A 114,006-nucleotide genomic window follows, 5' to 3' on the forward strand; every position below is an offset into this window, starting at 1 on the left:
AGACGGTGCAACCTAGTACTTGGAGCAGGAGTCTGGCCCAGCAGTCACAGCAGAGACAGAGGGCACAACCAGAGGTGTGGTCGGGAGGCCAGCCAGGGGTCAGAGCCAGGGGTTCAGAGGAGGGTTGGAGTGGAGCAGCCAAGGGGTGGAGCAGGGGCTGGACAGGAAGCAGGTCTGATACATGAAGTATTCGTAAAACAGTCCTGGCATCTTCCATGTGCTTCACAGGTGGACAATACACAGGGGATGGGCAGTAGCTCAGGCGCGGCAGGTGTACAGAGATGGAGACGCTGGATGGAAGAACCAGGGGAATGTGGAGGGCTCTGATGGACTTCCTCATCGGCTGAGTCAGCCCGTGGCCAAGGATGGAATGGGCCATGGAGACCCAGCTCCCATTTCCCCACTGGGGCAGGGGGACCTGGGTTGGGAGAGGGGCCGTGGGGATGTTCTCTGGATTCTGCCTGCATGAACTTTGTTGGGAGAGGTCTCTGGAGCCTCAGGTCCACTCCCCTCCACCAAGGAGGTGGCGCAATAGTCCATGGTGCAGCTGGCCCTGAGCTGTGACGCCATCCCAGGTGGTGACGCCTTCATTCATAGGCACTGACTTTTATTTTTCCTGGTGGGGGCCCCACCCCCCACTCCGCCCCAAGGCCCCGCCCCACTCCACCCCTCCCTCAAGGCCCTTCCCTCACTCTGCCTCTTCCTGCCCCTGCTCCACCCTCTCCCCCGAGGCCCCATGACAACTGCCGAACAGCTGATCGGCCGCCCAGCTGAACAGGTGTGGCTGGGTGTGATGACCACCCCCACTATATTTTTCCATGAGTGCTTGAGCCCTGGAGTACCCACAGAGTCGGTGCCTATGCCGGACTCCTCTCCTGACTTGTAGCCGTGAAAATCAGGAGCGACCCCAATGAAATCAGTGGAGTTACACTGGTATAAAATTAAGGAATCACAGGTGGTTCACCAACCTGGGAAGCAGTCTAATGAGAGACGCTGTGGTTCACCAGCAGATATAAACCCAATCTGACAAGCCAGAGAAGGCACATCAGATTGGCAGTGCCAGCCGGAATCTGAAACACACTTCTTGAGTTGAAGAGGGTACTAAGCAGGGGTGAGTCTAGCTGGCATAGCTATACTGGCAAAGGCACTGTAGTGTGAACAAGACCTGCATTAGCCATGGTTTGGGGCAGCTAAATTCCCTTGTTTCTTGAGGAAGAGGTGTTAGTGAGAGGGACGATTGGAGGGCATCTGTGGGAGGGGGATGATCTGCCACTTTAGCTACCAGCTCTGCCCTCCTCCTGGCCCCACCATGCCCCCGATAGGGCTGGAAGGGCCCTGGGAGGAAAGGAGGGTGGTAACTGATGGGCTGTGAGGAGCACATCCGCCACCTGGAGGCAGCAAGAGGAATAGCAGGGTGCCCCAGACTTTGTATCTACTTCAGGGAGCGAGTGCAAAGGAAGGTGCCTGTTGTCAGGAGTACTGCTGATGTGTGGAATGGCCCATTCACCTCAGTGGGGTGTGCTCTGATGAATTAGGATGCCCCAAAGAGATGACTAGTCTAACACAATAGCTCTGGGTGGTGTGAAATCAGCCATTTCTCTCAATGGGAGTTCCCCTCTATCTCAGTTTCAGTTGCCTGTCAGTTTTAGAGCAACTGAAATATTACAATTTTCTTATTGAGCAGGACAGTATCTGAGGAACGCCTGACCCAAATTATTCCAAACTGGCACCATTGCCCCTGTTGTGGCATCCCAATATCCGAGATAACCTCATCATGCGTGCGGATTTTAGAACTTTGAAAATGCTCATTATGCGGGGTGGGGGGGACACACACGTATATTGGGAACCCGTTGATCAAATGACCTAAATTTGCACCATAAATTCTACCCCAGTCCCTGAATAGCTTTTTAATTATTGCGTCCCCAAAAGGGAAGTGGGTGGAGGAAATTATCCATGACTGATCCCGAGAGAGTAATATCAGGATTGGAGCCATAGTTTGATCCCTGAGTATGTGTAAAAAAAGAGTTATAAGAAATGTAAAATTTGGATGTTACATGATTATTTTAGTGGGATTGTATCTCACTTAAACAGCCTCCAAAATCTTGATTACTAAACCTGTGGTTATTTTCAAGACAAGATTTTTTTGAGGCCTCTTTCCCCTAATCAGCATTCTCTTACCCGAACCGATTCTGTCGTGCTCCCAGCGCTCTGTTCTATATGTACTTGCAACAGTTGAAAAGGACAAATTTTAACACTCAAATCCAGACTTTCAGCACCACAGAGGGAATTAGGAATGTAAAGGATAATTTCATTTTTAAGTTTTAAAATCTGTAAAGGGGCAATAACGGAGACTGGGCCTTTGTTTGATTTTCTTCTGATGTGTAAAGAAGGCAGGAAGATTTGGGGGCTGAGGTGGGTTTTTTTGTTTGTTTGTTTTGGGGAGGGAAGATACACGTGTTACCTCTTTTCATATTAAAAATCCAGGTCCTGTCTAGCCCGGGGGACTCATCCTTTGTCTTTGTCTACACTAGAGTTGATGGTCCTGTTATAATTTGAGCTAACTGATTGTAAATGCTAATTGTATTGATAACTGAGGCTCTCCACAAATGTTTGTTCTGGGGCACAAAGTTTTGTGGTTTGCCAGAGGCTGAGCCCCCATGTCCTGATACTTTGCAAATGTTTGCGTCTAGATTAGCATTTACAGTCACTTAACAAGCACTTGGCAATCAATTACAACAGGAGGACAAATGCTAGTCCAGACAAAGCCGATGACAACAGGAGAACTAGTGAAATAACATCACAAGAGTATTGCCTGTGGGTGCTATGCACCCGCTAATTTTTTCCCCTGGGTGTTCCAGCCCTGAAGCACCCACGGAGATGGCGCCTGGGCCTTCCTGTCTATCTGCAGGGGGAAGAGAAGCCGTGAAAACCGTCCTGTCTAAGCTGAGGCTCAGGAAGGTAAGAAACAGGAAGCTCGGGCTGAGGGATCTCTTGGAAATCAGAGGACTGGACTTCCCACGCCTGGGGAGACTTGCCTAGGCTGCGGCACTTCCTGAGAAAGCTCATGTAAGAAACCCCCAAAAATAGGAAAATCTGCCCCACCCCCCCAGTTTCTGAAAATGAAAACCAATGAACTTTGTGACGGAGGGATGCAGGGGGCGGCTTGGAGCACAGGAGCCAGGGCAGAGCTGGATTCTGATCTCAGTGACTCTGCTGTAAATCAATCAATCTGTGTGTCCTTTCGAAATCTAGCTCCCTGTTGTGAGTTTTCTATCTATCCCCATCCACCCCCTCTATCTATCTATCTATCTATCTATCTATCTATCTATCTATCTATCTATCCCCATCCACCCCGTCTATCTATCTATCTATCTATCTATCTATCTATCCCCACACCCCCCCTCTATCTATCCCCACACACCTCATCATCTATCTATCTATCTATCTATCCCCACACCCCCCTCTATCTATCTATCCCCACACACCTCATCATCTATCTATCTATCTATCTATCTATCCCCATCCACCCCGTCTATCTATCTATCTATCTATCCCCACACACCCCCTCTATCTATCTATCCCCACACACCTCATCATCTATCTATCTCCATCCACCCCTCTATCTATCTATTCCCATCCACCCCCTCTATCTATCTATCTATCTATCCCCATCCACCCCCTCTATCTATCCATCCCAATACACCCCATCTATCTATCTATCTATCTGTAACCCTTCTGCCCATCTAAGTTGGCAGCAACAAGGGCCGGGTTCTGTATCTAAGGGTTCCGTTTCAATAACGCAATGCAAAACCGGCTTGAGCCCCCACCCAGTGACCTGGGACAATTACATACCACCCCCTGGGCGCCTCTAAGAGGCAATACTTCCCCTCTCGCAAGCACGGAGTCTGAGTGTAGCAGAAAATGTTTAATAACATGAGGTAAACGACATCAGCATTAAATTGGAAAAACACCACAAACAGGATTCCTGACACAAACCATGAGCAAAAGACCCACCCCAGCAAATTGGGCCGTGTCCTTTCCCTTTGGTTCTTGAATCCAGCAACCCAAAAATCACCCAGAGTCCCACACCCCCAAAGTCTCTTGGGTCCAGCAACTACCCAAAGTCCCAAAAGTCCAACAACCCCAAAAGTCTCTGTCCCTGGTCAGTGCAGCCCCAGAGTAAAAGGGGGGCACGCAGGGTGTTAAGGGGCACCTTACGTGATCCAAGGCTGACCGGCCGTCACTCCGTGGGGTTCCGCCGCCGCCTTCACCATGAGCCAGTCCACTTCCTGCCATCCCACAAACTGCTCTGCTCTATGAACTGCTCCACTCAGCGACCTGTGAGCCGCTCCAGCCATCCCCACAAACGGCTCCGCTCTCCATTCCTTGGGCCACTCGCTGCTCCGCCAGCCTCTTGGCAATATAGCTTCAGGCTCCCCCACTAGTTAACACAGCCTCAGTGATCTCAGCTCTTAGTAACTTTAGCTCTTTTGTGATTTCAGTTCATAGTAGGGGAGCCCCAGTGCTGATGCACCATTGGCCCAAAGTGAATTCAGCTCAGCAGCCTGTAACTAAACTCCTAAAGGAATCAAAGCTCTGATATTCAACAGTGGGGAGGGGGAAGAGAAGGTGGTACAATTGGTGTTTCAGGCCCTCAAAGGTGGGCCCATACTATCAGATACAAATACCTGTCCCCATTCTCTCTCAATTTGCTGGGCTGTGGAACCCATGTCCCTTGTCTAGCAAGTGTTACTTAGGTAATGGTGAGGCCCTCTGTCATAAAACAGTTTCATTGTCCTTGATTCACAGAATCAGGGTAACAACACTTTATTCTTCCTGCCCCAATAACAGAGAAACTGGGGATTCCACCCCATCCAAAGTAACCGCTATCAGTTGCTGTTGTTTCATGCCAGGCGGGTGGGTGTGCCTATGCAAAAAAGATCAGCCCCTGGAGTTCTTTTCCACACTTACCATAATTCACCACCAGATGTCAGGGTAGAGCTCATCCTGACTCTGCTTACATATCTATTTATCTATCTATCTATCTATCCCCATCCACCCCCTCTATCTATCTATCTATCTATCTATCTATCTATCTATCTATCTATCTATCTATCTATCTATCTATCTATCCCCATCCACCCCCTCTATCTATCTATCTATCTATCTATCTATCTATCTATCTATCTATCTATCTATCCCCATCCACCCCCTCTATCTATCTATCTATCTATCTATCTATCTATCTATCTATCTCCTTGCATACAGTTGTTCCCAGGGCTCATGGCTGGGGCAGACCCTTGCTCGGGGTGGGGGTAGGGGGTGATGGTTCTTTCTGTGACGTTCCCCTCTGGTGTTATCTGGACCGGTGATCTGCTAGGTCACTCCAATGCTTGACTCTGGGAGCCAGCCTGACCCTGCTCTGGTGTGAGACCCCCACTCCTGGGTTGTTCACACACAGCCTCTGGCATGTCAACTTCTCCCATCTACTTGCAACTGAATGACACTAGCCAATATCTCCGGTCCCAGACACAACCCTAGGAACCCCGTCATGCAGTGTCCAGTTATGCCCACTGGATGCTGCAAACTTATATGAGTTCATCAATTTAACAAAGAAATTGATATGCACCAGGCTTGTTCTCCCAAGGGGAGTCACTGACACGTTTCAAACCAAACACACTGCTTCAGGTAGAATAAACAAACAGATTTATTAGCTATAAAGGTAGATTTAAGTAATTATAAGTCAAAGCACAAGTCAGATTTGGTTAAATGAAATAAAAGCAAAACGCATTCTAAGCTGATCTTAGCACTTTCAGTGCCCTTAAAACTTAGATGCTTCTCACCACAGGCTGGCTCTTCAGCCAGGCTCTCCCCTTTAATCAGTGGTTCAGTCGCTCGGTGGTGGTGGTGTCTGTAGATGTAGGTGGAAGAGAGAGAACCTGGCAAAGTATCTCTCCCTTTTATCATGTCCTTTCTTTCCTCTTGGTTTTGCCCCCCCCCTTCAGAGTCAGGTGAGCATTACCTCATCGCAGGCCCAAACTGCCCAAAGAAAGGGGGGGTGACTCCCTCCAGGGACTAACAGATTCTTTTGTTGCTGCCTAAACCAGTGTCCTTTGTTCCTGTGAGGCTGGGCTGGGTTTGTCCCATACACGCCCTGATGAGGTGTGAACTGCCTCTCTGCTCTTGGGGAGTTTTTGCCTGGGCTTGCTTTAAGCCATGAGGATACATTTTCAGCCTAACTATATACATGAAATTACAGCCTATAACCTCACTACAACATCACTGTAACAATTACTGTAACATCACTATAACAACAATGCTCAGTGCATTATGAGCCTTCCGAAGACACCCAACATGACAAACTTTACATTGGATACCACACAGTCATTGTATAAAGATGAACATAGGAGTGTAGGGTGTTCCCCCAAGGTACAGAACGTCACACTTTCCCACTATGTGCCCCCTGCAGCAGGATCTCTTGATCCGAACACCCTGCCCTGCCCTCCCCCTTCCCCCCCTTTCCTCCCCCTCCTCCTCCTGCCCTGGGGCATTACACATTCCAGGCCGTCTTCCATCCAAACCGGGCCCCTATCTTCCTGCCCACATCTTCCTGAAATTTAAGACTCTAAGTCACTTGTATCTATGGTTACCTGCTTTAACTTTGTAGCTAACTCTCCTATTTAATACATCTGGAGACAGTTTATTACAGGATTGGCTACAAGCGTTGACTGTGGTGTGAGCTCCGAGGTGCAACTGACCTGAGGTCAGTGACTGATCTTCCAGGACTGGAGTTACCTGAATATTGCTGTGATCTCTGGTGTAAAGGACTGTCTATCACAAAGGCAGCCGCACCTGGGTGACCAGACAGATTTGGGTGCCTCAGGGGACTGTCTGGGACTCCATGTTAAGGCTGTTAAAGCACCCGAGGAGTTCACACTTGATACTGGGTTGGTGAAATCTAAGTGTGGGGCTCACAGCCAGTTTGGGGTTTGCGCCCTGTTTCTTACCCATCTTCCCTGAGGTTGGTGCCCACGCTCTTGAGCCACTGTAAGACAGGCTGACAGGGACATGGGGCCTTTCCCCTCTAGGGGGCGCTGGCTCCAATCCAGCCCCAGGCCAGGGGACTGGCTGGCTCATGGGGGGCGGGAATGGGACACACCATTGCTAGGAGATTCCTGTTTCTCTTCCTTTAACCCTCCGGCCTGATCTCTGCTCGGGGAAAAGGTGTGTGAGCGACCCGTTTGACAGGCAGTGTGCAGACAGAGCAGCCATCACACCCCAGCTACCATGAGTGAAAAGCACAATTGTCCTGTCCTCACTTGGATGGTAACATGGGTCTGTTCACATGAATTCAAACAGCCCCATTTTCCCCCTCATGAAGACACAGATGCTGCGATCCTCCCTCCTCCCAGCTGATGGAAATATTTCAGCTGAGATTTTTTTCTCTCCGAAAACTGAATTTTCTTCACATAACACATTTTTGGTGGGAAAACTGTCACTTTTGATGTGACTTTTTGGTGGGAAAATTTAGCTTTCATTGGGAGAATAAATTTTAAAATGTTGGATTGGGATTGTGAAGTTTTCTAACCTCCCTCATCCCATTGTATTGTTTTCAAATCAGTAGGGAAATGAGAGGGAAAGTATTTTTTCAAGTGGGGGAAAAAATGAAAAAAAAAAACCCCAAACAAACACAAAATATGAGACTATTTTTCTCACACTTGCTGAAAATGAAAACCAATAAAACTTGCAGTTGAGGGATGCAGGGGACGGCTCAGAGCACAGGAGCCGGGGCCGGGTTATTTATCGACTGACACAGATGGAGTCAGGGCTAGATTCTGATCTTGGTGACTGCGCTGTAAATGAATCAGTCTCTGTGTCCTTTTGAAATCTAGCTACCTGTTGTAAGTTGTTTATATCTATCTATCTATCTATCCCCATACACCCCTCTCATCTATCTCTCTCTCTATCTATCTATCGCTTTGCATACAGAGGTTCCCAGTGCTCAGGGCTGGGACAGAGTCTTGCCCGTGATGGGGGGTGATGGTTCCTCTCCACTATCTGTCCCCCCGCAGCAGAGGCTCCTGATCTGAAGACCCGTCCCCCCCCTCCCTCTCGTCCCCCTGCCCTGGGGTGTTGGTGCCTGTTGTATTCTGGGACGCCTCCCGTCCAAACCGGCGCCCAAACCAGCTCATCACACTCCCCCCGATCACACCAAATCCTCCCGCCCCAACCCCAATGGCCACTGCTCCCTCCACCGCCACCACAGCCGCGACACCCACCCCGATGCCCGCACTGACAGCCACACCGACCACTGCCAGGACGACCCCCCCAATGGACAGGCCCAACGACTTGGCCTTCATTTTACGGCGCTGCTCGTAGGCCGGCAGGAACTGGTTCATCTGCTTGTCCAGCTCCTGCTTCAGCTCCTCCAGGGCCGCCTGTTTCTGGGGGTCCTCGCCCCACAGCTCCCCCCGGCAGCGCTCCAGCAGCTTCTGGTGTTTCTCTTCCAGGCATTGCTTCATTTTCTTGGGCGTCACCTTCAGGCAGCTGCTCATGTTCTGATGTTCACGGTCCTGTCGGGAATGGGGAGGGATCGGCCATTATGGATGGGCATTAGCGTTACCCAGCAACAGGGGGCGCCGCTGCCTCACACACCCGCAGCCCCCTCAAACCTGACCCACAGCCCCCTGCTAGTCCAGCCCTGCTCCTCCCAGTTCTGCCAGTGCCCCTTATCCCCAACCCACAGCCCCTCTGTACTCACTTGCTTCTGCACATATTGTTCATATTCTCTCCTGGTGTCTTCTACTGCTCTCCTGTTTTCCTCCATCTTCTGTGGGGAAAGAGGGGACAGGGCGGGGGTTAGTACGGGACCATCGATGAACTGAGCGCCCCCTCCCCCACACTCACTACCTTCTCCCTATTCTTCCAGGACCGTGCTCGCTGCTGTCACCTCCCTACTGCCCCGCCGACCTCCCACATTCCCCCAGAGCCAGGGGACAGCCCCTCAACCCCATGGTCATGGCCACATTGCTGCTACCCCAGTGGATGGGATTGGTTCTCTGGCTGGGTCCCTGAAGGTCCACTTATCTCTTGAGGGCTGGGGGGTGGTGAGCCCTGATTAGGACATTTGGGGGAGCTGTTGTGGTGCCCCCTCCTGGCCTAGTGCAATTAGCCAATGGCGGGTGGACCTGGAGTGAGAATGAACTGAAAACTGTTGGACTGGGATTTGGGGGTTTCTAACCTCCCTAACCCCTTTGTATTGTTTTCAAATCAGTGGGGAAATGAGGGGAAAACACCCCAAAATTGTCCCCTCTACACACACACTGTATCAGGGGAGGAGAAAATATTTTAAAAAACCCACAAAATATGAGAATCAATTTTTCTCCCACATTTTGAGAATGAAAACCAATGAAACTTGTGACTGAGGGATGCAGGGGGCAGCTCGGAGCACAGGAGCCAGGGGAGGGTTATTTATCGACTGACGTCGATGGGGTCAGGGTTGGATTCTCATCTCAGTGACCCTGCTGTAAATCAATCAATCCGTGTGTCCTCTCGAAATCTAGCTGCCTGTTGTAAGTTGTTTTCATCTATCTATCCATCCCTTTACATACAGAGGTTCCCAATGCTGATGGGGTGTGATGATTCCTTCCCACTGTGTGTCCCCCAGCAGCAGGGGCTCCTGATTTGAACACCCTGCTGTGACAAAGTTCCTCTTCTATCTTGGTGGGTCCTGCGCTTATTGGCGGATTTTCTTGTCTCAGAGATTCACCATGTGGGTTGGGGAACAGCCCAGAGACCTTCCCCTCTGGGAGAACCCACAGTCCAGGTCAATTGGGTGGTTTTGGGGGAACCCGGGCCCACCCTCTACTCCGGGTTCCAGCCCAGGGCCCTGTGGACTGCAGCTGTCTATAGTGCCTCCTGTAACAGCTGCATGACAGCTACAACTCCCTGGGCTACTTCCCCATGGCCTCCTCCAAACACCTTCCTTATTCTCACCACAGGACCTTCCTCCTGATGTCTGATAACATTTGTGCTCCTCAGGCCTCCAGCAGCACACCCTCTCACTCTCAGCTCCTTGCACCTCTCTCTCTCAGCTCCTCACACTCTCACCACAAACTGAACTGAGCTCCTTTTTAAAACCCAGGTGCCCCGATTAGCCGGCCTTAATTGATTCTAGCAGCTTCTTCTTAATTGGCTCCAGGTGTCCTAATTAGCCTGCCTGCCTTACCTGGTTCTAGCAGGTTCCTGATTACTCTAGTGCAGCCCCTGCTCTGGTCACTCAGGGAACAGAAAACTACTCATCCAGTGACCAGTATATTTGCCCTCTACCAGACTCCTGTACCCCACTGGTCTGGGTCTGTCACACTGCCCTGCTCTCCCCCTCATCCCCTGCCCAGGGGCATTGGTGCCTGTCGTACTCCAGGCCACCTTCCGTCCACACCCGGCCCCACCCACCTGCCCACAGCCTCTCCCGCCGATCAGGCCAAAGCCCCCCGCCCCACCCCAATGGCCACTGCTCCCCCCACCGCCATCACAGCCACAGCTACACCACCGTCCTGATACCCCCGCTCCCCAGGACGTCCCCTCCCCCGCCACAGCCAGGCCCAACCCCACGGCCTTCTTCACATTAAAGCGCTGCTCGTAGTCCGACAGGAACTGGTCCATCTGCCTGTCCAGCTCCTGCTTCAGCTCCTCCAGGGCCGCCTGTTTCTGGGGGTCCTCGCCCAGCAGCTCCCCCCGGCAGAGCTCCAGCAGCTCCTGGTGTTTCCCCTCCAGGCATCGCTGCATCTCCGCAGGCTTCACCCTCAGGCAGCTGCTCATGCTCTGGTGGTCGCGGTCCTGTCGGGAGTGGGGAGAGATCAGCCATTAGGACGGGCAGTAGCGTTACCCAGCCACAGGGGGCGCCACCGCCTCACACACCTGCAGCCCCTTCAACCCTGAAGAGCAGCCCCCTGGTAGCCCAGCCCTGCTGCCTCCTAGTTCTGCCGGTGCCCCTCACTCCCGACTTGCAGCCCCCTGCTAGCCCAGTCCTGGGCTCCCCCTCTCCTCTGGCGGTGTCCCTTAACCCCGACCTTCAGCCCCCTGCTAGCCCAGCCCTGGTCCCCCTAGCTCTGGCGGTGTTCCTTAATCCCGAACTGCAGCCCCTGCTAACCCAGCCCTGGTCCCCCTAGCTCTGGCGGTGTCCCTTAACCACGACCTTCAGCCCCCTGCTAGCCCAGCCCTGGTCCCCCAGCTCTGGCGGTGTTCCTTAATCCCGAACTGCAGCCCCTCTGCGCTCACCTGCTCCTGCACAAATTGTTCATATTCCCTCCTGGAGGCTTCTATTGCTCTCCTGTTTAGCTCCTGTCTCATCTCTGCAAACGTCTCGGCCATCTGTGGGGGGAGAGGGGACAGGGCTGGGGTTGGGACGGGACCATCTCTGAACTGGGAGCCCCCCTTCCCCACACTCACCACCTCCTCCCCATTCCTCCTGGGCCCTGCTCACTGCTGTCACCTCCCCACTGGCCCTCCAACCCCCCACATTGCCCCTGAGCCACGGGGCAGCCCCCCCAGCGACCCCACAACCGTGGCCAGATTGTCGCTACCCTAGTGGAGGGGCTGGTTCTCCCGCCGTGCTCCCTGGGATCCCCTTATCTCTTGGGGGCTGAGGAGCCCCGATAAGGAGATTTGGGGGAGTTGTTGTGGTGCCCCCTCCTGGCCAGGGCCGGCTCCAGGCACCAGCATCTCAAGCATGTGCTTGGGGCGGCACTTCTCAAGGGGCGGCACTCCGGCCCTTTGCGGGCGGCACCTTCGGCAGCAGCACTCTGGCTTTTTTTGTTGGTTTTTTTTTTTGCTTGGGGCAGCAAAACCCCAAGAGCCGGCCTTGCTCCTCACCTAGTGCGATTGGCCAATGGCAGGAGGACCTGGGGTCGGGGTTAATAGAACCAGCTCCCACCCCCCATATCCAGGCTGGAAAGAGAGAGGCAGGGGGAGGGGTGACCTGGTACCTTCATGGGGGAGGAGAAGTCGTAGCGTTTGGTCTTCAAGTACTGGGAGACGTCCTGTGTGGAATAACGCCCGGGGGAGCTGGGATCAGGGACAGCTCAGCCCACTCCTTGGCGAGCCCCCCACCCCGCTCCCTCCAGCACAGCGCCCCCTACTGTGTCTCCCACCCCACTCCTCCAGCACAGCGCCCCCTACTGTGTCCCCCTCCCCACTCCCTGCAGCACAGTGCCCCCTACTGTGTCTCCCACCCCGCTCCTCCAGCACAGCGCCCCCTACTGTACCCCCCTCCCCACTCCCTGCAGCCCAGCGCCCCTTGCTGAGCCCCCCGCCCCACTCCCTGCAGCCCAGCGCCCCTTGCTGAGCCCCCCGCCCCACTCCCTGCAGCACAGCGCCCCCTGCTGAGCCCCCCGCCCCACTCCCTGCAGCACAGCGCCCCCTACTGTGTCCCCCTCCCCACTCCCTGCAGCACAGCGCCCCCTACTGTGTCCCCCTCCCCACTCCCTGCAGCCCAGCGCCCCCACTGGTCCACCTGACCACCCCGTCCTGCATGGCACCCCCTGCTGAGCCCACACCCTGCAGCATGGCACCCATTTCTGAGTCTCCGCTCACCTTGCGGCCCCTTTTGCTGTCTCCCATCCAGGGCCCCCCCTTTAGCAGCCCCCACTCTCCCACCTTGATCCTGGCAGCCAGCTGAGCCCCCGTCAGCACCTCCCCGGCTCGGTCCGTCCGGACGTGTGTCCCTGCTGAGCGCACCACGCTGGTGACATAGTCACACAGGCACTGCCGGAAATCCTCGTCCATGTCTGCGGGGGGAAAGGACCCAGGCATCCGGGAGGGACCCAGATGTCCGGGATAGGACACAAGTTAAATGGGGGATGTGGGAGCTCGTTTGTGAAACAGGAAATGTGATTCCATCTCTGGGCAACAGTTGCTTAGGACTCTTCCCCCATACTGCCTGGGGGAAAACGGGGGAGCAGTGGGGGGTGGGGGGGGCGCTAGAGAAGCTGCAGTGGGCGGGGGGGAGTCAGCAGTCTCCACTGGGTGATGCAGGGGGAGCCTTGAAGGCCTCAAAGGGGGGAACCAGCAGCTTCCCCCCAGGAGCCCAGGGCAAAGCAGTGTCCCCTCAGGTCCCCTCCCCTCCTGCACAGATGCTGTGACCCAGTGAGCACCTCTGTGCAGTGGGCAGCACAGTCAATGCTAAGGCAAGGGGGTGAGCCGGTCACTGGGATTTTGGGGTAGGGGCAGTGCAGGAGGGGGAGAAAGGGGCAGCAGAGGAGAGAGGGTGGGGATGGGGGCAGGGATGGGGTGGGGCAATGCAGGAGGAGGGGATTGGGGCAGGGATGGGGCCATGGAAGAGGAGTGGGAATGGGGGCAGGGATGGGAGTGGGGGCAGTGCAGGCGGGGGTGGGGCTGGAGGAGCAGTGCAGGGGGCAAGAGGGGAGAAGATGAGGGTCTCTTACCGCCTGGCATCCCTGAACTGCTCCTGGTGAACCGAGTGCCAGGGTGGGGCAGAAGGTAGCACTGGGTGCCGCTCGCCCTCAGGGCTCCCAACACCAGGGGCTGCTCAGCGGAGGCCTCCAGGTGCTGCGGGAGTCAAAGCGACATTTGCTGCCATTAGCGAGAAATCAGACCCACCATGGAAACGTTCAACTTTGCCCCAAAGCCGGAGTTTGCTGTTCCCATGAACACACGTGGCGCCCGGCTCTGCTCATTACCCGTGATTTTTCTCCGAGAAACTCCTGCCCCCCGTCTGCGCCATAGGATCCAGAGAGCTGCCAATCTCGCACCAACAGGTCCAGGCGCTGCAACAGAGAGCACAGGAGAAGGGTCACGCTGGGGTTGGGGGCACAGAGAGGAGACCAGAGCTGGAGGCTGCCGTCGAACCCAGCCACCGACACTGAGACCCAGGGCATGACATGGGCATGAAGGGAGAAAAATGGGGGCAGGGACTGGCTGTTTGCTCTGGGTTTGTCCAGCGCCTAGCACAACAGGGTCTGGGTCTAGGACGGGGCTTCTGAGGTGCTTTGGCAATAGAGGCAGTGACTGGTAAGAATAAGATTGGGTGATGGGAGGGGAACCAGCATTGTACCGCTACATCTCGGCAGGTGGGAAATGAGGACTCACCTGAATTGGGAGCAGATTGCAGGTCTCGCCAACCTCATTTGCAACATTAACAAAGATCTGAGGTGCAGAGAGAGAGAGACAAAGGAAATGTTTTCTGTTTTGAGCAAAACATCCCCCCAACAGGTGACTAAAGGTGACCAACCTAGATAGGTGGCTCAAAATAAACGAGTGAAAATAACGCCATTGAAACTAGCCAAAACCTGAACAACATTAAGTGAAAACTCATCACTGAAGAGAGAAAACAGATAAAATGAGGAGAGAAACATAGTTTCAAACACAATAACTCAACACCAGTAATCACAGATATAAAAGCAATAATTGAACTCAGAAAAACCAATAGGTGGTTCTAGAAAAGCAGCCATCGAAGACACAGAAAGCCAAAAATCAAAGTAAAAAAAAGAAATAATCAAAAGTAGAAAATTAATCATTGAAATTAGAAAACCAGTTACTGAAACCAGAAAAGCAGTGAAAGAAATCAATCACTTAGCAAAATTAGCAAACTAATAATTAATGTCAGAAAACCAGCAATTATAATAAGATCTGAAATCAACATCTAAAAACCATTAAAAAACAAGTATTTGGCGCCAAGATAACCAATCGTCAAAGAGTCAAAGCCAGGAATGGATGTCAGAAAACCAGATATCAAAGTCAAAAAAACAAAAGTCAAAGACAGAAAACCAGTAATCAGTATCAGAAAACCAACAACTGAATGCAGACGTCCAGTAATCAAAGCCAGTAAAGTAGTAAATGAAGTCAACAAATAGACAAAACAGAAAACCAGTATTTGAAGTATGAAAACCAGTCATCAAGGTCAAAGTTAGAAAATGATTAATCTAAGGCAGAAAACTAATAGTGAAAAGAAGCAATAAATTAATAGCAGAATTGAAAAAAATGTTTAAATACCCCAGTTTTTTGAAGAAGATTAAAAGCCAATAATCAGAACAGAGACACTAATAAGTGAAGCCCAGTAAACAAACCTTGAAATTTTGTGATGAATAAACAAAAGCAGAAAACTGATAAGGAACATCCCCAAACCGATGAGAAGATTAAAATTTGACAATCAAAGAACGAAACCCAATAAATGAAATATGTAATGCGATAACGAAAGTCACAAAACCGACAACCATGGACCAAAACACGATAAATAAGAACTGACAACTGAAGATTGAAAGTCGAAGACCGAAACCTGAGAAACGGGTAAAAACTAAAAACATGCAGAGAGAAACCCAAGAAATGCCAACATTTGGCTGTTCTTTAAAAGTGGAAATTTGCATGAAAACATTCTGATTTTCTCAGTTTTCCATTTGTCAACAAAACTTTTATTTTCCATTTTCCCCATTGTCACTATCAAATCAACTGACAGCTAATGGTCGGTACTAAATAATGAACAGCTGACAGCCAATAGTGACTATCAAATAACCAATAACTGGCAGCTATTAATGAATATATAATAACCAATTAGAGATGTTATAGATTGGCCAAGTGAAGTAAAAGGCCTAACACACAACTCAATGGCATTTCTCTTTGTCTGTCTGTATCATGATAACTTTTTGAGACCACCTCTGATCAATTCCCAAATTACAGGGGACGCGCTAGGCAGCTGTGGGAAGAACCCCAATGATTCAGAGGGAAATTGGAAAAACAGAAAACCCCAATTTCCATTTAGATCTGGTGACTAGCATCAGAAGCCAATGAGCCAACCACTCTGGGAAGGAGGGTAGCATGATCATCTGGGTGCTGAGCAGGGAGAATGGGGGGCACATAGAGCCCTAGCACATGGGAAGGGGGAATGGGGGCACACAGAGACCCTGATATGGAGGGAGGAGGAATGGGGCACACAGAGGTAGGGCTGGGGAAAGGGACATAGGTTTAGGGTTAGGGCTGGTTGGAAAGATTCCAATGGAACATTTTTCCCATCACAAACCCTTAACTAACGCAGAGCGATGTGGGTTGCCTAGGGCTGGCTCCTGCCCATCCAGGCTCAGTGTGTGGGCGCAGGGCAGGTGCAGGTGGCTCCTGGCCCATACAGGGCAAAGGCAGAGTGCTGGGCTGGGTGCCAAGGGCGTACTGGGCCATCGGTCCCAGAGGGCCGAGGTACGGTTGGGTGGGTGTTTCCCTTAACTCTGTTGGTCCTGTTTTGGCTGAATGCAACAGACTGGCTAGGCACGTGCTGCCGCCCATCAAAAAGCCCTGCTAGAATCGGTCAGTTGTGAGAAATGCTGATTTGGGGGGGGTTGGGGGGGCTCTATCTTGGTAACCCCTTGCTCCACCTGCCCCAGCTCTGGGTCACCAAACCAACCACGCGCTGCCATGAGGCTCCCTGTCCCTCCCGGCAATCTGAGTCCGCAGGCGCATTTCAGATCACTAGGAGAGTCGACCGGGACACAGAAATCTCTTCTTTACCGGACCCCCAGCAGAGCCGGCGCCCAGCTGTAATAACTAAGGCTTCGATTTAGTTATGGGTATTTTTAATAAACGTCACGGACAGGTCACGGGAAATAAACAAAAATTCCCAACCCGTGACCTCTCCATGACCTTTACTCTAAATACCCCTGACTAAATCTGAGCTGGGGGGGCCACCGGGGCACTACTGCTCTGCGGGGCCCTCGGGTCAGCCCCCATTGGCTGCTGCTCGGGCGGTCCCCAGGGCCTCTGGACCTTTCTAACTGCCAATAACAGCCCCAAAGCGCCTAGACTGCTCCCCTCCAATCCTCACACCACCAGGACTCCTGGGTCCTCCCCTGTGGGGACATGGTCAGGTCAGTATCACAAGAGCCGTGTGTATCCCCTGCCCCACCCACCTCCAAATAATCTGCCTCCGTCTGGGTAAACATGCTGGAAATGTTAAAAATCTAGAAACATAATCAGAAGAAAAGGTGAGCAGTACCCTGCCGAGCCCCCCACTACACGCAGAACGATGTGCCCTCCTGAGCCCCCGCCCACTCCCTGCTCCCCAAGAAGCCCTACTGAGCCCCCGCCCACTCCCTGCTCCCCCAGCACCCCCTACTGAGCCCCCCCACCCACTCCCTACTCCCCCGCACCCCCTACTGAGCCCCCGCCCACTCCCTGCTCCCCAGCGCCCCCTACTGAGCCCCCGCCCACTCCCTGCTCCCCCGCACCCCCTACTGAGCCCCCGCCCACTCCCTGCTCCCCCAGCACCCCCTACTGAGCCCCCCCCCCACTCCCTACTCCCCCGCACCCCCTACTGAGCCCCCGCCCACTCCCTGCTCCCCCAGCACCCCCTACTGAGCCCCCGCCCACTCCCTGCTCCCCATCACCCCCTACTGAGCCCCCCGCCCACTCCCTGCTCCCCATCACCCCCTACTGAGCCCCCGCCCACTCCCTGCTCCCCCAGCACCCCCTCCTGAGCCCCCCGCCCACTCCCTGCTCCACAGCACCCCCTGCTGAGCCCCCCGCCCACTCCCTGCTCCCCCAACATCCCCTACTGAGCCCCCGCCCGCTCCCTGCTCCCCAGCACCCCCTACTGAGCCCCCGCCTGCTCCCTGCTCCCCAGCACCCCCTGCTGAGCCCCCCGCCCACTCCCTGCTCCCCCAACATCCCCTACTGAGCCCCACCCACCCCCCTGCTCCCCCAGAAACCCCTACTGAGCCCCCGCCTGCTCCCTGCTCCCCAGCACCCCCTGCTGAGCCCCCCGCCCACTCCCTGCTCCCCCAACATCCCCTACTGAGCCCCACCCACCCCCTGCTCCCCCAGAAACCCCTACTGAGCCCCCCGCCCACTCCCTGCTCCCCCAGCACCCCCTACTGAGCCCCCGCCCACTCCCTGCTCCCCAGCGCCCCCTACTGAGCCCCCGCCCACTCCCTGCTCCCCCAGCACCCCCTACTGAGCCCCCCGCCCACTCCCTGCTCCCCAGCACCCCCTACTGAGCCCCCGCCCACTCCCTGCTCCCCCAGCACCCCCTCCTGAGCCCCCCGCCCACTCCCTGCTCCACAGCACCCCCTGCTGAGCCCCCCGCCCACTCCCTGCTCCCCCAACATCCCCTACTGAGCCCCCGCCCGCTCCCTGCTCCCCAGCACCCCCTACTGAGCCCCCGCCTGCTCCCTGCTCCCCAGCACCCCCTGCTGAGCCCCCCGCCCACTCCCTGCTCCCCCAACATCCCCTACTGAGCCCCACCCACCCCCCTGCTCCCCCAGAAACCCCTACTGAGCCCCCGCCTGCTCCCTGCTCCCCAGCACCCCCTGCTGAGCCCCCCGCCCACTCCCTGCTCCCCCAACATCCCCTACTGAGCCCCACCCACCCCCTGCTCCCCCAGAAACCCCTACTGAGCCCCCCGCCCACTCCCTGCTCCCCCAGCACCCCCTACTGAGCCCCCGCCCACTCCCTGCTCCCCAGCGCCCCCTACTGAGCCCCCGCCCACTCCCTGCTCCCACAGCACCTCCTACTGAGCCCCCCGCCCACTCCCTGCTCCCCAGCACCCCCTACTGAGCCCCCGCCCACTCCCTGCTCCCCCAGCACCCCCTACTGAGCCCCCCGCCCACTCCCTGCTCCCCAGCGCCCCCTACTGAGCTCCCGCCCACTCCCTGCTCCCCATCACCCCCTACTGAGCCCCCCGCCCACTCCCTGCTCCCCATCACCCCCTACTGAGCCCCCCGCCCACTCCCTGCTCCACAGCACCCCCTACTGAGCCCCCCGCCCACTCCCTGCTCCCCATCACCCCCTACTGAGCCCCCCGCCCACTCCCTGCTCCCCCAGCACCCCCTACTGAGCCCCCCGCCCACTCCCTGCTCCCCAGCGCCCCCTACTGAGCTCCCGCCCACTCCCTGCTCCCCATCACCCCCTACTGAGCCCCCCGCCCACTCCCTGCTCCCCATCACCCCCTACTGAGCCCCCCGCCCACTCCCTGCTCCACAGCACCCCCTACTGAGCCCCCCGCCCACTCCCTGCTCACCAGCACCCCCTACTGAGGCCCCGCCCACTCCCTGCTCCCCAGCACGCCCTACTGAGCCCCCCACCCACTCCCTGCTCTCCAGCGCCCCCTACTGAGCCCCCGCCCACTCCCTGCTCCCCAGCGCCCCCTGCTGAGCCCCCCACCCACTCCCTGCTCCCCAGCAACCCCTACTGAGCCCCCCACCCACTCCCTGCTCCCCAGCAACCCCAACTGAGCCCCCCGCCCACTCCCTGCTCCCCAGTGCCCCCTACTGAGCCCCTGCCCCCTCCCTGCTACCCCAGCATCCCCTACTCAGCCCCCCCTCTCCCGGCTACACGGCTCCCCCACCCAGTAGGAGCTGAGCAATATGCTGAACACGGAGAGCCTGATGCTGGTCTCCATGCGGCGCTGCAGGTCCAGGGAGCCCTCGGTGTCCACCAGGAACACGGCCACCTGCAGGGACAGACACACGGACAGATCCACCGGCCACAGCGACGAGTGCCCTGCACTGACGCCACCCTCCCCCTGCCCAGCCCTGGCACCTCCGCTGCCCGGCTCCCTGGGACCGGCCCTGGGCACGCTGGCTGGAGACGGGCCCTGGGGGAGGAGGTTCAAGCTGTGAACACCCCCCACCCCCAACTGCATCCCAGTGTGTCTGTAGGGAACTACAGGACTGGGACCTTATCCCCATCTGCCCATTTCTTTCCCCCCTCCTCCAGCCCCTCCCGTCCCCCTGCCCCTGCACAGGACTTTACCCCCAGACTCCCCCATTCACCTCCCCCTCCCCCACTACTCCAGCCCCCCTGCTCCCCTTAGAATCTTCCCCCCCACACCACCCTCATTCCCCTCCCCTACTGCCCCATCCCCCATTCCCCTGCCTGCCTCCCTGCCCCACTCACCCTCCTCCCCTGGGCCTGGACCCAGAGGGGCTGGTCCCACATCCACACCCCTCTTGTCACGGTCACCGTCCCATTGCAACACTCAAACCCCCCCAGGGCCTCGTCCTCTCGGCCCATCCATGATGCATCCACAGCCTCCTGTAGGGGGTGACCAGAGCAAGGTGAGAAGGGAACGGGGATTGGGTCTGGGGTTCTGAGGATGTGGGGGGTGGGACACTGGGAGAGAAAGTGGGCTCTTGTGGGTCATGGGGAGGGGCCATGGCTGAAGGGTGGGGCCTCTGGTGCAGGGGAAGGGGCCATGGCTGAAGGGTGGGGCCTGTGGTGCTTGGGGAGGGGCCATGGCTGAAGGGCGGGGCCTGTGGTGCTGAGGGAGGGGCCATGGCTGAAGGGTGGGGCCTGTGGTGCTGGGGGAGGGGCCATGTCTGAAGGGTGGGGCCTGTGGTGTGGGGGGCGGGCCTTGGCTGCACAGTGGGGCCTGTGGTGCTGGGGAAGGGGCTATGGATGGAGGGTGGGGCCTGTGGTGCACGGGGAGGGGCCATGGCTGAAGGGTGGGGCCTGTGGTGCAGGGGGAGGGGCCATGGCTGAAGGGTGGGGCCTGTGGTGCAGGGGGAGGTGCCATGGCTGTAGGGTGGGGCCTGTGGTGCATGGGGAGGGGCCATGGCTGCAGGGTGGGGCCTGTGGTGCACGGGGCGGGGCCATGGCTGCAGGGTGGGGCCTGTGGTGCACAGGGAGGGGCCATGGCTGCGGGGTGGGGGCCTCAGTTGCTCTGCCCTGGGCCTGGTACAGCGGGAGGGCCCTGGCTGGGGAGAGGGGACCTTTGCTGTAGGGGGTGTGCCTGTGGTGGAGCGGGAGGGGGCCCTTGCTGGGGAGGGTGGGGTTTGTGTTGCAAGGGGCAGGGCCCTGGCTGGGGTGGGCGGGGTCTCTGGCTCAGGGGGTGGGGCCATAGCTGGGACTCCCGTCCCCACTCACCGGGCTCCGGAGCCGGCGCAGCAGGCAGTTCATCAGGAAGGATTTGCCCCGGCGCTGCTGCCCGATGATGGACACCAGGCAGACGGGGGCGTCCCCCACCCCACCCTGCTCCAGGCAGCGGCTCAGGGCCTCCTCGTCCAGGGTCAGGCCCCCTTCCTCGTCTGGACGTACCAGCTGCACCGGGCGCGCCGGCTCTGGCTGAGCCTCCAGCCCCTGCTGCAGGGAGAGAGCAGGGTCAGAGCTCGGACCCCAACCCTGAGCCAGCCAGTCCCTGCTTCTGGATGAGAGCCCCATGCCCAATTTCGACCCCCTGAGCCAGCCAGTCCCCTGCCCTGGGCCAGTGGGAGTCTGGCATATTTCCCCTTATTCGGCCTGTCTGGTCTCACCGGCTCCATCTCTTCCCGCAGGGGCTCTGTGATTTTCTCCACCAGGGCTCTCAGCCGCGTGTCTGGGAGCCCGGCACTCGGGGCACTGGGACCCCCAGGCCGAGACCCAGTGCCAGTGAGCCACGAGGCAGCCCCGGCAGAAGTTGTGGCCGCACTCGATGGAGACGGGGTCCTCCAAGACATCCAGGCAGATGGAGCAGGTGACGTCCTCCCGGAGTCGCTCCATCCCTCTGGAGCTCATTGAGAGTGGGGACGCGGTGGGTGAGAAGTGGCACTCGGGAGCAGAAGGGCTCTGATAACGGCTGATCTCTAGCCCAGGTGCGCCCCTTCCTGACTGCAGGAGTCTGGAAGGGGGGGAGGAGAGAGAGAACATGGGAATATTTCTGTGAACAAGCGGAGTGACTCAGTTTACCTGCCCATTTTGTGTCCCTGTCCCCGGGGTGGCACCAGAGCGAGAAGACGGATTCCAAGAAGCCATGGTGGGGATTGGTAGATTCCCAGGCCAGGAGGGACCAAGGCTGAGCTCCTGGATAACAAAGGCCAGAGAATTGCCCCCAGTTAATTCCTGTTTGAACGAGAGCAGATCTCCTAGTAACACATCCCACCTCGACGGAGAGTCCACTGCACTGCTTGGTACATTGCTCCCATGGTCAATTCCCCTCCCTGGTAAACACGGACATCTTCTTACCAGGCTGAATTTGTCCAGCTTTGACTTCCAGCCAATGGATCATGTTACAGCTTTCTCTGCTATCCCGAAGAGCCCATTATTAAATATTGGATCCCCGTGTAGGTGCTTCAAGACTGGGATCAAGTCACCCCTGGAGTGTCTCTTTGTTAAGTTAAACAGCTTGAGCTCCTGGTGTCTCTCACTCCAGGCCATGTTTTCTGACCTTTTAATCATTTCTGTGGCTCTTCTCTGACCCCTCTCCAATATATTCACATCCTTCCTGAACTGCGGGCACCAGAACTGGACAGAGGACCCCAGCAGCGGGCGCACCAGGACCAAATCCAGAGGGGAAATCACCTCTCTGCTCCTGCTCGCAGTTCCCCTGTTTATGCATCCTTAGCTCCTTTGGCCACAGCACCATATGGGGGGCTGACATCCAGCTGGTTATCCCCCATGACCTCCTGCACTCTGTCTGTGTCCCCGGAGAGACCCCCCAGCCTGGGGGCATGGCCGACGCTCTTTGGCAATATCACAGCGCGTGTTGCTGGCTTGTGCCCAGCCTACCCTAGTGATGGGGCTGTTGGTGACACTGGGCTTTTCTCTGCAGCCGACAGCCTGGCAGACGCCATGAGCCAGGGGCTAATCACCGGCTGTGTCGCGCCCGGCAGGGGCACAAGCCTCTGAGAGGAGTTTGATATTGGTCCAACTTGCTGCCGAGGGCAGCTGGGGAGACACAAGGGCTGCTGGAGCCCGAGTAAAGGAGATACCGAGCTCGGCCTTAGGAAAGGCCACACTCAGGGCGTAGCAAGGAAATAGCTTCCTGTCTATCATGCAGTGAGCTGGGTGCTGATTGGCCGAGCTTTCTTCCCACTGGGGTGAGAGCAAATTCACCCTTTTGCCCCGGTGGAGCCCTGGAGGTTGGGTAGGGAAACTGAGGCACGGAAAGGGGACAAAACATGCCCTGTCCTAACTGCCCTCCCCCAGTGCCATGCTCTGGTCCTGGAGCACCAAAGTCTTCTCTTTTTTCTGCTGGAGACTCTCCCCAATTTCCCACCCTGCGATCCCTCCCAGCCATCAAGACACCCCGAAGGGGGCCTGCCTAACCCATCGAGCCAGCTGTGATGTCTCCTGATCGAGCACCAGGGCCAACCAATTTGTGTTTTCATCCTAAGTAGATATTTTTCCCCCAAAATAGCAAATAGGAATTTTGTTTCCCTCCATCTTTGGACAAAATCAATCAGGTTTTCATTACAGAGGAGTAGCCAGATTCACAGGACAGTTGGGGTTTTCCTGCAATCCCCAGCTGCCGGAGGCAGGGGATTGCTGCGCTGTGTTAAACCAAAGCAGTGCACACCCAGCCCTCGTGTTTCTGGCTCTTGAACCTGGAGTGGGGGAGGGGAAGTGGAAAAGGGGCTCCAAAGAATGGCAACAAATATATAGAACCCCTATTTTTTGGTGGGAGGGGAGGGATATCTGAGCCGCCGGCTCTCCTCCCTTGGGTTAGCTTGTGCCTGTAAATGTCCTGGTCACAGTGCCGGGGCTGTGAACTGCCGAGTCCAGAGGTGCCGGGGCTGTGAACAGCCGAGCCCAGCGGTGCCGGGGCTGTGAACTGCGGGGCCCGGAAGTGCCGGGGCTTTGAACTGCTAGGCCCGGAGGCGCTGAGCTCTGAATTGGCAGGCCCGGAGGTGCCGGGCTATGAACTGCCAAGCCCGGAGATTCTGGGGCTTATTCCTGGCACAAATCAAGCACTGGATGGGCTAGTTTGGGGCAAACACACACACACACACACACACACACACACACACACTCTCTCTCTCTCTCTCTCTCTCTCTCTCTCTCTCTCTTACCTGGCCAAATCTTTGCTTCTCTCCGTGAAGGCAAAATTTTGTCTGATACACAAAAGTGAAACTCCCCGTTTCTCTTATGTGCTTGTAGTCAGCAGTCCGGCTGGTGGGGGTGTGAACATGGGTGGGGCTGCCCTGCTGTTTGCAATTGTTTGTGTTATCTGCCTATGTTTTCATGTGTTCCAATGGGCTCTAAATCCAGAACAAAGTGAGGTGACTCTCTTGAACTTGAGACGGTGGCCAGCAGAGCTCAACCCGCAGAAATATGATTAACATTAAATAGAATAAAAGACGACATGGGTCACCCCTCCCCCCTGCCTCTCTCTTTCCAGGCCGGATGTTTTTGGGGTGTCTATTGACCCTGACCCCAGGTCCTCCCGCCATTGGCCAATCGCACTTGGCCAGGATGGAGCACCAAAATAGCCCCCAAATGTCCTGATCGGGGCTCCCTGCCTCCAGCCCCGAACAGATAAGGGGACCTGCCGGAGAACCAGCCCCCTCCACTAGGGTGGCAGCAATATGGCCATAGCTGTGGAGTCGAGGGGCCAGCCCCTGGCTCTGGGGGAATGTGGGGCAATCGGGGAGCAATGGGGAGGTGATAGCGGGGAGCAGGGTCCTGGAGGAATGGGAGGAAAAGGTGATGAGTTGGGAGGGGGGATCCCAGTTCAGAGATGTGCCGGTCCCACCCCCACCCCATCCCCTCTCCCCCCACAGTTGGCCGAGAGATTTGCAGCGATGAGACAGGAGGAAAACAGCAGAGCAGTAGAAGCCGCCAGGCAGGAATATGAACAATTTGGTGAGCACAGAGGGGCTGGAGGTCGGGATTCAGGACAGGGTGACCAGATGTCCCAATTTTATAGGGGCCGTGCGGATATTCGGGGCTTCGTGTAATAGAGCTGCCTAATACCCCCAACCCTCTCTCCCGATTTTTCACGCTGTCTGGTTACCCGCATTGAAGGCCACTGGTAGAGCAGTGGGGAGGAGCCCAGGGCTGTGATAACCAAGGTCTGTGGGTCAGGAGTGAGGGGCACCGGCAGAGGTGTGGGGAACAGGGCTGGGATAGCAGGGGCTGCGGGTCGGGAGTTGAGGAGGGCTGCGGGTGTGTGAGGCAGCAGCGCCCCCTGTGGCTGGGATACGCTAGTGCCCGTCCTTAACGGCCGATCTCTCCCCGTTCCCGACAGGACCGTGGCCACCAGAGCATGAGCAGCTGCCTGAGGGTGAAGCCCGCACAGATTCAGCGATGCCTGGAGGGGAAACGCCAGGAGCTGCTGGAGCGCTGCCGGGGGGAGCTGCTGGGCGAGGACCCCCAGAAACAGGCGGCCCTGGAGGCACTGGAGCAGGAGCTGGACAGGCAGTCTGGCCAGTTCCTGCTGGCTAGGGTGACCAGATCACAGGGATGAAATATCGGGAAGCGGGGGGGGGGGGGGAGGGGGGGGGAGAGCAAAAAAAAAATGGCGGCGGAGCAAAAAAAAAAGCAGTTTCGCAGGGGCGGGGGGCACGTGCTGCCCACCCCAGGGCAAAAGCTGGCCCCGATGCAGAGGGGGCTGGGGATAAAGAGGGCATGGCGGGGGACACCGATAAGAAGCGCTGTGAAGCAAAGTCCGGGGCTGGCCGCGGGGCAGCGGCAGTGCAGGGGGTCAGGGCTGGCACAGCCAAGCCACAGCAGCGGCCGGTCTCCTGGGGGGCTCCCCGGGGCTCCAGGCTGGGCAACGGGCAGGAGCCAGGGCTTTTCCCGCTCGGCTGCGCTCCAGCGGCTCCTTCCCGGCGGGGCGAGCCGCTGGAGCGCAGCCAAGCAAGAGAGGCGTGGGGCTCCCTGGCAGCGGCGGGGAAGTTTATGGGGACCCCGGCTGGCCCCTCGCCCCTGTCCGCCGGCCTCCCTGCCTGGGACAAGTCTCGGCCCCGCAGCCTCTCTTCGCCGCGTGTCTCTGGTGGCCCACGCTCCCACCCAGGCCAGAGCCAGCCCCGGCTGCTGCCTGCATGCAGCCCGGGCCATGCCCAGCTAGCCCCCGGCAGCCGCGGCAACTTTCCCTTCCCCTCCCACGCTCCTGCTAGTTGCCTGACCCTCCTCCCTCCTCCTAACCTCCTCCCTCCATGGAGGGATCCAATGGGGGAAGGAGGGGGCGGAGTCGGGGGGGGGGGGCTGAGCGCCGGAGCGGAGGGCAAAATTGCCTTTTTGTCCAGTGTCCCGACCGAACATCGGTCGGGACGCGGGACAAAGAAGGAAATATCGGGACAGTCCCGATAATATCGGGACGTCTGGTCACCCTACTGCTGGCCTACGGGCAGCACTTCAAGAAGAGTTTGCGCCTGGCTGCCGCTGTGGTTGCGGTGCAGGAAGCGGTGGCCATCGGAATCAGGGCAGGGATGTTATCCACACAAAATTCTCTGTCCCTCACATACTCTACAGGCACCCACCCTTACCCGGTCCGAGGGCCCGGCTTAGCCTTTACACTCCGCGGGTTTGCGGGGTCTTTTCCCAGGGAACAATCACCAAGAACAGACTGCACATTCTAAGCATACAAGTCTCACCACTCCCAGTAAGACAGATGAACTTTTCTTGAGGGCCACTCAGGATGAGGTCCATCTGGGGGGACTCCAGTTTCTGCACGGTGTCATTGGCGGAGGGTTGAGGTCTGGCCGCTCTGGTCTTGGGGCTGTGTCCTGGAGTTGGTTCCCAAAGAACTTCCCTTTGGCAGGGCCGGCTCCAGGCACCAGCGAAGGAAGCAGGTGCTTGGGGCGGCTAATAGAAAGGGGCGGCACTCCAGCCATTATTGGGGTGGCATGTCCGGGTCTTCTGCAGCAATTCGGTGGCGGGTCCTTCAATCCCTCTCTTCCTCGTTGGCGGCACTCCGGCGGCAGCTCAATCTCTCCGCTTCACTCTTCGGCGGCAGCTCAATCGGTTTTTTGGTTTGTTTTGGGGTTTTGTTTTTTCTTCGCCGCTTGGGGCGGCAAAAAAGCTGGAGCCGGCCCTGCCCTTTGGACCCCAGTTTATATAGTGAAACTTGAGTCCTGCTTAGCTATAATTTAACCAGTCATTATACTGAAATTTTACTAACCAATCCTAACATAGTGTAATGTAATTCTCTCACCAATTGCATCCCACCACCTTAATTGATTTACACCTAACAAAATTAATTATACAGCGGACAGAAATCATCAAAGAACCAGAGATCATGTAGACAAACAATAGGACAGAGGGGACCATAAAGACAAAACAATCAAGAAATGAGGATTTCACAAACCCCACTAGTGAGAAGTGATTTCTTGTCAGATTGGATTTCTCTCAAGCCAAGTTTTCTTTAACCATCTTGAGATCTGTTTCTTTATCTGGTGATAGTGGGGGCCATTAGGACAGCGTCTCCTTCTTAACAGCTTGAGCCATTTAGATAGAATATGAGGATGTGACTTCCTGATCCTAGCTAATGGCGGCCGCTCTTTCAATCCGGCTGCAGACTAAGGCCGTGGGCTTTTAGGCCTGACAATATGGCTACAGGAAAAGGGCCTGATCCCTACAGGGGGCCTTGGTCTGATTGGGGGGGCTGTGGGCAGGCAGGTGAGGGCCTGCTTAGCACAGAAGGTTGCTCGGAATGGGAAAGGCACCAACGCCCCAGGGCAGGGGGATGAACGGGAGGGCAGGGCAGGGTGTTCGGACCAGGAGCCCCTGCTGCAGGGGATGCGTAATGGGGAGGAAACATCATGTTGGATTAAAGGTAATAATGAATCCATTGACGCTTTGGGGGAAAGTATGGCCCAGGACAGACCCCAGAAAGACTTGTATTATTAGAAAGAAAAGAGGCCTCTCAGCCAGCCGGCCAAGGCAGTGCTGATTGCAATACGTTTGTTAAATTTACAAGGTGGATGCTAATTGTAGAAGCACGTCCCGACAAGGAGTCTGTTCGGAAAGTGATAAGATAGGGTTACCATATTTCAGCGAGCAAAAAAGAGGACGGGAGGAGCCCCGCCCTAGCCCCGCCCCTGCCCCTCCCACTTCCCGCCCCCCCTGACCTCCCAACCCTCCCCCCATTCCTTGTCCCCTGACTACCCCCTCCTGGGACCCCTGCCCCTAACTGCCCCCCAGGACTATCTAAGCCTCCCTGCCTCTTGTCCCCTGACTGCCCCAACCTTTATCCACACCCCCACCCCCAGACAGACCCCTGGGACTCCCACGCCCCATCCAACCACTCCCCACCCACTGACAGCCCCCCCCCAGAACTCCCAACCCATCTAAACCCCTCTGCTCCCTGTCCCCTGACTGCTCCGATCCCTCTCCCCACTCCTGCCCCCTGACAGCTCCCCCCCAGAACTCCCAACCCATCTAAACCCCTCTGCTCCCTGTCCCCTGACTGCTCCGATCCCTCTCCCCACTCCTGCCCCCTGACAGCTCCCCCCCAGAACTCCCAGCCCCCTACCCCCCCCCGCTCCTTGTCCCCTAACTGCCCCCTCCTAAGACCCCCCCCAACTGCCCCCCAGGACCCTACCCCCTACCTGTACCCTGACTGCCCAAAACTTTCTCCACTCCCCCCAAAAAGCCCCCCACCGTTTCTTGACCTCCACCTCCAGAACCTTCCTGCCCCTTCTCCTGCCCCCTGGCCCCCTTACCCTGCTGCTCAGAACAGGGTGTTGGGCTCTATGCAGCCGAGCCGGACACGTGGCTGAGCTCCCCAGCACAACAAAACCCGGTCTGGCCCTGCACAACAAAACCCGGTCTGGCCCTACACAGTGCTGCCGGACTGGGCTGCAAGGGAGCTGCTGGCTCAGAATGCAGGGCGGATCCGGCTCCTCTACAGCTGCTCCTGAGTCCAGCCCGGGACTTCCCTGCAGCCCTCCCAGCCACTCTCTGCTAATCCCGGACATTGTGAGTGCTTTACAAATTCCCCCCGGACGCTATTTTTAGCACACAAAAGGAGGACATGTCCGGGGAAATCCGGACGTATGGTAACCCTAGATAAGACAAACTGGTAAAAACAACTGCAGTCACAACTGTTTTCCGGAACACAGCAATAAGATTTGCTGACTCCTCCCCTTGGCATTTTTTATCTGACTTGTTTTCTTTTCCTGTGTAGCAAGTGGTCTGGACACATCTAATAAACACGGTGTATAACCTTATCCCCTTCAATAAGAGCCTGCTGTTTTTTATTTTCTTGGTATAACAACCACACCAATCCCCTGTCCCAGCCTTGAGCACCGGGAACCTGTGTATACAAGGGGATAGCTAGATAGAGGGGGTTATGGGATCAGATAGAAAGAACTTACAGCATATAGCTAGGTTTCAATATGACACAGAGACTGATTGATTCACAGCACGGTCATTGAGATCAGAATCCAGCCCTGACCCCATTGACCTCAGTCGATAAATAACCCAGCCCTGGAGCCTGTGCTCTGAGCCGCCCTCTCCATTCTCATTCCATGCAATAGATGGCAGTGCCCAGGTATGCACCCCCTACACCCATCCACATCGTGTCCTGAATGCCCTTCATGTCTTACAGCCCAGAGTTCTGTATGTGCCCAGCATTGAGATGCAGCTGCCTCTGGGGTGCAGCAGTTCAGTAACAGCCACACATAACACTGCATGGAGATGGCTCATCAGGGGTCATGTGTGGGTGTCACAGATCCATACGACCAGTGCTGGTTCACCAGCTTTGGAAGAATTCTTCCATCAACCTACCTCTGTCTACACTGGGAGTAAGATCAGCTTAACTACGTCACCCTGGGTTGTGGATTTTTCTCAGCTCTGAGTGCCATAGCTTAACTTTTGAGTGTAAACCCGGCCTCAGTCCTTTGTATGGTGACCAGACAGCAAATGTGAAAAATCGGGACGGGGGTGGGGGGTAATAGGAGCCTATATAAGAAAAAGACCCCAAAATCGGGACTGTCTCGATAAAATCAGGACATCTGGTCACCCTAGTCCTTTGTTCTCCAGGCAGGGCCGTGCTGGGTTCACCACCATCCCGGCCAGAATGTCCCACAGTTGAGCATTAGTCCACGAGTCCTTGGAGCTCGCATTGTCTCGCTGGAACTCTTTTTGATCTGGGTCAGTTTCAACCAGTTTCTTAATGATCCTATTCATTCCTCCCAGACAGCACAGCAACAAACCCACCCCTGTGTCTCTTGGTTTGCCCTGAGAGCAAACTGGAGCCTGTTTTCCCTACTTGGTAGCAATTCAAAAGCATACAGGGAAACTGAGGCACACACACGTTTCATAAAAAGTCCCCACTTTGTCACAGTGGACTCTGCCGGAAGCTAAGAAGGCTTATTGCAGGGGTTCTCAGACTTTTGTACTGGTGACCCCTTTCACACAGCAACCCTCTGAGTGCGACCCCACTTATACATTAAACACACTTTTTTATATATTTAACACCATTATAAATGCTGGAGGCAAAGTCGGGTTTGGGGTCCCGACCCCCAGTTTGAGAACCCCTGGGTTATGGTGAGGGGTTTATCACAAGAGGTAAGTAACATGCAGACTATTGGGTTCCCAAGCTGTCTGAGCCAGGTGATTGCCAAGACACCTGCCCCAAACTCTGACTGGCTCCCCAAATCCACGAAAAAACACACCCAATAAGCAGGTGTGGGGATCTGTGTCCAAACATCATAACTCTGGGCTGGGTTTGAGGCCAAAAATGCTGCAGGAAAGAAGAATATGGGGGGGGGGGGAAGCATTCCTCAGATGCAAACGGCCACCTTACGTCAGAGCATCCTAGCTCCTCATCTGGGGCAGGTTTCAGAGGTGACTCAGTCAAAAGTGAGAACAATCGACACCTTCCTGCCCGGCCCGGCCCCGTGTTTACAGGTTGGACCAGCCGCAGGCCTGCGCATGGACAAAAGCACCCACGGAAAGACTCTGAATGGGGCCCCTCGGAGCTGAGCTGAAAGGCCCTGATTGTGGAATGAGACAAAGCTGGGGGTTGTTTAAGAGAGGGAAAAGGGGCCCAAAACTGGATCCATCATGGAGGCAATGCCCTGTCTGTGGGAGAGTCTCATGAGAGGTGGGTACCAGCCTTCTGGACTGGCCAGGTGCTGCACGGACTGGCCACTGGGGGCGGGATCCCTTATTAGACAGGAAAAGAGCTGGGTAATAAGGGCAGGCTCAGGGTTGCAGTTTATGTTTGTCGGTAACCTGGTGTTCCCAACGCTTCTGCTGGCCCCTCTTTTGAATCTGTCTGCTGGTGAAATAAACCTCCCTTTGGTTTTACTGTAGCCACGTCTAAGTGCCGGGTGTGAGGGAGAGTGTGGAACTGAGGTGATGCCCATAAATTTGGGGGTGCTGCAGGAGGCAGCGGATCGGTGCACGTTGCAGCTATCTCGATAACGAGAGATGGGGCAGAGAGGGGGTGCAAACTGTTCACTGGCAGGGGAAAATGCAGAGCTTGGGGAGCCCAGAGCAGAGGGCCAATGCTGCCAGTATCCAGCAGTTAAGGGCAAATTTCCACCCACTGGTCACAGGCACGGCTCTCTCACACTGTGAGCAGGTGATAGTGGTTCACCCAGGACACCTTGGGTAAAGCCAAAGTGTTACAGGCCGATCACACCTCTCCGAGCGATGGGCTCAGGCTCTCTGCAGCTCAAGCAACGCTGCTGTGTCAATTACATTTGGTGCAGTTCACACCTCCCCAAGCTGCGGTTTCAGGCTCTCTGCAGATGCAGGCAGACATAGCTGATCTGATTACCCTAAAAGGAGAAGAAATAGGGGGAGGCCGGTTAAGCTACCGGTGAACTAGGGTGGAGGGTGTCGTGCCCAATGGCAGTAAAAGCCCAAAGAAACAGATGCTCAGGTGCCTTCTACAGAAGTCAGGTTCAGAACAAGCTCTGGTGAGAGCAATGTCCCCACTGAGAAAACTGCAGTGCGACGCTGCAGCTGTTACCTCTCTGCCCCACTGTGACACTCTGTGCCTCAAAGCAGCCCCCTGGAAGCCCTGTGTTCACCACTGTGATATGATGATGCTATGTTTTGTCTCAAGTGTGCCTTCTGAGGTATCATTTAAAAAGTCTTGATCTGTTGACTATTAACATCGTGCTGGATTGTATGTGCTCTCATAGTAGGGCAAGTTAAGAAGTTTTGCTACGTGTACGTTACTGAAATACATTGTGAGGTTGGGAGATGCCCACAACTGACCTTTCAGTAAGGACAAAGGAACAGCTCTCATGGGCCTGACAGATGTTAATGGCCCATCAAGAAGAATCCACTCTCCCAGAGGCCCTTGGGAGAGGGCACATATGCAATGGGAAGTAACGGACCAATGGGACTGCCTGACCCCCAGGTCACAGCAAGGATCTTTCTAGCAACTGGAAGAAAGTATAAAAAAGGGACAGTGACATCATCACTTGGCCTCTGCCCCTCCCCCCATCTCAACACCTGGAAGATGGGCTGGAAGACAAAGACTTGGAACTAGGGAGATTGGTCCCAGGCTGGGAAGGGAATCCAGCCTGGGTATTGAGGAAGTGTTAAGGTGCTTGTAACATCCAGTGGGATGAGAAACTGCTTGATTCAAATCTTGCTTAGTCTGTAGAATTTAGACCACGAATTTATTTCTGGTTCTTATGTAACCAACTTCAGTCACGATGCCTGGCACAGGGGCCAATGTTCTTTCCAGGCGGGTGCTCCGTCCCCGTTCCGCCTCCACTCCGCCCCTTCTCCCAAGGCCCCACCCTCATTCTGCTTCTTCTTACCCCTGCCCCTGCTCCATCCCCTCCCCTGAGCATGCCCCGCCCTTGCTCCGCCTCTTCCCACCCCTAATTTGCTGCCTCCCACCAGTGCCTCCTGCCCGCTGCCGAACAGCTGATCCTTTGCAATTTTTTCCCATGGGTTCTCCAGCAATGGAACCCTGGAGTCAGTGCTTATGTTGCCTGCTACTTATAATCACTTAAAATCTGTCTTTCTGTGGTTAATAAATCTCTTTTATATTGTCCCTAAAACAGGGTGTTTTGGGTTCAACTGCTTGGGGAATCTCAGCGCAGGTTAACAAGGGCTGTTGCACATCCCCTCTCCTTTGACAAAGAGACAAACTAATTAATGAGCTCGTCCTGTCCAAGGGAGTCTTGACCCATGTACGATGGTATATTTCTGGGGTGCAAGGCTGGGGGCTGGGGTGATGTGTTGGTGCCTCTCTCTGTGTGATTCGGGAGTGGCTCAGGGAGCGTTCACGCAATTTGGCTGGGGGTGAGTCTCCACACGCTGATGGCTGAGTGATTACAGCGCTTGGAGGGGCTGGCTGCCAGTCTCTGGGAAAGCTTTGTAAGACAGCCCAAGCTGGAGAGTTAAAGGGGCACAGAGGTGCTACAGTTCCAGATTGTACCCTGAGGATCCTGTCACAGCCGCCCTAGCATCGGCTGCAGCTCAGTGCCAGTTATACAGCCCCTCCGCAGCATTGCAATGGGCGTGTTGCTTTTTGAGGGCTTTGTTCGCTGTCTGGGCTTGTAGCCAGCAGCTTACTCTCTTCTTTCTTAGAAAGAGCAGCTCCCACATTGCTTTCGGTTTCCACCTCTGTCAGACAGGAAAGAAACTCAGTGCAGGGCAGAGGATGTCACAGCCCTGCTATTAATGCACGCTGGCCATTAGGGGGGGGGGCGGGGGGGATGGGACGGGACGCTAAGCGTGATTTGGAGCATATAGGCAGGAAGCTGGGGGCCTGTTTAGAATGGAGGGTGACCCAGAATACGACAGACACCAACCCCCCAGGGCAGGGGGAGGTGGGGGAGGGCAGAGCACTGCGTTTGGCTCAAGAGCACCTTCTATGGGGGACATGTAGTGGGGAGGAACCATCACCCCCCACCTCAGGCAAGGATCTGTCCCAACCCTGAGCACTGGGAACCTCTGTATGCAAGGGGGTAGATAGATAGATAGATAGATAGATAGATAGATAGATAGATAGATGAGAAGGGTGTGTGGGGATAGATAGATAGATAGATAGATAGATAGATAGATAGATAGATAGATAGATAGATAAGGGTGTATGGGGATAGATAGATAGATAGATAGATAGATAGATAGATAGATAGATAGATGAGAAGGGTGTGTGGGGATAGATAGATAGATAGATAGATAGATAGATAGATAGATAGATAAGGGTGTATGGGGATAGATAGATAGATAGATAGATAGATAGATAGATAGATAGATAGATAGATAGATAGATAGATAGATAGATGAGAAGGGTGTGTGGGGATAGATAGATAGATAGATAGATAGATAGATAGATAGATAGATAGATAAGGGTGTATGGGGATAGATAGATAGATAGATAGATAGATAGATAGATAGATAGATAGATAGATAGATAGATAGATAGATGAGAAGGGTGTGTGGGGATAGATAGATAGATAGATAGATAGATAGATAGATAGATAGATAGATGAGAAGGGTGTGTGGAGATAGATAGATAGATAGATAGATAGATAGATAGATAGATAGATAGATAGATGAGAAGGGTGTGTGGGGATAGATAGATAGATAGATAGATAGATAGATAGATAGATAGATAGATAGATAGATAGATGAGAAGGGTGTGTGGAGATAGATAGATAGATAGATAGATAGATAGATAGATAGATAGATAGATAGATAGATAGAGTGAATGGGTGAATGGGTGAATGGGTGAATGGGGATAGATAGATAAGATGCAAAGGCCGCTCATGACTCCAGTCAATCTCTGGGTTGTTATTCGTACACAAAGGAACTTCTTAACTGGATTCAATGTCAAATGTCACAGCGAGGAATGGGCCGGTCCTGATCTCTGCTTAGCCCAAAGGTGTGAACTGCAATTGGCAACAATTCATAAGCAGCTGACACACTGTTGGAGCTGTCACATCCTAGAGGGGAAATGCCCAATGTCCCATTCTCCACACCCCAGAGTCAGGCAGTGCCCTGCACTGGGGCCGGATTGGAGTCGGAGCCCCTGGGAGGAGAATCATAGATTCATAGAAGATCAGGGTTGGAAGGGACCTCAGGAGGTATCTATTCCAACCCCATGCTCAAAGCAGGACCAACACCAACTCAGTCATTCCAGCTATGGCTTTGTCAAGCCTGACCTTAAAAACCTCTAAGGAAGGAGATTCCACCACCTCCCTAGGGAACCCATTCCAGTGCTTCACCACCCTCCTAGTGAAAAAGTTTTTCCTAATATCCAACCTAAACCTCCCCCACTGCAACTTGAGACCATTGCTCCTTGTTCTGTCATCTGCCACCACTGAGAACAGTCTAGATCCATCCTCTTTGGAACCCCCCTTCAAGTAGTTGAAAGCAGCTATCAAATCCCCCTCATTCTTCTCTTCTGCAGACTAAAAGAGAGAGGGCCCTGTGTGACATTCTCCACCCTGCTGAGCAGCCAGATTGAGGTGTCAATCCCAAAGTCTCCCGAGTCAAGCACAGAACCCAGGAGTCCTGGCTCCCAGGCCCCACTGCGCCTCCGGGAATGATCCAGGGTACGTGTGGAATGTATAGTGTCCCGGGGATAGACAGTTTTCAAGGCTCCGGGCTAGGTTTGTAGGAATGATAGGAGAATGCTGGTGAAATGCAGGAAGAATTGAGCAGAGCTTGTCACCCAAGTGCAGGGCTGAGAGCCAGGACTCCTGGGTTCTATGCCTGGGTCTGCCATAGATGCTTCATGTGATTGGACAAGTCACTGCATGTCTCTGGGCCTCAGCTTCCCCATGTAAAAAATGGGGAAGATAAAACTTGTCTGTTTACACTGTGAGCTCTTTGGCACTGGGACTGTCGCTTGTCTGTGCAGCGCCTGGTACAATTGGGGCTCCCCAAACCCCTACCACTGAGCCACCCGCTCCCCCCCCCCCCCAGTCAATGGCCCGTAGGAAGAGTCCAGCCCAGTGTTGAAGACAGGAGGAATCAATGTAGTCATGCTAAGTGAGGGCCATTAAAAGTACTTCAGGATCTTGATGGCCCATTGTTTTCTTGCCAATGAACCGTAAAGGGACTTGTTTTTCCTGTAATCCCATGGGAAGGGGCTATCAGGGGTCTTGCAGAGACATGTGACCATGTCACCTGATACTGGAATCCATCTTAAACCAGGTACTTTTCCATGAGGAGCTGAGAGGGGGTCAAATTGAAACAGTGGATTCCCGCCTGATGCCAATCCTATTTAAGGGTGAGGAGTGAGAGATAACCCAGGTCATCAGTTCTCCCTGGGGACCCCATCCAAGATGACTGCTGGAAACATCTAAGGCTGAACAGGAGGAAGGGCTGGACCCAGGCTGGAAAGGCGTCCAGTCTGCGCAAAGATTATTAGAACCACATCTAGGGTGAGAACTTATTATCTGTAATCAGTTTTTAGTGAATCTAGTTTCGTTTGCATGTTCTGCTTATTTCTGCTTAGTAACCTGCTTTGTTCTGGCTCCTATCTCTTATGACCACTTAAATCCGACCTTTTATACTAAACAAAATCACTTTTGTTTGTTAATAAACCCAGTGTAGATAATTGTTACCTGGGGGGGGAGGGGCAAGCAGCTGTGCTCCGCTCTCTTTACTTTGAGAAAGAGGGCGAACAACATGAGCTTACCCTGTATAAAAGTTTATACCATCTGTAGTGAATGGAATGCAACCTGTTGTGTGTGTCCCGGGCTTCCATCACCCTGGTGTCTGGGCTGCAAACACAACTCCCATTCCATGGCTCTGCCTTGGTTCATGCTCCGTCTGTCAGTCCTGCACCCTCACCCCACCTAACGTGGGGCTGTGGGAGACAGGCACTGAGGACACAGGGGCACTGGGAAGGTCTAGGTCAGGGGTTCTCAAACTTCATTGCACTGTGACCCCCTTCTGACAACAAAAATTACTTCACGATCCCAGGTGCAGGGACCAAAGCCTGGGCCCTGCCACCTCGGTCAGGGTATGGGAGGGGGAAAAGCCGAAGCTCAAGGGCTTTAGCTCCAGGCAGGGGGACCGCTAATCTGAGCTCTGCCACGCAGGGCTAATACTGAAGACTGGGTCCCGCTCAGGGGTGAAAGTAACTTAAAGGACTTACCGGTACTCCGGAGTCCTGCGCAGGGGGCGTGGCCTCAACCAGAAGAGGCGGGGCCTTTAAATTCCCCAGGCCCTTTAAATCACCCCCTGAGCTCCCAGCTGCAGAGGCGGCTTGGAGCCCCAGGGCTCAGGGGTGATTTAAAGGGCGGGGGGCTCCCGCTGCTACCACAGTGGAGCTCCAGGCCCTTTAAATCACCATTGGAGCCCTGCCGCCGCTACCCCAGGGCTCTGGCAGCGGGGCTCAGGAGGCGATTTAAAGGGCCCGGGGCTCCGGCCACTGAGAGGAGCCCTGGGCCCTTTAAATCACCAGTCGGTCTGGTCCGGCACGGCGTACTGGCTCTTGCTGGTACACCGTACCGGGCCATAACGGGCCGTACCGGCTTACTTTCACCTCTGGTCCCGCTACCCAAGGAGGTGGGGCTGAGGCTTTGGCTTTGGGCCCTGGCCCCAGCAAGTCTAACACCAGCTCTGGTGACCCCATTAAAATGGGGTTGTGACCCACTTTGGGGTCCTGACCCACAGTTTGAGAACCGCTGATCGAAGGCATCTGAGCAGGTTTCTCTTCTGGATCCTTAGATGGGGCATCTCCAGACTCTGTCTCAACACTGGAGAGCAGAGCCGAGACACCAGGACCTGCCGCATCAGTGGAGGGAAGCGGACCTGAGGCTCCAGAGACCTCTCCCAACAAAGTTCCTGCAGATACAGTCCAGATACGGGAAACAGGAGCTGGGTCTCCATGGCCCATTCCATCCCTGACCATGGGCTGACTCAGCCGATGAGGAAGTCAGTCAGGGCCCTCCACATTCCCCTGGTTCTTCCATCCAGCGTCTCCATCTCCATACACCTGCTGCGCCCGAGCTCCTGCCCTTTCCCTGTGTATTGTCCACCTGTGAAGGATGTGGAAGATGCCAGGACTGTTTTACAAACACTTCATGTATTAGCTGTGCCAGACCTGCTTCCTGTCCAGCCCCGGCTCACCCCTTGGCTGCTCCACTCCAGCCCTATGCCCTGCCTGCCTTGAACCCCTGGCGCTTACCCTTGGTTGGCCTCCCGACCGCACCTCCGCTTCTGCCATCCAGCTCTGCTTTGACCACGAGGTTGCACCACCTACACCTCGGTGTGGGACATCGAGCCCCAGAAGTGGGGAATGGGGTCTGGGTAAGGGAAGCCTCCCTAAGTGTTAGCTGAGACAGAGGGGTGTGAACGGTTGGGTGGGTTAGATCCCTTTGCTTCCTAGGCTTTGGTCCCCTCCGTTGAGATGAACGGAGCTGGCGTTTGGAAAAGGCTGGTGTCTGTTCCTGTATTCACACACTGGCCTCAGCTCCCGGTGGTGAGCATGGCAGGGCCAGGCCCCGTCCCAGCCGCAGGAGGAATCACCGCTGGGACTACAGCTATTTCCCTGGTCTGTGACTGGGTGCATGGGGAGATTCTTCCTCAGGGGTGTGAAGGCTGGAGGCCTAAATCTTGGGAACAGAGACATAGAGGAGGCCAAGGTGCAGCTGGTGCTGAGCTGTGACGCCATCCTGGGTGGTGACACCTTCGTGTCCGTCTGCAGGGAGAAGAGCCGTGAAGACCGTCCTGTCCTAGCTGAGAATCATGAACTTCAGAAACATGAAGCTCAGGCTGAAGGATCTCCTGGAAATCAGTCCAGACAGCCTGAAGGACTCGACTCCTTACGCCTGGGGAGACTTGCCTTGGCACTTCCTGCGAAAGCTCATGTAAGAAACACCCAAAATAGGAAAATCTAGTTTTTTCCACCTGCTTTTGAAAAGGAAAACCAATGGAAATTGCAACTGAAGGCTGGAGGGGCCGGCTTGGAGCACAGGAACCAGAGCCGGGTTATTTATGGACTGATGTTGATGGGGTCAGGGTTGGATTCTGATCTCAGTGATCCCACTGTAAACCAATTTCTATGTCCTCCTGAAATCTAGCTACATGTTGTATGTTCTATCTATCTATTTCCTTGCATACAGAGCTTCCCAATGCTCTGGGCTGGAACGGACTCTTGCCCAGGATGGGGGGTGATGGCTCTTTCCCACTACATGCGCCCTGCAGCAGGGGCTCCGGATCTAAACGCCCTGCCCCACCCTCCCCCTCTTCCCCCTACCGTGGGGCGTTGTTTCCTGTCACATTCTGAGCCGCCTTCAGTCCAAACCAGGCCCCTTCCTTCCTGGCCACATCTTCCTGAAACTTAAGACTGTCACTCATTTGTATGTGTCTATATTTATCTGCTTTAACTGTGTAGCTAACTCTTATTTAATAAGAGATAAATAGATAATTTGAGATAGTTTATTACAGGATTGGTTTGAAATACAAACAGTACAGAGCCAACATTCATAACTTCAACTACAAAAATGATACACATACACAGATAGCATAATTATAACCAGCCAATCAGAACCTTCCCATAGAGACCTCACATGACAACCTTTGTACAATATTTGCTGCAAATATATAACAGTGGTTGCACCAGTGATCTGTATGGTTACAGATTCTGTCAATAACGTCCCAGTGACCAGCTAGATCGGAGTACCCGAGACTATCTGGGACTCCATGTTAAGGCTGTTACAGTGGCTGAGGAGCTTACACTTAGCACTTGATTGGTAAAATCTAAGCATAGGACTCACAGTCAAATGGATGACTAGTGAACCCCCCCACCCCTTTGGGGAGGCTAGCCTGCTTCCCCCCACTCCTTCTGCCTGAGGCCCCGCCCTCCACCCGCTGGAGCCCCAAGAATAAACTGAAAAATGTTGGAAGGGGGATTTTGGGGTTTTCTAACGTCCCTCCTCCGTTTGTATCATTTTTCAAATCAGTGGGAAATGGGGGGTGGGGGAACCAAAATTGTCCACTCCACACACTTGTTCAGGTGGGAAGAAAATGTGAAAAAACCCAATTGCAAAATATGAGAATCAATTCCCCCCCCCGCCCCGTTTTTGAAAATGAAAACCAAATGAAACTTGTGACTGAGGGATGCAGGGGCCAGCTCAGAGCACAGGAGCCAGGGCAGGGTTATTTATCAACTGACATCAATGGGGTCAGGGCTGGATTCTGATCTCGGTGACTCCACTGTAAATCAATCAATCTCCATGTCCTTTTGCAATCTACCTACCTGCTGTAAGTTCTTTCTATCTATTCCCATAAATCTAGCTATCTGTCCCCATCCACCCCATCTATCTATCTATCTACCTACCTATCAGCAGTCAGAATGAGCTCTACCCTGACATCTGGTGGTGAGCTGTGGAAAAGAACTTCAGGGGCTGATCTAGTTTGCATGGGCACACCCACCCTGCTTGCCCAAATGGTCACTTTGGCTGCTGTGGGACCCCCAGTCTCTTTGCTATTGGGGCAGAAGTACTAAAGTGTTGTTATCCTGGTTATGTGACTCAAGGACAGTAGAACTGTACTTGACATTTTATGACGGAGGAACTTGCCCTCAACCAAGTAGTACTCGCTAAGCAAGGGACATGGGTTCCAAAGCCCTGTGAATTGAGAGTCTGGGGATAGATGTGTATCTGTGGGTCTCTTCTAGGGCATGAAACAGAATTTTGATCTCTCTCTCTCTCTCTCTCTCTGGTATAATAGCAGAGTTAATTTTGATTCTGTTAGGAGTATTGTTATATACTGCAGAGCTGAGATTACTTATTCCTAGGTCTAAGGGTTGGTCCTACTTTGAGCTAGTGCTTCTGAGTGTGCCAGCACTGAGGCTCCCCTACTAACAGCTGAAATCACAGAGAGCTGTGTTAAGTGGAGGGGGAGTCTGAAGACATGTTGGCATGTGGCTGGTGGAGAGGAGCGGCTAGCAGGACAGCTGGTGGAGAGGAGTGGCTGGCGGTGAACACTGCAGCAGAACCTCATGGAGAGGCGTGGCAATCAGCCGTGGACCTGAGCAGTGGAGCATGTAACGTCCCCCCATACCTCCACCCCCTTCCACTCAGGCTGGGAGGTAAACACTGCAGATGAACTTCTGAACTCTGGAACTGCACTGACCAAGGACAGAAACTGCGGGAGGGGTGACTGTTGGGTTGCTGGACTTAAGACCCTGAGGGGAAAAGGACACTTCCAAACTTACTTGGGGGTAGGTCTTTTGCTCATGGTTTGTGTTATGAATCCTGTCTGTGGTGTTTCCCCACACAATGCCACATTATTTCCCTCCTTTATTAAAAGGCTTTTGCTACACTCAGACTCTGTGCTTGCGAGAGGGTTAGTATTGCCTCTTAGAGGCGCCCGGGGGGTGGTATGTAATTGTCCCAGGTCACTGGGTGGGGGCTCGAGCCGGTTTTGCATTGCGTTATTGAAACGGAACCCCTAGATACTAACCCGGCCCTTGTTCCTGCTAATGCTGAAGGGCAGAAGGGTTATCTATCTATCTATCTATCTATCTATCTATCTATCTATCTATCTATCTATCTATCTATCTATCTATCCCCATCCTTTGCATACAGAGGTTCCCAGTGCTGAGGGCTGGGACAGAGTCTTGCACGGGGTGGGGTGTGATGGTTCTTCCCCACTCTCTGTCACCCCGCAGCAGGGGCTCCTGATCTGAATACCCTGCCCCTCATCCCCCTGCCCTGGGGCGTTGGTGCCTGTTGTATTCTAAAACCAAATTAGCCCCACATCCATCTTCCCACCATCCTCCTGATCAGGACAAGCCCCCCCGCTCCGACCTTGACCACCAGACTTGGGCTGATGCCCGCCACAACACCCGCACCCACCACAGCCAGGACACTCCCTCCAATGTACAGGCCCAACCGCACAGCCTTCTCTTTAAAGCGCTGTCCGTAGGCCGTTAGGAACTTGGACGTCTTCCCGGCCAGCCCCTGCTCCAGCACCTTCAGGGCAGCCTGTTTCTGGGGGTCCTCGCCCCACAGCTGCGCCTGGCAATGCGTCAGCAGCTCCCTGCGTTTCCCCTCCAGCCGTCTCTTCATCTCCTCAGGCTTCACCCTCAGGCAGCAGTTTATACTCTGGTGGCCACGGTCCTGCCCGAAGCGGGGAGAGATGGGCCATTAGGGATGGGTATTAGTGTTACCCAGCCACAGGGGGTGCCGCTGACTCATACACCCGCAGCCCCACCAACCCACAGACCCCTGCTATCCCAGCTCTGCTCCCCCGAGCTCTGCCGGTGCCCCTCACTCCCGACTCCCAGCCCCTCTGCGCTCACCAGCTCCTGCACAAATTGTTCATATTCTCTCCTGGCGGCTTCTACTGCTTTGCTGTTTTTCTCCTTTCTCATCGCTGCAAATGCTTCAGCCATCTGTGGGGGGAGAGGGAACAGGGTGGGGGTTGGGATGGGACCATCTCTGAACTAGGATCCCCCCTCACCACCTTCTCCCCCCATTCTTCCAGGACCCTGCTCCCCGCTTTCACCTCCCCACTGGCCCCCGACCCCCCACATTCCCTCAGAGCCAGGAGGCAGCCCCCCAGTGACTCCACAGCTATGGCCACGTTGCTGCCACCCTAGTAGAGAGGGCCAGTTCTCTGGTGCAGCTCCCTGGGGGTCCCTTTACTTCTTGGGAGCTGGAGGTTCCCCATCAGGACAGTTGGGGCAGCTGTTGTGGTGCCCCCCCTCCTGGCCTAGTGCGATTGGCCAATGGGAGGAGGACCTGGGGTGAGGGGTCAATAGAACTAGTGCCCCCCTCCCCTGAAAATCAGAGGGGTTGAGGGAGGGGTGACCTGGTACCTTCACGGGGGAGGAGAAGTCGTAGCGTTGGGTCTTCAAGTATCGGGAGACGTCCTGTGGGGAATAACGCCCGGAGGAACTGGGATCAGGGACAGCTTAGCCCACTCCTTGGCGAGCCCTCCAGCACAGCGCCCCCACTGGTCCCCCTGACCACCCCGTCCTGCATGGCACCCCCTGCTGAGCCCACACCCTGCAGCACGGCACCCATTGCTGAGTCTCTGCTCACCTCCTTGCGGCCCCTTTTGCTGTCTTTCCTCCAGGCCCCCCTCCCCTTTAGCAGACCCCACTCTCCCACCTTGATCCTGGCAGCCAGCTGAGCCCCCGTCAGCACGTGCCCAGCTCGGTCCGTCCGGACGTGTGTCCCTGCTGAGCGCACCACGCTAGTGACATAGTCACACAGGTACTGCCGGAAATCCTCGTCCATGTCTGCAGGGGGGAAAGGACCCAGGCATCCGGGAGGCATCCAGGTGCCCAGGACAGGGCACAAGTTAAATGGGGGATGTAGGGGGCAGGTTTGTGCCACAGTAAATGAGATTCCATCTCTGGGCAACAGCTGCTTAGCTCCCTCCCACACCCCACTGCCAGGGGGAAAATGGGGGAGCAGTGGGGGTGGGGGTGAGTAACAGGGAGAGGCTGCAGTGTGTGGGGGGGTGACAGGGGACCTATTAAGAGGGGGGAACCAGCTGTGTCCCCCACAGGAGACCAGGACCCCAGCAGTGTCCCCTCATGTCCCCCTCCCTTCCCGCACAGATCCTGTGACCTAGTGAGAGCCCCTGGGCAGTGGGCAGGAGAGCCCATTCTAAACCAAGGAGAGTGAGCTGGGCACTGGGATTATGGGGTGGGGGCAGGGCAGGAGGGGAAGACGGGGGCAGGGATGTGGGTAGGGGCAGTGCAGAAGAGGGGAGAGGGAGGCTGGGGGTGTAACCCGGGGGGAAGAGGGGTCTCTTACCGCCTGGCGTCCCTGCCCTGCTCTTGGTGAACCCAGTGCCAGGGTGGGGCAGTAGGTAGCACCGGGTCCCTCTCGCCCTCAGGGCTCCCAACACCAGGGGCTGCTCAGCAGAGTCTGCCAGGTCCTGCGGGAGTTAAACCGACATTTGTGGCCGTCAGCGAGAAATCAGACCCACCATGGAAACGTTCAGCTCCGCCCCACAGCCGGAGTTTGCTGTTTCCATGAACACACCTGGTGCCCGGCTCTGGTCATTCATTACCTGTGTGATGTCTTTGAGATACTCCTGTCCCGCGTCTGCGCCGTAGGCTTCGGAGAGCTGCCAATCTCGCACCAACAGGTCCAGGCGCTGCAACAGAGAGCACAGGAGAAGGGTCACGCTGGGGTCGGGGGCACAGAGAGGAGACCAGAGCTGGAGGCTGCTGCCGAACCCAGCCACCGACACCGAGATCCTGGGCATGACGTGAGCGTGGAGGGAGAATAATGGGAGCAGGGACTGGCTGTTTGTTCGGGGTTTGACCAGCGCTTGGCACAATGGGGTTCTGGTCTAGGAAGGGGGGCTCTGAAGTGCTCTGGCAATAGAGACAATGAATAATAAGAATCAGGTGGGGGTGATGGGAGTGGGGGGTGGAACCAGCATTGGGTTGATGGGAAACGAGGACTCACCTGGATTGGGGGCAGACTGCAGGTCTCTCCGACCTCCTTCGCAACATGAACGAACATCTGCGATGCAGCGAGAGAGAGACAAGGAATTTTTTTTCCACCTTGAACAAAAGATCCCCCCACAGGTAACTCAAGGTGATCCATCAAGATAGATGGTGCAAAATAAACCCGTGACATAAAGGTCATTGAAACTAAATAAAACCCAAACAACGTTAAGTGAAAACTGATAATTGAAGAGAGAAAATTGATGAAATGAGAGAAAAACATAGTTTCAAATACTGATAACTCAACACTAGTAATCACAGATTATTAGTTATTCTAATCACTAGTTATTATAAAAGCAATAACTAAACTCAGAAAAGCCAATTGGTGATTATAGAAAAGCAGTCATTGAAGACACAAAAAGCCAGTCATGGAACTCAGCAAACCAATAACTAGAGTCAGAAAAGAAATAATCAAAAGCAGAAAACTAGTCATTGAAATCAGAAAACAAGTTACTGAAACCAGAAAAGCAGTGAAAGAAATCAATCAATGAACTAATAATATCTGAAAACCAATGGTCAAAAACAGGAAACCACTAATCATAGTCATCAAAACTAGAAAACCAGTAATCAAAGTAAGATATTGGGAAACAGAGTCTGAAAATCAACAATAATAAAAAATAGCATTTGAAGTCAAGAAAACCAATAGTCAAAGAGTCTAAACCAGAAATGGAAGTCAGAAAACCAGATATAGAAGCCAAGAAAACCAAAAGTCAAAGACAGAAAACCAGGAATCAATATCAGAATACCAATTACTGAATGCAGATGCCCTCAGTAATCAACGCCAGAAAAGTACTAATTGAAATCAGAAAACCAATAGCCAAAACAGAAAACCAGTAATTGAAGTATGAAAACCAGATCAAGGTCACAAAACCTAGTCAAAATTAGAAAATGAATAGTCAAAGGCAGAAAACCAATAGTGAAAAGGAGCAATAAGTGAATAGCAGAGCTGAAAAAAAATATTTAAACACCCTAAATTTATAAAGAAAACGAAAAGCTGATAATCAGTGGAGAGACCATAATAAGTGAAGCTGAAAAAACATACAGTGAAATCTTGTAATTAATACACAAGAACAGAAAACCAATAACGAACAGCCCTGAAATGAAGAACAAAATCTGATATGGTAGATATGTAAAGTGATAATAGAGCCACAAAACTGACAAGCCTGGACCAAAACACGATAAACAAGAACTGAAAACCAAAGACGGAAAACTGAAGATTGAAACCTGAGAAACAATGATAGCTACCTAAAAATGTGAAGACAGAAACCCAAGAGATACTAAAATTTGGCTGTTCTTTGAAAATGGAAATTTTCATGAAAAGATTCTGATTTTGTGAGTTTTCCATTTTTCAGCAAAACTTTTATTTTCCATTTCTCCCACTGTCACTATGAAATAATCTGACAGCTAATGGTGGGTACTAAATAATTAACAGCTGGCAGCCAATAGTGACTAACAAGTAACCAATAATTGGCAGCTATTAATGAAGATAAAATGACCAATTATAGAAGTTAATTGGCCAAGTGAAGTAAAAGGCCTAACACACAACTCAATGACATTTCTCTTTGTCTGTCTGTATCGTGATAACTTTTTGAGACCACCTCTGATCAATTCTGAAATTTCAGGGGACGCGCTAGACATCAATGAGGAGAACCCCACTGATTCGGGAGGAAATCGGAAACCTGAAAAAGTCCAATTTCCATTTAGATCTGGTGACTAGCATCAGCAGCCAATGAGCCAACCACTCTGTTGAACGGAGGTAGCAGGATCTTCTGGGTGCTGAGCTGGGAGAATGGAGGTGACACAGAGCCTCTAGCGTGGGGGGATGGAGAATGGAAGCACATAGACCCCTGGTATGTGGGGAGGGGCACACAGAGGTCGGGCTGGGGGATGGGACATAGGGTAGATTCCAATGGGAAATTTTTCCCATCACAAACACTTCCCTAACGCAGAGCATCATGGTTTGCCCCAGGCTGGTTCCTGCCAATCCAGGCTGAGTGTCTGGGCGCAGGGCAGGTGGAGGTGTCTACTGCCCCATACTCAGCAAATGCAGAGCGCAGGGCTGGGCGGCACGGGTCTACTGGGGCGTCGCTTCAAGAGGGCCGAGGTACGGTTGGGCAGGCGTTTCCCTTAACTCTGCAGGTCCTGGTTTGGCTGAGCACGACACTCTGGATGGGCACATGCGGCCCCCCACCAGAAAGCCCTGCTGGAACTGGTCAGTCTTGAGAAATGCTGATTTATTGGGGGGAAGAGGGGGAGCTCTATCTGGCCCTTACTCCGCCCGCCCCACCTTTGGGTCACCAAACCCACCGGGCACCACCACGAGGCTCCCGATCCTCCCGGCAACCTGAGTCCGCAGGCGCATTGCAGATCATTTAGGGGAGTCGACCAGGACACAGAAATCTCTTCTCCACCTGTAATGACCAACCACCCAGAGCTACAGGGCTAATGAATAAGAGCCACCAGATAATGGTAATTAACCGTGAATACGACAATTGCAAATATTTAATAAATACTCATCACCTGGTACTGTTCAGACTCTCTGCATCTGAAGCCCGGCCCAGCGGGAGATCTCTGGAACTTTCTAACCATCAATAACAGCCCCAAAGCCTATAGACTTCCCCCTCTCCAATCCTAACAGCACCTGGACTCCTGGGTCCTTCCCAGCAGGGCCAAGACTGAGAGGTCAGTGTCAGTAGAGCCGTGTGTATCCCCTGCCCCACCCACCTCCAGATAATCTGTCTCCGTCCGCGTAAATGTGCTGGAAATGTTAAAAATCTAGAAAATAATCAAAAGAAAAGGTGAGCGCCCCCTGCCAAGCCCCACATCTCACCCCAGCATGGCCCCCCTCCCATGCCCACTTCTGCTTCCTGCTCCCCGGCGTCCCCTGCTGGGCCTCCTACCATTCCCTGAATCACAGTGCCCCCTGCGAACCCCCCACCTGCTCCCCACTGCACGGTGCCCCCTCCCGAGTCACCCCACTCCCTGTTCCCCCAGCACCCCCTACAGAGCCCCTGCCCATTCCCTGATCCTCAGCATCCCCTACTGATCCCCCGCCCACTCCCTGATCCCCAGCACCCCCTACTGAGCCCCCCACCCCCTCCCTATCCCCCCAGCACCCCCTACAGAGCCCCTGCCCACTCCCTACTCCCCAGCACCCCCTACTGAGCCCCCGCCCACTCCCTACTCCCCAGTACCCCCTACTGAGCCCCCCACCCCCTCCCTATCCCCTCAGCACTCCCTACAGAGCCCCTGCCCACTCCCTGCTCCCCAGCACCCCCTATTGAGCCCCCCGCCCACTCCCTCCTCCCCCAGAACCCCCTACTGAGCCCCCGCCTACTCCCTGTTCCCCAGCACCCCCTACTGAGCCCCCCGCCCACTCCCTGCTCCCCAGCACCCCCTGCTGAGCCCCCGCCCACTCCCTGCTCCCCAGCACCCCCTGCTGAGCCCCCGCCCACTCCCTGCTCCCCAGCGCCCCCTACTGAGCCCCCGCCCACTCCCTGCTCCCCAGCGCCCCCTACTGAGCCCCCCGCCCACTCCCTGCTCCCCAGCACCCCCTGCTGAGCCCCCGCCCACTCCCTGCTCCCCAGCACCCCCTACTGAGCCCCCGCCCACTCCCTGCTCCCCAGCGCCCCCTACTGAGCCCCCCCTCTCCCGGCTACGCTGCGCCCCCACCAAGTAGGAGCTAAGCAATATGCTGAACACGGAGAGCTTGATGCTGGTCTCCATGCGGCGCTGCAGGTCCAGGGAGCCCTCGGTGTCCACCAGGAACACGGCCACCTGCAGGGACAGACACACGGACAGATCCACCGGCCACAGCGATGAATGCCCTGCACTGACGCCACCCTCGCCCCTGCCCAGCCCTGGCACCTCCGCTGCCCGGCTCCCTGGGATCAAACTGTGAACAGCCCCCCTACCCCACCCCAGTGTGTCTGTAGGGAGCCCCAGGGCCGGGACTCTGCCTCCCCCCCCCAGCTTCCCCCATTCCCCCCTCCAGCCTGCCTGCTCCGCACAGGATCCTGTCCCCCACTTCCCTCATTCCCCTCCCCTACTGCCCCATTCCCCATCCACCAGCCTGCCCCCCTGTCCCACTCACCTTCCTCCCCTGGCCCTGGACCCAGAGGGGCTGATCCCACATCCACACCCCCTTCGTGACGGTCGCCGTCCCGGCGCAACATTCAAACCCCCCCAGGGCCACGTGCTCTTGGTTCTGTAGGGGGGCAACCAGAGACAGGGGATGTGGGAATGCGGTTTGGGGGGTGTGGGGTGCTCAGGGTGCAGGGGATGGGTGGGGACCTGTGGGGCAGGGGGAGGGGCCATAGCTGAGGAGGGTGAGGTCTCGGCAGCTGTGGCCAGGGCCTGGCACAGGGAGAGGACGGACACTGGCTGGGGGGACCTTTGGTATAGGGGGTGCGGGCTGCAGTGAGGCAGGCAGGGGACTCGCTGGGTCAGGTGGAGCATGCGGTGAACGGGGCGGGGCCCTGGATGCGTAGGGTTGGGCCTGTGGTGCCCCCCAAGGCCCCGCCCCCTACCCCACCTCTTCCCCCAAGGCCCCGCCCCCTGCGCACACCTCTCCCCCCAAGGCCCCGCCCCCTGCGCACACCTCTCCCCCCAAGGCCCCGCCCCCTACCCCACCTCTTCCCCCAAGGCCCCGCCCCCTGAGCACACCTCTCCCCCCAAGGCCCCACCCCCTGCGCACACCTCTCCCCCCAAGGCCCCGCCCCCTACCCCACCTCTTCCCCCAAGGCCCCACCCCCTGCTCACACCTCTTCCCCCAAGGCCCCGCCCCCTGCTCACACCTCTCCCCCACTCCTTCCATCGCTCGCTCTCCGCACACACTCCCCCCTCTCCTGGGACTCACCGGCTGCCGCTGCGAGGAGCTGATGGGGCACAGCAGGGTGGAGGGTGGGCCGGGGCACAGCAGTTTACAGCAGGGATTGGTCCCTGGCACAAGGGGGCAGGGAGGGGTTGGTCCCCATACCGAGGGCCCAGGGCGGGGGCAGTCGGGGCACAGTGGGGCAGAAGGAGGGGCGGGCAGCTCCTCCATGTGGCTCCAGCTGCCCCCTAAGGGCAGAGGCCGGTTACTGTGACCAACCGGACTTTTAGTGTCCGGTCAGCTGTGCTGACTGGATGCTGCCAGGTTCCCTTTTCGACCGAAAACTGGACACCTGGCAACATAGGCCTGTGGTGAAGGGAGCAGAGGCCCTTCCTGCGGAGGGGAAGCCTTATCTGGGGTGGGCGGGGTCCGTGGTTCAGGAGGCAGGGCCTTATCTGGGGTGGGCGGGGTCTGTGGTTCAGGGGGCAGGGCCTTATCTGGGGTGGGCGGGGTCTGTGGTTCAAGGGGCGGAGCCTTATCTGGGGATCCCGTCCCCACTCACCGGGCTCCGGAGCCGGCGCAGCAGGCAGTTCATCAGGAAGGATTTGCCCCGGCGCTGCTCCCCGATGATGGACACCAGGCAGACGGGGGCGTCCCCCACCCCACCCTGCTCCAGGCAGCGGCTCAGGGCCTCCTCGGCCAGGGTCAGGCCCCCTTCCTCATCCAGACGCACCAGCTGCACCGGGCGCCCCGGCTCCCGCTGAGCCCCCGGCCCCTGCTGCAGGGAGAGAGCAGGGTCAGAGCTCGGACCCCACCCCTGAGCTGGTGAGTCCCCTGTGCCCCAGATCAGAGCCCAGTACCCCATTCCCATCCCCTGAACCAACTAGTCCCTGCCCCTCAGATCAGATCCTCTTGAGCCAATTCCACCCCCCCGTGAACCAGCCAGTCCCCTGCCCCCCAAATCAGAGGCAGTGTCCCCTAGGGAGGAAAGGCCCAGTGTCCCATTCCCCACCCCCTGATCCAGCCAGTCCCCACCCTGGGTCCTCTGAGAGCCTTCACCCCTTTCCCCTGATTCAGCCTGTCTGGTCTAACTGGCTCCATCTCTTCCCGCAGGGGCTCTGTGATTTTCTTCACCAGGGCTCTCAGCCGCGTGTCTGGGGTCATCCTGTCTCTGGAGCAGGGAGCCCGGCACTCAGGGCAGCGGGGTCCCCAGGCTGAGACCCCACGCCAGTGAGCCACGAGGCAGCCCCGGCAGAAGTTGTGGCTGCACTCGATGGAGACGGGGTCGTCCAAGACATCCAGGCAGATGGAGCAGGTGACGTCCTCCCGGAGTCGCTCCATCTCTCCAGACCTGCTGAGTGGGGGAACCTACTGGGTCAGGACCTGGCACCCGGAGCAGTAGGGCTCTGCTGCAGGACGGCTGAACTCTAGCCCAGGTGTGCCCCTTCCTGGCAGCAGGAGTCTGGGGAGGAGCGAGAGAACATGGGAATATTTCTGTGAACAAGCTGTGTGACTCAGTTTACCTGCCCACTTTGTGTCCCTGTCCACCGGGCAGCACCAGAGCGAGAAGACGGATTCCAAGAAGTCATGGCAGAGATTGGTAGATTCCCAGGCCAGGAGGGACCAAGGCTGAGCTCCTGGATAACAGGCCAGAGAACTGCCCCCAGTTAATTCCTGTTTGAACAAGAGCAGATCTCTTAGAAACACATCCCACCTCGACGGAGAATCCACCACGCTGCTTGGTACATTGTTCCCATGGTTAATTCCCCTCCCTGGTAAACACGGATATCTTCTTTCCAGGCTGAATGTGTCCAGCTTCAACTTCGAGCCATGTGGTCACATTAGAGCTTTCTCTGCTAGCCTAAAGAGCCCATTATTAAATATTTGATCCCCGCGTAGGTGCTTCTAGACTGGAGTCAAGTCACCCCGGGAGGTGGGAGCTTCTCTTTGCTAAGCTAAACAGCTTGAGCTCCTGGGGTCTATCTCTCCAGGCCACGTTTTGTAATCCTTTAACCATTCGCGTGGCCCCCCTCTGTCCCCTCTCCAATATATTCACATCCTTCTTGGACTGCTCCGGAACTGGACACAGGACCCCAGCAGCGGTCACACCAGTGCCAAATCCAGAGGTAAACTGACCTCTCTGCTCCTACGCATGATTCCTCTGTTTGGGCATCCTTAGCGCCTTTGGCCACACTGTCGCACGGGGGCTCACGTCCAGCTGATTATCCCCCATGGCCCCCTGCACTCTGTCAGCGTCTCTGCGTCCCTGGAGAGACACCCACCCCCCCACCCCTGCGCCAGGCTGGGAGCATGGCCAACGCTCTTTGGCCGTATCACAGCGCGTGTTGCTGGCTTGTGCCCAGCCTACCCTAGCGCTGGGGCTGTTGGTGACACTGGACTTTTCTCTGCTGCCTACGGCCTGGCAGACGCCATGTGCCAGGGGCTAATCACTGGCAGTGCCACGCCCGGCAGGGGCACAAGTCTCTGAGAGGAGTTTGATCTCAGTCCGACTCGCTGCCGAGGGCAGCTGGGGAGACACAGGGGCTCCTGGAGCCCGAGTCCGGGAGGCACCGAGCTTGGCCTTAGGAAAGGCCACGCTCAGGGCCTAACAAGGAAATAGCTTCCTTCCCATCATGCAGTGAGCTGCGTGCTGAATGGCCGAGCTTTCCTCCAGCTGGCGTGAGAGCAAATTCACCCTCTCACCCCCACAGAGCCCTGGGCATTGGGTGGGGGAAACTGAGGCACAGAAAGGGAAAGAACATGCCCTGGCCCACCCCCACTCCCCTAACGCTGGGCTCTAGTCCTGGAACACCAAAGTCTCCTCTTTTTCTGCTGGAGACTCCCCAGTTTCCCACCCTGGGATCCCTCCCAGCCACCGATGGGCCCCAAAGGGGACCGTCTCTATCTGTCCTACCATCAGTGATGTCTCCTGAGCAAGCACCAGGGCCGGCCCAATTCGTTTTTTCATCCTAAGTGGACACCCCCCCCCCCCGTCAAGATAGAAGATGGGAATTTTGTTTCCCTCCCTCTTTGGACGAAATCTATCAGGATTTCATCCATCGAAAAGTTGCCAGATTCACAGGGCAGTTGGGGTTTTCCTGCAATCGCTAGCTGCCGGAGGCATGGGATTGCTGCGCTGTGATAAGGCAAAGCAGTGCGCATCACAGGCACAAACTAACCCACGGAAAGAGCCAGCCCCCTAAAAAAAAGGGGTTCTATATATTTGCTTGCTGGTCTTTGGAGCCCCTTTTCCAGCTTCTCCCTCCAGTGGCAAGGGCTGGAAAAGTGTCTCCAAAGACCAGCAAGCAAATATATAGAACCCCTCTTTTTTCGGGGGGGGGTTGAACATTTGAGGGGCCGGCTCTCCTTCCATAGATTAGCTTTTAAATGTCCTGATTGCGGCTAACGCAAGACAAGCCACTGTTCTGGGCGATTCCACAGGCCCAAGGGTTTGCCCGGGTTTTAGCTGGTTGAACTGGTCAGAGTTTGACAGTGTTTCAAATCACGCCATGAGCCAGACCCAGCGTTGGGGGTAGATTAGCCGCTGTCTTTGCCTATCTTTCTGCTGGACAGAGGGCAAGGTCCGAACTGCCCCGTCCCGCACCCCCACCCCCACCCCCCAGCTGCTGGGAATTTCCACCCACAGAGAGCCAAGACTTCTCATGTGACTTGGCAATGCCCTAGCACAGTTAGGGAGGGTGAAACATGGGGAACAAGCAGGGACGATCCTGCCCCATGGGTGGGGAATAGACTGGGGGGGACGGTCCTGCAACCTGGGGGAACAGAGCAGAGGGGACGATCCTGCCCCTTGGTGGGGGGGTGGAATAGAGTGGGGGGGGACGATCCTGCACCTTGGGGGGGTATGGGCTAGATTGGGGCAAACACCCTCCACACGCCCTCTGCCCTCCCCCCTCCACCCCCTGCTCTTACCCGGCCAAATCTTCGCTTCTCTCCGTGCTGGCGAAATTTTGTCTGAGAAACAAAAGCATAACTCCCTGTGTCTTATCCTTCCAGCAGCCCAGCTGGCGGGGGTTTGAAGGTGGGTGGGGCAGCCCTGCTCTCACATTGGTGGTGCGAGGGGGTGGGAGGCAGTGTACGTGTGGGAGGGGAGCACAGAGAGGCCCAGAGAGGTGGGGCCAGGCTGGAAAAGCAAGTGACAGAGACTGGAGGGTGCAGAGAATCTTCATTCCCCAGATCCCCCCACGGGCTCTTCGGAGCAGCAGGGTCTGGAAGTGCACGTGCTTTAAAGGGCACTGAAAGTGCCAGGAACTGTGACCAACTTGGGGGGCCGGACAGAGATACACCACCTTGTGAATTTATGGATGTTACAAATTCCTCTCTGTCCAGAAATGACACCCCCAACTGTCTCTTCTCAGAAACGAGGCATTTCTTAGAACTGAAAACAAAACACCTTAGCAAATATTGAACTCTTTCCACTGCTGCGTAATGGTCACCTGGGGCTGAGATGCAGTCACCTCTGGGGTGGAACAGCTGAGGAACAGCAGCACAGCAACACTACATGGGGATGGCTCGCCGAGCGCTGAGATGCAGCTGCCTCTGGGGTAGCTTCTTTATCTTTGGAACCCACTGCCACATGAGCCCTGCTTTGTATCCTTGTCATAAATATAAAGGGAAGGGTAAAAACCTTTACGTATGCAGTAACATCAAATCTCTCCTGGCCAGAGGTACAGAATCACTTTACCTGTAAGGGGTTAATCAGTTCCATTAACCTAGTTGACACCTGACCAGAAGGACCAATGGGGAAAGATGATACTTTCAAATCGTCGGGGGGGGGAGTTTTGTTTGTGCTTTTTGTTGTGTTCCCTTTTGAGACAGAGAGAGAGACCAAGCAGGTAATCCACCTTCTACTGGAATGATGCATCTAAAATTACAGAAATTGTAAGTAATAGCAAGGACATGCGTTAGATCATCTTTTGTTTTAGCTTGTGAATTTTCCCTATGCCAAGAGGGAGGTTTATTCCTGTTTTGTAACTTTGAAGTTGAGCCTAGAGGGGAATGGTTGTGTGGGTTAGATCCCTTTGCTTGTAAGGCTTTTGTACCCTCAGTTGAGATTAACGGAGACGGTGTTTGGAGAAGGCTGGTGTCTGTCCCTGCCTGTATTCACACACTGGCCTCAGCTCCTGGCGGTGAGTCCGGCTGAGGCCCAGACCCAGCCACAGGAGGAAACACATCTGGGATCTGTAGCTATTTTCCTGGCCTGTGAGTGGGAGCATGGGGAGATTCCACCCCAGGGAGAGATAGGCACTGGGTGAACCACAGGCTTGGGGAGGCTAGCCCCTGGCCTGGCCCACCCCTTCCTTCTGAGGCCCCTCCCCTCCCTCTCCTTTCCCCTGAACCCTAGATACCCCCCCCCCCAGCCCCAGAGCATGCCCCCCACAGCCCTGGAGCACCGGACAGAGCACAGATCCCCCACAGCCCCAGAGTGGTGGGCGGTGCGCGACATCCCCTCTCCCCACTCCCTGGAGCTTTGGGTGGCACGGCCCCAGTGCTGGACCCCTCCCACCCAGCACAGGGGCCAGTCCCAGCTACCCCAAGTCCCAGTTGCCTTTAGACTCTTTATCTTTAACAAAGAGCATGTCTGGATTCTAAGGACAAGAACACTGAATAAGTTACCAATAAGTAACCGTATTCTGGGATTTATTCATTATGCTGTATTTAATAAGCCTAAGGTGCCTTCATGTCTATAAGCCTCTAGATATTCTTGGAACCTATCTCCTTAACGTATATATAAAATGCTGACATAAGCGTATCTAGACCAGGGACACTAATAAGAGATTATTATTATAGCAGATGTTTTCTGTTGGGGAAATCAACATGGAAGAAAAATTGTGGGGGAAGAAAGACCCACTGAGAGATATTAATTTGAAGGATTGTTAGTCCTCCCAGCTGTAAATAATCCCGCCTTCTGACATGAGTCAGGTAGACTAAGACTGTATAGAAATGACATCACAACATACGTTTCTGGGAGAATATTCTTGGCAACTAGGTTTCCTTTATAACGATAGTGATATGAAAACTTTGGTTGGGGGAATGACAACTGCATGTCCCTTCCAGATGCAGGACAGACACATATCCTGCTCTGAGTCTGACAACAGAGGGTGGTAATGTGTCTATTTATTTCTGTATTCTGTATAGTGCTGTTCTAATCTCTGATTAATAATCTTAGATTAAATAATTTCAATTGAGCCTGTCATTTCAACAATCTCGAGTCATTAACTCAGACACACAACAGGACAGAGCGTGGGTGGGGCCAGGCAGGGCTGTTTGGGGAAGCACAGCCTTCCCCTGCCTATTAGACATGCTGCCCATGCAGGGAGATGAAGGCTTGAGGCCTAAAACTTGAGAACAAAGAGGTCAAGAGGAAGCCAAGGTGCAGCTGGCCCTGAGCTGTGATGCCATCCCAGGTGGTAACGCCTCCGTTTCCGTCTGCAGGGAGAAGAGGAGCCATGAAGACCATCCTGTCCAAACTGAGACTCAGGAAGTTCAGAAATGGGAAACTGAGGCTGAGGGATCTCCTGGAAATCAGCCCGGACAGCCTGAAGGACTCGACTCCTCACACCTGGGGAGACTTGCCTTGGCACTTCCTGAGAAAGCTCATGTGAGAAGCCTCCAATACAGGAAAATCTGTTTCCCTCTTTGTTTTTGAAAACAAAAACCACTGAAACTTGTGACTGAGGGATGCAGGGGCCAGCTCAGAGCACAGGAGCCAGGGCCGGCTATTTATCGACTGACGTCGATGGGGTCAGGGCTGGATTCTGATCTCAGTGACCCAGCTGTAAATCGACCAACCTATGTGTCCTTTGGAAATCTAGCTACATGTTCAGTGGTGGATTACTGCACAGGCCAATGGGATCCGTGCCTAGGGGCCCCGGCCAATTTGGGGCCCCTGGAAAAATCTCCCCCACCACAGCTCCATGACAAAACACAGGGCTTCTCTGATCTCAGGGCCAGGGGGGAAGGTGGAGGGAGGAGAGGGGCGGAAAGGAATGACCAGGGACGGGGTTGTGCGGGAAGAGGCAGAATGAGGCAGGCCCGTGGGCAGAACAGGGCAGGACCACAGGGGAAGGGGTGGAACAGGGTGGGGCTGTGGGCGGGTCTGAGGGGGAAGGGGTGGGATGGGGTGGGGCTGCGGGCAGGGTTGCGGGGGAAGGGGCAGAATGGGTGGGACTGTGGGCGGGGCCACAGGAGGAAGGGGTGGAATGGGGTGGGAGCGCATGCAGAAGGGGTGAGGTGGGGCCATGGTTCTGGTTCTGGGCCCCTCTACTTGCTCCAGCCCAGGGCCCCAGGAGAACTTAGTCCGTCACTGTACACATTGTAAATTCTTTCTATCTATTCCCATAAACTCCTCTATCTACCTACCCCCTTGCATACAGAGGTTCCCAGTGCTCAGGGCTGGGACAGACCCTTGCTTAGGGTGGGGGGCAGAGGTGAAAGTAAGCCGGTATGGTCCGGTACGGCGTAGCGGCAAGAGCCAGTATGCCGTGCCGGACTGGACCGGCTTCCGCGGCGGTGATTAAAAGGGCCCAGGGCTCCAGTCGCTGCGGGGAGCCCCCGGCCCTTTAAATCCCCGCCAGAGCTCCGGCAGCCGGGCTTCTGCGGTGATTTAAAGGGCCCGGAGCCCCGCGGTGGCCGGAGCCCCGGGCCCTTTAATTTGCCCCGGGGCTCCAAGCTGCCTCTGCAGCTGGTAGCTCCGGGGTGATTTAAAGGCCCTGGGGCTCCCAGCCACAACTGGAGCCCCCGGGCCTTTAAATCTTGAAAGGCCCCGCCTCTTCCGGTTGAGGCCACACCCCCGCTCAGGACTCCCGTGTAACGGTAAATCCTTTAATCCCTGGTGGGGGGTGATTGTTCCTCCCCATTATGTGTCCCCCGCAGCTAGGGCCCCCGATCCGAACACCCTGCCCCGCCCTCCCCATCGTCCCCCCTGTCCTGGGATGTTGGTGCCTGTTGCATTCTGGGCTGCTTTGTGTCCAAATCAGGCCCCCACCTTCCTGCCCACACCTTCCTGAAACTTAAGACTGTAACGCACTTGTATCTATGGTTACCTGCTTTAACTTTGTAGCTAATTCTCTTATTTAATAAATCTGGAGACAGTTTATTACAGGATTGGCTACAAGCATTGTCTGTGGTGTGAGCTCTGAGGTGCAACTGACCTGGGGTAGGTGACGGGTCCTTTGGGGCTGGGAGTTACCTGAATATTGCTGTGATCTCTGGTGTAAGGGACCATCTATCACAAAGGCAGCCGCACCTGGGTGACCAGACAGATTTGGGTGCCTCAGGGGACTGTCTGGGACTCTTACAGCACCTGAGAAGCTCACACTTGATACTGGGTTGGTGAAACCTAAGTGTGGGGCTCACAGCCAGTTTGGGGTTTGCGCCCTGTTTCTTACCCATCTTCCCTGTGGTTGGTGCCCACACTCTTGAGCCACTGTAAGACAGGCTGACAGGGACATGGGGCCTTTCCCCTCTAGGGGGCGCTGGCTCCAATCCAGCCCCAGGCCAGGGGACTGGCTGGCTCATGGGGGGCGGGAATGGGACGCACCATTGCTAGGAGATTCCTGTTTCTCTTCCTTTAACCCTCCGGCCTGATCTCTGCTCGGGGAAAAGGTGTGTGAGCGACCCGTTTGACAAGCCGAGTGCAGACATTCAGACCCCAGCTACATGAGTTAAGAGCACAATTGTCCTGTCCTCACTTGGATGGTAACATGGGCCTGTTCACCTGAATTCAAACAGCCCTTTCCCCCCCGCATGAACACCCAGTACTTAGATCCTCCCTCCTCCCAGCTGATGGAAATATTTCAACTGAGGCTGTCACCAAAAACATGAATTTTAATCACAAAAAACATTTTTTGTGGGAAAACTGTTGCTTTTGAAGTGACTTTTTGCTGGGAAAATTTGGCTTTCATTGGGAGAATAAACTGAAAAATAGGATTTTGGGGTTTTCTAACCTCCCTCACCAATTGGTATCATTTTCAAATCAGCAGGCGAAAAAAAACCCAAATTGCCCCTCCACACACATTTTTTCAGGTGGGGAGAAAATGTAAAAAAAAAACCCCAACCAAACTCAAAATATGAAAATCATTTTTTCTCCCACTTGTTAAAAATGAAAAACAATGAAACTTGCAACGGAGGGATGCAGGGGCTGGCTCAGAGCACAGGAGCCAGGGCAGGGTTATTTATCGACTGACGTCGATGGGGTCAGGGCTCGATTTTGATCTTGGTGACCCCACTGTGTCCTTTTGAAATCTAGCTACCTGTGGTAAGTTGTTTATATTTTTCCTATAAACCCATCTATCTATCTATCTATCTAGCCCCATAAAACGTTCTGCACCCGCCACCATAGCCGCAGCTACACTCAAACCGATGCGTCCTCCAACACTCCCACCCGCCACTACCACGGCACCCTCTACAATGCGCACGCCCCACCATATGTACGTCTTCTTTTTAAAGCGCTCTCTGTAGGCCATTAGGAACTGGGCCATCTGATTGGCCAGTCCCTGCTTCAGCTCCTTCAGGGCAGCCTGTTTCTGGAGGTCCTCGCCCAGCAGCTCCCTCCAGCAGCACTCCAGCAACTCCTGGCGTTTCCCCTCCAGGCGTTGATGCATTTCCGCAGGCTTCACACTTAGGCAGTGGTTCATGCTCTGGTGGTCATGGTCCTGCCGGGAGTGGGGAGAGATCGCCCATGAGGAATGGGCACTAGCGTTACCCATCCACAGGGGGCGCCACCGCCTCACACACCCACAGATCCCTCACTCCCGACCTGCAGCCCCCTGCTAGCCTAGCCCTGCCCCCCCCAGCTCTGCTGGTGCCCCTCATTCCTGACCCGCAGCCCCTCTCTGCTCACCAGCTTCTGCAAAAAGTGTTCATATCCCTTCATGGCAACTTCTACAGCTTTCTTGTTTGCCTCCATTGCAGCCATCTGTGGTGGGAGAGAGGACAGGGCAGGGGTGGGGATGGGACCATTTCTGAACTGGGAGCCTCCCTCCTCCCACTCACCTTCTCCCCAATCCTCCAGGGCCCTGCTCACTTCTACCACCTCCCCCCTCAACCCCATATTCCCCCAGACCCTGGAGCAGCCCCCCAATGACCCCACGACCATGGCCACATTAGCATTCTCCAGCCGGGTCCCTGGGGGTCCCCTTATCTCTCAGGGGCTGGGGTCAGGGAGCCCCAATCAGGACATTTTGCAGGGGGCTGTCATGGTGCCCCCTCCTGGCCTAGTGCGACTGGCTAATGGCAGGAGGATCTGGGGTGAGAATAAACTGAAACTGTTGGACTGGGATTTGGGGGTTTCTAACCTCCCTAACCCCTTTGTATTACTTTCAAATCAGTGGGGAAATGAGGGGAAACCACCCCAAAATTGTCCCCTCTACACACGCATTGTATCAGGGGAAGAGAAGATATTTAAAACCAACACAGCAACAGAGGGTCCTGTGGCACCTTTGAGACTAACAGAAGTATTGGGAGCATAAGCTTTCGTGGGTAAGAACCTCACTTCTTCAGATGCAAGTAATCTCCAGAGGCAGGTATAAATCAGTGTGGAGATAACGAGGTTAGTTCAATCAGGGAGGGTGAGGTGCTCTGCTAGCAGTTGAGGTGTGAACACCAAGGGAGGAGAAACTGCTTCTGTAGTTGGATAGCCATTCACAGTCTTTGTTTAATCCTGATCTGATGGTGTCAAATTTGCAAATGAACTGGAGCTCAGCAGTTTCTCTTTGGAGTCTGGTTCTGAAGTTTTTTTGCTGTAAGATGGCTACCTTTACATCTGCTATTGTGTGGCCAGGGAGGTTGAAGTGTTCTCCTACAGGTTTTTGTATATTGCCATTCCTGATATCTGACTTGTGTCCATTTATCCTCTTGCGTAGTGACTGTCCAGTTTGGCCAATGTACATAGCAGAGGGGCATTGCTGGCATATGATGGCATATATAACATTGGTGGACGTGCAGGTGAATGAGCCGGTGATGTTGTAGCTGATCTGGTTGGGTCCTGTGATGGTGTTGCTGGTGTAGATATGTGGGCAGAGTTGGCATCGAGGTTTGTTGCATGGGTTGGTTCCTGAGTTAGAGTTGTTATGGTGCGGTGCGTGGTTGCTGGTGAGAATATGCTTAAGGTTGGCAGGTTGTCTGTGGGCGAGGACTGGCCTGCCTCCCAAGGTCTGTGAAAGTGAGGGATCATTGTCCAGGATGGGTTGTAGATCACTGATGATGCGTTGGAGAGGTTTAAGCTGAGGACTGTAGGTGATGGCCAGTGGAGTTCTGTTGGTTTCTCTTCTGGGCCTGTCTTGTAGCAGGAGGCTTCTGGGTACATGTCTGGCTCTGTTGATTTGTTTCTTTATTTCCTTGTGTGGGTATTGTAGTTTTGAGAATGCTTGGTGAAGATCTTGTAGGTGTTGGTCTCTGTCTGAGGGGTTGGAGCAGATGCGATTGTACCTCAGTGCTTGGCTGTAGACGATGGATCGTGTGGTGTGTCTGGGGTGGAAGCTGGAGGCATGAAGGTAGGCGTAGCGGTCGGTGGGTTTTCGGTATAGGGTGGTGTTAATGTGGCCATCGCTTATTTGTACGGTGGTGTCTAGGAAGTGGACCTCCCGTGTAGATTGGTCCAGGCTGAGGTTGATGGTGGGGTGGAAGCTGTTGAAATCATGGTGGAATTCTTCCAGGGTCTCCTTCCCATGGGTCCAGATGATGAAGATGTCATCAATATAGCGTAGGTAGAGAAGGGGCATGAGTGGACGAGAGCTGAGGAAGCGTTGTTCCGGGTCAGCCATAAAAATGTTGGCATATTGTGGGGCCATGCGGGTGCCCATAGCGGTGCCACTGGTCTGGAGGTATATATTGTCACCAAATTTGAAATAATTGTGCGTGAGGATAAAGTCACAGAGCTCCGCAATAAGTTGTGCTGTGTCATCATCAGGGATACTGTTCCTGACAGCTTGTATTCCATCTGTGTGTGGGATGTTTGTGTAGAGAGCCTCTACATCCATGGTGGCTAGGATGGTGTTTTCTGGGAGGTCACCAATGCATTGTAGTTTCCTCAGGAAATCTGTGGTGTCACGGAGATAGCTGGGAGTGCTGGTGGCGTAGGGTCTGAGTAGGGAGTCCACATATCCAGACAGTCCTTCAGTGAGAGTGCCAATGCCCGAGATGATGGGCACCTCACCCTCCCTGATTGAACTAACCTCGTTATCTCCACACTGATTTATACCTGCCTCTGGAGATTTCCATTACTTGCATCTGAAGAAGTGAGGTTCTGACCCACGAAAGCTTATGCTCCCAGTACTTCTGTTAGTCTCAAAGGTGCCACAGGACCCTCTGTTGCTTTTTACAGATTCAGACTAACACGGCTACCCCTCTGATACAAAACAAACACAAAATGTGAGAATCACTTTTCCTCCCACTTGTTGAAAATGAAAACCAATTAAACTTGTGACTGAGGGATGCAGGGGGCGGCTCAGAGCAAAGGATCCAGGGTTGGGTTATTTATCGACTGACGTCAATGGGGTCAGGGCTGGATTCTGATTTCAGTGACCCCACTGCAAATCGATCAACCTTTGTGTCCTTTTGCAATCTCGCAAGCTTACCTGATGTAAGTTGTTCTTTATCTATCTATCTTATCTATCCCCTTGCATACAGAGGTGCCCAGTGCTGAGGGCTGGGACAGACCCTTGCCCAGAGTGAGGTGTGATGGTTCCTTCCCACTATCTGTCACCCTGATCTCAACACCCTGCCCCACCCTCCCGCTCATTCCCCAGACCTGGGGTGTTGGTGCCTGTCTTGTTCCGGGCCCCCTTCCATCCAAACTGGGCCCCCCCCAGCGGCCCCCCCTCAATCAGGCCAAAGCCCCCGGCCCCCATCCCAATGGCCACTGCTTCCTCCAGCCCTGATGCCTACTCCGATACCCGCATCCACCACTCCCAGAAAACCCCCCCGCCCAATGTACAGGCCCAACCACTCGGCCTTCTTCACTTTAAAGCGCTGCCCGTAGGCCAGCAGGAACTGGTCCATCTGCCTGTCCAGCTCTTGCTTCAGCTCCTCCAGGGCCGCCTGTTTCTGGGGGTCCTCGCCCCGCAGCTCCCCCCGGCAGCGCTCCAGCAGCTCCTGGCGTTTCCCCTCCTGGTGTCGCTTCATCTCCAGGGGCTTCACCCTCAGGCAGCTGCTCATGCTCTGGTGGCCACGGTCCTGCCGGGAGGGGGGCGAGATCGTCCATGAGGGACGGGAACTAGCATTACCCAGCCACAGGGGGAACTTCTGCCTCACACACCTGTAGCCCCCTCAACTCCAACCTACAGCCCCCTGCTAGCCCAGCCCTGCCCCCCGTCAGTCCTGTCGGTGCCCCTCACTCCCGACCCGCAGCCCCTCTGCACTCACCAGCTGCTTCACAAATAGTCCATATTCCCTCCTGGCAGCTTCTACTGCTCCTCTGTTTGCCTTCTCTCTCATCTCTGCCATCTGTGGTGGGAGAGGGAAAAGGGTAGGGGTGGGGATGGGATCCCCTCTGAACTGGGAGCCCCCCTTCCCCCACTCACCACCTTCTCCTAATTCCTCCAGGACCCTGCTTGCTGCTGTCACCCCCCCACTGGTGCCCCCTTTGTGGTGCCCCCTCCTGGCCTAGTGCAATTGGCCAATGGCGGGTGGACCTGGGGTGAGAATGAACTGAAAACTGTCGAACTGGGATTTGGGCTTTCAGACCTCCCTAACCCCTTTGTATTGTTTTCAAATCAGTGGGGAAATGAGGGGAATCACCCAAAATTGTCCCCTCTACACATACGGACTGTATCGGGGAGGAGAAAATCTTTAAAACAAACACAAAATATGAAAATCAATTTTTCTCCTACTTGTTGAAAATGAAAACCAATTAAATTTGTCACTGAGCGATGCAGGGGGTAGCTCGGGGTGCAGGAGCCAGGACCGGGTTATTTATTGACTGACGTCGATAGGGTCAGGGCTGGATTCTGATCTCGGTGACCCCGCTGTAAATCAATCAACCTATGTGTCCTTTTGGACACTCACCTTCTCCCCATTCTTCCCAATACATCACCTCTATCTATCCATCTATCTATCTCCACACACCCCCTCTATCTATCTATCCCCATCCACCCTCTCTATCTATCTATCTATCTATCCCCATCCACCCTCTCTATCTATCTATCTATCCCCATCCACCCCCTCTATCTATCTATCTATCCCCATCCACCCCCTCTATCTATCTATCTATCTATCTATCTATCCCCGCACACCCCCTCTATCTATCTATCTATCTATCTATCTATCCCCACACACCTCATCATCTATCTATCTATTCCCACACAACCTTCTTATCTATTGTGGAAGCAGAGAAAGAACGGACAGGAAGGGGATTGCAATGCATAACAGTTTGTTAGCAAGAGTCAGGCTAACTGTAACTTTAATAATGCGAGATTTGTAGAAGCGAGGATTGTGTGAGGCGAATGGGAAAGAACTGTGTGAGAAGTTTTTGCGACCTTATGTAGATAATGTGTAGAAAATATTGTATGTAGACTAGAGTCAAAACAAGTGAGAAAAATAAGATATCAAAATGGCCTATGTATAAACAAAATGCAGCTGTTGCTTATTATTGTTTGTAATGAAAGGTATAAAGGTTTGCTGTAATTGTTTACCTGTAGAGAGACCTGTTTAGCTCTCTCCCTCTGCGCAATTGTTAGAGAAAATAAAGTATCTGACTTGCTGTACCCAAACAAAAAGTGAGAACTCTGTTATTCTCCGACAATTTGGGGGCTCGTCCGGGATGGCAACGCCCGCAGAGGTACCGGCAACTGCTATGGATCGTTCCCCTTCGAACCCCATGGCGCCACAATAGAGGTAAGAGACCTTTTAAAATCTCTATTGGGGTGTCAAGGAAGGACTGTCCGTGGAGCCGTCTGTCCCTGTTGGGCTCACGAACTTATTGACTGTGCAGCAAGATCAGATGCAGAGCGGTTCTGGGGAATTGTTTTGCCGCCCCCAATAAGGTAGCTGTATGTGGTTCTGGGGACCTGTTAGTTTGGCCGCCCCCATATGCATATAAAAAATGCATAGGTATGCACCGGTGCTGAGGGGTTTTTACCGCCTCAAGAGGGGTTGTTACCGCCTCATAGTGTATTGAGTCCGGACAAAATGGTACAGATGCATCGTGGTATTTGGAGATAGAGGCCGTGTGTGTGTGTGTGTGTGTGTGAATTGAGAGTTACCAGAAGACACCCAGAGTACTCTGCGAAGTCTTTTGGCTCGTGACCAGAACTACTCTAACTCAAGCCCGGTAACTAGAGGATCTTTTAGGAGATCCGACCCACGGTGGGCTGACTCGGCCTGGCATCGTCCGGCAAGGAAGCTACCTGGGTCTAGGAGTGTGTGAACCCATCTTCCCTCCCCTTTCCTCTCTGTGTGAGCCACTGACAGTCTGATCATCTCGCTGGATGCAACGAGAGTGAGCGGTGCCATCTCTCAGAGACTAGCCAACGCTCTTTGCTGAAGGGAGGTGTAGGAGGGTCGTGGCCATCCTCGTTAGTCTCTCCTGTGTGAATACCCTGTAGGGAGAGATCCTTAGTTTCTGAGCCGCTAGCGCAGACAGGGCATCCTCCTCCCTGTGTGTGTGATTGGAAAATGGGTGGGGGACAGTCTAAGCATTCCCTCTCACCCCCTAAGGGTACCCCAGCTTATTTCATGTACGTACATTATGGTCCGAAAACCTGCAGGTATTTAGAGAATTGAAATCTTTACACGCGTGCAAATCCATCTAAACAATGCCCACTAGAAGGTGCCTTCAATTTAAATAAACTTACATATCTCAGAAAACCCTGGCTTCGCCAAAAGCCTCTAATACGCACTGGGAGCAATTTGTCTGTTGGTAAAAGAAAGCAACAAAGAGACTCCACGAGTCTCGGGTGCGGAGTCTAAAAGTGATATATTAAATATCACTGAGGCTGGGAAGGCATTGCAGTAAAATCTAGCAAGTTCAAAAATTCAGAATTTCCTAAATAACCAGCTAATGGCCATTCAAAATGATCTTGAGCATCAGGCTTGGCCCACTGCCCTTACAGACACATCAGAAGTACCATCTGATCTGTGGCCATAAAAACATACTTGGAGACTTTCTGGGTGAAAGTGCGGACGTTCTCAGTGCTCCTTCCAAGCATATGGACCGGTTTGGGGGGGTGTGGGCTCCCACATACCGAATCCTGCCGGGTCCATGAAAAAAATGCATGTGGAATTGCGTAATTCACCAAAACATCTAAAAAATTAAACTACCTGGTATGCCCAATCAATTTTTAGTCAGTGCTCCTAAAATTACACCTGACATTTAAATAAAGTTAGAAAGTCAATGGACATTTTGGCCGTTAAAACCCCCACAGCTTCAGTATATACGTAAACTAAAGCCAAAAAAAGTTGTCACTGTTCATGATTGCGTTTGCTAAAAAAAATAAAAAACATAAAACTACCCTAACAAAACATTTACTTTTCCAAGCTAATAATAGCTGTGTGTATATTAATGCCACCACATTGCACGACATACATTTTAATCTCACTACCACTGCAGGCAATCATATTATCTACTGGCCTGCAAATAAAGTTTTGCAAATAGCTCTTAAGTTCCAAATACTCTTTAATTAAACTAGTTTAATACCAAATCAATTTCAAATTTGCTTTCACTGTTACCAAAGGTTCAAAAAATCTCTAAAGTACAGAAGCAAATTCACATGCTTCAAAATATATATCAAGTTAAAAAGTCTTTCATACAGCTTATAAAATGTCCACCTTATGTACTAAATATAATATATTATGTTTTATAACTAAAACTGTACAACAACCCCATCATATTATCGCTATAAAATGTTATTGCTTGTATTGTTGTTAGCTAGTGTAAAAGTATGTTATTATTATTGTAAAAAACGTAATAATAATAATACCTTTCACGTCCATGCTCATCATGCATTATCATTACATCCAATCAAACCCCCTAAGATTAAAGCATCCAATGTAAAATCTAAATTCCAAAACTTAATGCAAATAAAAATTTAAAAATATTTGTTGTACTAGTAGTACAAAAGGGGGGGTTGTGGAAGCAGAGAAAGAACAGACAGGAAGGGGATTGCAATGCATGACAGTTTGTTAGCAAGAGTTAGGCTAACTGTAACTTTAATAATGCGAGATTTGTAGAAGCGAGGAATGTGTGAGGCGAATGGGAAAGAACTGTGTGAGAAGTTGTTGCGACCTTGTGTAGGTAATGTGTAGAAAATATTGTATGTAGACTAGAGTCAAAACAAGTGAGAAAAATAAGATATCAAAATGGCCTATGTATAAACAAAATGCAGCTGTTGCTTATTATTGTCTGTAATGAAAGGTATAAAGGTTTGCTGTAATTGTTTACCACTAGAGAGACCTGTTTAGCTCTCTCCCTCTACGCAATTGTTAGAGAAAATAAAGTATCTGACTTGCTGTACCCAAACAAAAAGCGAGAACTCTGTTATTCTCCGACACTATCTATCTATCTATCCCCACACACCCCTCATATCTATCTATCTATCCCCATCCACCCCCTCTATCTATCTATCTATCTATCTATCTATCCCCATCCACCCCCTCTGTCTATCTATCTATCTATCTATCTATCTATCTATCTATCTATCTATCCCCACACGCCCCATCTATCTATCTATCTATCTACCTATCTATCCCCTTGCATACAGAGGTTCCCAGTGCTGAGGGCTGGGACAGACCCTTTACCAGAGTGAGGTGTGATGGTTCCTTCCCGCTATGTGTCCCTCCACAGAAGGGGCTCCTAATCTGAACACCCTGCCCTGCTCTCCTGCTCATCCCCCTGACCTAGGGTGTTGGTGCCTGTCTTGCTCGAGGCCACCTACCATCCAAACTGGGGCCCACCCAGCTGCCCAACCCTCCCCCCCACCCCATCAGGCCAAAGCCCCCAGCCAGAACCCCAATGGCCACTGCTTCCTCCAGCCCCACTACAACTACACTCGCCCTGATGCCTACTCCGATACCCGCACCCACCACTGCCAGGAACCACCCCCCCACCCATGGCTAGGCCCAACCCCACGGCCTTCTTCACTTTAAAGCGCTGTTCATAGGCCGCCAGGAACTCGTCCATCTGCTTGTCCAGCTCCTGCTCCAGCTCCTCCAGGGCCACCTGTTTCTGGGGGTCCTCGCCCAGCAGCTCCCCCCGGCAGTGCTCCAGCAGCTCCTGGCGTTTCCCCTCCAGGTGTCGCTGCATCTTCAGGGGATTCACCCTCAGGCAGCGGTGCATGCTCTGGTGGTCACGGTCCTGTGGGGAGCGGGAGAGATTGGCCATTAGGGACGGGTTCTAGTGTTTCCCAGCCACAGGGGGCACCACCATGTCATGCACCCACAGCCCCTTTAACTCCGACCCACCACAGCCCCCTGCTATCCCATCCCTGCCCCCGCCCCAGCTCTGCCGGTGACCCTCACTCCCGACCCGCAGCCCCTGCTAGCCCAGCCCTGCCCCCCCCCCAGCTCTGGCGGTGACCCTCACTCCCGACCCGCAGCCCCTGCTAGCCCAGCCCTGCCCCCCCAGCTCTGCTGGTGACCCTCACTCCCGACCCGCAGCCCCTGCTATCCCATCCCTGCCCCCGCCCCAGCTCTGCCGGTGACCCTCACTCCCGACCCGCAGCCCCTGCTAGCCCAGCCCTGCCCCCCCCCCAGCTCTGGCGGTGACCCTCACTCCCGACCCGCAGCCCCTGCTAGCCCAGCCCTGCCCCCCCAGCTCTGCTGGTGACCCTCACTCCCGACCCGCAGCCCCTGCCAGCCCAGCCCTGCCCCCCCCAGCTCTGGCGGTGACCCTCAGTCCCGACCCGCAGCCCCTGCTAGCCCAGCCCTGCCCCCCCAGCTCTGCTGGTGACCCTCACTCCCGACCCGCAGCCCCTGCCAGCCCAGCCCCCCCCCCCAGCTCTGCCGGTGCCCCTCACTCCCGACCCGCAGCCCCTGCTATCCCATCCCTGCCCCCGCCCCAGCTCTGCTGGTGACCCTCACTCCCGACCCGCAGCCCTTCTGCGCTCACCAGCTGCTGCACAAATTGTTCATATTCCATCCTGGAGGCTTCTACTGCTTTTCTGTTTTCCTCCTCTATCATCGCTGCCATCTGTGGTGGGATGGGAAAAAGGGTGGGGGATGGGGATGGAACCATCTCTGAACTGGGAGCCCCTCTCCCCCCACTCACCTTTTCCCCATTCCTCCAGGGCCCTGCTCGCTACTGTCACCTCCCCACTGCCCCCTGACCCCCCACATTGCCCCAGAGCCAGGGACAGCCCCCCAATGACATCACAGCAAGGGCCACATTAGCATCACCCCTGTGGAGGGGGCTGGTTCTCCGGCTGGGTCTCTGGGGGTTCCCTTATCTCTCAGGGGCTGGGGTCAGGGAGCCCCAATCAGGACATTTTGCAGGGGGCTGTCGTGGTGCCCCCTCCTGGCCTACTGCAACTGGCTAATGGCAGGAGGATCTGGAGTGAGAATAAACTGAAACTGTTGGTTTGGGATTTGGGGGTTTCTAATCTCCCTAACCCCTTAGGATTGTTTTAAAATCAGTGGGGAAATGAGAGGAAACCACCCCAAAATTGTCCCCTCTACACATGCACTGTATCAGGGGAGGAGAAAATATTTAAAACAAACATAAAGTATGAAAATCAATTTTTCTTCCACTTGTTGAAAATGAAAACCAAAAAAACTTGTGACCGAGGGATGCAGGGGGTGGCTCGGAGCACAGGATCTACGGCCATGTTATTTATCTACTGAGGTCGATGGGATCTGGGCTGGATTCTGATCTTGGTGACCCGGCTGTAAATCAGTCAACCTCTGTGTCCTTTTGTACTCTCGCAAAATTACCTGTTGTAAGTTTGTTTTTATCTATCCCCAAACATCCTCATATCTATCTATCCCCTGCATACAGAGGTTCCCAGTGCTGAGGGCTGGGACAGACCCTTACCCAGAGTGAGGTGTGATGGTTTCTTCCCACTATCTGCCCCCCTGCAGCAGGGGCTCCTAATCTGAACATCCTGCCCTCCTCTCCCACTCATTCCCCTGACCTGGGGTGTTGGTGCCTGTCTTGTTCTGGGCCATCTTCTGTCCAAACCAGGCCCCCAGCCAGTGCCCAACCCCCCCAATCAGGCCAAAGACCCTGGCCCCAATCCCAATGGCCACTGCTTCCTCCAGCCCCACTAGAGCTGCACCCGCCCTGATGCCTACTCCGATACCCGCCCCCACCACTGCCAGACCCCCCCCCCCCCGCCCAATGTGCAGGCCCAACCACTCGGCCTTCTTCACTTTAAAGCGCTGTTCATATCGCGGCAGGAACTCCGCCATCTGCTTGTCCAGCTCCTTCTTCAGCTCCTCCAGGGCCACCTGTTTCTGGGGGTCCTCACCCCGCAGCTCCCCCCGGCAGAGCTCCAGCAGCTCCTGGCGTTTCCCCTCCAGGAGTTGCTTCATCTTCGCGGGTTTCACCCTCAGGCAGCTGCTCATGCTCTGGTGGTCACGGTCCTGCCGGGATGGGGGAGTGATCGGCCATTAGGGACGGGCACTAGCGTTACCCAGCCACAGGGGGCGCCACCTCCTCACACACCCGCAGCCCCCTCACTCCCAATCCGCAGCCCCCTGCTACCTCAGCCTTGCCTCCCCCCAGGGATGCTGGTGCCCCTCACTCCCAATCCGCAGCCCCTCTGCACTCACCAGCTCTTGCACAAATTGGTCATATTCCCTCCTGGTGGCTTCTACTGCTCTCCTGTTTAACTCCTGTCTCATCACTGCAAACGCCTCAGCCATCTGTGTGGGGAGAAGGAACGGGGTTGGGGGTGCGGATGGGATGGGCCCATCTCTGAACTGGGAGCCCCCCCACAGTCACCACCTTCCCCACATTCGTACAGGACCTGCTCCTCACTATCACCTCCGAACTGGTCCCCAACCCCCCACATTTCAATAGAGCCAGAGGGCAGCACCTCGACCCCACAACCATGACCACGTTGCTGCCACCCCAGTGGAGGGGCTGGTTCTCTGGCAGGGCTTCCTGTAGGTCCCCTTATCTCTTGGGTGCTAGGAGTCCTTGATCAGGACATTTGGTGGAGCTGTTGTGGTGCCCCCTTCTGGGCTAGTGTGATTGGCCAATGTCAGGAGGGACCTGGGGTTGGGGTCAATAGAACCAGCCCCCCCCCCAAATCCAGGCTGGAAAGAGAGAGGCGGAGGGAGGGGTGACCTGGTACCTTCATGGGTGAGGAGAAGTCGTAGCGTTGGGTCTTCCAATATCGGGAGACGCCCTGCAGGGAATAACCCCCGGGAAAACTGGGATCAGGGACAGCTCAACCCCTTTCTCCCCGCTAAGCCCCTTCCCGCTCCCTGCAGCCCAGCGCCCCCTACTGAGCACCCTGCCCCGCTCCCTGCAGAATGGCACCCCGTATTGAATCCCTGTCCCTGCCTTGCGTTCCCTTTTGCTGTCTCCCATCCAGCCTCCCCCCTCTTTAGCAGACCCCACTCTCCCACCTTGATCCTGGCAGCCAGCTGAGCCCCCGTCAGCACCTGCCCGGCTCGGTCCGTCCGGACGTGTGTCCCTGCTGAGCGCACCACGCTGGTGACGTACTCACACAGGCACTGCCGGAAATCCTCGTCTATGTCTGCAGAGGGGAAAAGGACCCAGGCGTCCGGGAGGGATCCAGGTGTCCAGGGTAGGACACACGTTAAATGCGATTGGGTGGGCTAGTTTGTGCCACAGGAAATGAGATTCCATCTCTGGGCAACAGCTGCTTAACACCCCCCACCCCACTGCCTGGGGGAAAATGGGGGAGAGGCATGAAGGGGCAAGGAGAGGCTGCAGTGGGGAGACAGCTGTCTCCACTGGGTGGTGCCAGGGGACCCATGAAGACCCAAAAGGGGGACACCAGCAGCGTTCCCCTAGCAGACCAGGACCCCAGCAGTGACCCCCCCATGTCCCTCTCCCCTCCCACACAGATGCTGTGACCCAGCGAGTGCCCCTGTGCAGTGGGCAGTAGAGTCAATTCTAAGTCAAGGGGGGTGAGCTGGGCACTGGGATTTTGGGGTGGGGGAAGCGCAAGAGGGGAAGAAAGAGGCAGCAGAGGAGAGAGGGTGGGGATGGGGGCAGGGAAGAGGGTGGGGGCAGTGCAGGAGGGGGTGGGGACTGGGCGAGCAGAGCAGGGGGTGAGAGGGGAGAAGATGGGGGTCTCTTACCATCTGGCGTCCCTGCCCTGCTCCTGGTGAACTGAGTGCCAGGGTGGGGCAATAGGTAGCACCGGGTGCCACTCGCCCTCAGGGCTTCCAACACCAGGGGCTGCTCAGCAGAGACCTCCAGGTCCTGCGGGAGTCAAAGCAACATTTGTGGCCATCAGCAGGGAATCAGACCCGCCGTGGAAACGTTCAGCTCCGCCCCAAAGTTTGCTGTTTCCATGAACACACGAGGTATCTGATCATTACCTGTGTGATTTCTACAAGATACTCCTGCCCCGCGTCCGCGCCGTAGGCTCCAGAGAGCTGCCAATCTCGCACCAACAGGTCCAGGCGCTGCAACAGAGAGCACAGGAGAAGGGTCACACTGGGGCTGGGGGCACAGAGAGGAGACCAGAGCTGGAGGCTGTTGTCCAACCCAGCCACGGACACTGAGACCCTGGGCATGACGTGGGTGTGGAGGGAGAACAATGGACTGGCTGTTTCTTTGGGGTTTGTCCAGCATCTGGCACAATGGGGTCTGGGTCTAGGACGGGGGCTCTGAGGTGCTCTGGCAATAGAGACAGTCAATAGGAATAGTAAGAATCAGGTGGGATAACAGGACTGGTGGGGGGTGGAACAAGCATTATATCCTCATATGGGGGGTGATGGGAAACAAGGACCCACCTGGATTGGGGCCAGATTGCAGGTCCCTCCAACCTCCTTCGCAACCTGAATGAACATCTGAGATGCAGAAAGAGAGGGGGGGGGGCAACATTTTTCCATCTTGAACAAACCATCCCCGCACATGTGACCAATCAAGATTGGCAATGCAAAATAAACGAGTGAAATAAATGCCACTGAAACTAAAGGGATCCCAGACAACATTCAGTGGAAACTAATCATTGAAGAGAGAAAAATTGACAAAATGAAGAGAGAAAACATAATTTCAAACAACAATAACTCAACACCAGTAATCAAAGATATAAAAGCAATAACTGAATTCAGAAAACCCAATAGTTGGTTCTAGAAAAGCAGTCACAGAAGACACAGAAAGCCAAAAATCAAACTCGTCAAGCCAACAATTGGAGACCAAAAAGAAATAATGAAAAGAAGAAAACTAGTCATTGGAATCAGAAGACCAATGATTGAAACCAGAAAAGCAGTGAAATAAATCACACAATCACTTAACAAAATCAACACACTAATAATTAATGCCAGAAAACCAATGGTCAAAAATAGAAAACCAGCATTTATCAAAGTCAGAAAAACAGTAATCAAAGCAAGTTATGGGGAATTAATGTCTGAAAGCCAACAATAAAAAATAAGTATTTGAAATAAGAAAACCAATAGTCAGAGAGTCAAAACCAGCAATGCAAGTCAGAAAACCAGATATCAAAGTCAAAATACTGTACCCCAAAGTGAAAGACAGAAAACCAGTAATCAATATCAGAAAAGCAATAACTGAATGCAGAAGTCCAATCATCAAAGCCAGAAAAGTAGTAATTGAAATCAGAAAACCAATAGCCAAAACAGAAAACCAATAATTGAAGTATGAAAACCAGATCAAGGTCACAAAACCAAGTCAAAGTTAGAAAATGAATAGTTGAAGACAGAAACCAATAGTGAAAAGAAGCAATAAGTGAACAGCAGAAATGAAAAAAAAGTTTAAACACTCCAAATATATAAAGAAAAATTAAAAGCTGGTAATCAGTAGAGAGACAGTAATAAATGAAGCTCTGTAAACAAACACTGAAATCTTGTAACCAATAAACAAAAAGCAGAAAACCAATAATGAACCGCTCCCCCCAAACCAGTGAGATCAAAATCTGACAATCAAAGAATGAAACCCAGTAAATGAAATGGAAGTGGTGATAACTAAAGCCACAAAACTGACAAGCATGGACCAAAACACAATGAACGAGAACTGAAAACCAAAGGCTGAAAATCATAGATCGAAACCTGAGAAACAATGAGTGGAACCCAAAAACGTGCAGAGAGAAAGCCAAGAAATGCTAACATTTGGCTGTTCTTTGAAAGTGGAAATTGGCATGAAAACATTCTGATTTTGTCAGCTTTCCATTTTTCAACAAAACTTTTATTTTCCATCTCCCCACATGGTCACTATGAAATCAACTGACAACTAATGGTGGGTACGAAATAACAAACAGCTAATAGCCAGTAGTGACTCACAAATAATCAATAACTGGCAGCTATTAATGAATATAAAATAACCAATTATACAAGTTAGTTAATTGGCTGAGTGAAGTAAAAGGCCTAAAAGACAACCGGATGGCATTTCTCTTTGTCTGTCTGTATCGTGATCACTTTTTGAGACCACATCTGATCAATTCCCAAATTTCAGGGGACACGCTGGGCAACAGTTGAAAGAACGCTATTGACTTGGGGGGAGAGGGGGAAGAAATTGGAAAACGGGAAAGCCCAATTTCCATTTAGATCTGGTGAGTAGCATCAGCAGCCAATGAGCCAACCACTCTGGGGAAGGAAGGTAGCAGGGACTTCTGGGTGCTGAGCAGGGAGAATGGGGGGCACATAGACCCCTGGCACGGGGGGAGGGGGAATGAAGCACACACAGAGGTGGGGCTGGGGGATGGGACATAGGTTTAGGGTTATGGCTGGTTGGGAAGATTCCAATGGAACATTTTTCCCATCACAAACCCTTAACTAATGCAGAGCGATGCAGGGTGCCCAGGGCTGGCTCCTGCCCATCCAGACTCAGTGTCTGGGTGCAGGGCATGTGCAGGTGGCTTCTGCCCCATATGGGGCACAGGCAGAGAGCAGGGCTGGGTGCCACAGGTATATTGGAGCGCCAGCCCAAGAAGGCCGAGGTACGGTTGGGCGGGCATTTCCCTTAACTCTGCTGGCCCTGGCTTGGCTGAGCACGACACTCTGGCTGGGCACGTTCTGTGAGAAATGCTGATTTCTGGGGGCACCTGTATCTGGGCTACCCCTTGCTCATGGTGGCATGGTGCCAGGGCCACCGAGAGCGGGTTCGGGCCCCCCAGCAAGGGCGGACCGGCTAAACAGGGCTGACGAGGGGGGGGAAGCTGGGCTCCAGACCCCCTTCCGGACCGCTGGGCCCCGGGCCCCCTTTCGGACTGCCAGGTCCTGGTAATTTGTATCGGTTCCCCCCCTCGTCAGCCCTGGTTCCACCCACCTCAGCTCTGGGTGACCAAAGCTACCACAAGGCTACCTGACCCTCCCGGAGACCTGAGTCTGCAGGAGCATTTCAGATCACTTAGGGGAGTGAACCGGGACACAAAAGTCTCCTCTCCACCAGCCCCCCAGCAGGTCCAGCACTCAGCAGTGAGAACCAGAGCTAATCGGTTAATGACAAATAGCCACCAGGTAATGATAAATAACCAGAAATATGACGGTCACTAATATTTGATTAATTACTGCTCACGTATTACTGTTCAGACTCGTTGCTCGAATCCCAGCCTGGGGCAAGATCTCTGGGACTTTCTAAACATCAATAACAGCCTCTAGACTGCCCCCCTCCAATCCCTACATCACCCAGGGTCTTGGGTCCCCCCAGCAGAGACCTGGCTGGCAGGTCCGTGTCAGTAGAGCTGTGTGTATCCTCTGCCCCACCCACCTCCAAATAATCTGCCTCCGTCTGCTTAAACGTACTGGAAATGTTAAAGATCTGGAAAATAATAATAAGAAAAGGTGAGCCCCCCTGCCAACCCCACCCTCACCCCACTGCAGCACAGCCCCCCTGCTGGCCCCCCCCCACTCCCCACAGCACGGCACCCCCTGCAGAACCCTCAGTCCCGTCCCCCGTGCACAGCTCCCCCACCCAGTAGGAGCTGAGCAATATGCTGAACACGGAGAGCTTGATGCTGGTTTCCATGCGGCGCTGCAGGTCCAGGGAGCCCTCGGTGTCCACCAGGAACACGGCCACCTGCAGGGACAGACACACGGACAGATCCACCGGCCACAGCGATGAGTGCCCTGCACTGACGCCACCCTCGCCCCTGCCCAGCCCTGGCTCCTCCACTGCCCGGCTCCCTGGGACCGGCCCTGGGCACGCTGGCTGGAGACGGGCCCTGGGGGAGGAGGTTCAAGCTGTGAACACCCCCCACCCCCAACTCCATCCCAGTGTGTCTGTAGGGAACTACAGGGCTGGGACCTTATCCCCATCTGCCCATTTCTTTCCCCCCTCCTCCAGCCCCTCCCGTCCCCCTGCCCCTGCACAGGACTTTACCCCCAGACTCCCCCATTCACCTCCCCCTCCCCCACTACTCCAGCCCCCCTGCTCCCCTTAGAATCTTCCCCCCCACACCACCCTCATTCCCCTCCCCTACTGCCCCATCCCCCATTCCCCTGCCTGCTTCCCTGCCCCACTCACCCTCCTCCCCTGGGCTTGGACCCAGAGGGGCTGGTCCCACATCCACACGCCCCTCGTCACGGTCGCTGTCCCATTGCAACACTCAAACCCCCCCAGGGCCTCGTCCTCTCGGACCATCCATGATGCATCCACAGCCTCCTGTAGGGGGTGACCAGGGCAAGGTCAGAAGGGAACGGGGATTGGGTCTGGCATTCTCAGGGGGCAGGGTGTGGGGCACTGGGGGAGGAGGTGGCGTTCTAAGGGTCTGGGGGTGGGGTTACAGCTGGAGGATGGGACCAGTGGTACATGGGGAGGGGCCATGGCTGAAGGGTGGGGCCTCTGGTGCAGGGGAAGGGGTCATGGCTGAAGGGCAGGACCTGTGATGCTGGGGGAGGGGCCATGACTGAAGGGCGGGACCTGTGGTGCTGGGGGAGGGGCCATGTCTGAAGGGTGGGGCCTGTGGTGTGGGGGGCGGGCCTTGGCTGCACAGTGGGGCCTGTGGTGCTGGGGAAGGGGCTATGGATGGAGGGTGGGGCCTTTGGAGCACGGGGAGGGGCCATGGCTGCAGGGTGGGGCCTGTGGTGCAGGGGGAGGGGCCATGGCTGGAGGGTGGGGCCTGTGGTGCAGGGGAGTGGCCACGACCAGAGGGTGGGGCCTTTGGTGCACAGGGAGGGGCCATGGCTGCAGGGTGGGGCCTCAGTTGCTCTGCCCTGGGCCTGGTACAGGGGGAGGGCCCTGGCTGGGGAGGGTGGGGTTTGTGTTGCAAGGGGCAGGGCCCTTGCTGGGGAGGGTGGGGTTTGTGTTGCAAGGGGCAGGGCCCTGTCTGGGGTGGGTGGGGTCTCTGGTTCAGGCAATGGGGCCATAGCTGGAGCTCCCGTCCCCACTCACCGGGCTCTGGAGCCGGCGCAACAGGCAGTTCATCAGGAAGGATTTTCCCCGGCGCTGCTCCCCGATGATGGACACCAGGCAGACGGGGGCGTCCCCCACCCCACCCTGCTCCAGGCAGCGGCTCAGGGCCTCCTCGTCCAGGATCAGGCTGCCTTTGTCATCCAGACGAACCAGCTGCACCGGGCGCCCCGGCTCCCGCTGAGCCCCCGGCCCCTGCTGCAGGGACAGAGCAGGGTCAGAGCTCGGACCCCATCCCAGAGCCAGCCAGTCCCTGCTTCTGGATGAGAGCCCCGTGCCCCATTCCCATCCCCTGAACCAACTAGTCCCTGCCCCTCAGATCAGATCCTCTTCAGCCATTTCCACCCCCCGTGAGCCAGCCAGTCCCCTGCCCTCCAAATCAGAGGTTGCGCCCCCTAGAGAGGAAAGGCCCCGTGTCCCATTCCCCACCCCCTGATCCAGCCAGTCCCCACCCTGGGTCCTGTGAGATCCTGCGCCCCTTTCCCCTGATTCAGCCTGTCTGGTCTCACCGGCTCCATCTCTTCCCGCAGGGGCTCTGTGATTTTCTCCACCAGGGCTCTCAGCCGCGTGTCTGGGGTCATCCTGTCCCTGGAGCAGGGAGCCCGGCACTCAGGACAGCGGGGTCCCCAGGCCGAGACCCCGCGCCAGTGAGCCATGAGGCAGCCCCGGCAGAAGTTGTGGCTGCACTCGATCGAAACGGGATCATCCAAGACATCCAGGCAGATGGAGCAGGTGACGTCCTCCTGGAGTTGCTGCATCTCTCCAGACCTGCTGAGTGGGGGGAACCTACTGGGTCAGGACCTGGCACCCGGAGCAGTAGGGCTCTGCTGCAGGACGGCTGATCTCTAGCCCAGGTGTGCCCCTTCCTGGCAGCAGGAGTCTGGGGAGGAGCGAGAGAACATGGGAATATTTCTGTGAACAAGCTGTGTGACTCAGTTTACCTGCCCACTTTGTGTCCCTGTCCATTGGGCAGCACCAGAGCGAGAAGACGGATTCCAAGAAGTCATAGCGGAGATTGGTAGATTCCCAGGCCAGGAGGGACCAAGGCTGAGCTCCTGGATAACAGGCCAGAGAATTGCCCCCAGTTAATTCCTGTTTGAACGAGAGCAGATCTCCTAGAAACACATCCCACCTCGAGGGAGAATCCACCACGCTGCTTGGTACATTGCTCCCATGGTTAATTCCCCTCTCTGGTAAACACGGATATCTTCTTTCCAGGCTGAATGTGTCCAGCTTCAACTTCCAGCCATGTGGTCACGTTAGAGCTTTCTCTGCTATCCTGAAGAGCCCATTATTAAATATTTGATCCCCGTGTAGGTGCTTCTAGACTGGAGTCAAGTCACCCCGGGAGGTGGGAGCTTCTCTTTGCTAAGCTAAACAGCTTGAGCTCCTGGGGTCTATCTCTCCAGGCCACGTTTTGTAATCCTTTAACCATTCGCGTGGCCCCCCTCTGTCCCCTCTCCAATATATTCACATCCTTCTTGGACTGCTCCGGAACTGGACACAGGACCCCAGCAGCGGTCGCACCAGTGCCAAATCCAGAGATAAACTGACCTCTCTGCTCCTACGTGCGATTCCTCTGTTTGGGCATCCTTAGTGCCTTTGGCCACACTGTCGCACGGGGGCTCACGTCCAGCTGATTATCCCCCATGGCCCCCTGCACTCTGTCAGCGTCTCTGCGTCCCTGGAGAGACACCCACCCCCCCACCCCTGCGCCAGGCTGGGAGCATGGCCAACGCTCTTTGGCCGTATCACAGCGCGTGTTGCTGGCTTGTGCCCAGCCTACCCTAGCACTGGGGCTGTTGGTGATACTGGACTTTTCTCTGCTGCCTACGGCCTGGCAGACGCCATGTGCCAGGGGCTAATCACTGGCAGTGCCACGCCCGGCAGGGGCACAAGCCGCTGAGAGGAGTTTGATCTCAGTCCGACTCGCTGCCGAGGGCAGCTGGGGAGACACAGGGGCTCCTGGAGCCCGAGTCCGGGAGGCACCGAGCTTGGCCTTAGGAAAGGCCACGCTCAGGGCCTAACAAGGAAATAGCTTCCTTCCCATCATGCAGTGAGCTGGGTGCTGACTGGCCGAGCTTTCCTCCAGCTGGCGTGAGAGCAAATTCACCCTCTCACCCCCACAGAGCCCTGGGCATTGGGTGGGGGAAACTGAGGCACAGAAAGGGAAAGAACATGCCCTGGCCCAACCCCACTCCCCTAACGCTGGACTCTGGTCCTGGAGCACCAGTCTCCTCTTTTTCTGCTGGAGACTCCCCAGTTTCCACCCTGGAATCCCTCCCAGCCACCGATGGGCCCCAAAGGGGACCGGCTCTATCTGTCCTACCATCACTGATGTCTCCTGAGCAAGCACCAGGGCCGGCCCAATTCGTTTTTTCATCCTAAGTGGACACCCCCCCCCCCCGTCAAGATAGAAGATGGGAATTTTGTTTCCCTCCCTCTTTGGACGAAATCTATCAGGATTTCATTCACCGAAAAGTTGCCAGATTCACTGGGCAGTTGGGGTTTTCCTGCAATCCCCAGCTGCCGGAGGCATGGGATTGCTGCGCTGTGATAAGGCAAAGCAGTGCGCATCACAGGCACAAACTAACCCATGGAAAGAGCCAGCCCCCTAAAAAAGAGGGGTTCTATATATTTGCTTGCTGGTCTTTGGAGGCCCTTTTCCAGCTTCTCCCTCCAGTGGCAAGGGCTGGAAAAGCGGCTCCAAAGACCGGCAAGCAAATATATAGAACCCCTCGTTTTTGTGTGCATGTGTGTGGGGGGTGAACAACTGAGGGGCCGGCTCTCCTTCCATAGATTAGCTTGTGCCTGTAAATGTCCCGATCGCGGCTAACGCAAGACAAGCCACTGTTCTGGGCGATTCCACGGGCCCAAGGGTTTGCCCGGGTTTTAGCTGGTTGAACTGGTCAGAGTTTGACAGTGTTTCAAATCACGCCATGAGCCAGACCCAGCGTTGGGGGTAGATTAGCTGCTGTCTGTGCCTATCTTTCTGCTGGACAGAGGGCAAGGTTACACCCCCACCCCCAGCTGCTGGGAATTTCTGCCCCACAGAGAGCCAGGACTTCTCATGTGACTTGGCAATGCCCTAGCACAGTTAGGGAGGGTGAAACATGGGGAACAAGCAGGGACGATCCTGCCCCATGGGTGGGGAATAGACTGCGGGGGACAATCCTGCAACCTGGGGGAATAGAGCAGAGGGGACAATCCTGCCCCTTGGCAGGGGGGGAGGGGGATAGAGTGGGGGGGGACAATCCCTCTCCTTGGGGGGGATGGGCTAGATTGGGGCAAACACCCTCCACACGCCCTCCGCCTCCTGCTCTTACCCAGCCAAATCTCCGTTTCTCTCCGTGCAGGCAAAATTTTGTCTGAGAAACAAAAGCGTAACTCCCTGTGTCTTATCCTTCCAGCAGCCTAGCTGGCGGGGGTTTGAAGGTGGGTGGGGCAGCCCTGCTCTCACATTGGTGGTGCGAGGGGGTGGGAGGCAGTGTGCGTGTGGGAGGGGAGCACAGAGAGGCCCGGAGAGGTGGGGCCAGGCTGGAAAAGCAAGTGACAGAGACTGGAGGGTGCAGAGAATCTTCATTCCCCAGATCCCCCCACGGGCTCTTCGGAGCAGCAGGGTCTGGAAGTGCACATGCTTTAAAAGGCACTGAAAGTGCCAGGAACTGTGACCAACTTGGGGGGCCGGACAGCTTGGCCAGAGATACACCCCCCTACTGAATTTCTGGATGTTACCACTGCCTCTCCGTCCAGAAATGACATCCCAACTGCCTCTTCTCAGAAATGAGGCATTTCTTAGAACTGAAAACAAAAACCTTTAGCAAATATTGAACTCTTTCCACTGCTGGGTAATGGTCCCCTGGGGCTGAGATGCAGTCACCTCTGGGGTGGAACAGCTGAGGAACAGCAGCACAGCAACACTACATGGGGATGGCTCGCCCAGCGCTGAGATGCAGCTGTCTCTGGGGTGGCTTCTTCAGATAATGTGATCTTATGAATGGGTCCTTTTGTCTTTGGAACTCACTGCCACATGAGCCCTGCTATGTATCCTGGAGCTCTTTGCTGAGGCTTTTTACTCCTGTTTGATGGTCCCGTCTGGTATTTGCCAGGTTTTGGTCCTTTACATTAAGTGTGAACCACTCAATAAGACTCATAGACTTTAAGGTCAGAAGGTCATCTAGTCTGACCTCCTGTACATTGAAGGCCACAGAACATCACCACCCACTCCTGTAATAGTCCCCTAACCTCTGGCTGAGTTACTGAAGTCCTCCAGTTGTGGTTTAAGGACTTCAAGTTACAGAGAATCCACCATTGACACTAGTTTAAACCTGCAAGTGACCTGTGCCGTGTGCTGCAGAGGAAGGCGACCCCTCCCCTCAGGTCTTTGCCAATCTGACCTGGGGGAAATTCCTTCCTAGTCCCAAATATGGCGATCAGATAGACCCTGAGCTTGTGGGGGAGACCCAGCAGCCAGACACTTGAGAAAGAATTCTCTGTAGTAACTCAGAGCCCTCCCCATCTAGTGTCCCATCACCGCCTGTTGGAGATTTTTGCAGCTAGCAGTTACAGATCGGCTACATGCCATGGTGGGCAGTCTCATCATCCCATCCCCTCCATAAACTTATCAAACTCAGTCTTGAAGCCAGTTAGGTTTTTTGCCCTCACTGCTCCTCTTAGAAGGCTGTTCCAGAACTAACTTCTGCCTGAGTCTGTAGTGGACCTCACACAACAGCTATCAGAGAGGGGCGAGCTGGCCCCAGTCCACCTCAATGTGGTGCTAACTCTGAACCCTACTAATGGCAAGCCACTTCTCAACACCCCACATCTTCACTTTGGATCTCAGGCTGGGAGGCAGGAAGGCAGTGATCAGACAATGAAAAGTTACACACCCAGCTGTGAATGCTGTTGGGTTTTCTCAGAGTGCATCATGGCCGTGACACCCTCCACTCTGCATTGGGTTTGTTTCCTGTCTGACGCGGGTGGAAATCGAAAGAAACATGGGAATGGCTCTTTCTGGGAAAGAAAAGATTTAGCAGATTTTATCTGCTGTCTAGGCATGCAGCCAGCATGAAGCCACTCAAAAAGCACTGAGTTGCAGCTGATGCTGGGGTGGGACAGGTGGGTAACAGCTGCAGAGTCGCACTGAAGTTCTCAGTGGGGACCTTGCTGTCACCCAAGGCTGTTCCAGGGGAGCATCTCCTTTGGGCTTTTACTGCCATTGGCCATGATACACTGACACTCTGGAACCCTGTATCCCTCAGTAGCACACAGTATTCACCACTGTGATATGATTATGAGATGTTTTGTATTATGCATGCCTTGTGAGGTGGTATGTAAAATGTCTGGATCTGTTGAACATTAATAACCTGTTGGATTGGAGGTGCTGTCATTGTATGGGAAGTTATGCTCTCTGTGCGTTTCTGAAATATGTTGTGAGGTTGGGAGATGCCCACAGCCAGCTTAACAGTAGAAACAAAGGCGGGCCAGAAAGGTGTTGATGGCCCATCAGGAAGAATCCACTCTCTGAGAGACTCCTTGGAGAGGGCACTTAGTCAGTGGGGTACTGCCTGACCCATGGGCTTGCCTGACCCCCATGACACAGCAACGATCTTTCTAGCAACTGAAAGAGTATAAAAGAGGGACAGAGACATCATAGAATATCAGGGTTGGAAGAGAACTCAGGAGGTCATTTAGTCCAACCCCCTGCTCAAAGCAGGACCAACCCCAACTCAATCATCCCAGCCAGGGCTTTGTCAGGCCTGACCTTAAAAACCTCTAAGGATGGAGATTCCACCACCTCCCTAGGGAAGCCATTCCAGTGCTTCACCACCCTCCTAGTGAAATAGTGTTTCCTAATATCCGAGCCTGGACTCTGTGACTGCATTAGTTGCCAACAGGGGAGTGTAGCAGGAGAGGACACAGAACATGTCTACAAATCACTTTTTCTGGACTGCTGAGGTGGGGGGAGAGGCCAGATTCCATCTGGCACTGTAGGACTCTGAGGACGCTCTGGGATCGGGAGCGAAGTCTCTGGAGCCTCGGGAGGTGCAGGTTTGGAGACATGTGGCTCCTACCTAGTCCAAAGTAACCTGCCGTGCTCCCCCACAGGAGCCATGGTAACAGGCAACACTGCCTCTCTCTTTCCTTGGCCACATGTATTGTGTCCTTTTTCTGCTGGCTAGTCCAGAAAAGGAGGACAAGAGCTCACTACTGCTACCACCTGAGGGAGTTGCTGGGTTGAGATCAGCTGGTAGAAGGAGGCAATAGCCCCAGAATCTGGGACTTCAAGCCCCTAGAGCGACCTCTTACCTTTATAGATCCCCCACCCCATACACAGCTATTTTAAAGTTTAGCCTGATAGTAAAGAGACCCCTTTTCAACCCTTCACCACACAAGAGAAAGCCGGCAGCATTGGTCATGAACTATTTATTTCTCCTCTCCTGGCTCCCAAACTGCTTCTCCTCCCTACTGCCGCCAGCCACCTTCGCGTTCTCCCTCTTCTCTCCCCGGCTCTGCTCACTGGATTGCAGCAGCTCAGCGGATGGTCCAGCTTTACTCCTTCACTTCCACTCTTCTTCCCTTCTTTGGGGGGCTGCATTTGCCATTGAGCAGCTGATGGAAATACCTGAGTGCTCGGCCTAGGCCAGGGGTCTCCAACACGCGGCCTGCGGGGCTATTTCTCTAGGTAAGCGGCTCCAGGTCACAGCCCAATGCCGTCCTGCACCCCAACCCCCCGCCATGAGCCCCCTGCCTGCACCCCAACCCTCTGCCACACCTCTCCCTCCCCCTGCTGAGCCCCCTGCCTGCACCCCAACCCACTGCCACACCTCGCACTCCCGCCTGCACCCCACACCCCAACCCCCTGCCCTGAGCCCCCTGCCTGCACCTCAACCCCCTGCTGCACCCCAACTCCCTGCCCTCAGCCCCCTGCCACATCCCACATCCTTCCTGCACCCCAACTCCCTATCCTGAGCCCCCTTCTGCATCCCCCCACCCCTTCTGCACCCCAACCTCCTGCCCTGAGCCCCCTGCCTACACCCCAACCCTCTGCCACACCCCAAACCCCCTGCCCTCAGCCTCCTGCCGCATCCCACATCCTTCCTGCACCCCAACCTCCTGCCCTGAGGCCCCTGCTGCACCCCTCACCCCTACTGCACCCCACACCCCAACCCCCTGCCCAGAGCCCCCTACTGCACCCTTCACCCACTGCCTCACCCCTCCAACTCCCTGCCCTGAGCCCCCTGCACCTCAACTCCCGCCCTGAGCCCCTGCCACACCCCTCCTGCCCCCTCTGGGGGCAGGGCCAGGGACAGCGAGGGGGGGGTGTCAGTGATGCGGCCCTCGGGCCAATGAACTAGTCCCCATGCAGCCCTCGTGGTCATTTGAGTTTGAGACCCCTGGGCTAGGCTCACAGGCCCAGCAGCTAAAGCCAAGCCCCACTGAGAGCAGGGGGAGATTAGCCTGGAGTGTCAGGAGTGGAGGCTTGGCCCATGGGGACCCAGGCACTACCGCTGCTGCCACCTTCATGGTGAATCCTCCAACGCCTCGCCAAAGGGCTCTTCCCCATTCTGCAAACTGGCCTCACGGGCTGACTGTCTAGGAGAACAGAAACCCTTTGTTAGAGCCCGAGAGTCTCTTGCCACGGCTCCCTGAGGGTCACAGTCAAACACCTGCGAGTCTCTAGGAGGCTCTCAAGCAGTTCCCTGCTCAGGCACTTGGCACCCACTAGCAATGGTCTCTGACAGTGGCATTGCCAAGGGAGCTCAGCAGATGGTCCCTTCTATGGCTTCCTGAGTGGGAGGGAGGTTGGTCGGTCTTGTCATTTAAGGGCTAGTGTCAGAGTCAGGGCTCCTGGGTTCTCTGACTTTGGAAGTGTCTGGAGTCTAGCGGTTGGAGCTGGACTGGTATCAGTCCCACACTTCCTTCCTGCCTCTGTCAGGGACGTCGTGTGTGACCTTGCAGCCAGTTGCTTTCTATCCCTATGCCCCAGTGAACAGGGATAATACTGACCCACCTCAGAGGGGCTGGCAGGGGTCACCAGCGTCATGACTCAAGTTGGAACGAGTTGTGCTCTTCGTAGTGAAGGGCCCAGATTCAGTCCCCATGGATGCCCAGGGTGTCTGTATTGTGGCCATGGTTTGACTCACCTAGCATTACAGGCTGTTTAGCCCAGTCCTGGCCAGGTGTGGTGCATCTGCTCCTGGCCCTCTCATCACACACAAGAACACGGCCCACCACGGACAATCCATCAGCTCCCATCCGGTGTTCAGCTCCAGGATGGATGGGGAGCCCTAGGCGGACCATAGAAAGACAGGGGGGTGTTCTTTGGTGGAAACTGCTGGAGCTTCAGCCTCTGCTCCCACCTCCACCCCCACGCTAAGGGCTTCAAAAGTGGTGCCTGACCCCAGGTCAACAAAGTAGCTGAGCTGAGGCCAGGGTGGGACTGATCCTAAGAGTAGAGCAGATATCTCCTCTGCTCTAGGGAGATTCCCCTAGGAAAAGCAGCTGGGGTGGGGCGATACAAGCACTACCCCTCAGCCCTTGAATAGCGGGCAACTGGGACTTTGGGAGCCAAGGGACTGGTGTATCTTGCTGGAGATCAGAAAGGGGCAATGGAGAAATTGTACCAAAGTCCATGTCACGGCTGGGTCAAGGGCAGCCAGACCTACTGGTCAGAGCCAGAGTCCACACTCACATGACAGGAGTGCAGAGTCAGCCGGGTCAGGATACTGGAAGAGCAGCAGCAAAAGACAAACTTGTGATCACCACCACAACTCAGATGCCAGGAAATCAAGCCAGGGGAGCGGCAGCAGAACCAGGCAGCGCACGGTCCAGAACCGGGAGCAGGCCTGGTGTTCAGTCAGCTTCGTGTTCCTGCTGCTGTCTTACACAGGGCCAGGGAGCCAGTGAGCTTTCCTGGGACTCCTCCAATAGGACCTCAGGAGTGGAGCCTCAAACTGGGGCTGAACTTCATGGGTCCGAGGTAAGCAATTTTCAGCAGGCTTCCAGGTGGAGGGTTGGAGTGTGGCTGCTCCCATGAACCCTGCAGACCCGGGTTGGAGACCCCTGGGTCATGACAGTGAGTGATCTCTCCCCGCTCAAACCTCCTGCAGCAGGAAACAGTCTCCAGGATCCTGGACACCGCCTCTGAGAAAAAAATGAGGATATCATGATGAGAAATAGGGCTCTGTACCAGGGCTGGGATCCAGGGGCCGGGAAAGCTCCCAGCCAGGCTATGCATCGGGGATGCCATTTCTCCCCCAAGAGACCCACACACCCCAAGGAGTAAATGGCTCTTACCTCCATGAGGGACTGGGGTCTTCCATCTAAGCCTCTTTGAGAGCCGGCATTGCTGGGACGAGGTGACCTGTCCCCACTGCTCTCTGACGTGGCTCAGCTACAGGAAGCGCCCGTCCTGGAGGCTGTGCCAGATCCCAGGGCCTGGAAGACAGCTGGAAGGAGGCTCCTATTCCTGTCACACCCAGAGACCCCATAGAAGGGCCAAGGGGAGAATAAAGGGCAGAAAGTGAAGCTAGCCCTGAGCCTCTGTCCCACCCCCACCTCCTCAAAAGTGGAGCTTTCCGAGCTCCAGTGGGGCTGTGGCCCTGACACAAGGGCCTTTCTGCACCGTATGGGGCAGGGAGAGTTCTGCCTGGGCGCAGCGGGAATGGGGGGGGGGGTAGACAGAGGGGAGTGGGTGCAAAGGAAAGAGGTCCTGCCCCATATGAAGAAATTTGGGGGGCAGAGGGAAAAACCCTGCTCCACAGAGAGGGGAGAGAGTTTCTGTGAGTGCCAGGGGGCTCCATTTCCCCTTCTCGCTCCCCCAATCAGAGGGAGGCCACTCCAGCTGGCCCAGTCTGGTCTGGACCAGAGTCTGCAGGGTAGCAGTGGGCCCACAATAGGGCTGGGCGGTTTTGACGGGGTTGGGACTCACCAGCATGGCGCCTCCCGCTGGTCGCTCTGGGAATTAGCTCAGTCCATGGGGAACGCCCTCTGCTGGCAGCATCCCATCCGTCTCTTGTCCTCCGTTGGCATCTGGAGCCGCGTTGCTCACCGCTTGACACTGCCCTGCAGGCCACTGCCCCTCCAGCAGTGCCCACTAGTCCATCCTCACCCCATTCCAGGGGCAGGGGTTAGCAACAGTCCTTGCACCTGCCTCGGTGGCCAACCGCAACCCCCAAAGTCTAGCCCGTTGTCTCAAGGGCCGGTTACAATTTGTCTCAGCCACCGGATGGCCAGATGCAGTACTGCCCAGCCCGAGATGCTGGTCTCCTGTTCTGGGGACAGACCTTCCCCCATGAAATTCTGGGACAGACTACCTGCTGCTCTCCTGGGCAGCCATTATATAGGGCCTAGCCTAGCCCTGATTGGCTGGCTCTAATCTCGGCCCTGATTGGCTCTCAGTAGGCCCTTCCCTGATTGGCTGATGGCTTGCACAGCCATTCTGGCCTACTCTAGTTCCCTCTCACATGGGGGTGGGGCAGCCGTCCCACCACAAACCCTCCCCCTTAAAAAATGCTCACGGGGGAGGGGAGGAAAGGGGTCCCTATCGCCCCAGCTTCCTTCGTAGTGGGGCCTGCAGGGCATCCCTTTCCTCTCGCAGGCCCTCCAAAGTCTGGAGCCAGCTGCTTCCCAGCTGTAGGGTTTAGGTTCCCACTGTAGAACGCCCTGGTCCTACGTGGGTTCCTACTTCTGTTTGGGTTCCCACATGGGCCCTCCTGGCTCCTATGTGGGTTCCCTCATTTCGGTGGGGCCTCTCTGCCCCAGCCCCTTTCTCTCTAGGGGCCTCCGTCTTCACCACCTCTTCTCTGTGGCTGGTCTCTGACCGAGCCCTTGTCTCAGACACTCCCCCTTTCTGCCTCAGGGGGCAGTGCCTCTTTAGATGTCCCCGTTGGTGGATGTGGAAGCACTTTCTGGGTCTTCCCCCTGCCACATCCCTACTCCTGCTTGTTTGGGCCCTAGCCCTTCCTTCTGGGCTGGCCCGGGCCTTGGGAGTCCTGTAGGGGCACTCTCTCTCCAGGTGCCCTGGCTCCCCACAGACCCAACAAGCTGGGGGCCCCCCTGTTACTCTCACAGGGGGTGCCTTTTCTGGGTGGGGCCTCTCTGCCCCCTCCCAGGAGGGACACTCCCTCCTTTAGTGTCCCTGTCACCTACAGGCGAAGCACTTCAGCGTTCCTGGCCTCTCGCCCTCGGTGCCGGATCTCTTGTTTGGGCTGGGTGCCGACCTCCACAGCAGCCAGAACAACTCCCTCTGCTGTTCGGCAGGCCGAGCCACCCAGGCCCTCCAATAGAAGTCTCTTTTCTTCACCATTTTGGTCTCTCCATGTGGCACAATCTGCCTAGTCCGCTTGACGGTGTCCTTCTTCAGGCCACTTCCCTCCAGCAGTGCCCCCTAATCCATCCTCATCTCCTTCCGGCGGGAAGTAGGTTAGCAACAGTCCTTGCACCTGCCTCAGTGGCCAACCAAAACCCCCGAAGTCTAGCCCCTTGTCTCAAGGGCCGGTTGCAGTTTGACTCAGCCACCGCATGGCCAGCTGCAGTACAAAAGGGAACGGGGGGACCCAGGCCCACCAACTACCCTGGGTCCCCACCCAGGGATCCTCTAGTAGCAGTCTCCCTGCTCTCCCCTTGTCCAACTGTCCCTGGGCCACTTCTCCTCTTGGCCCTCTAGGCCCTTTCTATCAGGGCCCGCAATCTGGCAGGTCTTGGGCCGGAGCTGTAGTATGCTCCCTTGAGCCTGCCCAGCACTGCTCTTTCGGAGAGGCTGGTCTCCTGCTCTGAGAACAGACCTTCTCCCATCAAGGTCTGGGGGATACTGCCTGCTGCTTGCCTGGGCAGCCTTTATATAGGGCCTAGCTTAGCCCTGATTGGCTGGCTCTAATCTTGGCCCTGATTGGCTCTCAGTTGACCATTCTCTGATTGGCTACCAGCCTCTGGAGCCACTCTGGCCTACTCTAGCGCCCTCTTGCATGGGGGTGGAGCAGCTGCCCCACCTCAGCGATCAGCTGTCGCAACCAGGCTGTGGCCTGGGCTGCGGGGCGGGCTCCAGGCACCAGCGGAGGAAGCACATGCCTGGGGAGGCATTCCGTCCATTCTTGGGGCAGCACAGGCCGGGCGACTTTTTTGTTTTTTGCACTTCAGCAGTTCGGGCAGCGGCAGTACGAGCGTTGTTGTTGGTTTTTTTTCTGCTTCGGCAGTTCAGGTGGCAGCAGTCCAAGTGGTTGGGGGGTTTTTTTGGTTTTCTTTTTGCTCACCTTGGCTGTCCGAGCGTTGTTGTATTTTTTTTTTTTTTTTTGCTTGGGGCAGCAAAGACGGTAGAGACGGCGCTGCTGGGCTGAGGTCGCTCAAGTGGTCAGCCCCTCAACACACTGTATCGGGGGTGGCTCAGGCCTGGGCGGGGCCCAAGCACCCCACAAACAAGCAGACTTCAAGGGCGGGCCCTGGCCTGGGTGGAACCCTGGCAGCCAGCAAACAGACAGACTTGACAGGGCTGGCTCTAGCCTGGGCGGGGCCCCGGTGGCCAGCCAACAAACAGTTCCTGTCCTGGGCTAGAGCCTCCTTGCACCGTGTAGGGGGTCAGCCACCCGGGGTGGGGTGGCAGGGGGACGCGGTCCCACCCTCCTCCCCCGCGTCCCAGCCCAAGGCGCTGGCAGGGGCAGGATTGGTTGCCCCTGCGTCGGCGGGGATCCAGCCGCAACACGCCGACTGAGCCGCGCCGGGCTCTGCAGCCAGCAGCTCCCGGGCTGCCCCTGGGCTACTTCCTGCCTCCCCGGGGTTTGGTACCTGCGGCCTGCAGGCCTCTTCCGGCTCCTTGGGGTAAACCGCAGCGGGTACTCCGGGCCAGTCCTCGTCCATGTCTGGGGTTAGGGTTAGGGGACTCTGGAGAACAGGCCAAGTGTCCTCCTCTGTTGCAGGCTGTCCCCCAACTGTGGTGAAGGGCCGGCCTTTTATATTTCCGACCCCACGCCCCGGTCCTTATGGCGAGGGGGGCGGGGCGATATAGGCTCCGCCCTCCAAGGGGCGTGTAGAGGGGCCCTCGCTCTCCCACTCGGAGGGAGGCCGCTCAGTTTCAACAGAGTCTACCAGAGGCCCCGCTGGCCAGCCAACAGGCGAGGGGGGTGGGGCGATATAGGCTCTGCCATCCAAGGGGCGTGTAGAGGGGCCCTCGCTCTCCTGCTCGGAGGAAGGCGGCTCAGTTGAAACAGAGTCTACCAGAGGCCCCGGTGGCCAGCCAACAGGCAAGGGGGGTGGGGCGATATAGGCTCTGCCCTCCAAGGGGCGTGTAGAGGGGCCCTCGCTCTCCTGCTCGGAGGGAGGCCGCTCAGTCTCACTACACTCCCCGTTTAGAGGGAGCAGGAGTTGCTGGTGGCCTTGGAGGCAGAATTCCTGCAGCGCCTCCGGCACTTGGCGCAAGTGCCGGATGATGTGAAGTTCGTTCATTATTTTGGCCGTGACGACCTCGTGCTGCAAGGGAACGAGGACCTGTCAGAGACTCAGATGCCCCCGTGGAATCGGGGAATTAAGGGCCCCTGGGACCAGCAGCAATTCCACCCAGCACCCGCGCACCTCTGAGGGATGGAGTCCCCCTCCTGACCCCCAGAATGGAGTCTTGTTTTCCTTTCAAGGGACCTCCAGTGCCAACAACCTCCTTGTAGGGGGAGCTCCTGCCACCTCCCACCCAGTGCCCCTGACAGCTGTTCCACCTCCAATCCACAGCTCAAGTTCTCTGACCCCTCTCCTCCACCCCCACCCAGGTTGGGCAGGGAGGGGGCTCTAGCGGGGCGGGGGGGGGCGGAGGGATTCTGGCAGCAGTGAAGTGGGATGTGGGGAGCTTGAGACCTTTCCCCAAGTCATCCCAGGCACTGAGGCTGAAGCCGCAGGACGGCAGCCCTGGTGAATGGGGCAGATCAGCAGCCCCTGCTGACTGAATCCTCCCGTTCTCTCTAGAGCGAGTCCAGCCCTGCCGGCAGCAGGACGAGCTTCCCCCGCCCATGTGCCTCAGAACTGCCCGGTCAGTCGCCATCACCCCTCAGTCCTTGGCCTCCCAGGCTGCCAGTGACGGGAACAACTCTGGGTGGTGGCGTGGGTGACAGGAGAGGCTCGCAGAGGGCACGTAGAGGACTCTGCTGCCCTTCCCAAGAACAGAAGTCCGTGCTGAGGCAATGCTTGTCATTCATTAGCCTTGCTAACGAGCTGGGCTGGAACTGCTCCGGGGACAACCTCCTCCCTCCTGCTCATGGAGGTGAATTCATCTCCCTTCCCAGGAGCACCTGCTCTCACTCTCATTCCCCACCAGTCGCCTTGCTGCCAGGCTGGCGAATGGCCAGAGGATGGGAATGAGGCCTGGGCCCCGCCCCAATCTCCTGAGTCTAATGCAGCTGCTCACCTTGCTCCCCATCAGCTGCTCGGTTTGCCCCAGGAGGGAGTAAGTAAGGAGCAGCCCAGCCTGGCTGACGCGCAGCAGGGGGTCGTGCATGGCCAGCACTGCTGTCTGCAGGAAGAATCTTCTCTGCCCCTCCGAGAAGAATTTGCCAAAAACCTGAAACCAACCAGATGTGAGGCTTCAGCAGATTGCCCCGAACCAGGCTCCAAATCCTGGCCTAGAACGGCAACTCCGTCGCGTGGCTCCAGGAGGCAGCCACCTGCCTGCAGAGCTGTGCCATGCCCTGGCAGAGTGTCCTTACCTCCCCCACCCTGGCGGTGTTCTTATAGCCGAGGAGCTGGCTGTCCTCGTGCCAGTCCCAGCACCAAAGGTCTTCGACCTCACGGATGGTCAGCTCTGGGAAAGAGAGAGACACATACACATTGGTCATTCTGGTTGCAGGGCTTGTGTCCTTCCAATCCTATTGGTGGCTGCACGGTGGGCAGAGCCCAACAGAACTGCGGGGGTGGTGGAGAACACAGAAAGAGATAGAGAGAGACTGATCCGCCAGCCGGGGTCACTCGGAGAGAAATCGGCTGGGGTCCCAGTCTGACTCGTCTAGCCGGGTTCCTTACCCCTCTGGCGCAGCAGGAGCTGGTAGAGCCGGTAAACCCCCTCCCTGGCCTGCCGGCTGATGTCCTCATCTGGGTCACTGATGGACAGAGCCAGCTGGGCCACGTGGTGACCCATCCTGGGGAATTCGGCTGAGTTCTAATGGAAGGGAGAGGGGACTCCATCAGCATTTTCCTGTCAGCTCCCAGTCCCTGCCTGGGCCAGGACTCTCCTTCCCCTCAGCCCCTCTGCAGGAGATGCTAGAGGATAGGAGCTAGAGCTGGATCCTTAGTTATCTCTGCCCGCAAGGGAGCCTGGAGAACAGAGATGTGGGCAGGGCCCTCCAGGAGGATTTGCTTCCCCAGCTGCTCCAGGATGACAAGAAGGCAAGAACCTGGAGCCTGCTCCCCTTACAAGCGAGAGTCACCACTTAACCAGGACAAGAAGAACTTGACCCAAGCCAGGCTCATTCTCTGCTCTGACTCTGCCTCCCCAAGAGGATCACTCCTAGCCCACAGCCCCTGCAGCAGCAGATCCTACAGCCCGTTGGAGCCGGCCCCCCTACGCCTGGAGTCAGGAAGCTGGGCTCAGAGGCCACTTACGTCAAAGTCAGGGAGGGAGATGACGGACGTGAGCAGGGCCGCGCTGCTCCTGATGGCCCTGGCTCTCTCTCGTGGCACCCTGGACACGGTCCAGTAGTGAATGTGCTGTGGGGAAAGGAGGCAGCTCAGGATTGATGGGGGGGTGCATGTGTAGTGCTAATGCCCCCCCCGCCCCATCCCAAGGGGGCTGAGACATTGCATGTGGTGGGGGTGGAATATCTGATTCATTGACCGCAGAGTTTTAGAAGGGGACTCTTGCCCCCAGGACGATGCTTGTATCCTGCAGGTCACAGCTTGTCATTGTCTCTCTAGATTGGGACAATGCTCGGTGTCGGGGCTGGTCCCATCCTCCCTGAACTCCTGATTCCTGAACAGCTCCCCAGGAAGGAGACAGACCCCTCCCCCCTCCCTGGCTCTCAAGTCCTTGGCTGGGTGAAGGGACTGAGTGTGAGCACAATCCCCCCAGGAATCTCGGGGCCCGTCAGAGACAAGGGCTGATTCTCTGGGGCCCTCCTGTTTCTCTAGGAATGAGGCTGTGGCTCTTCTCTGAGGACCATCTTCTGGATCTCCCAGGAGGGGTTCAGACTCTCACTCCCCAAGCCAGCCGGGGGCCCTGTGGTTAGTGCTCGACACAACCAGGCAGAGCTCTGGCTTGAAGTCCCAGCTCCTTCCTCTGTCCTTCAAGGAGGAAGGGCCTGACCCTGCATTGCACTGACTGCCCTGACCAAGGACGGCCACTGGGGGCCCAGCTAGGAGGACAGACTGGAAAATGGATCTAAGAGTTAAGGTCAAATTGCCCCCACCCCCTCGTCGGGCTCACCTCCAAGATGTAGTGGAGCTTGTCCGTGTCTGGGGTCTTTTCCAGCAGGTTCCCCAGCATGGCGTCCAGGAGGTCTGGTATGACCCTATGCAGATCCTGCAAAGCAAGGGAGAGCCATGGGTCAGAGTTAGGGAAACTGGGGCTACACCTGCCACAGGATGGGAAGAGGGGTCTCTGGGAAGCACTGGTGAGACCCCCAAACACATATCCTGGCCTCTCTCATTCACATCCCACTGCAGGCAATTAGCAAGGATTCGGGCAGGATAACAGCTGGCTGATCTACCTGGACTTGGTTGGTGTCCGTCTGCGTGCCCAGGGTGAACACGGCGTGCAGCGTGGCTCGGAGGAGGTGGGTCTCCAGCTCCGGCTCCAGGGCAGGTGCCATGGTGCTGGCAAGAGAGAGGAGCCGGTATTAGACTGTGCAGTGCGGGGGTGGGACTGGCACCAACACGGACGTGAAACTGCAGGGAAATAGGCAGAGGCTGGCGAGAATGGAAACTGAGGCACCGAGCCAGGGAATGATAAGGCCGAGGTTTCCCAGACCGACAGTGGCAGGGCAGGAATGGCGCCTGTTCCCTGGACCCTGCTGCCCCTCCTGTATCTGATCCTGGGAGTCAGCCTCTCCCCAAAGCCATTGCAATGTACTGGAGTGAAAAGAACAGAGCAGCCAGGAGAGAGTGAACCTTCCCCGCACCTCTGCCAGAGGAGCCCCTCTTGGGAGGTGAGCTGGGAGTGGGAGGGGCAGTGACTTCCAGCCAGGGGCCTGAGCAGCACCGGGGTTAGGGGAACCGGGCGGGAGGGTCTCGGTACCTGAGGTTGGCCACAGCAATGAGGGAGTTGGCCAGGACGGCGTCGGGTGGAGAGTTAGGAGGAAGCTCCTCAATGAGCTCCTGTGAGACGCAAAGGAGACAAAGGAGCGTGTGAGATTCGGGCCTCACGGACACTCCCCAAGGAGGAGATTACACAGCCAGCAGGATCCCCCCAGCTGCCTCCCGCTCCTCCGATTCCTGCCCACTAGTTCTCCCGTCTCCTCTCCCCAATCTTCAGCCCCAGCAATCCCTGCCCTCAGTTGCCCTCCAGCACCAGCCATTACCCAACCATCGGCCTGGGGAGACCCCTGCCCCTCCCATGTCTCTGTCCACCCTCCAGCTGCCGGGCGCTGTGTCTCACTCACCACAATCCTCTCCACCACAGCCGCCTTCGAGCAGTGTGGCTCCAATGTGTCCTCCCCTCTCTGCTGGGCAGCGAGGCACGCGGGGTAGATGGCGTGCAGGAACTCGAGCTGCTGCGCCTCGTCCTGCGCCCACCAGGAGTGGGGTTAGGGGAGAGAGAGCCAGTTAGCCAGGGACCTCCCTGCCCCAGCCACACCAGCTGCAGGACTTAGGCCTGAATGGGGGATAGTGGGGACCTGCCTATTGTTCAAATCACCCACGACTCCTCCACAGTCAGGGTCAGGAACTGGGACAGTGCCTGTGGGGGGAGGAGACCCCGGCTGGTGTGTGACAAACACCCCCATCTTGGGGGTCCCAGACCATGAAGGAGAAAGGTCCCGATTAGGGCCAAGACCTTCTGCAGGGGGTCCGGATGCTGGGAAGGAGCAGGACAATCTCAGTTCCAGCACAGCTGGGGAACGTTTGTACCTTTTCTCGGGCATGGAGCTGCTCTCGGATGTTCATGAGAGCAGCCTCTTCTGTTACCAAGTCTACGCGTTGTTCTTGCTCCTCGTCGTCCTCGGAGTCCCTGGCGGACGCTGCACCAGGGAGAGAGATGGGGACAAGGTGACTCCTGCTGCCACGCGGGGGAAGGACAGGGGCATGGTGGGACAATGTGTCCCCTTCCCACCTCCGGGACATAGGGCAGATTGGGCCCCACACTCCCCCCTCTCAGTGATGGCATCAGCCCCCAACTCCTTCAGGAGCCCATAGCAAAGAGACCCTCCCCACTGTCCTGGACTCCCTTGGAGGTGCCTCCCCCCACCCCCGCCCAATGGAGCACCAAGGACCAAAGTGGCAGCATCTAGTGTCCGTGGGGTTCACATGGCTCAGGCCAGACACCTGGGCTGGAGACCCGCCCCCATAGCACTGCTCGAGGGCCTGGGCCCAGGGTGTTCACAGCCCCCTCCTCACCCCTCCCCGAGCCCAGCCTGGCTCCTCACCTGGAACAAAGCAGACGCGTCCGTCGGCCAGGCTGCTGTCCGAGTCGCAGGCGCTGCTGCTGTCGGATGGGGAGCGGCCCGAGCTGCTGGGGCTGGCAGAGGGATCCTCCACCTCCTGCCCGGGGGAGGCTGGACGGTCCTCACTGACCGAGCAGGGCGATGGCCCGTGTTGGAAGTTGGGGCTGGGCGCCTGGGGCCGCTGCTGCCCACACAACAACAAGCCCCAGAGCCACCCTGCCCGGTTCCGCCCCTGGGCTGGGTCCTGCCTGCCCAGCCGCAGCCTGGCCCAGCTCCATTTTGGCCTGGGAGGTGATGCTCCCACCTCGGCACCTGCGCTGGGAGTGGGTTTCCTCCGCCAGAAGGCTGGGCGCTTCCACCTCCTGGCACGGCCGGAAGCTTCTTCCCCTCCAGCGGGGACGGAGGGGCCGCTCTGCTCCTGGGGAAGATGGTGGCTGCTTCCCTCAGGCTCTGGGGCCACCCGCAGAGCCTTCTTCCCGAACATCCTCAGGAGCCTGGCCATCCTGGAACCCAGCGGGGAGCAGGCGTGAGTCTGGGGTCAAGGCAGCCTCTCACTAACCAGCCTGTTTGGTCCCTCCCCATCCCTGCCCCAGCCAGAGCAGCTCCTGCTCCCCCCACAGGGGTACAGAGAGGGCAAGCTACCCCCACTGGCAGGAGTTCATTGCATGATCTGCTCCCCCTCATCGCTCCCCCTCGTCATCGCTGGGGCTGCAAGAACTGGGGAGTCTCATCCTTTTCGAGCACTGGGGTCAGTCACAAAGACACTGGTCACTTTGGACAAGCAGCTCCCTCCTGCCACCCCAGACCACACTCACACCCCCCCACCTCCCGCCCAGGCTAGAGAAGGAACAGAACCCAGGCAGGACCGGCTTTAGGCCGATTCGCCCGATTCCCCAGAATCGGGCCCCGCGCCTAAGAGGGCCCCGCGCACTCACCCCGGCGGCAGTCGTCTTCGGGGGCCCCACTCCCCTGGCCAGAGCTCCGGCGGAGCGTGGCAGCCCCGCGGCCCCGTGACCCAGGCCGGAGCGCGGCAGCCCTGTGACCCCATGACCCCGGCTGGAGCTCCGGCGGAGCGCGCCCAGCCCTGCAGTCCCGCTCTCCTGGCTGGAGCTCCGGCCAGACCATGGCAGCTCCGCGACCCCGGCTGCAGCTCCGGCCAGAACATGGCTGCCCCACGGCCCTGCGACCCTGGCTGCAGCTCCGGCCAGGCCCACGGCCCCGCAGCCCCATGACCCCGGCCGGACCGTCGGCCGGACCGCGGCAAGCCCCATGGCCCTGCATTCCTGGCCAGAGTGCCGTCCAGAGTGCGGCAGCCCCGCGGGGCCACCTCCCCCAGCTGGCAATCCGAAGTGCCGCCCAGGAATCGAGCCCCGCACTTGCTAAAGCCAGCCCTGAACCCAGGAGTCTGGACTTCTCCTGGGAAACCATTCCCCACTTCAAAGTCCCTAGGCACTTCAAAGTCCCATGCTCAGCAGCTCACCGGGTCTGGCCCAGCTCACAGACTCTCAGCCTGGGGAACAGTCTCCCACAAGGGAAGGGCTGGGAGCCCCATTGCTGGGACCTTGCCAAACACACTGGAGCTGGCTCTGGAGAAGCCCCTTCCCGGTCTGAGAGCGAGGGGGTCCTGGGGGATGTTTGCAAATCCAATCTCCTTTGGGAGAGATTCTCTTCCCCTCTTTCTGCCTCTCCCCAGACAGACAGGGGACGCCACCGAAGAACCCTAATGCCACTCACTTGCTCTGGTGACGGAGAGATGGATGGAGGATGTTCAGGGTCGTCCCTCGCCCTTCTCCTCACTCTCCAAGCCCAAGGCAGGCTGGAGAGGGTGGTGGTGAGCTGAGGAGTTCCCCTGCCCAGGAAGCAGGCAGGGTGATGGCACGGGGCGATCGGCTGGCTGTGAAAACAAGAGTCTGTCTTATTGTCAAGGGACGGAGAAACTCGGCCAGCAGCAGGGGGTGAAGAACACCGCCCTAGTGCAGGGCTGACAGCGGGCCCGACATCCCAGCACTTTACACACCCTCCTGGCCATTGAAGGTGGGAGCGCACTGCCCAGGAGGAGGAGGGTTTGGCTCTGGAGTTTCACTTCAGCCCAGTCTAGAGAGGGGGGCCCAGCCATGGAGTCTGGCTCAAGAAGACCAAGTCTCCAATTTGTTAAGGGCGTTTTGAATTCCAATCCTGTGCTCCAAAGTGCTTGGTGTCATTTGCAAATTGTAGAAGCATGCTCTCCACTCCATTTTCCAAATCCTGAAGGAAAATATTGAATACTACCGGCCCCCGGACTGATCCCTGCCGGACCCACTAGGTACACCCTCTCCGTTGGACAGCCAGACATGGAGAAGGGCTCTTGGAGTCTGGGCTTTCAACCAGCTCTGCACTCACATTTCACTGATTACATCTAGACCACATTTCCCTCGTTCGCTTGTGAGAATGTCCCATGGGACTGTGTCAAAAGCCGTAGAAACACCAAGAGAAATCACATCTACTGTTTACCCATCTCCACTAGGCCTATAACCCTGCCAAAGAAGGAGCTAGGATTGGTTTGGAATGATCTGTTCTTGACAAGTCCATGCTCACTAGTAGGGTTACCATATTTTAATTTTTAAAAAGGAGGACACTCCATGGGGCCCTGCCCCAACTCCGCCCCTTCCCCGCCCCCAGCCCCGCCCCAACTCTGCCCCCTCCCCTGAACGCTCCGCCCCCTGCTCCTCCCCCTCCCCTGCTTCCCGCGAATCAAATGTTCGCGGGAAGCCTGAAACAGGGAGGCAGCAGATAGGCTGGGGCGGGGTGCAGCGCGTCCCAGTCCGGCCCCACTGGCCGAGCGGCTCCCTCTGGCGGCCGACCGGCCCAGGCCAAGAGGCTCTGGCCCCGGCGTCTCCCGCCCGGCTCGGGCCCTGGGGCGCTGGCCCTCGGCCAAAAGCTCGCGCCCCCGGCCCCCAGCCGAGCACCATGCCGGCCCCCCGGCCAAGTGCTCCCGCCCCCGGCCGAGCACCGCACCGGTCCCCCGCCCAGCACCGCGCCAGCCCCCGGCCAAGTGCCCACGCCCCCAGCTCCGGCCGAGCACCGCGCCGGCCCCCGGCCAAGTGCCCCTGCCGGCCCCCGGCCAGCACCGCGCCGGTCCCGGCCCCAGCCCCCGGCCGAGCACCCTGCCGGCCCCCGGCCCAGCATCCGGCCGAGCACCGCACCGGCCCCCGGCCCAGCACCGCACCAGCCCCCGGACCAGCACCGCACCGGCCCACGGCCCCCGGCCCAGCACCGCTCCAGCCCCCGGCCCAGCACCGCACCAGCCCCCGGCCGAGCACCACGCCGGCCCCAGGCCAAGTGCCCGCGCCGGCCCCCTGCCCGGCCCCCGGCCGAGCACCGCACCAGCCCCCGGACCAGCACCGCACCAGCCCCCGGACCAGCACCGCACCGGCCACCGGCCCCCGGCCCAGCACCGCGCCAGCCCCCGGCCCAGCACCGCGCCAGCCCCCAGCATGGCCCCCGGCCCAGCACCGCGCCGGCCCCCGCCCAGCACCGTGCCGGCCCCGGCCCCTGGCCCAGCACCGCGCCGGCCCCGGTCCCCGGCCCAGCACCGCGCCGGCCCTGGCCCCCGGCCCAGCACCGCGCCGGCCCTCGGCCCAGCACCGTGCTGGCCCCTGCCCCCAGCCCAGCACCGCGCTGGCCCCCGCCAAGTGCCCGCACCACCGGCCCAGCACCACGCCGGCCCCTGGCCCCGCGCCCCCGGCCTAGCACCGTGCCGGCCCCCGGCCGAGCACCGCGTCGGCCCCGAACCCAGGCTCAGCACCGCACCGGCCCCGGTCCCCGGCCCAGCACCACACCGGCCCCGGCCCCTGGCCCAGCACCGCGCCAGCCCCTGGCTGCGCACTGTGCCGGCCCCCAGCCCAGCCCCTGGCCCAGCACCGTGCCAGTCCCCGGCGAAGTGCCCGCACCACCGGCCCAGCATTGCGCCGGCCCCCGGCCGAGCACCGTGCCGGCCCCCGGCCCAGCACCCGGCCGAGCACCGCGCCAGTCCCCGGCGAAGTGCCCGCACCACCGGCCCAGCATTGCGCCGGCCCCCGGCCCAGCACCGTGCCGGCCCCCGGCCGAGCACCGTGCCGGCCCCCGGCCCAGCACCCGGCCGAGCACCGCGCCAGTCCCCGGAGCAGCACCGCGCCGGCCCTCGCCCAAGTGCCCGCGCCGGCCCCCGGCCCGGCTCCGGGCCGAGCACCGCACCAGCCCCCGGCCCAGCACCGCACCAGCCCCCGGCCGAGCACCGCACCGGCCCCCGGCCCAGCACCGCGCCGGCCCCCGGCCGAGCACCGCGCCAGCCCCGGCCCCTGGCCCAGCACTGCGCTGGCCCCTGCCCCCGGCCCAGCACTGCGCTGGCCCCCGGCCAAGTGCCCGCACCACCGGCCCAGCACCGTGCCGGCCCCTGGCCCCGCGCCCCCGGCAGGGCTCCCGGCCCAGCACCGCGCCGGCCCCCGGCCGAGCACCGCGTCGGCCCCGAACCCCGGCTCAGCACCGCACCAGCCCCGGCCCCCGGCCCAGCACCACACCGGCCCCAGCCCCCGACCCAGCACCGCGCCAGCCCCCGGCCGAGCACTGTGCCGGCCCCCAGCCCGGCCCCTGGCCCAGCACCGCGCTGGCCCCGGCCCCAGGCTGAGCACCACACCGGCGCCGGCTTCAGAGCAGAGCATGGGCCCCGCCCGTTGGCGCCATGGTAACCCCTGACTAAGGCGCCGCTTTTGGAAAAGGTGCTGAGGGGAAGTGGCTGCTTCCCCTGTATCCCCCTTAGATACGCTACTGGTGGGGATCACTGCCGGGGCACTATTTCAGCCCCACATTTTTGGGTGGACCTCCCACCATGGGAGCTGCAGAGCACTCCCCCGCGACACACAAACTTCTACACTTCAATGAAGTCACCTTTCAATCTTCTTTTGATAAGAAGGGAGGCTGAGGGTTCTCACCAGAGAGCCCAAAGGATGGCTCCTCCGGCCGTGCCGTTCCGCCCCCGCGGCCCCCCCCCTCCCATGGCTCCTCCGGCCGTGCCGTTCCGCCCCCGCGGCCCCCCCCCTCCCATGGCTCCTCCGGCCGTGCCGTTCCGCCCCCGCGGCCCCCCCCCATGGCTCCTCCGGCCGTGCTGCCCCCCCTTTGCGTGCAGGAGGTCAGGGCAGGCCAAGCTTCAGAGCGGAGCGTGGGCCCCGCTCGCTGGCGCCATGGAAACCCCTGACTAAGGCGCCACTTTTGGAAAATGTGCTGAGGGGAAGTGGCTCCTTCCCCTGCACCCCCCCAGCTACGCTACTGGTGGGGATCACTGCCAGGGCACTATTTCAGCCCCACAGTTTTGGGTGGACCTCCCACCGTGGGAGCTGCAGAGCACTCCCACGCGACACACAAACACCCCCCCCCCTGGTGCTGGGAGGGGAACAGGGGAAAGGACAAAAGAAGCAAGAGAAGAAGAGAAAGGAGGGAGGGCTGGAGGAAAAGGGGAAACAAAACGGACAAACCCCAATGTCCCCAGTGATTCTAAGGGACAGAATCCCAGGTGTGGAATAAAATTTTGCCTCCTCAAGCTCGTGTTTTCCATGCCTAGAATTCAACTCTCACCCGATGGATCAGACTGAACAGGTTTCACACCTGGAGGAGGCTCTTACCTTCTACACAGGGACGTCTGCTTTCTAGTACAATCACGAAAAGGGAAGGAGAAAACTCGAAAGAGGTTCCTCCTGCCGCTCACGTACGTGAAACTGAATGTTCTCTCAGTCCTCAAAGAGAGACCTCGAGACAGAGACGTGCTGAAGCAAAGCCCCAGGGGTCTCTGAGCTTTCCCGGGCCACTCGCCTCTGTCCTGCCTGGCTGATGTCAGCATCTCTCTGTGAGGTCACCACCTTTGACCAATAGTCTGAGGTCCTGCAAAAGGCCTTTGTGATGTCACTGCCACGCCCCTCCCTTGCGGTGCTAATGTCCTGCCCCTGGCCAGGAACCTGGGAGCTTTGAGCTACTCCCTGTGGATCACCCCACTCAAGGCGTGTTCATTCTAGGAAGCAAGCCGACTAGACAGTAAAACCTCAGACGCTGCTCCCAATGCTACACTCCGTTTTTCAGAAATTACTAGACTTGATGGCCAGAAGAGACCATTAGAGCATCTAATCTGACCCCCAGCATGTCACAGGCCTCCTGTATGACACCATAGCTACTTTGGGGGCAAACACATTCCAGAAAGGCATCTAGTCTTCATTAAATGACATCAAGAGAGAGCGAATCCACCACTTTCCTTGGTAGCTTGTTCCTGTGGTGAATCATTCTCGCTGTTGAATATTTGTGCTTTATTTTTAATATGAATTTGTCTCTTTTCACCTTCCAGCCACTGGGTCTTGTTCTGCCTTTCTCTGCTCGATTAAAGAGCCCTTTAGTACCCAATCTTCTCTCTCCATTAAGGCACTTCAACACTTCAATGAAGTCACCTTTCAATCTTCTTTTGATAAGAAGGGAGGCTGAGGGTTCTCACCAGAGAGCCCAAAGGATGGCTCCTCCGGCCGTGCTGTTCCGCCCCCGCGCCCCCGCCTCCCATGGCTCCTCCGGTCGTGCCGTTCCGCCCCCGCGGCCCCCCCCTCCCATGGCTCCTCCGGCTGTGCCGTTCCGCCCCCGCGGCCCCCCCCTCCCATGGCTCCTCCGGCCGTGCTGTTCCGCCCCCACGCCCCCGCCTCCCATGGCTCCTCCGGTCGTGCTGCACCCCCTTTGCGTGCAGGAGGTCAGGGCAGGCCAAGGTTCAGAGCGGAGCGTGGGCCCCGCCCGCTGGCGCCATGGAAACCCCTGACTAAGGCGCCACTTTTGGAAAATGTGCTGAGGGGAAGTGGCTGCTTCCCCTGCACCGCTCCTAGCTACGCTACTGGTGGGGATCACTGCTGGGGCACTATTTCAACCCCACATTTTTGGGTGGACCTCCCACCGTGGGAGCTGCAGAGCACTCCCCCGCGACACACAAACACACCCCCTGGTGCTGGGAGGGGAACAGGGGAAAGGACAAAAGAAGCAAGAGAAGAAGAGAAAGGAGGGAGGGCTGGAGGAAAAGGGGAAACAAAAAGGACAAACCCCAATGTCCCCAGTGATTCTAAGGGACAAAATCCCAGGTGCGGAATAAAATTCTGCCTCCTCAAGCTTGTGTTTTCCATGCCTAGAATTTAACTCTCACCCGATGGATCAGACTGAACAGGTTTCACACCTGGAGGAGGCTCTTACCTTCTACACAGGGACGTCTGCTTTCTAGTACAATCACGAAAAGGGAAGGAGAAAACTCGACAGAGGTTCCTCCTGCCGCTCACGTACGTGAACCCGAATGTTCTCTCAGTCCTCAAAGAGAGACCTCGAGACAGAGACGTGCTGAAGCAAAGCCCCAGGGGTCTCTGAGCTTTCCCGGGCCACTCGCCTCTGTCCTGCCTGGCTGATGTCAGCATCTCTCTGTGAGGTCACCACCTTTGACCAATAGTCTGAGGTCTTGCAAAAGCCTTTGTGATGTCACTGTCACGCCCCTCCCTTGCGGTGCTAATGTCCTGCCCCTGGCCAGGCACCTGGGAGCTTTGAGCTACTCCCTGTGGATCACCCCACTCAAGGCGTGTTCATTCTAGGAAGCAAGCCGACTAGACAGTAAAACCTCAGACGCTGCTCCCAATGCTACACTCCGTTTTTCAGAAATTACTAGACTTGATGGCCAGAAGAGACCATTAGAGCATCTAATCTGACCCCCTGCATGTCACAGGCCTCCTGTATGACACCATAGCTACTTTGGGGGCAAACACATTCCAGAAAGGCATCTAGTCTTCATTAAATGACAGCAAGAGAGGGCGAATCCACCACTTTCCTTGGTAGCTTGTTCCTGTGGTGAATCATTCTCGCTGTTGAATATTTGTGCTTTATTTGTAATATGAATTTGTCTCTTTTCACCTTCCAGCCACTGGGTCTTGTTCTGCCTTTCTCTGCTCGATTAAAGAGCCCTTTAATAGCCAATCTTCTCTCTCCATTAAGGCACTTCAACACTTCAATGAAGTCACCTTTCAATCTTCTTTTGATAAGAAGGGAGGCTGAGGGTTCTCACCAGAGAGCCCAAAGGATGGCTCCTCCGGCCGTGCCGTTCCGCCCCCGCGGCCCCCCCCTCCCATGGCTCCTCCGGCCGTGCCGTTCCGCCCCCGCGGCCCCCCCCTCCCATGGCTCCTCCGGCTGTGCCGTTCCGCCCCCGCGGCCCCCCTTCCCATGGCTCCTCCGGCCATGCTGCCCCCCCTTTGCGTGCAGGAGGTCAGGGCAGGCCAAGCTTCAGAGCGGAGCGTGGGCCTTTCCCGCTGGCGCCATGGTAACCCCTGACTAAGGCGCCACTTTTGGAAAATGTGCTGAGGGGAAGTGGCTGCTTCCCCTGTATCCCCCTTAGATACGCTACTGGTGGGGATCACTGCCGGGGCACTATTTCAGCCCCACATTTTTGGGTGGACCTCCCACAGTGGGAGCGGCAGAGCACTCCCCCGCGACACACAAACACACACACCCTGGTGTTGGGAGGGGAACAGGGGAAAGGACAAAAGAAGCAAGAGAAGAAGAGAAAGGAGGGAGGGCTGGAAGAAACGGGAAACAAAAAGGACAAACCCCAATGTCCCCAGTGATTCTAAGGGACAAAATCCCAGGTGCGGAATAAAATTCTGCCTCCTCAAGCTCGTGTTTTCCATGCCTAGAATTCAACTCCCACCCGATGGATCAGACTGAACAGGTTTCAAACCTCGAGGAGGCTCTTACCTTCTACACAGGGACGTCTGCTTTCTAGTACAATCACGAAAAGGGAAGGAGAAAACTCGACAGAGGTTCCTCCTGCCGCTCACGTACGTGAACCCGAATGTTCTCTCAGTCCTCAAAGAGAGACCTCGAGACAGAGACGTGCTGAAGCAAAGCCCCAGGGGTCTCTGAGCTTTCCCGGGCCACTCGCCTCTGTCCTGCCTGGCTGATGTCAGCATCTCTCTGTGAGGTCACCACCTTTGACCAATAGTCTGAGGTCCTGCAAAAGGCCTTTGTGATGTCACTGCCACGCCCCTCCCTTGCGGTGCTAATGTCCTGCCCCTGGCCAGGCACCTGGGAGCTTTGAGCTACTCCCTGTGGATCACCCCACTCAAGGAGTGTTCATTTTAGGAAGCAAGCCGACTAGACAGTAAAACCTCAGACGCTGCTCCCAATGCTACACTCCGTTTTTCAGAAATTAGTAGACTTGATGGCCAGAAGAGACCATTAGAGCATCTAATCTGACCCCCTGCATGTCACAGGCCTCCTGTATGACACCATAGCTACTTTGGGGGCAAACACATTCCAGAAAGGCATCTAGTCTTCATTAAATGTCATCAAGAGAGGGCGAATCCACCACTTTCCTTGGTAGCTTGTTCCTGTGGTGAATCATTCTCGCTGTTGAATATTTGTGCTTTATTTGTAATATGAATTTGTCTCTTTTCACCTTCCAGCCACTGGGTCTTGTTCTGCCTTTCTCTGCTCGATTAAAGAGCCCTTTAATAGCCAATCTTCTCTCTCCATTAAGGCACTTCAACACTTCAATGAAGTCACCTTTCAATCTTCTTTTGATAAGAAGGGAGGCTGAGGGTTCTCACCAGAGAGCCCAAAGGATGGCTCCTCCGGCCGTGCCGTTCCGCCCCCGCGGCCCCCCCCTCCCATGGCTCCTCCGGCCGTGCCGTTCCGCCCCCGCGGCCCCCCCCCTCCCATGGCTCCTCCGGCCGTGCTGCCCCCCCTTTGCGTGCAGGAGGTCAGGGCAGGCCAAGCTTCAGAGCCGAGCGTGGGCCCCGCCCGCTGGCGCCATGGTAACCCCTGACTAAGGCACCGCTTTTGGAAAATGTGCTGAGGGGAAGTGGCTGCTTCCCCTGTATCCCCCTTAGATACGCTACTGGTGGGGATCACTGCCAGGGCACTATTTCAGCCCCACATTTTTGGGTGGACCTCCCACCGTGGGAGCTGCAGAGCACTCCCCCGCGACACACAAACACCCCCCCCCTGGTGCTGGGAGGGGAACAGGGGAAAGGACAAAAGAAGCAAGAGAAAAAGAGAAAGGAGGGAGGGCTGGAGGAAACGGAAACAAAAAGGACAAACCCCAATGTCCCCAGTGATTCTAAGGGACAAAATCCCAGGTGCGGAATAAAATTCTGCCTCCTCAAGCTTGTGTTTTCCATGCCTAGAATTCAACTCCCACCCGATGGATCAGACTGAACAGGTTTCAAACCTCGAGGAGGCTCTTACCTTCTACACAGGGACGTCTGCTTTCTAGTACAATCACGAAAAGGGAAGGAGAAAACTCGACAGAGGTTCCTCCTGCCGCTCACGTACGTGAACCCGAATGTTCTCTCAGTCCTCAAAGAGAGACCTCGAGACAGAGACGTGCTGAAGCAAAGCCCCAGGGGTCTCTGAGCTTTCCCGGGCCACTCGCCTCTGTCCTGCCTGGCTGATGTCAGCATCTCTCCGTGAGGTCACCACCTTTGACCAATAGTCTGAGGTCCTGCAAAAGGCCTTTGTGATGTCACTGCCATATCCCTCCCTTGCGGTGCTAATGTCCTGCCCCTGGCCAGGCACCTGGGAGCTTTGAGCTACTCCCTGTGGATCACCCCACTCAAGGCGTGTTCATTTTAGGAAGCAAGCCGACTAGACAGTAAAACCTCAGATGCTGCTCCCAATGCTACACTCCGTTTTTCAGAAATTAGTAGACTTGATGGCCAGAAGAGACCATTAGAGCATCTAATCTGACCCCCTGCATGTCACAGGCCTCCTGTATGACACAATAGCTACTTTGGGGGCAAACACATTCCAGAAAGGCATCTAGTCTTCATTAAATGACAGCAAGAGAGGGCGAATCCACCACTTTCCTTGGTAGCTTGTTCCTGTGGTGAATCATTCTCGCTGTTGAATATTTGTGCTTTATTTGTAATATGAATTTGTCTCTTTTCACCTTCCAGCCACTGGGTCTTGTTCTGCCTTTCTCTGCTCGATTAAAGAGCCCTTTAATAGCCAATCTTTTCTCTCCATTAAGGCACTTCAACACTTCAATGAAGTCACCTTTCAATCTTCTTTTGATAAGCTAAACAGGTTGAGCTCTTTCAATCGCTCACTAGAAGGCATTTTTCTCCAGCCGTCAGAACCTTTTGTGGCTCTTTGCTGCCCCAGCTCCAATTTCACAACATCTTTTTCAAAGGAGGACACCAGAACTGGATGCAGTATTCCAATATCGGTCTCACTGATGCCTTGTCACCTCCTGTGACGCTATTGACATAATCTGTAACTGTATAGATCACCGTTGCCACCACTGTTATATATTTGCAGCCAATATTGTACAAAGGTTGTCTTGGAAGGGGTCTATGGAGAGGTTCTGATTGGCTGATTAGAATTATGCTATTTGTATATGTGTATCAGTTTTGTAGTTGACGTTCTGAATATTGGCTCTATACTGTCTGTATTTCAAACTTGTGCTATGCTTCCGGGGAACACCCCAGACAAGTTGGTGTTAGTTCTGCCTAGCCTGCTTGATGGCCCACTGAGGACCATGAGCTATACAACTGACCCATTGAGAGAAGGTAGATACACCTTGTGACTCAGCAAGGCATGCAGGGACCTGCCTATGGACAGAACTCTAAGGTTTTTCTATGCCACATGCTGGATAGAGTGTCCTTGGGACAAAGAAAGCAAAGACCACACGGCAAGAGACTATAAAAGGCTGATGCCTCATCTCCATCTTGTCTTCCTGCTTCATAGCTCTGGAGGGACTTTGCTATAAAAGGAAGCTCTATACAAAGGACTGAATGACCCATCCCAGCTGTGGATGTACTCCAAAGACTTGATTTGAACCTGCAGTTTATTCTATCACTGCTACAAGCCTGAACCAAGAACTTTGCCATTATTGTATGCAGGGCTGGCTTTAGGAAGTGCGGGGCCCAATTTGAACATTTTAGGTAGGGCCCCGACAGGGATGATTACAAAAAAAAACATAAAAACCCCCTTTCATTTCTTCCATGTATTATTTACTTTCCATAACTATATAAATAAAATAAAAATTGTATATTACATACATTGCTAGCTGGAGGCAGGGCAGGGGCTGACTGGAGGTAGGGTCTGCCTGGAGGCAGGGCAAGGGGTGTGGGGCTGGCTGCGGGCAGGGCAGGGGGTGCGGCGCTGGAGGCAGGGCAGGGGGTGCAGCAGGGGCTGGCTGCAGGCAGGGGGTGCGGGGCTGGCTGCAGGCAGGGGCTGGCTGGAGACGGGCTGGTGGGGGCAGGAGGTGCGGGTCTGGAGGCAAGGCGGGGGTGTAGCAGGGGCTGGCTGTGGGCAGGGGGTGCGGGTCTGCCTGGAGACAGGGCAGGGGGTGCGGGGCTGGTGTGAGCAGGGGGTGCAGCAGGGTGCAGCAGGGGCTGGCTGCAGGCAGGGAGTGCGGGGCTGGCTGCAGGCAGGGGCTGGCTGGAGACAGGGGCTGGTGGGGGCAGGGGGTGCGGGGCTGGAGGCAGGGCAGGGGGTGCAGCAGGGGCTGGTGTGGGCAGGGCAGGGGGTGCGAGGCTGGAGGCAGGGCAGGGGGTGCAGCAGGGGCTGGTGCGGGCAGGGCAGGGGGTGCGAGGCTGGAGGCAGGGCAGGGGGTGCAGCAGGGACTGGTGCGGGCAGGGCAGGGGGTGCGGGGCTGGAGGCAGGGCAGGGGGTGCAGCAGGGGCTGACTGCAGGCAGGGCAGGGGGTGCAGGGCTGGTGCGGGCAGGGGGTGCGGGGCTGGATGCAGACAGGGGCAGGCTACAGGCAGGGCAGGGGGTGCAGCAGGGGCTGGCTGCAGGCAGGGGCTGGCTGGAGACGGGCTGGTGGGGGCAGGGGGTGCGGGGCTGGAGGCAGGGCAGGGGGTGCAGCAGGGGCTGGCTGCATGCAGGGCAGGGCCCCCCCTAGTTCTACCACCCTGGCCCTTTAAATAGCTGCCGGAGCCCTGGGGAAGCTGTGGGGCTCTCGTGGCTATTTAGAGGACCGAGGCAGCAGAGGCAGCTGGAGCCCCGGCACTTTAAATAGCCCCCGGAGCCCCCTGCTACCCCAGGGCTCTGCTCCAGCCACTAGACCCCCCACATAAGCTCCATAGCTCCCCCTTCTCCGCCACTGGGTACATAAAACTACAAGTCCCAGAACCCCTTGCTTCCCCCGTCCCACTTCCTGAAGTGGCAGCCAATGGGCCGGAGCCGTTTGCTGACTGGCAGGTGCGCGGGCCAGTCGGGGCGAGCCCGGTCCCGGCGCGTGGTGGCAGTAGGCGATGGCGGCGCCGGGCTGGGAGCGGGCGCTGCGGCTGGTGCTGTGCGCGCTGGGGCTGGCGCTCTCCGTGTACGCGCTGCACGTGGAGAGCTCGCGGGAGCGGGACCCCGGGTACCGGGCCATGTGCGACCTGAGCCCCTCCGTCAGCTGCTCCAAGGTCTTCACCTCCAGGTAAGCGGACTCCCCCTTCCCCCATTGCAACCCCCGACACCATGGCATGACTCCCCCTTCCCCCATTGCAACCCCCGACACCATGACATGACTCCCCCTCGCTCCTCTGCAACCCTCCGCCCCATGGCATGACTCCCCTTTGCCCTACTGCAACCCCCCGCCCCATGGCATGACTCCCCCTCCCCCCATTGCAACCCCCGGCACCATGGCATGACTCCCCCTTCCCCCATTGCAACCCCCAGTACCATGGCATGACTCCCCTTTGCTCCTCTGCAACCCTCCACCCCATGGCATGACTCCCCCTTCCCCCATTGCATCCCCTCGCCCCATTGCAACCCCCGACACCATGGCATGACTCCCCCTCGCTCCTCTGCAACCCTCCGCCCCATGGCATGACTCCCCCTCCCCCCATTGCAACCCCCGGCACCATGGCATGACTCCCCCTCCCCCCCCCCATTGCAACCCCCGACACCATGGCATGACTCCCCTTTGCCCTCTTGCAACCCCCCGCCCTATGGCATGACTCCCCCTTCCCCACCACCGGCCCCATGGAATGCCTTCTCTCCCTCCACTGCAACCCTGGCCCCATCGCATGACTCCCCCTTGCCCCACTGCAACCCCAGCTCCCTTGCAACACCCCGGCCCCATTGCATGACTCCTTTCCCCCCATTGCAACACCTGGCCCCAGTGCATGATTCCCCCTTGTCCCACTGCAACCCCTGCTCCCCACTGCAACAGCCCAGCCCCATTGCATGACCCGTGCTTCCCATTGCAGCCCCAGCCCCATTGGATGAACCTCCCCTGCTCCCTACTGCAACATCCCTGTGCTATAGCCCCCTTTCCTCAGTCTCCCTGTGCAGTGACATCCGTGCTCCTGCCCTCCCTGTGCGCTAGTCCCCCAACTGCCCCAGCCCCCCGGGCAATAGCTCTGCTCCCCCAATCCCATGCGCTGTGTTCCACCCTGCTGCCCCCTGTGCTGTGACCACACCACTATGCCATGCTGCAGCCCTGTGCCCCTGTCCCAGGGGGCATACCCCAGCCTCCTAGGCCCTAGGTGCTTTCCCACTCCATGGAAGAGCCCTGTGGTTGTGCACTCTCCACTTAGTCCTTTCCTGCTGCCTTAGCCCTGCTGATGACCTGGCATCTCTGTTTCCAGCCTGTCCCCTTTGTGCTCTGTGTTGTCAGCTCCGCCAGTTTGTTTGGTAGATCCAGAGAGACCCTGAGATCATCTGGTCTGACCTGGAGAGCGCAGGCCGGTCAGTTTCACCCCAGTTACCTCTGCGTTGAGTGGGATCAGGCAGAGAACAGGCAAAACTGAGGGGGCCCCAATGCCTGAGGCCCTCGCGATGCCAGGGAACGGATTAACTGAGATGTGCCCAGGTGATCCACGCTGCAGAGGGAGGTGAAGTCTGCCCCAGGGTCCCTGCCAGTCTGAGCTGGGGGAATTCCTCTTCCCAAATCTGGTGCCTCTCCGTGAGCCGGATCCACCAGCCCAGTGGCTACAACGTGGTTTCGCAGGAGCTCAGAGCTCTTGCTCAGCTCTCAGAGACAAGGTTTGTCATCTTGGCCCTGGTTTGTACAGCGCCTGGCGCTGTGGGCTGTTGATCCTTCTTTGGTGCTTCTAGGAGTGACTGTAAAGATACCGAGACTGGGGAGTTTTTAAAAAATATAGGGAAATGTGGTTATAAAATGGCAAACATTTGGCAAAGGAATTGGAGGGGGGGCACTTGCAACTACTTTTCAGTTGGAGGACAGCGGAGCACTTGAAACTACTTTTCATTTCATTTGGAGGCCCTTGAAACATCTTTTAAAAATGTTTTTGAAGGGTCGGGAGTGAATTGCTGTCCTTTTTAGTAGAGGGGGAAAATGTTCCAAGGGGCGGAGGGAAAGAACCATAATTAAGTTTACTCAGTCTTCTGCAAACAGCCAGATCGAACGCAGGGATGGGGCAGAGGTGACGGACGCTTTATCGCTGGCAGAGAGAGGTGGAAGGGGAATGACCCTGGCCTGTCAACAGAACCAGTGGGGACTGGGCCATGTAGTGAGGCACTAGATTGGGAGCCAGGAGATCTTGGTTTTGTTCCCAGCTCCGCCTCAGATGCTGCATCTGGGCCTCAGTTTCCCCATCTGTAAGATGGGGAGAACTATCCTTTGTCTGTTTAGACTGTCAGCTCTGCGGGGCAGGGACTGTCTCTCACTGTGTGTCTGCCCAGCGTCTGGAACAATGGTGGGCCCTAATCTTGGTCGCAGAGGGCGGGGTCTGTGCAGCACCTGGAGCATTGGGGGATCTGGTTTTGGCTGGGGGGGTTCGTGCAGTGTCTGGCATGACTGGGATCCCAGTCTCAGTCAGGGAAGGGCAAGTCGGGTCCATGCAGTACCGGGCACGCGGGGGGCACTGATTTCACTCGGGGAGGGCGGGGGAGGTTTGCCCAGCATGATGGGGGGCCTCGATCTCGGTGAAAAACACACACGTGGGAATCTGGGGTGCGGGTGAAACACCAGTTCTGATACTGTCAGGACTCGTGTTTGGCTGTGTACGGACCTGATTGTGTGCGCCTCAGACGTGCACGCGCTCATTCTGCCTGTGCTCCCCCCTCCCCTCGCAGTGGAAAACACCCTGAAACATCTGGCTGCGGGATAAACAGCTGGCTTCCCTCCTGTGAGGGGGGTGGGGAAGAGGGGAGCTTTCATCAATGAAAGCGTTTCCTAGGCTACCAGTCCCGCCTGCCGCACTGTGATGGGTGGGGGCCGTTGTCAGTCATTGCCAGGGTGTTCGATTTCTGCCACGTATGTAGGGGCTCATGCCTACGTAGCGGCTGACAATTGCCAGGCCCACGGGAGCTGCAATGTAACCTGGTTTTGGTCCCTATTAGGGCCCCAGGGGCTGTTCCACTCAGCTGAGCCAGCCCACCCCTGCTGCCCCCCAGCCTCAGCTCAGTGGGGTCCTTCAGTGCAGTGGGTGTGAATTGAACTATCATCAGAATTTGTTACTGGCATCAAAATGGCAAGGGGGGAGGCAGCAAACAGGCAGGGGACAGAGCTCCCTGCGCTAGGGGCTGCAGGAATCAGAGCTCCTCGCCTCCCCACCCCCCAGCTGGAGCAGGTGTTAGGGGCCTGGGAGTCAGGACTCCTGGGTTCAATCTCCGGCCTTGGGAGGGGAGGGGGTCTAGGAATTAGAGCGGGGGGGCCTGGGAGTCAGGACTCGTGGGTTGTCCCCCCGGCTTTGGGAAGAGTGGGGTCTAGTGGTTAGAGCAGAGTCCACATTGTGAAAGATGAGAGCCGCTGTCTGTACACAGCAAGCCGCCTTGCAGCCCCTAGTTCTACGTCCCCATTTCTCTCTGCAGGTGGGGCCGTGGCTTTGGCTTGGTGGAAGATCTCTTGGGGAAACACAGCGTCTTCAATCAGCCCAACAGCTTATTTGGCATCGTCTTCTACATCCTACAGACATTGCTGGGTAAGTTTTGGGGGGGCATCTGCCCCATCCCACAGGGGCAGGCTGGTGCCCGATAGTCTAACGAGCCCTGTCTTTAACCGTCTCCAGGCTTCTCTCCCAGCACCCTGGCGGCCGTCACCCTGGTGGGCACCTCCGTGGTCTCCATTGCCGGCTCGCTCTACCTGGCCTACATCCTCTTCTTCGTGCTCCACGACTTCTGCCTGGTGTGCGTCACCACCTACCTGCTCAACGGCGCTCTCCTCCTCCTCAACTACAAGCGTCTGGTCTGCCTGAGCGGGAGTGGGCAGCGCCGCGCCAAGCCCAAGGGGCAGTGAGCGTGGCTGGGGGAGCCCCGGCCCAGCCCCCTCCTGGAACGTCAGTTGCGATAATAAACCCTGTTTGTATAGCAGCCAGGGGCCCATCTAGCCCGGTACCCTGCCCCCTCCCTGCCAAACCAGATCAGACCCTGGGTCCATCACCCTTTAAACACAAACTGAGGTCATTTCTGGCTTAACCAAAATGCTGGTGTAAGGTGGGTTACAACGGTTACGTGGCACACAGCAAGGGACTGTATGAGACACACACGGGAGATCAGGTTTCATCACCACCAGAAGGGGGCAGAGCTGCTCTCACCCTACCTCGATTCTTTCCAGCAGGGACCAGTTGTGTGTGTGCGAGTGTGAGGGAGAGTGAGAGACGTATGACCCTACTGCCATCAATGGAGGCAGGTCTGGATTCTGATCTTGATAAACTCAGTGTGAATGGAGTCAACAAGAACACAGTCTAGCCCTACATATCCCTGGCTTGTACATCCCCTGCTGCAATGACAGCGGTACTTTCGTTAACTGACCAGCAGGGGGCACTGTGGACCAAATCAATATGCCAATGAAGAGACCGGCTGGAGCTGTCCATTGGCAGCTGATTGTGGACAAAAGCACACTTTTGTAGCTGAAATAAAGTTGCCCTCAGCAACAGGCAGCTGAGGGCAACTTTATTTCAGCTGTGTGTTCAGGGTGTGTTTGGTGTCTTGTTATTTAACCCTTTAGAAACTTGGGAGCCACGCAGTGCGTAGATCGGATCGGCAACGTTCGGCACGCGGCTTGCCAGGGCAAGCACCCTATGGGCCGGGCCAGTTTATTTACCTGCTGACGCGGCAGGTTCGGCCGATCACGGCCTCCACTGGCCGGGGTTCGCCGTCCTGGGCCAATGGGGGTGGCGGGAAGCCACGGCCAGCACATCCCTCGCCCGCGCCGCTTCTCGCTGCCCCGGGATGGCGAACCGTGGCCAGTGGGGGCCGCGATCGGCCGAACCTGCCGCGTCAGCAGGTAAATAAACTGGCCTGGCCCTTCCTCACTGAAGAAGTGAGGTTTTTACCCACGAAAGCTTATGCCCAAATAAATCTGTTAGTCTTTAAGATGCCACCAGACTCCTTGTTGTTTTTGTAGATACAGACTAACATGGCTACCCCCGATACAAGTCACCTAAATGCAGTCTCTGATCTCTGCTTTTCTGCAGCGGTGAGTTCCACAGGTCAGCTCTGCTTGCTGCAGAGATGCATAGGGTTCAGATTTCCCTGCGTGTTAATTTCATTGACTGGGCAATTGGGCCCGCGTGACCTTAAATCTGCTGTTGCTTGCTGTAATCCTAAATTGCGTGTGTCAGTAGGAGGGACTCTGAATGTCTAATCTCCCCTTTCCTTGAGTCTTTTCACTTACCATCTCAAAGCAATTTGCAAATTCAAGTTAGTTAATCTTCATTGTCCCCGGTGAGATACCATTATAGTTGTTTGACACATGGGGAAACTGAGATACAGAGTGGGGTAGGGATGTGCCCAAAGTCACACTGCAGGTCAGTGGAAGAGGTGGGTGCAGCTGTCTGTTAAGCTCTTTGGCTGAGGCGACGTGTGGGGAGTGGGGTCATGTGCCCCCCCATATTTCTGCCAGGATTTATATTTTTTGCAGGGAGTGGGTTCAAAATATGTGTGCGTGCAGTAGTTTATTTCCAAACTTTCAAGCCTTAATAACATAACCAACGGGTGTCTTTGACCCTTCACCTTAATTGTTCTCCCATGATTTTCACTTTTTCAGTCAGCATAGCATTCGCAAATATGTTCATTAGGCCTTGGAATTTTATTTGGCTTTTTACTTATTTTTCTGAAAAGCGGTTCAAGGACAGTGTACATTTAAACTAAGTTAATTTAATAGTGTATTTGTTATTAGCTTTGTTCT

General features: G+C 56.2%; 4 protein-coding genes and 1 long non-coding RNA gene across 15 annotated transcripts; 1 reads left to right on the top strand and 4 right to left on the bottom strand.

Moving 5' to 3' along the window:
- Positions 1 to 5,689: 5,689 nt before the first annotated feature.
- LOC101935803 (RING finger protein 112-like) lies at positions 5,690 to 53,042 on the bottom strand. 7 transcript variants are annotated; one of them, XM_065594175.1, is made up of 15 exons: positions 52,806 to 53,042; positions 50,010 to 50,337; positions 49,438 to 49,653; positions 19,897 to 20,034; positions 19,346 to 19,450; positions 16,911 to 16,961; positions 14,110 to 14,166; positions 13,701 to 13,787; positions 13,446 to 13,569; positions 12,595 to 12,788; positions 11,988 to 12,041; positions 11,281 to 11,373; positions 10,627 to 10,839; positions 8,762 to 8,830; positions 5,690 to 8,573 (listed from the first exon to the last, which is right to left on the bottom strand). In XM_065594175.1, exons 2-15 carry the CDS (start codon positions 50,214 to 50,216, stop codon positions 8,055 to 8,057), a joined length of 2,127 nt encoding a protein of 708 aa, XP_065450247.1. In that variant the 5' UTR covers positions 50,217 to 50,337; positions 52,806 to 53,042; the 3' UTR covers positions 5,690 to 8,054. The 7 variants fall into 7 exon arrangements, with proteins under 7 accessions (XP_065450247.1, XP_065450246.1, XP_065450249.1 ...); XM_065594174.1 differs by having other exon boundaries at positions 49,968 to 50,337; positions 52,806 to 53,027; XM_065594177.1 differs by lacking the exons at positions 49,438 to 49,653; positions 50,010 to 50,337; positions 52,806 to 53,042 and adding exons at positions 20,866 to 21,081; positions 21,252 to 21,595; positions 23,766 to 24,032.
- Positions 39,008 to 46,778, bottom strand: LOC101952410 (RING finger protein 112-like). The gene is made up of 8 exons (XM_065594181.1): positions 46,370 to 46,778; positions 44,022 to 44,078; positions 43,618 to 43,704; positions 43,359 to 43,482; positions 42,705 to 42,835; positions 42,410 to 42,463; positions 41,891 to 41,983; positions 39,008 to 41,708 (listed from the first exon to the last, which is right to left on the bottom strand). Exons 2-8 carry the CDS (start codon positions 44,076 to 44,078, stop codon positions 41,337 to 41,339), a joined length of 918 nt encoding a protein of 305 aa, XP_065450253.1. The 5' UTR covers positions 46,370 to 46,778; the 3' UTR covers positions 39,008 to 41,336.
- A 4,660-nt stretch (positions 53,043 to 57,702) lies between the features above and the next one.
- Positions 57,703 to 79,796, bottom strand: LOC101954003 (RING finger protein 112-like). Of its 5 annotated transcripts, none has more exons than XM_065594169.1 (19): positions 79,665 to 79,796; positions 76,848 to 77,218; positions 76,321 to 76,536; positions 75,454 to 75,591; positions 74,902 to 75,006; positions 74,698 to 74,748; positions 71,766 to 71,822; positions 71,349 to 71,435; positions 71,106 to 71,229; positions 70,404 to 70,534; positions 70,127 to 70,180; positions 69,600 to 69,692; positions 69,198 to 69,410; positions 67,939 to 68,019; positions 66,973 to 67,185; positions 62,259 to 62,339; positions 61,857 to 62,069; positions 58,738 to 58,812; positions 57,703 to 58,549 (listed from the first exon to the last, which is right to left on the bottom strand). In XM_065594169.1, the coding sequence occupies exons 2-19, from the start codon at positions 77,094 to 77,096 to the stop codon at positions 58,193 to 58,195; spliced, it is 2,538 nt and encodes an 845-aa protein (XP_065450241.1). In that variant the 5' UTR covers positions 77,097 to 77,218; positions 79,665 to 79,796; the 3' UTR covers positions 57,703 to 58,192. The 5 variants fall into 5 exon arrangements, with proteins under 5 accessions (XP_065450241.1, XP_065450239.1, XP_065450243.1 ...); XM_065594167.1 differs by having other exon boundaries at positions 76,791 to 77,218; XM_065594171.1 differs by lacking the exon at positions 76,848 to 77,218 and adding an exon at positions 77,280 to 77,430 and having other exon boundaries at positions 79,665 to 79,792.
- A 4,486-nt stretch (positions 79,797 to 84,282) lies between these two features.
- Positions 84,283 to 90,112, bottom strand: LOC135982851 (uncharacterized). The gene is made up of 3 exons (XR_010600352.1): positions 86,273 to 90,112; positions 85,639 to 85,810; positions 84,283 to 85,485 (listed from the first exon to the last, which is right to left on the bottom strand). It is a non-coding gene; the product is annotated as an uncharacterized LOC135982851 (long non-coding RNA).
- Positions 90,113 to 108,131: 18,019 nt separating this feature from the next.
- Positions 108,132 to 112,756, top strand: LOC101952869 (vitamin K epoxide reductase complex subunit 1-like protein 1). Its single transcript, XM_065591218.1, has 3 exons — positions 108,132 to 108,345; positions 111,690 to 111,799; positions 111,887 to 112,756. Exons 1-3 carry the CDS (start codon positions 108,176 to 108,178, stop codon positions 112,111 to 112,113), a joined length of 507 nt encoding a protein of 168 aa, XP_065447290.1. The 5' UTR covers positions 108,132 to 108,175; the 3' UTR covers positions 112,114 to 112,756.
- Positions 112,757 to 114,006: the final 1,250 nt, after the last annotated feature.

This window comes from Chrysemys picta, chromosome 4 (assembly GCF_011386835.1).
Source record: "Chrysemys picta bellii isolate R12L10 chromosome 4, ASM1138683v2, whole genome shotgun sequence".
Classification (NCBI taxonomy): domain Eukaryota; kingdom Metazoa; phylum Chordata; order Testudines; family Emydidae; genus Chrysemys; species Chrysemys picta.

What these genes read in the sequence shown, in the direction of transcription:
- LOC101952869 (XM_065591218.1), top strand. Translation starts at nt 108,176, where the DNA reads ATGGCGGCGCCGGGCTGGGAGCGGGCGCTGCGGCTGGTGCTGTGCGCG. An exon ending in TCCAAGGTCTTCACCTCCAG is followed by an intron (nt 108,346 to 111,689) that starts GTAAGCGGACTC and finishes TTCTCTCTGCAG; the next exon opens with GTGGGGCCGTGGCTTTGGCT. An exon ending in CATCCTACAGACATTGCTGG is followed by an intron (nt 111,800 to 111,886) that starts GTAAGTTTTGGG and finishes AACCGTCTCCAG; the next exon opens with GCTTCTCTCCCAGCACCCTG.
- LOC101954003 (XM_065594167.1), bottom strand. Translation starts at nt 77,096, where the DNA reads ATGCAGCAACTCCAGGAGGACGTCACCTGCTCCATCTGCCTGGATGTC. An exon ending in TATTGCTCAGCTCCTACTGG is followed by an intron (nt 74,749 to 74,901) that starts GTGGGGGAGCTG and finishes ATTATTTTCCAG; the next exon opens with ATCTTTAACATTTCCAGTAC. An exon ending in AACACTTTTTGCAGAAGCTG is followed by an intron (nt 58,550 to 58,737) that starts GTGAGCAGAGAG and finishes CACTCCCGGCAG; the next exon opens with GACCATGACCACCAGAGCAT.
- LOC101935803 (XM_065594174.1), bottom strand. Translation starts at nt 50,216, where the DNA reads ATGGAGCGACTCCGGGAGGACGTCACCTGCTCCATCTGCCTGGATGTC. An exon ending in CGGAGGCAGATTATTTGGAG is followed by an intron (nt 14,167 to 16,910) that starts GTGGGTGGGGCA and finishes TCTGCACCTCAG; the next exon opens with ATCTTTGTTAATGTTGCAAA. An exon ending in GCAATCTGCTCCCAATTCAG is followed by an intron (nt 13,788 to 14,109) that starts GTGAGTCCTCAT and finishes TCTCTGTTGCAG; the next exon opens with CGCCTGGACCTGTTGGTGCG.
- LOC101952410 (XM_065594181.1), bottom strand. Translation starts at nt 44,078, where the DNA reads ATGTTCGTTCATGTTGCGAAGGAGGTCGGAGAGACCTGCAGTCTGCCC. An exon ending in ACTTCTCCTCCCCCGTGAAG is followed by an intron (nt 41,984 to 42,409) that starts GTACCAGGTCAC and finishes CTCCCCCCACAG; the next exon opens with ATGGCTGAAGCATTTGCAGC. An exon ending in AACAATTTGTGCAGGAGCTG is followed by an intron (nt 41,709 to 41,890) that starts GTGAGCGCAGAG and finishes CGCTTCGGGCAG; the next exon opens with GACCGTGGCCACCAGAGTAT.